Genomic DNA, 144,179 nt, shown 5'->3' on the forward strand with positions numbered 1-144,179 from the left:
CTCTATGATCAGTTTAGTAATGATAGATTTTGACAATAGGTAGACATGTAAAATAAATTGTCGTATTGTTAGTTAGAAATAAATGGGAGCTGTTACAACGAATTACGACCTGAAAACCAGAAAGGGTGATAAAAGATGACAATCAGTACCCAATTGTTTATCTGATGGGGGGACAAGTTGTGAAGTTCTTCAGATATTTACAGTGAGGTCTTATTGAAGTATTGAACAGACTGGATCTGTGAAGCAAATTCTGATCTTCGCAATTGTCTGCCTGTGCACTGGAGGAGCCAGCGATTTAGCCCTGTCTGAGATGTAACAACAACTTGCATTTGTACCACATCTTTCACAGGGTAAAACTTCCTTCAGCATGTAAACATCAGCTAGCAGCAGTGGAATTCAAATCCATGCCCTCACGAGAACTAATCTAGTGGTTTTAACCGATTGTAGATCGCTTGTCCATGCTCCCCACTGTTATGTAGCAGACTGATTGAATCAGTGAATCACACGAGCGATCAGAAATAAAAATATCACTGATGTTACTGAGACAGAAAGTCACAGTGTAATGGAATCAAATTAACTGACAAATGCCGCTATGTATCAACAAGCAATGCTTTTTTGAATCTTCGTTGTGGGTTTAGATTAGCTCTGGTCTGTACATGACCTAATTCAGACTTACCCTCATGGCTCAAATCCCTCTTGCTGTCCATTTGGTAACTGTTTTCCTCATCATTCATGACATGCAAATTGGTGAAGCGCTCCATACTTTTTGGGCTGGCATAGTGGTTCTGTGGTTAGCACTGCAGCCTCACAGCGCCCGGGACTCGGGATTGATTCCAGCCTCGGGCGACTGCCTGTTTGGAGTTAGCACGTTCTCCCCATGTCTGCGTGGGTTTCCTCCGGGTGCTCTGGCTTCCTCCCACAGTCCAATGATGTGCGGGTCAGTTGGATTGCCCATAGTGTTAGGTGCAAGAGTCAGAGGGAAATGGGTCTGGGTGGGTTACTCTTCAGAGGGTTGGTGTGGACTTGTAGGGCCGAAGGGCCTGTTTCCACACTGTAGGACATCTAATCATTCATTCTATTCATTCCACATTTTCTTTTACCTAGGAGAAAATGAGGACTCCAGATGCTGGAGAGTCGAGAGTGTGGTGCTGGAAAAGCACAGCAGGTCAGACAGTATCCGATTCTCCTGCTCTTCGGACGCTGCCTGACCTGTTGTGCTTTTCCAGCACCACACTCTACACTCAGTTTCTTTTACCTATCTATTTGTCAAAGTTTATTCAGGTCATGTCTGTCTGTTGTATGTGGACTTGCACATGGAGTCAGCCAACAGAGGCAGGGTGCTTGACCACATTTGAGAAAACCCAGCAATTGCACATTTGTCAGTGGCACACTTCAAAATTCTCTCCCAGAGTTTCTAGTAAACAAGTCTGCTGTCCTACATTCCCACATCCCACTGCCATTGTCCCAGTGCTGCCACATTCAATCCCCCAGATCTCTCCCCCACTGCAAGACCACAGTGAGATGCCTGATCAGGTGTCCAACACCTCCAGATCTTTTTCCGATTCCTTTCACATCCTGATCTCTCCCCACCCTCGCATTGTTATGACAGGTCCCTTTCCATTTTCTCCCTGGTCCAAATCCATGATTGTTTCCCCTCATCATCCTCCATTCTCTGTCACAAACACCCAGGGGCCACATGTTTAATCACACTGCCCAGTAAAAAGCTATATATCATTCCTACACACTGCCTCCCACAAAGCAGTATAAAGGGAAATGCAGATTATGATGGAAACATAGAAACTGATAGCAGGAGTAGGCCATTCATCCCTTTGAGCCTGCCCTCCCATTCAATATGATCATGGCTGATCCTCTGTCTCAATGGTGTAGTCCTGTTTTCTCCCTGTACCCCTTGATGCTTGGACAATCTAAGCATTTATCCATTTTTTCCTTGAATATATTCAATAACTTGGCCTCAAATCTGTGGTAGAGAATTCCACAGGTTCACTATCCTTTGAGTGAATGATCATCTTAGTCCTAAACAGTCTATCCCAAATGCTGTCCTGAGGAAGGTCAGTGATACAATTTGAAATTACAAGAAAACAAAACAAAGAGGTCTTAGACTTTACAAGAGAGAAGCTTTTATATTCCAACCCCCAAGAGGGTTGGAATATAAAAGCAGAGATGTACTACTAAGACTTTATAAAGCTCTGGTTAGGCCCCATTTGGAGTACTGTGTCCAGTTTTGGTCCCCACACCTCAGGAAGGACATACTGGCACTGGAACGTGTCCAGCCGAGATTCACACGGATGATCCCTGGAATGACAGGTCTAACATATGAGGAACGACTGAGGATACTGGGATTGTATTCGTTGGAGTTTAGAAGATTAAGGGGAGACTTAATAGAGACGTACAAAATAATACATGGCTTGGAAAAGGTGGATGCTAGGAAATTGTTTCAGTTAAACGAGGAGACTAGGACCCGTGGACACAGCCTTAGAATTAGAGGGGGTCATTTCAGAACAGAAATGCGGAGACATTTCTTCAGCCAGAGAGTGGTGGGCCTGTGGAATTCATTGCCACGGAGTGCAGTGGAAGCCGGGACGCTAAATGTCTTCAAGGCCGAGATTGATAGATTCTTGTTGTCTCGAGGAATTAAGGGCTACGGGGAGAACGCTGGTAAGTGGAGCTGAAATGCGCATCAGCCATGATTGAATGGCGGAGTGGACTCGATGGGCCGAATGGCCTTACTTCCACTCCTATGTCTTATGATCTTATGGTCTTATGGTCTAAGCTTATTTAAGACCTTGCCATGCACAGATGTAAATAAAAAAAAGTGTTTCAGTACATCAAGGATGGAAGAGACTTAATCAAAAATAAGGAGCCAAAGATCCTCAGACATAATGTATATGTAGGCAATTAAAGCGTGGAGTAAGGAGAAGTGCTCTGAGCTGTATTATGAGCAATACTAATCTACCATTGAATAAAGCATCTCAACAGCTAAAGAAAACTCCAAAGTCAGGTGAGGGTGTCACAGGCTAGGCAGCATTTATTGTCCATCCCTAATTGCCCAAAGGGCAGTCGAGAGTCAACCACACTGCTGTGGGTCTGGAATTACATGTAGGCCAGACCAGGTAAGGATGGTAGATTTCCTTTCCTAAAGGACATTAGTCAACCAGATGTATTTTTCTGACAATTGGCAATGGATTTATAGTAGTCATTAATAGTCATTAGATTCGTAATTCCCGATAATTATTGAATTGAAATTCCACCATCTGCCGTGGTTGGATTTAAACCCAGGTCCCGAGAATATTACCTGGGTCTCCGGATTAACAGTCCAGTGATAATACCACTTGGCCATTGCCTCCAGAGTTAGATTGGAGTCTGTGCAACACAACTGAAAAGTAGGAAGACTCCAAATGTAGAAAAGAACTTTGAAAGACTTCAACTAAAAAAACTGGAAAAGGAGGAAGTTCCAAAGGTCAGGAAAAGAACTTCAGAAGACTTCAAGCACTAGACAACAGAGTGGGAGGATTTCAAAGGGTGGAAAAGGTTGGAAGAAATTGAATCGACATCACAAGTCAGAAATACTCTGGACAGTACAAATACAGAAAAGCAAGAGTTTGACAGAAAGACCCAAGTGTTCACATAGGTCAGCACGGGGCAATGGTCCATAGGGATGGCAGCTCCAGTGAAAATCTTACCTTGACCCCAATCATTCACAAAGACAGAAGGCCCATGCTGAAGCCAGAATCAGGAACTTTAGAAGCAGTGTTTCAGTATTGCAGAGCTGCGTCAGGCTTGCATCCAAAGGAACGGCACCATCACGGCACGGTGGCTGAGTGGTTAGCACTGTTACCTCACAGCACCACGTACCCAGGTTTGATTCCAACCTCAGCCTGTGTGGAGTTTACACATTCTCCCCTAGCCTGTATGGATTTCCTCTGGGTGCTCTGGTTTCCTCTGATAGTTCAAAGATGTACAGGTTAGGTGGACTGGCCATTCTCAATTGCCCAGAGTGTCTAGGGAGATACAGGCTAGGTAGAATAACCATAGGAACTGCAGCATTAACAGGATGGTGTGGATCTGGGTGGGATGCTCTTCAGTGGATTGGTGTGGGCTTGATGGGCTGAATGGCATTCCATCAAGTTATCACATTTTATATATTGTGGGTCTTGTATACTATGATGTTGCGGTAAGATAAAGGATGTAAGGAAATATTATGAAGTATGATTAATTTAATAAAACAGATGACATATTCTTTAGTCCAAATGAAATTTAGTCATAGAAAAGTGAGATTCAGCCAGTCAGCTCAACAACTGGAAGAACTGATAGAGGTCTTTCCAATGGACTTAGCAGGATGTTGTGGATACAAAGCATTAAAAGATGAATACAAACAGTATCATTGTCAATATGATGGATGTGAATATGTTAGACTCTGGTTGGAGTAGTTTGTTTGCAGGTTCCTCCTATAGTCCAAAGATGTGCAGGTTATGTGGAATTGCCATGGTCAAAAACCTCATGTGGAATGTGGGTCTAGGTGGGATGCTCTTTGGAGGGCTGGCGCAGACTCGATGGGCCAAATGGCATCCATCTGCTCTGTATGGATTCTATCATAGTTTATTAGAATTAGTGCTTGAATGGCAAACTCACACCAGCGCCCAGATTAATCCTTAACCCGGCTCCAGCCCCCACTCCCACGCTTGCCTGCTAGCGAAATTCTAGCCCAACCCCTTACATTAGAGTTAGGACAAAATATGGAATGTTATCAACTTTGATTGATTTGAGGGGAGGGGGAAGGATTCCATCGCACAATCTCCTCCACCCTGTTCCAGACATTTGCTTGGTTCTTCTTCTCACCCTCCCTCCTTTCATTTGGCAAATAACCAATTACCAATTGGGTTTTTTTTTTCCCATCTCTGATGAAGGGCCATTAACCTGAATTGTTAACTCTGTCTCTCTGACCATAAGTGCAGACTGGACTGCTGTGTATATACAATTGATGAGAAACAAAATCTTGTGCGTATTGTACGTACCCCTTTGCAGTGTTTCCTCATTCAGTCATAATGTGGGCATCACTGGCTGGCCAGCATTTATTACCGTCCTTCGCTGACCTTTAGAAGGTGCGGGTGAACTGCCTTCTTGAACTGCTGCCCTGGGAGCTATGAAAAGCCAGAAGAGACAGTATGCTCACTGATAGTTCGTACTAATATAGACTGGGAGTTGAAGCTGCCATATTCTCTGAGGGCAACTGAGCCAGATGGAAGATTAGGGAAAAAGCCTTGAGGCACTTTTAGCTTGGTGAAGCTAGCTGCCAGTGAAAAGCTAGAGTTATTCTTTTGAGCTGTAGGTTGACCAACACTGACCTTAAGGAGGGAATTCCAGGATTTTGACCCAGCGACAGTGAAGCAACAGCATGAAACATTCCTGTCCCCGATTAAAGATGATTTCTGGAAGGGAATCAGTCAGCCTTACCTTGTCTGGCCTACATGTGACTCCAGACCAATGCAGTTGACTCTAAACTGAAGTGACTAAACAAGCCACTAAATAGTAATAGTAATCTATTGACACATGTATTAATGAAAAAAACAGCAAAATGTGTATAAGTTGCCATAATGAATCTGGCATAACTTTAGTTACATAAATTATAAAAAAGAGTTAACGCAAATTTCACTTTTTGTTCCAACTACAGTTTCTTGATTTCCTAAGTGGCTACTGGATTGCCTAACTTCACAGCAGCTAAAGCTGTCCCTGAGACAGCTACACCAAGGAGGAAGCACACTGTTTGCAAAAACCTTATTTTACCCGGGTTCGATTCCAGCGTCGGGTGGCCATCTGTGTGAAATTTGTACATTCTCCCCGTGTCTGCATGGGTTCCTCCGGGTGCTCCGGTTTCCTCCCAAAATCCAAAGATGTTCTAGTTAGCTGAATTGGCCATACTAAATTGCCCATGATGTTCAGGGATGTGTAGGTTAGCTGCATTAGTCAGGGGGAAATGTAAAGCATTAGGGTAGAGGAATGGGTCTGGTGTTGTTACTCTTTGGAGGGTCGGTATGGACTTGTTGGGTGAAATAACCTGCTTTCACACTGTAGGGATTCTAGCCCCCACTGTCACTGACCAGACTGGGAATGTTACCTCTGTTAAAGCCACTTCATCACCACTAAAACTCCAGTCGCCACCATAGCCAAGAGACTGTCCCAACTCTCAAAGCCCATTCTCAACTTGCAAGGACCTGAAGGCATTTTAAGCTGAGAGGGGAAAGATACAAAAGAGTCAAGAGGGGCAATTTCTTCACACAGAGGGTGGTGAGTGTCTGGAACAGGCTGCCAAAGATAGTGGTGGAGGCGAGTACAATCCCATCATTTAAGAAACATTTAGACAAGCACACGGATGGGATAGATAATGGAGGGATATGGACCAAATACAGGCAAATGTGACTAGATTAATTATGAAAACCAGGCAACAAGAGCAAGTTGGGCCGAAGGGCCTGTTTCCATGCTGTAAACTTCTACGACTCTATAACCTCAGGGGCTATAGGAGATGAGCAACAAATGTGATGTTCATGTTTTAAAAGATAATTTTTAAAATGTCTTGCTACTATCCTCCACTGATGCTGTAATTATGCCTCGCATATCCAAGATTGGGTCTTTATTGTACATGATCACTTGGATAAAATTGATGCGCAGGGATATGGAAACAAGGCAAGGAGATGATTAGATTCCATACAGTGTGGAAACAGGCCCTTCCTCCCAACAAGTCCACACTGACCCTCTGAAGAATAACCCACCCGGACCCATTTCCCTCCGACTAACACACCTAACACTATGGGCAATTTATCATGGCCAATTCACCTGACCTGCACATCTTTGGACTGTGGGACGAAACTCCACACAGACAGTTGCCCAAGGTGGGAATCAAACCCAGGTCCCTGGTGCTGTAAAGCAGCAGTGCTAACCACTGAGCCACCATGCTGCCCAGTATTGGTGCTCGGTGATAGAACTGGTATAGGCAGTATGGGCTGAATGGTCTCCTTCTGCACCATAACAATTAGTAAAAAGAATAGTGCTCCTCAGACAGATGCCTGGCAAACACCTTTGTATATTTTACTCTTACATGAAGTATGAGAACAAAATATTCAAACTTATCAATTTTGCACCAATAAATGAAAGACTGACAGACTCATAATATCTTGCAACTTAATGAATTAACCCAATGACATACATTGAATTTTTAAACAATCATTTGTCTTAGTTGAGATAATTCTAAAGTTTATTTTGAAGATATATACCTTTTGAATTATGATCATAAATTACCTTTGGATAACTTTTCAGATAAGGTGAGATATTGCAACCATGAAAAATCTTATCAAAACCTTTACTTCAATCTATTAATCTAATATCTCCTGCTTTTCTTGTTCTTCCAAAATATTAATGCCTCTCATTGCTCCTAAATCACTTTTTTTAACTTTCTCTGTTCCTTTGACATTCCATCTGTTTTATTTCTCACTGTCCACATAATCCATGGTCATGTTGTTGGAAGGATATTATTAAATTGGAGAGGGTTCAGAAAAGGTATATCAGGATGCTGCCGGGATAGGAGAGAGTGAGTTATAAGGAGAGGCTGAATAGGCTGGAACTTCGTTCACTGGAGCGTAGGAGGTTGAGGGGTGACCCAAAGGTGTTTTATAAAATCATGAGGGGCACAGATATGGTGAATGGCAAAGGTCTTTTCCCTAGAGTTGGGTGGGTTCAAAACTATTTTTAAGGTGAGAGGAGAAAGATTTAAGAAGGATTTGGGTGGCCATTTTTTCACATAGAGAGTGGCTCATGTGTGGAATGACCTGGTAGACAAAGTGATGGATGCAGGTATGGATGCAATGTCAAAAAGACATTTTAATAAGTACATGACTGGAAAAGGTTTGGAGGGAATTGGGCCAAATGCAGGCAGGTGGGATTAGTTTAGTTTGGGAACATGTTTGGCATGAACTGTTGGACCAAAGGGTCTGTTTCCATGCTGTATGATTCTATAACTGTATGATTCTATGATTAGTGATTGGATTTAGACATCTGTTCTCAGTCTCACTCTCGATTTTCAAGTGCTACTGAATTAGGACTGGGTTGGGGACAGTTGATCCATTAAGGGAAAACTGGAAATACAGTGCTTCAGTTTTTAACCCAAATGCTGCAATACTATATAATTTCCATTTCCTGACCAATGAACATTTGCAAGAATTATAAGGATATTAGATCTCGGAGCAGAGTAGATCATTCAGCCCCTCTAACCTACTTCACCAGGCCATGGCTGACGTGATGTGGCTTTAACTCCATTTTTCTGACAGCCTCCTCTCTAACCCTTAACTCCCTGTTAACCAAAGACCTGTCGAAGTCAGCTTGAATAAATTCAATGACCGAGTACCTGCTGTTCCATGGTAAAGAGAACTCCAAAGACTAAAGACAATTAGCAGCATGGTGGCTCAGTGGTTAGCACTGCTGCCTCACAACGCCAGGGATCCAGGTTTGAGACTGTCTGTGTGGAGTTTGCACATTCTTCCTGTGTCTGTGTGGGTTTGCTCCGGTTTTGTCCTATAGTCCAAACATGTGCGGGTTAGGGTGGATTGGCCATGGGAAATGTAGGGTTACAGGGATGGTGGGATGCTCTTCAGAGGCTCAGTGGTGACTTGATGGACCAAATGGCCTCTTTCTGCACTGCAGGGATTCTATGATTCTGAAGACGGTTCTGAGAGAAGAAATTCCTCCTTGTCTGCATCTTAAATGAAAGTTCCCTTACTTTTTAATGGTGCTTCTGAGTTTTAGATTCTGCCCAGATACAGAACATTATGATGATGGATATGAGATGAGCTCACCTCCGGTATTTCAATACGATATCAAGTGTGACACTTAATAAATTCTGACGCTGGGGGAGAGAGAGAGAGAGAGAGAGAGAGATCAAATTGACAGAATGCAATTTACTCACTCAAAGAAGTTTTCAGGAAGATGCCTTGATCATGAGTCTGGAGTCTGCAAGGACTCATCGAGAGATCCTCACCCCTCATAACATGGGCTGCTAGTGAAGCAGTGAGTGCAATGTTAGAGGCAACAGTGTGGCTTCACATTAATGGATTCAATGCTGAAAACATCACCTTAAAGGGGTACATAGGACAGAAAAGGTGAGCTCACCTCTGGCTTTGCAACCACTGGGCAGGGCCATTGCCTTTACATCTAACCTTGGCATAAGTGTTGGTGTGTTTTGTGGTGTTTTCTGACCTGTGTGCACATGTTTTTTTATTGTGGCTCCTTGTCATTCTGGATTTCTGGAACTGTTATCTTTATTTTCTGTATTGGTGTACCTCAGATTTGTACCTCGGTACTTGGTACCTAAGATGGTGCCGTGCGTTCGCGACATTGTACACTTTTCACTGTATTCCTGTTCGTTTGTAACTTGAGTACACGTGACAATAAACCTGATTCTAATTCTTGGATTTGCGTGTTGAAATGTGTGTGTTGGGTATATCTATGTTGGTGTGCCTGGTCAGGTGAGGGAGATTTGCAACTGTGTAACATGGTCATGAGATAGTGGTCAGCATCACAGGAAGTGATGCAATGTCATATGATCTCGCTATTTCCCTTGCAGCATTGTGGTGAGGAAAAACTATAGTAAGATACTCTTGATATAAAATTAAGGTTTTCCTTACATCTGCAGAGATGGTATATATTCAACATTAACATAGTGATATCAAGACGAGCATGACGTGGCAACTAATGACAGAACAAGTATGAAAATGTCATTGCCAGACAAAGCTTTAGCAAATATCACACTGGATTAACCCTCAACACAAAACCAGGGAATGAATAGGTCATTACATTATTGTATGCAATTGTTGACTGCACAAGTTACATCCTAGTCAGGGAGAGGATCAACAAAAAGACAGTTATATACTAATGAAGTAATAAGGAATGAAGAGGGTTACTCAACCTAAAATGTTAACTCTGATTTTTCTCCACAGATGCTGTCAGAGCTTTTCCAGCAATTTCCGTTTGTGTTTCTGATTTACAGCATCCACAGTTCTTTCGGTTTTTATATCATAAAAACACTTGATGTTATCTAAAATCTGGAAAGCCCTGGGAGCTATGAAAAGCCAGAAGAGACAGTATGCTCACTGATAGTTCGTACTAATATAGACTGGGAGTTGAAGCTGCCATATTCTCTGAGGGCAACTGAGCCAGATGGAAGATTAGGGAAAAAGCCTTGAGGCACTTTTAGCTTGGTGAAGCTAGCTGCCAGTGAAAAGCTAGAGTTATTCTTTTGAGCTGCAGTTCCAGAGTCCAAGCTTATTCAAATACTATAGATGTGTGTTATTTTTCTGGCAGGAAACTTAAACTTAGCTCATTCATCCAAGACTCAGTGGGACAAGTTATCAGCAAATGTGGCAGGGGTAGGATTCAAACTAGTGTCTCTGTAGAGACTGGAGCTTAAATCCAGCACCTTAGACTGCTCAGTCACTTTTGATGAGTGCGTGAGTGTGTGTGCGCATGCGTGTGTGTGCGTACACAAGTTGGTATTAAGGGGAGTGTGTCCATTGGTATATTTGTGAATGTAAGGTATGTGTTCTGGCATGTGTTTTGGGGTTGATTAGTGAGAATCAAATGAGATATATATGCATGTCTTGGTGTATATTTGTTGCTGTTGTGAAAGGTAAGATGCATGCATTCTGTGAGTCTGGTTAGATGTGTGTGTACTGGTAAATGTGTGTTGGGCTCTGGACTGGAAAGTGTGTGTCTTTGTCAGTAGCATATTCACTTTGAACATAAATATAGCTGTGAAGGCAAAAAAAGAAAAAAGTGCACAAGATTAATTTGGTTATGGTGTTTTATAAGCAGTAACACCCTGTCAATAGCTGTGAATGAAAAATCACACAGTACTCAAATCATTGTGCTTATCATCAGCAAATTCATCACCAATGCTGCTAAAGAATGTGACCTTGTCATTAAACCATCCAAAATGGAGCATGCGAGAGCAAAGATATGTAGGATAAGCAGGTAAGTTATTCAGCACTGTAATTACATAGCAACCTGTGATGTGCCAGTTAAATGCATGCATGCTAAATGAACGTGGATAATATAAGAAGGAATATTTGATTTCAATAGTTGGCTCCTTGTTCCCAAGGGAAGCTTATTGATAGCTTGGAATGAATAAACTGGAGGTTAATGTAGTCAGTCTGTCTGCAGGGGCACTGTATGTATTTTATATATTCGTTCTCTGCATTTTTCGAGTTAACTAATACAGCCAGCTAACTATCGGAAAGATCAATGTTACTGCCTTTGAATTACAACACACATTCCGCCCGGGAGTTTGTCCATCCCAGGAAATGGGTGAAGAGGTGATGGAGCCAGTGATGGCATGGGAATCCATCTCTCCATTGAGCTCAGGACCGGAAGCTGAGGGGCAGCCATCTCCACAAGGCAGGCAACCTCTTCCCACTTTTAAATGACCAAGTGGGCGCCATTTGACATTGCTGTTGGCACAGTGCCAATGGTGGAGCATCCTCTCCAACTGCCACAAACAGAGACTGGCAGCTAAACCTGCACTGCCTTTCAGCAGTGGGCCCCTGCAGGCGGGTACGCCTCATTGGGTAAAGATGTGATCCCCCGACCCAGGCATCATCCCCATGGTAGATGTGACCTCCCTGGGTCAGGGCGGTGATGATGTGGTTTCCGAGTGCATGACCCTCTTTACTCCAACATCATCAGAGGACCTCCTGCCATCTTTAATCAGGAGGTGATCTTGGAGTTGGTCATTTAGGAGGTTACCTGCAGTAACATTGCCCATTCAGTCCAGGCTTGAGACCCATGTATTATGCAACATTGTGGTCCCGATGCCTCCTATAAAATCAACCCCCAACTCTCCAGCCATGGAGTCCATCCTTCCTGGAAACTGTCTGTGACACCATGTAATTCTGCTCATTCACATCTCCGTAACATCACCCTGCCTCAACTCAGCTATTACTGAAATCCTTGCCCATGCCATTGGTACCTCGAGACTTGGCTATTCCATACATCACCAGCTTGCCTTTCGCATCTGGCCCCAGTGAACTCGAGATCATCCAAAGCTCTGCTGTCCATCTCGCAACTCATACCAAGCCCCAATCCTCACTGACCAACATTGGCTCCCAGCTCCAAATGCCTCCATCTTAAAAATTCTCAGCTTTCATTTCAACTCCTTTGCCCATCCCTTCCTCCATGCTCTCCTCCAGCCTCACAACCCTCCAAGGTATCAGCGTTCCATTAATCCTGGCTTCAAATAACTTTGATTTTGACAGCCAGTGACTCTACCCTGCATTGCCAAGAATGTAACCTCTCAAAGTCTCTCACTCCACCTCTCCCTCTCTCTTTCTGTTGTTTCATTTCAGACACTCCTTAAACCTATCTCTTTCATCCAGCTTTCAGTTTAATGACACACCAATGAAACACCTTGAGATTGTGCACTGTGAAGGCATCACACAATGGATATTACTAAACTGGTGCAGATTCAGGAAACATTTGGTTTAGATGACTTGCAATGTGGAAACAGGCCCTTCGGCCCAACAATTCCACACCGACCCTCCGAAGAGCAACCCACTCAGACCCATTCCCCTACATTTGCCCCTTCACCTAACACTACAGGCAATTTGCCTTAGCCAATTCACCTAACCTGCACATTTTTGGACTGTGGGAGGAAACCGGAGCATCCGGAGGAAACCCACGCAGACACAGGGAGAATGTGCAAACTCCACACAGACAGTTCCCTGAGGCTGGAATTGAACCCGGGTCTCTGGCACTGTGAGGCAGCAGTGCTAACCACTGTGCCACCGTGCCAACCAGGATGTTGGCAGGAATGGAGGGTTTGAGTTATAAGGAAAGGCTGAAAAGGCTGTGAAGTTTTTCACTGGAGCGTAGGAGATTGAGGAGTGACCTTATTGAGGTTCATAAAATTGTGAGGGGCATAGATAAGGTGAGTGGCAGGTGTCCTTTCTCTAGGTGGAGGATTTCAAGACGAGAGGGCATATGTTTAAGGTGAGAGGAGAAAGATAAAACAAAACATGAGGGGCAATTTTTTTTACACAGAGAGTGGTTCGTGTGAGGAATGAACTTCCACAGGAAGTGATGGATGTGGGTACAATTACAGCATTTACAAGCTATTTGGATAAGTACATGAATAAGAAATATTGGAAGGATATGGGTCAAGTGCAGACAGGTCGGACTGGGTTAGTTTCAGTTTATGGTTGGACCAAAGGTTCTGTTTCTGTGCTGTATGACTTTATGACTCTACGTTTTTGGTGTTCTTCTGACATAACCCATTTTATTACCAATTTTTTAAATGATTTGATATGCATCCAACCCAGGGGTCCCAGGTAGAGAAACTGCTCACAGTATGAACTAAATTTCGATGCTATGCAGATGCTCTGTAAAAAGAGTAGGGTAGAGCATTGTCATAAATGTAGCTGAAGATAATCCCAACATTTCAAAAATATTTAGGACGAAATTCAGCGCAAATGAAGATCTCTCTGATGTCAGTGAGGGATGTTGAACATAGCCGTATTAAAACTCTGAACTCCAGAGCAAAACAAGGGATTTTTTTCTCTGGCACTATATAATCTTGAAGATTTGTACATTTCACTGGAGTAAGATATTCTGAACATACTACTAAATTATCACCAGGTCACCACAATCATCATCAGCCGCCTGGTTCCAAATGAATTAAACAGTTCCGTAACTGACAAGTAGAGCACAGGCAAAGGATCATAATTGGTGCAGCAGGATTAGGAGTGAATTGATTCACAAAGATATGAACACCGTGACTCCAGGATGATCGGGTACATTTCCAAAAGACTGCACGTCCACTGCAAATGTTCACTCAATCAAAGTGGAGGTTGGAGCATTAGATAATCTCTCTCCACCAGCATCCTCTAAGCCCAATCCCAGAAAATGGCAAGAAAATGGGTTTGCAAGCTGCAGTTAAATATTTGCTGTCACATTAGTGTAAAGTGATTTGGAGTCTTAGCTGATTCAAGGATGGGCTGTATAATCTCATACTGTCCAGCATTGAAGGAAAGCAGCAAGAGGACAACCAGGAGTCAGGTGCAACAGTATAACTTCAGTCCTGTAAGATGCTCCTCTCCATCTACAAATACAGGCTTGAGACTCACAAGGGGCAAAGATCAGTGAGAAGAGTGAAGACATATTTGTTCAGGGCATTTTATATTTTTGTCAGGGCCTGAGACATTTCAAACTAAAGAATTACACAGAAACAAAAGCTAATCAATTTAGTCCAGTGGGCATCTCTCACCATTTAGTGAGATTGTGGCTACTCTGGAACCCAACTCCAAACATTTGCAAAGCGTTCCCAAATTCACCTTAGTATCCCTGGCCAGTAAAAATCTGTCAATCTCAGATTTAACATAAACAATTAATCTTTTCTTCCGTCATTCATTCGCAAGATATAGACATCACTGTTTGGGCCAGCAGTTATCGAGCCTGCCTAACCATTCAATAAGATTGTGGCTGATCATCCAATATTAATATCACACTCCCACTTTCACTGCATACCCTTAGATCCCTTTAGCTGCAAGGGTTACATCTGGCTCCTTTTTGAATATATCTAATGAACTGTCCCAACAGCTTTGCAGTGGGAGAGAGTTCCACAGGTTCACAGCTCTCTTAGTGATGACATTCTTCTTCATCACAGTTTTGAATGGCTTACTCCTTATTATTAGACTGTGACTCATTCTCTTAAGGTAAACTTGCAAGTTGACTTTGTAGTTAGGAAATCAAATACAATGTTGACATTCATTTCGAGAGGACTAGAATACAAATGTAGGGATGTATTTCTGATGCTTTATAAAGCTCTGGTCAGACCACGTTTAGAGTAATGTGGTCACTTGTGGGCTCCATACCTCAGAAATGATGTAATGGTCCTGGAGTGGGTCCAAAAGAGGCTCTTGAGAATGATCCCAGGAATGAAAAGCTCAACAAATGCGAAACGCTTGAGGACTCCGGGTCTATATACTTGATGGAGTTCTGAAGGATGAGGGGGAATCTAATTGAAACTTACAAAATACTGAATGGCCTGGACAGTGTGGAAGTTGGGAAGATGTTTTCATTTGCTGAAGAGATAAGGACCCGAGGGCACTGCCTTAGAGTGAAGGAAAGATCTTTTAGAATGGAGATAAGCGAGAGAGTGGTGAACCTATGGAGTTCATTGTCACAGAAGGCTATGGAGTCCAGGTCATTGAGTATATTTAAGGTGGAGGTGGATAGGTTCTTGAGAATCAAGGGAATCACGTGTTACAAGGAGGAAGCGGGAGAAAGTAGGAGAATGGGGTTGAGAAATTTATCAGCCATCATTGAATGGTGGAGCAGACTTGTTGGGCCGAATGGCCTAATTTCTGCTCCTATGTCTATTAGTCTTATGGTGACCCCTAGTTCTGGATTTCCCTAACATTGGGAACAATCTTCCCACATCTAGTCCGTCCAGCCCAATCAGAATTTTATATGTTTCTATGCGATTCCCCCTCATTCCTCTAAATTTCAGTGAGTACAAGCCCGGTTGATCCAACATTTCTTCATATGTCAGTCCTGCCATCCCAGGATTCCTGAAGAAGGGCTAATGCCCGAAACGTCGATTCTCTTGTTCCCTAGATGCTGCCTGACCTGCTGCGCTTTTCCAGCAACACATTTCTGATCTCCAGCATCTGCAGACCTCACTTTCTCCATCCCAGGAATCAGTCTGGTGAACCTTCACTGGACTTCTTTAATGGCAATAATGTCCTTCTTCCGACGAGGAGACCAAAATTACACACAATACTCAAGTTGTGAACTCACCAAGGGTCACCTCGAGGACAGTTAAAAGCCAACCATGTTGGAATTGGATCTGAGGTAAAATATGGCAGATTTCTTTTCTGAAAGGATATTAGTGAACCAGTTGGATTTTTACAACAATGGTGGCCATTACACTAGCTTTTCATTCCAGATTTTTAATAAATTCAAGTTTTATCATCTACTCCAACGGGACAATGGTAGTCCATGTTCAACAATACTGCCACCCTATTACCTTCACCCTTTGTATCAGTTGTCAATTATGGAAGAGAATTCCAAACCTTGCCCATCCTTCACATGAAGAAGCTTTTCTGAATTTCACTCATGGAAGGTCTGATGAAGTCCATGTCCCTATCCTAGACACTGCTCTCAACAGAAATAGCTTTTCACTCTATTGATCCTATCTGTTCCCCTTAACAGTTTGAAAACTCCAAACAAGGTCGGCCCTTTATCGTCTACTTTCCAGGCATTAGTTTGTGTAAACACATTTTGCAGTTTAACCATTTGAGCCATGGTATTCTGCCAGCAAACCCACGCTACATGTCTTCCAAGGTCGGTACATCTATCCAAATTAATTTAACAATTGCTATAATTTAGAATGTGAAGGAAAAAAATAAAAAAACAAAGTTATATTGTCTGGAAGTGTACAATGAAGGGCCTGAACATGATGCCATCAATGCTCGAGCTATTATATGGAAAGGAGATCACGCAGAAAGTAATGGAAATAACAAATGCAGTGCAGCTTTGAACATGCAGCTTGTAGTGTTAACTGTGAATAACAGACTACACATCAACAAGAATGACACACACTCTCTCACTCTCGCTCTCCCTCACATGCATGCACACACTTGTACAAGTCTGTGGGGTGAACTTGCATTTGCAGAATTGTATTTGCAGATACATTCTATTTTGTTCAAAAAGCACACGACTTGCAACGTTCCCTCCGTGACTACCTGGTCAGGTCCAGGCCCCCCTACAACCCACCCTCCCATCCTGGCACTTTCCCCTGCCATCGCAGGGACTGTAAAACTGCGCCCACACCTCCTCCCTCACCTCTATCCAAGACCCTAAAGGAGCCTTCCACATCCATCAAAGTTTTACCTGCACATCCACCAATATCATTTATTGTATCCGTTGCTCCCGATGCGGTCTCCTCTACATTGGGGAGACTGGGCGCCTCCTAGCAGAGCGCTTTAGGGAACATCTCCGGGACACCCGCACCAATCAACCACACCGCCCCGTGGCCCAACATTTCAACTCCCCCTCCCACTCTGCCGAGGACATGGAGGTCCTGGGCCTCCTTCACCGCCGCTCCCTCACCACCAGACGCCTGGTGGAAGAACGCCTCATCTTCCGCCTCGGAACACTTCAACCCCAGGGCATCAATGTGGATTTCAACAGCTTCCTCATTTCCCCTTCCCCCACCTCATCCTAGTTTCTAACCTCCAGCAAAACTGTCCCCTTGACTTGTCCGGACTTGTCCGACCTGCCCAGCTCCTTTTCCACCTATCCACTCCACCCTCTCCTCCCTGACCTATCACCTTCATCTCCTCCCCCACTGACCTATTGTACTCTATGCTACTCTATCCCCACCCCCACCCTCCACTAGCTTATCTCTCCACGCTTCAGGCTCTCTGCCTTTATTCCTGATGAAGGGCTTTTGCCCGAAACGTCGATTTCGAAGCTCCTTGGATGCTGCCTGAACTGCTGTGCTCTTCCAGCACCACTGATCCAGAAGCAGGTAGTCAATCCATGTAACATTTTATAAATTCCTACTTTAGAAACAGAATCAGTCTGACTCAAGATTGGGATACAGACAGTTTCTAATGCATTGTCTGAGCTGAGATGTCACCTCTTTTTATAAAACCTTAAATTATCCTGAGAATGTGACTGGAAACAGGTTCTGGGGTTTATATATTAATGAACCAAAACCTACAACTCATTCTAAAAGATGGAAGTCTTACCAACAATCTAGATTTGTTTAATTTATCGTTTCAGTTGCACGACACTGAGATCTTTTGTTATAAATTCTGTTTCTTATGATTTTACACTCCACAACCGCCTGATGAAGGAGCAGTGCTCTGAAAGCTAGTGCTTCCAAATAAATCTATCTGACTCCTACCTGGTGTTATGTGATTTTTAACTTTGTCCATCCCATCCAGCACTGGCCCCTCAACATCAAGAATAAGCTGTTGGATTCCCAACTCCTCCAACACTCATGGGCACTGAAAGCAGGTCAAAACGCAAAACATCCCAACTCACATTAAGGTCAAAAATAAAGGTCAAAATTCAGAGCGGCTACCTGAAAAAAGCTCCAAACATTATTGAAGTAAGAATTGAGGAGACTAAGTGTCTCCGGTTTAGAGATAGAAATTAAAGTATCAGTGGTAAAGGACTTCTGAAACTTCTGGCAACTGATATTAAGGTGTTTCAATTCAAGAGCAATATTTTCACCTTTTGGGAGGAAGGGAGCAATTCATTCTGGAAAAATGACGGGTGATTTACAGATTTGCAATTATTCTCCTCACAGATGTAGTGTTGAAATATCTTCAAAATAATGTCAAAGGAGTAACTATAAGGTGTCAACGTTGGGTACATCCTAATATTGGAGCTATCAGTCACAGAGTTTATGTCAGGATTCATAGCTTAATATTGAACCCCTAAAGTTCTAACAGGACCAGACAGATTAAACACAGGTAGGATGTTCCCAATGTCCGGGGAATCCAGAACCAGGGGTCACGGTTTGAAGGCACAGGGTTGGCTGTTTAGTACTGAGATGAGGAGAAATGTTTTCACCCAAAGAATGGTGAGCTTATGGAATTCTCTGCCACAGAAAATGGCTGAGGCCAAAACATTGAATCTTTTCACTAAGGAAATCTCTATAATTCTTAAGGCTAAATGTTAGAACAAGCATGAAAGTCCAAAAGGCTACTCCTATTCCTATTTGCTATATTTTTATGATAAACCTAAAGGAGATATCTCTTTTTATTCATTCGTGGGCCATAGGTCTCATTGGTTGGGTCAGCATTTGTATTCCATCCACAATTCCCCTGGAACAAGTGGTCATGTGCCATGTTCTTGAGCTGCTTCTTGAACCTTGAATGAAGTTATTCGCTCCGAGTTGTTAGGAAGGGAGTTCCACAATTGTGAGCCATAATCTGTAAGAGGACTGCGACATATTTCCAAGTCAGGATGGCATGTGACGTGAAGGGGAATTTGCGAGGGTTTGTGTTTCAATGTACCTCTTGGGCTCTTGTCCCTCTCGGTGGTAAAGGCTGTGGGCTTGGAAGGGTTGATGTACTGTGTATTGCACTGTGGTTAGCCCAGCTCAGTGTCTGGTCAATGGTGATGCCCAGAATCTTGATCCTAGTTGACTCAGTGATGCTAATGCTGCTGAATATCTAAGGAGCTGGTTAGATTCTTCTTGTTGGAGATGTTCATTGCCTGACTCTTGTCTAGTGCAACTGTTACTTGCTACTCTTCACCCTTAGCCAGAACGTTGTTCAATCTTTGCTGAGTGTATGCTTGGACCCCTCCATTCTCATAGGATTTGCAAATGGTACTGAGCACTGGAATCTTTAGCAAACAACTCCACTTCTGACCTTATAATGGACAGAAGATCATCAATGAAGCAGCTAAAAATGGTTTGGTGTCGGACAGTACGCTGACATGCCTTGGAGCTGAGATGATTGTCACCCAACAATCAGAAACAGAAACAGAAATTGCCAGAAAAGCTCAGCAGGTCTGGCGGCATCTGTGGACAGAAAGCAGGGTTAACCTTTTGGGTCGAGTGACCTTCCCTCAGAAGTGATGGTAGCTTGGAAAATGTTGCCTAATGGCAACCATCTTCTTTTGTTCCACATTCGACTCCAACTAATTGAAGAATTCACCATTCCAATTGATTTCAAACTTGTTCGGACTCTTGATGTCACACACAGTCAAACGCTACTTTGATGTCAAAGATAGTCACCCTCACTTCACCTCTGGAATTCAGCTCTTTTGTCCATGTTTTGACCAAGACTATAATGAATGATAAGGGTTGAGTGGCGTTGGAGAGTGAGACTTCCTGCGGAGTTGAACAGTGTGGTGCTGGAAAAGCACAGCAAGTCAGGCAGCATCCGCGGAGCAGGACAGTCAATGTTTCTGGCATAAGTCCTGCTTCAGGAATATGGGGGGGTGGGGAGGGAGAAGGGGACTGACAGATAAATGGGGGAGGGGATTGAGGCTGATGGGAAGATAGCTGGAAAGGTGAAAAGTATTTTCAGGTGGGGGGTGATGGTGATAGGTTGGAGGAGAAGGTGGAGCAGATAGGTGAGAAGGAAGATGGACAGATAGGACAGTTGAAAAGGGCAGTGCCGATTTGGAGGGTTGGATCTGGGATGAGATGGGGGGAGGGGAGATTTGGCAACTAGTGAAGTCAATGTTGATGCCGTGAGGTTGGAAGGTCTCAAGATGGAAGATGGGGCGTTCCTCTTCTAGGCGTCAAGTGGCTAGGATTTGATTGTGGAGGAGGCCCAGGGCTTGCATGTTCTTGTTGGAGTGGGAGGGGGAGTTGAGATTCCTGCAGAGCCTCACTTAAGGACAGAGTCATACGGTGGACAATGGCCAGGAATATGTTAAAGCACAAGTTCATTGAATATAACATTTTGGATAATAATATAATGATTAAAATCAATTGTCAATGATGATATTCATGATAATACTTAAAAAGAAGTAATAAGAAAGCGGATAGAAAGTAATGGGAGTGAATAGGAAAGTAGAGTTGATGCTGGGATGAGCTCAGCCATCATTGTATTAAATGGCTGAGCAGCCTTGAGAGGCTGAATGGGCTACTCCTGCTCTTAGCTTTTATTGTCATAAGTTCTGAAAGATAATTTTATTAAAAGGGAAGAAAGCATTAATAAGAAAGGGAGAAATGCAACTTTATCACTAAATGGGTCTGAACACTAGTAACCCCAAACTTGTCAAGTGTCTAAAAACATTAGATATCACCCTCAGCGTACACATATTGTGGAGCGTCCAAACAATTTGACACAGGGTGGGAAGTAGGGCGGCGGGGGATTGTGGGGGGGAATCAGTCACTCTATCGATGTCCTTTCTCTCTGTAATCTCCAGCGGTCTCCTATTGGCCACTTGGCTGCAGCAGTGGATTCAGGAAGCAGTGTGCACTTTAGCCCGGATTTCTGGCTCCATTCCAGCCTTTTTAATCTCCTGTCCACAGTTTCTCCAAGCCAAAACGTCTCAACAGAGCATGAATTTTGTCTCCCACAAACTTAGTAAAATCCGCCTGCTTCACAGTCCTCAGGTTGTGGGTCTATCTTGATGATGTCACTCAAGTGTATGCAGTCCATCAATCAAACTTCTTCTCATCGAACATCCATGGAAGGCCATTCATTGGCCTGTCAGGTAGTTCAAGAATCATCAGTGTCAATACAGTGAGGATAACTCCTCCTTTTAGACAAATGCAAAACAACTTGGCATTAAGTCTCTCAAAGCACAATAATATCCATTGCTGGATATCCTTGGAATCTGTGCCTAGAAAATACTGCTATCAATCACAAGTAATTAATTTTTACTTAATCAAAGTATAATCATTCTTAGGTTTAAGTCAAAATTTGAAAAGTAAGAATTCAGTTCAGATATACTTAAAGATCAAAAGTGAAGCAGCAATGAGATATGAGCACTGAAAAGTGAAGCATCAGTGACTTTTGACTGAAAGTCAATACTCTTGGTGGAATCCAAACTGAGTGTCAGTGAGCAGATTTTTTTGAGTAAGCACTGCTTGATAGCATTGTCAATGACACCCTCCATCATTTTCCAGATAATTAAGTGCGAACTGATGAGGTGGTAATTAACCAGATTGGATTTGTCCTGCTTTTTATGAAGAGGACATATCTGGATAATTTCCCACCAGATTTGTATTTCAGAGTTATAGCTGTACAGGCAGACCTTGGCTGGGGTATAGCTAGTTCTGTGGCGTCTGTATATCTGCATCAGAATATAAACCAGGACATAAAAGGCAGGAATTCTCAATTCGATTTAAATTATGTGCAGAAAATAGAACATAGAAGGGGAAAATATATCTTTTTTTTTCAAATCTCCAACTCTGTTGTTTTCTGGATGTAAGTTTGCTTGCCTCCGGAGGCTCACTGATGATGTTACCTAGCATGGTGACGAAACGTCTGAAAAGAATCCTTCCAGCTCAGCGAGCAAACCTACATCCAGAATCTCAACCCGAGCTACAAATCTTTTCAAAACTCTCTATTGTTTACTCTGGAAATGAGAGTCCACATTTGTAAAATTTAAATTACAATATTTGAGGAGTTTGTTTAATAATAATTGTCACATTTTTAGCAATTTATGCTGACTGCACTATCCAAAATGCTTTATCCCAATTTTGTAAGCAACTCAGCAAATGCACCCTTTTACTTCTTCTATTTTTATTGGCAAAGATTGCAATGGTGCTCCCTGTTGAGGAGAGAGATAATGTTGACAACAAATTCCCAACTTCTGTATCTGGATGAGCGGATGTCACAAATTGCTATCTGATTTAACCCATTAGATTGGCGAGTACTGTTAATCTCACTGCTGTTCACACTCACTGTAACAGAAATGGGCTCTCAAATTTTGGATGAGGGAATGGATCTAAATTTGATTTAGTTCAAAACTGTCAAATGATTCAGTTAGGGAGAGTTGGGACAAGCAAAATAGTTTATCTTGTTGTCATAGTGTTGGTAAACTGGCTTCAGTTTGATACAGACCTAACAATTCCAAAGAGGTCAAGAGGTATGGTTGACAGATTGTTGCTGAAATCAATAGCGTGCATAATTACCCAACTCTATTCCAGACCTAAGTGGGTTTTTTTGTGCTTAGTTTTGAGTTGGAGCCAGTATTACCTTCATTATTATCTTTTAATAATATCAATATTATCTCGCCACAGGGTCTCTGACCCTCATTCTGAATCTCTTCTTACTGTCCCCTCTCTATTCCTATTTTCCTCCCAATGGACAAATAATTGCTACATAATCTGACCTGTATAACTCGAGCACAGAAGAAGGATTTTCAACCCATTGCTTCCATGTTAGTCAAAAACAACCACCTCACTATTCTAATGAATATTTTCCAGTGTTTGGCCCTAGTCTTGTATGTCTTGGCATTGCAAGTGCACATCTAAATATTTATTAAATTTTATGAGGATTTTTTATCTCTGCCATCCTTACAGGTAGTGAGTTCCAGATTCCCTTTATTCACACAGAAAATATGTTTTTTCTTGGCCCATTGATCGTGTGCTGTTTATAGGAAATGCCTGTGTGAAATTTGACTGCTCTGTTTCTTACATTTTACCAGTATCCACACCTTAGAACCTCTAGGGTGGCAGGAAAGTGCTTTGGGCATCTGAAGATCATTTAAAAAAAACATTCCATAAAGGTTAAGTATTTCAATTTTTTTTTTTCATTTTTGTTTAAGTCCTGGAGCCATGTAGCACCTGGGATCTGATTACACTTCCATTTCCATCGCACACTCCTGTAAAGCCAGAAATATTGCTGGAGGATAATGACCAGATCCAGAGGGACTGTGGTCCTTACCAGGTCATTAGGCAGCATGAGCTGACTGCTTTCAATCCCTGCTCCTGTTGTTTCTCAGCACCGGAACCTTTGGTGTATTTCTGATCCCCAATGGTGTTCTCTGCAGAAATGTAGCTGCTGGCAGTACATACTTCCCTCCACAACGGAGAAGATCATTTTTTCACGTTTAACTTCCGAGAGAGATCTTTTACTCAGAACTGCTTGTACTCTGCACCATACAGCTGACAACAGCACTTTAACTTACAAGTTTGTCCACATCACTATAAAACCCTGTATTGCTGCATCTTCAAATGGGCCTTCTTCTGTAAGTTTCCTGCAACCCCCAGATCCTATTTATACACAAGTCAGACCTTCGAACAGAAGCTGGGTGTGCTCGTTGAAATTTGGCTAGTTGTCATCCGTTTTCCTGCTTTAGCTCCCAGTAATTGGAAATAGCTGAGGCAGATTCTGCTCAATATTGTCAAATCTTTTGCAATCACCTTTTAGCTGCCTCATACAGCTGTAAATGTCTGTCATGAACACACCCCTCCAGACCACAGTTCAGGTACAATGGTTCTGCAATTTAAACATGTCATACACTTCAGTTCTTTAGCTATATTCTGATTATAAATGATTTCTTAAAAGTGTTACCACATAAACTCATGTAAAAGTCTCATCTTTGAGACTTTTTTAAACAATTTTTTGCACCTTTTTTTTAGCAAATAGTACGGCCTCAGCTCTGACATGGGTAACACATTTTGGAGGGGTTCAAATCCATACTGATGATGGTGCTGGCCGTGGTCCTGAAGTCGGCAGTGACCCCCTACCCCAGGTGATTAACAAGTAGTTCTCCCGTAACACAGTAGTTGTGTTCCTGTGTGACAAGAGAAAGGCTGCAGTAGTGAGTACAGTGGGTTCTTTCTTGATTATATGTTTTTGGAGATAAGTCTCTTGATTAAACTTAAAATATAAGCTATAGATCTTAATTTAACCTGGTGCAGTGTTTTGTAGAGGAATAAGACGGTGTTATTTTCTGGATCTGTAGATTGTGAAGGAGCAAAAATGGCCTTTGCAGTGATACGTACTTTTTGTCAGATGTGGGAGTTTAAAGAGAGTTTAAGGGTTACTGTGGATTATATCTGCCATAAATGCTGTTGGATGCAAATCTTATCAGATCGAGTGGATCGGTTGGAGAGACAGGTAGAAGTGATGAGGAATTTGCAACAGCAATAGTATGTGATGGATGGCATTTATAGGAAGGGGGGAAAGTCTTAGATACAGTCACATAGATGGGTTAACTCCAGGAAGGGTAAGAGAGGTAGGCAGCTAGTGCAGGAGTCTTTTGTGGATATACCCATTTCAAACAGGTATGCTGCTTTGGAAAATGTAGGGGGTGATGGATTCTCAGGGGAATGTAGCATGAACAGCCAAGTTTCTGGTATTGAGACTGGCTCTAATGCAACGAGGGGTACGTCGGCTTCCAAGAGATCAATTGTGTTAGGGGATTCTGTAGTCCGAGGTACAGACAGATGTTTCTGTGGCTAGCAGAGAAAAAGCAGAATGGTGTGTTGTTCCCCTGGTGCCAGGATCAAGGATGTCTCAGAGAGGGTGCAGAACGATATAGGAAGGGAAAAGGTTGCAATTCTGAAGGGAGATTACAGAGAGCTAGGCAGAAATTTAAAATGGAGGTCCTCAAGGGTAGTAATATCTGGATTACTCCCAGTGCTACGAGCTAGTGAGGGCAGGAATAGGAAGATAGAGTAGATGAATGCATGGCTGAGGAGCTGGTGTATGGGAGAAGGATTCACATTTTTGGATCATTGGATTGCACCTAGATTGGAAGGGGACTAATGTACTGGCAGGGAAATTTGCTAGAACTGCTTGGGAGGATTTAAACTAGTAAGGTGGGGAGCGTGGGACCCAGGGAGATAGTGAGGCGGGTACAGCTGAGAACAGAAGTGAGTCAAACAATCAGGGCAGGCAGGGACAAGGTAGGACTAATAAATTAAACTGCATTTATTTCAATGCGAGAGCCCTAACGGGGAAGGCAGATGAACTCAGGGCATGGTTAGGAACATGGGACTGGGATATCATAGCAGTTACAGAAACATGGCTCAGGGATGGGCAGGACTGGCAGCTTAATATTCCAGGATAAAAATGCTACAGGAAGGATAGAAAGGGAGGCAAGAGAGGAGGGGGAGTGGCATTTTTGATAAGGGATAGCATTACAGCTGTGCTGAGGGAGGATATTCCCGGAAATACATCCAGGGAAGTTATTTGTGTGGAACTGAGAAATAAGAAAGGGATGATCACCTCATTGGGATTGTATTATAGACCCCTCAATAGTCAGAGGGAAATTGAGAAATAAACTTGTAAGGAGATCTCAGCTATCTGTAAGAATAATAGAGTAGTTATGGTCGGGGATTTTAACTTTCCAAACATCGACTGGGACTGCCATAGTGTTAAAGGTTTAGATGGAGGGGAATGTCTTAAGTGCGTACAAGACAATTTTCTGATTCAGTATGTGGATGTACCTACTAGAGAAGGTGCAAAACTTGACCTACTCTTGGGAAATAAGGCAGGGCAGGTGTCAGTGGGGGAGCACTAAGGGACCAGCGACCATAATTCTATTTGTTTTAAAATAGTGATGGAAAAGGATAGACAAGATCTAAAAGTTGAAGTTCTTAATTGGAGAAAGGCCAATTTTGACAGGATGAGGCAAGAACTTTCAAAAGCTGACTGGAGGCAGTTGTTTGCAGGTAATGGGACGGCTGGAAAGTGGGAAGCTTTCAGAAATGAGATAACAAGAATCCAGAGAAAGTATATTCCTGTCAGGGTGAAAGGGAAGGCAGGTAGGTATAGGGAATGCTGGATGACAAAAGAAATTGAGGGTTTGGTTGAGAAAAAGAAGGAAGCATAAGTCAGGTATAGACAGGATAGATCGAGTGAATCCTTAGAAGAATATAAAGGAAGTAGGAATATATTTAAGAGGGAAATCAGGAGGGCAAAAAGATAGTGTTGGCAAATAGAATTAAGGAGAATCCAAAGGGTTTTTACAAATATATTAAGGACAAAAGGGTAACTAGGGAGAGAATAGGGCCCCTCAAAGATCAGCAAGGTGGTCTTTGTGTGGAGCCACAGAAAAATGGGGGAGATACTAAATGAATATTTTGCATTAGTATTTACTGATATGGAAAGGATATGGAAGATATAGACTGTAGGGAAATAGATGGTGACATCTTGCAAAATGTCCAGGTTACAGAGGAGGAAGTGCTGGATGTCTTGAAACGGGTAAAGGTGGATAAATCCCCAGGACCTGATCAGGTGTCCCCGAGAACTCTCTGGGAAGCTAGAGAAGTGATTGCTGGGCCTCTTACTGAGATATTTGAATCATCGATAGTCACAGGTGAGGTGCCGGAAGACTGGAGGATGACAAACGTAGTGCCACTGTTTAAGAAGGACGGTAAAGACAAGCCAGGGAACTATAGACTGGTGAGCCTGACCTCGATAGTGGGCAAGTTGTTGGAGGGAGTCCTGAGGGACAGGATGTACATGTATTTAGAAAGGCAAGGACTGATTTGGGATAGTCAACATGGCTTTGTGCATGGGAAATCATGTCTCACAAACTTGATTGAGTTTTTTGAAGAAGTAACAAAGAAGATTGATGAGGGCAGAGCAGTAGATGTGATCTGTATGGTCTTCAGTAAGGCATTCGACAAGGTTCCCCATGGGAGACTGGTTAGCAAGGTTAGATCTCATGGAATACAGGGAGAACTAGCCATTTGGATACAGAACTGGCTCAAAGGTAGAAGACAGAGGGAGGTAGTGGAGAGTTGTTTTTCAGACTGGAGGCCTGTGACCAGTGGAGCGCCACAAAGATCAGTGCTGGGTCCTCTACTTTTTGTCATTTACATAAATAGTTTTGATGCGAGCTTAAGAGGTACAGTTAGTACGTTTGCAGATGACACCAAAATTGGAGGTGTAGTGGACAGCGAGGAGGGTTACCTCAGATTACAACAGGATCTGGACCAGATGGGCCAATAGGCTGAGAAGTGGCAGATGGAGTTTAATTCTGATAAATGCGATATGCTACATTTTGGGAAAGCAAATCTTAACAGGACTAATCCACTTAATGGTAAGGTCCTAGAGAGTGTTGCTGAACAAAGAGACCTTAGAGTGCAGGTTCATAGCTCCTTGAAAGTGGAGTCGCAGGTAGATAGGATAGTGATTGGTCAGAGTATTGAGTACAAGAGTTGGGAGGTCACGTTACGGCTGTACAGGCCATTGGTTAGGCCACTGTTGGAATATTCCGTGCAATTCTGGTCTCCTTCCTATCAGAAAGATGTTGTGAAACTTGAAAGGGTTCAGAAAAAATTTCCGAGGATGTTGCCAGGGTTGGAGGATTTGAGCTATGGGGAGAAGCTGAACAGGCTGGGGCTGTTTTCCCTGGAGCGTCGGAGGCTGAGGGGTGACCTTATAGAGGTCTACAAAATTATGAGAGGCATGGATAGGATAAATAGACAAAGTCTTTTCCCTGGGATGGGGGAGTCCAGAACTAGAGGGCATAGGTTTAGGGTGAGAGGGGAAAGATATAAAAGAGACGTAAGGGGCAACTTTTTCACGCAGAAGGTGGTACGTGTATGGAATGAGCTGCCAGAGGATGTGATGGAGGCTGGTACAATTGCAACATTTAAGAGGCATTTGGATGGGTATATGAATAGGAAGGGTTTGGAGGGATGTGGGCTGGGTGCTGGCAGGTAGGACATGATTGGATTGGGATATCTGGTTGGTGTGGACGGATTGGACCGAAGGGTCTGTTTCCATGCTGTATGTCTCTATACATCTTGTCAAAAACATTAATGCAATTATCACCACTTCCCATCTTACATGTGCGGGGAAATTCAACAGGGAATGTTTCTTCTGTGGCACTCAAAGCAAGTGAAAATAATCAAGAGAAAGTGAGGGCTGCAGATGCTGGAGATCAGAGCTGAAAATGTGTTGCTGGAAAAGCGCAGCAGGTCAGGTAGCATCCAAGGAGCAGGGGAATCGACGTTTCGGGCATGAGCCCTTTTTCAGGGCTGAAGAAGGGCTTATGCCCGAAACGTCGATTCTCCTGTTCCTTGGACACTGCCTGACCTGCTGCGCTTTTTCAGCAACACATTTTCAGCAAGTGAAAATAATGGCTAGTGTTAAGTTTTTGTAGCATTAAGCAGCAATTATTTTGTGGTGTCTTTGACAATGGCTTTAAATTAAACTGTGAGGCCAGGCTGCATTGACGAGTAAGGGATTATCTAATTGAAGTGTTAAGCTGATTAAAGGACTCAACAGAGAGAAACGCTCTCCTTATGCCGTCCTGACTGCTGTCACCCCGGGCGGGTACCGGGGCGGGCTGTCCTAGAGGTGGTCAGGGCGGACCGAGAACTGGAAGGGGCATGGGGTGGACTGAGAACCGAAAGGTGGGTAGGGGCGGGCTGCCTTAGAGTGGTCGGAAGGTGGGAGGGGCGGGGGCTTGCTGGGTCTGTATTGTCTGCACTTTTGTATGTAACAGTATTGTGTAATGTACAACTGTCACTGCTATTGTCTCTTTATATCTTTATGTGAAACTGGGATTTGGGGTTTGTCCTCATGTCCCTGTAAACTGTTTGAATGGTAGGGTTTGGGACCTGGCTTTGCTGCTCCTCTCCCTTGTAAAATTGCTGTCTCTTGTATGCAGCTGTAAATGTAACTTTGTTGTAAACTGTTTTTATAATTTGTTTAATAAAATTTATTTAAAAAAAAATAGAAACGCTCTCCTATGGTTGGGGTATCCAGAGCTAACCTTAAATTTTCTGAACCTTGAAATTGGACCTAGGCCACTGAGGGATATTGTCCTGGAAAATTGTATTCACTGAAAGAGTGGACCTCTCACCCCTCACAAAATTGTTGAGACTGAGATTCAAGTGAAAATCTCAAAACTAACAGTGATAGGGAAAGACTTTAGGACCAAGGTGAGTGAATGGATTTATGGTATAGCCATAAGCTTAATGAATGATAGATCAGGCTTAAGGAGGTGGGTGCTCTCCTCCTGAACCTAAATTTGCCATCAAGTTGTATATTAAGAGTTAACCGAAATTACTGTGGATTTTGGAAGGTTGGTTTTTGCAAGGTGTGTGAAGTTTTGTAGCTCAGGTTGAGGTTTAGGGTGTAGGTTTGCTCGCTGAGCTGTAGGTTTGATATCCAGACGTTTCATTACCTGGCTAGGTAACATCATCAGTGGCGACCTCCAAGTGAAGCGAAGCTGTTGTCTCCTGCTTTCTATTTATATCTTTCTCCTGGATGGGGTTCCTGGGGTTTGTGGTGATGTCATTTCCTGTTCGTTTTCTGAGGTGTTGATAGATGGCATCTAGATCTATGTGTTTGTTTATGGCGTTGTGGTTGGAATGCCAGGCCTCTAGGAATTCTCTGGCATGCCTTTGCTTGGGTTTGGGTTGGATGGTTGGCAGAGCTGTTTGTTTAAGTCTTTGCGTTACTGCCTCTGCTAAGAACCCTGACATTGGAGATCCCATGGGTGTTCCGTTGGTTTGTCTGTAGGTTTTGTTGTTGAAGGTGAAGTGGGTGATAAGACATAGGTCCACTATCTTGACGCTACTGTCCTTGTTGATGAGGTTGGTGGTGTTTGGTGTATATGTCTTTGGGTTTCCTAATAGTGCAGTCAGTGTTTCCTTGGCCAGGGTGATGTTGATTGATGTGAATAGGGCTGTTACATCAAAGGAGACCATTATTTCATCCTCTTCTATCTTTGTGTCTTTGATGGCCTTCAGGAATTCTTGGGTGGAGTGGGTGGAATGGCGTGAGTCTTCTACTAAGTATTTTAGTCTTTGGTGTAGCTTCTTGGCTAATCTGTAAGTTGGTATTCCAGGTAGCGAGACTATGAGTCTGAGGGGAGCTCCTGATTTGTGAATTTTGGGTAATCCGTAGAAGCGTGGTGTGTTGGATTCATTTTGTTTCACTTTTTGGAAGTCGGTCTTATTTATTTCTCCAGATTTCTGAAGTATTTTCAGTAGGCCTGTGATTCGGTTCTCTAGTTGTGCGGTCAGGTCTATCACCACTTGTTGATAAGTGTTGGTATTTGCAAGTAGTGCGTTCATTTTTTCAATGTAGTATCTTCAACTTAGAATGACCGTCAAGTGTCCTTTGTCTGCAGGTAGGACAACAATGTTTTTATCTTGTTTTAGCCTTTCCAGTGCTTTCCTTTCTTGTGTATTGAGTGTGTTTCCTTCCCTTATTCTGCTTAATGTTGGTGTGACTACCTGTCTGATAGTTTGCTGGGTTTCTTCAGTGAGTTGGTTGTCTTTCAGTGTTGCTTCTAATGCTGCAAAGAAATATTTCTTGTCCACATCCTGGACGTTGTAATTTAATCCTCTTACCAGGACAGCTTTATCAGTGTCTGTTAAGGGTTGATCAGATAAGATTTTTTTATCCATGCTTCTGTGTTGTCAGTGTTGCTACTTTGTGTAAGTTTGTCTAGTTTATTTTGCAGGTTTAATTTTTTCATTTTCTGTGTTTGTCGCTGTCTAATATCTACGGCTTGTTGTGATGTGTCTGTCCATTCATGGTCTATTGCATGAGTGAGTAAAGATTTCTGATGCAAAATTTCCTGGTTGTATTTACAGAGTCTGTTGTGGGCATCATTAATCATTTCTCTAAGCATTCTGCAGCCGTTTTGCTCTGCTAGTCTGATGGCTAGTGGTTGTTAAGGGGAGGTTTGTATTTAAGACATTTAGGTAGTACCTGTTTTCTTAGTCATTCATGTAGGAAATACAGCTGTTCGCAGGTAGCACTCATTTCCCATTTTCGAGCCAGTTTTAGTGTATTGCACCCATAGGTGTTAGCAGGTTTTGAGAAGATTTCTAGCTTAGGTTGAGATTCTGGATGTAGGTTTGCTCGCTTAGCTGGAAACCCTAGCCGTTCTCCCCTACATCAAAGACATCTCGGAAATGACTGCCAGACTACTCAGACCCTTTGGCATCATGGTAGCCCACAAACCCACCAACACACTAAAACAGCAGCTAATGAACTCGAAAGACCCCATACAGACAACAAGCAAAACTAATGTCATGTACAAAATACCGTGCAAGGACTGTAACAAACACTAGATTGGACAAACAGGCAGAAAACCAGCCACCAGGATACATGAACATCAACTAACCACAAAACTACATGACCCACTGTCACTAGCATCCTCACATACAGATGAGGAAGGACACCACTTCGACTGGGACAACACATCCATCCCATGACAAGCCAAACAGAGATGCGCACGAGGATTCCTAGAAGCATGGCATTCCAACCGTAACTCTATCAACAAACACATTGACTTGGACCTAATTTACCACCCCCTGAGACAAAGGACAGGAATGACATCACCATAGGAAATGACATCACCACAGGACATCACCAACCCAAAGAAACCCAAACATATAAATAGAAAGCAGGAATCGCCAGCAATGCTTTGTCTGGAGACTCACTGAAGATGTTACCGAGTATTGTGACGAAACATCTGAAAATGTACCTTCCAGCTTAGTGAGCAAACCCTTTACATCCAGAACCTCAACCTGAGCTACAAATCTTCTCAAAACTCGCTGACTTAATGTTTAGAGAAGTGGCTTAAGATCCCAATAAAAGGTTTTAAGCTGGCCTGAAGGACAAAATGTCTACCATGTGACATGTGTAGAACTACAAACACACAGCTGAACTGAAAGAACATCATTCCCCCTCTTACCTTGACTCCTGGCCCAACATAGGCGAAGGTGAGGACTGCAGATGCTGGAGATCAGAGTCAAGATTAAAGTGGTGCTGGAAAAGCACAGCAGGTCAGGCAGCATCTGAGGAGCAGGAAAATCAATGCTTCAAGCAAAAGCCCTTCATCAGGAGTAGCCCAACATTTCTCCTTGAAATAGAGAACAATAAAATCTGAAGCTCCCAGAAATTATACCAAACATCTATCACCAAGTCCATATCATTGCTGAAATACCCAACTAAATCTGGGTTCCTTTTACAATCATTTCTCCAGTAGTTTAAGTCTCTCTGAGACACTTTATTTAATCCATGCAGTGACTACTGCTGATTCAGGTTTGTCTAATCCTTACCTGGTCTAAAGTAATGCTCAAACTAGATCATTAAATAGGTACAAATTACCCACTGGCCTTTTCTTGCACATATTATTATCATAGAATCCCTACAGTGTGGAAACAGGCCCTTCAGCCCAACAAGTCCATGCCAACCCTCTGAAGGATAACCCACACACACCCGTTCCCCTACTACTCTACATTTAACCCACTAATACATAGATCTCTGAACATTATGGGCAATTTAGCATGGCCTATTCACCTAACCTGCACATCTTTAGACTGTGGGAGGAAACCTGAGCACCCAGTAGAAACCCACGCAGACACGGGGAGAATGTGTAAACTCCGAGGTGGGAATCAAACCTGGGTTGCTGGCATCATGAGGCAACAGTGCTAACCACTGAGCCACCGTCCCGCCTCAATTTTACATCCACTTAATTTGTACTTTTGAATTATTTTTATTTCCAAACTGGCTTATAAAGTAGACGTTAATAGATGAATCTCTCCTGAATAACTGTAGGTGATTACATGAAGAATACTTGTCGCGTATAGTTTTTAATCAGAAAAGAAGGGAAACAGGGAAGAGCTATGTGAATTGGAGCATTGTTCCAGAATGAAAGCACAAATCTGTTATGTTTCTCTCTCATTGGAAATGCAAAGTAATGAAAATATAGATCTCACGATTTTGAAAAATGTTTCTTTGTAAGTGAGCAAGAGGAGGTACATATTTCAGAGCTGAGTCTCACCCAAGACAAGAGTCAAACAACTGCTCAGCAATTCTAGCACACAGTTGTCATCAGAAGATGTAGCCATGCCAAAGACTCACAACTGCTATTGTAAACCGGACATTGTACCTGATGTTAGGAATGGCATGACGATCCATTGAAGCATTGAATTCGAGCAACTAGAGGAGCTGTTATATTACAGCTGGATAAGAAGTAAGCTGAAGGTGACATCTGATGGCTTTATCCCACATTAACATTCACAAAGTCCTTCTTTCCATTTACATCAAAGTCTTGTGTATTTTTTTATAAATTTATGTTTTGACAAAGAATTGCCTTCAGTTCGATTGACATCTTTTTGTCTAATTAACCGCACTTACATAGATTCAGTTGTCAGGACATTTTGACAGGAGCTCGAGGGATTCTCTTTTCCAATGTGCTTGTTTGTTTAGCTGTTCTATGTCTATCCCCCTGTGTAGATTCCTGTAGTACATGCAATAATCCTCAGAGAGAGTGGTGAATGAATTTATAAGTTACCATCATGATAATTAGGAGAATTAATGGTTATGGGGGGCAGACAGAAATATGGAGGGGAGGCGACAATTAGATTAGCCATGATCTTATTGGATGATGGAGAAAGCAGCCGAATGGCCTCCTTGTGCTCTTAAATCCTATGTTGTTTTTTTGTGACATATTTGGAGTCACTGGGGTGATTGTAATAAGGTTAGTCAGGTAGACCTCGTTGAATATATGTTCCCTGATTGGGGCTGGTCCAAATAGGGAGCCCTGGCTGACAGATATACACAGGAGTGTCAGGGGTTCTGCTCACTCTGAGAGCTGGCTCTGAGGGAGCTGGATCAGTGTCTCGGACTCTCCACATGTAAATAAAGGGTGACTTGGTGATGGGATACCAACCTCTAGGGAGTTATTTCAGTCATCATGTGAGCCCATCAAATTAACCCTCACCATTTCATGACCTGAAATAAGTATTGCAAAATTTGTAACTTTAAGTACACCCAAGATAATTTGGCAATGAAAACTTTCTCACCATTAGACAATAATGTCCTGATGTGTGAAATGTGTGTTGGGGAAATCCTGGATTAGCAGTGAGTGGAACATGGCTGTTCTGCCTACAGGAAGCTTTCAGATCAATCTGCATATCCTTCAATCACCTATTGCTGCATAAAGTTGCTTTCTGAATCCAGGTTTTTACATTTAGTGCCTTGGTAATGTGCCAAATGGTTATTGAGTGAAAGAGCTTTGATAGTCTCTGAGGTTATTTCTACAATTAACCCAGAGGAGCAAAAAACAAAGAGACATTAGATGTTGTGGTTAAGCAGTTGACTACCTATTCAGCAACAAAAGGAATACAAGAGCAAGAATCTGGACTATAGACAGCACAGCTAACTCAGTATTTATTCAATGGCATGAGCTATAGGGAGAGACTGAATAGGCTGGGGTTAGTTTCCCTGGAGCGTCAAAGGCTGAGTGGTGACCTTATAGAGGTTTATAACATCATGAGGGGCATAGATAGGATGAATAGCCAAGGTCTTTTCTCTGGGGTGGGCAAGTCCAAAGTTAGTTGAAACTTTATTGCTGGAACAGCACAGCAGGTCAGGCAGCATCCAGGGAACACGAGATTCGACGTTTCGGGCACAGGCCCTTCTTCAGGAATGAGCAGAGAGTGTTCAGCAGGAGAAGATAAAAGGTAGGGAGGAGGGACTTGGAGGAGGGGCGTTGGAAATGTGATAGGTGGAAAGAGGTCAAGGTGAGGGTGATAGGTCGGAGTAGGATGGAGGCGGAGAGGTCAAGAAGAAGACTGCAGGTCAGGAAGGCGGTGCCGGGCTGGAGGGATCCGGCTGAGACAAGGTGGGGGGAGGGGGGATGAAGAAACTGGTGAAGTCCAAGTTCATCCCCTGCGGTTGGAGGGTTCCCAGTCGGAAGATAAGACGCTCCTCCTCCGACCGTCGCGTTGTTGTGGTTTGGCGGTGGATGAGTCCAATGACTTGCATATCCTCGGTGGAGTGGGAGGGGGAGTTGAAATGCTGTGCTACAGGGTGGTTGGGTTGGTTCGTCCGGGTGGCCCAGAGGTGCTCTCTGAACCGCTCCGCAAGTAGGCGGCCTGTCTCCCCAATATAGAGGAGGCCACACCGGCTGCAACGGATGCAGTAGATGATGTGGGTGGAGGTGCAGGTGAATCTGTGGCGGATATGGAAGTTTCCTTTGGGGCCTTGGAGAGAAGTGAGGGGGGAGGTGTGGGCGCAAGTGTTGCACCTCCTGCGGCTGCAAGGGAAGGTGCCGGGAGTGGAGGTTGGGTCGGTGGGGGGTGTGGATCTGACAAGGGAGTCGCGGAGGGAGTGGTCTCTACGGAAAGCTGATCGGGGAGGGGAGGGAAATATATCCTTGGTGCTGGGGTCTGTTTGGAGGTGGCGGAAGTGACGGCGGATGATGCGCTGTACATGGAGATTGGTGGGGTGGTAGGTGAGGACCAGTGGGGTTCTGTCCTGGTGGCGGTTGGAGGGGCGGGGCTCAAGGGCGGAGGAGCGGGAAGTGGAGGAGATGCGGTGGAGGGCACCGTCGACCACGTCGGGGGGGAAATTGCGGTCCTTTGATCTCCAGCATCTGCAGACCTCACTTTCTCCAAGTCCAAAGTTAGAGCATATAAGTTTAAGATGAGATGGGAAAGATTTAAAAGGGATCTAAGGGGCAACCTTTTCACTCAAAAAGTGGTGCATGCATGGAATGAGCATACAGTGTATTAGCTTTTACTGGTAGAGGGATTGAGTTTTGGAGCCAAGAGGTCATGAAGGGCAGGGCATTCCATGCCCCGAATACTCTCTGAGTTAAGAAACTACGTCTGACAGCTGTCCTATATAGGTGGGTGTCTTCCAGAGAGAGAGCATTAACTCCCTCATTGTGTGATTTTTCAGCACATTAAGAGGAATTTCAGAATTCACATAATGTGAACTTGGTCTCCTGATTGGACCGCAGAATTAATCAGTGAACATAAAACATAGAACATAGTATGTTACAGTGCAGTACAGGCCCTTCAGCCCTCAATGTTGCGCCAATCTGTGGAACCATCTAACCTACATTAATCCATTTTCATCCAGATGTTTATCTAATGACCATAAAGTTGGCGAGTCTACTACTGTTGCAGGCAAGTCATTCCACTCTCAAATACACTCTGAGCTAAGAAACTACCTCTGACATCTGTCCTATATCAATTTAAAGCTATGTCCCCTCATGCCAGCCATCACCATTCAAGGAAAAAGGCTCTCACTGTCCACCCTATCTAACTTTCCTATATGTCTCAATTAAGTCACCTTACAACCTTCTTCTGTCTGACGAAAACAGCCTCAAGTCCCTCAGCCTTTCCTCATAAGACCTTCCCTCCATACCAGGCAACATCCTGGTAAATCTCCTCTGAACCCTTTCCAAAGCTTCCACATCGTTCCTATAATGTGATGACCAGAACTGTACGCAATGCTCCAAGTGCAATCGCACCAGAGTTTTGTACAGCTGCAGCATGACATTGTGGCTCCGAAACTCAATCCCTCTACCAATAAAAGCTAACACACCATATGGCTTCTTAACAACCCTATCAACCTGGGTGGCAACTTACAGAGATCTATGTACATGGTCACCGAGATCCCTCTGCTCACCTACAGTACCAAGATTCTTACCATTAGCCTCCAGAACTCTTTATTCCTGTTACTCCTTCCAAAGTGAATCACCTCATACTTTTTCACACAAAACTCCATTTGCTACCTCTCAGCCCAGCTCTGCAGCTTATCTATATCCCTCTGTACCCGCAACATCCTTCAGCACCATCCACAACTCTACCAACCTTAGTGTCATCCACAAATTTACTAAGCCAGCCTTCTACACCCTCATCCAGATTGTTGATAAAAATGACAAACAGCAGTGGCCCCAAAACAGATCCTTGCAGTGTAACTGAACTGCAGGATGAACATTTCCCATCAACCCCCACCCTCTGTCTTCTTTCAGCAAGCAATTTCTGAGCTAACCCACTAAATCACTTTCAATCCCATGCCCTCGTATGTTGTGCAATAGCTTACCATGGGGAACCTTATCAAACGCCTTGCAGAAATCCATATATACTTCATCAACCACTTTACCCTCATTCACCTGTTTGGTTACCTTCTCAAAGAACTCAATAAGGTTTGTGAGGCATGATCTACCCTTCACAAAACCGTGTTGACTATCCATAATCAACATTTTCCTCTCAAGTGATTATAAATCCTATCTCTTATAACCTTTTCCAATATTTTGCCCACAACCAAAGTAAGGCTCAATTGTCTATAATTACCAGGGTTGTCTCTACTCCCGTTCTTGAACAAGGGGACAACACTTGCTATCCTCCAGTCTTCTGACACTATTCCTGTAACCAATGACAACGTTAAGATCAAGGTCAAAGGCTCTGCAGTCTCCTCCCTGGCTTCCCAGAGAATCCTAGGATAAATCCCACCCAGCCCAGGGAACGTATCTATTTTCACACTTTCCAAAATTGCTAACACCTCCTCCTTGTGAACGTTAATCCCCTCTAGTCTAGTAGTCTGTTTCTCGGTATTCTCCTTCACAACATTGTCTTTTTCCAGTGTGAACACTGACAAAAAATACTCATTCAATGGTGAGGTGAAAGTTGGTTAAATGCTGCGTCATGGGCATGTGTCCACATTGGTAATGGATTCCAGCTTCCACTCAGTGTAGATACAGAGTTAAGAGTAGCCCGGTCAATACACACATGGCCTTGAGCATGTCCTCCCTGAAATCTGCGATTTAGTCCTTCCCTCAACCCTTTTTGAGGAAGTGATTTGCAATGAGATTTATTGGTGGATGGAACATTAACTTAGAATGGAAATCACTTGGAGACTTTTGATTGCCTCTCTGATTTCATTTAACAGAAATGAGCTGCAGGTTAAACTATTTGCTCCAGAACCCAGCCAACTGACAACTTTGTGCATGACTTAGTTACATTGGCGCTGGCCCACTTTTAAGCAGCCTGGCCTACCCACTAATTTATATTCCGATTGAAAGATCAAAATGAACACTTTGATGCTTGCTGATCTTTATTTTCAGTGTAACGCTACCAAAAATCTCATTAACGTGCTGATTAGTTACAAACTGATGGATTTTAACCACTCCATTCTCAATTCTTGATTGCAATTTCCCCTTCCGTCTGCTGAAAGCTGAGCTTGTGCTACGATTCTACTCCGGAGCTCTGGTCAGTCTTCGTGTGGTAAACTGTCTCCACTGGCACTAGAGTCAGCAAACACAGGGTGGCAATAATCAACAGAAGAGCCAGAAGAAAACTGAGAAATGTTTTTAGTTTTCCATGGCGTTTGGCGCGATCTGGAATGAACTTCCTGAAAGGGAGACCAAAGCACATTTAATGGTAACTTCCAGAAAGGAATTGGATAACTGGATGACTCAAGCAACAAGCTGGGGTCAGGGGACTGTCAGAATAAGGGTGCTGGTCATATTGCAAAGTTCTATGGAAAACACACCTACCTTTTTTCACTGGGTTTTTGGTACAGGAGTCAGGCCTCAACCAGGCCACACTTTTTAACAAAAGAAGTAAGGGTTTTAAAAGACTGAGGGGTGGCAGATGCAGTTTAATTTGGATAAATTAGAGGTACTACATTCTGGTAAAAACAGACAAGGGCAGGATTTATGCAGTTAATGGTAGGGCCCTGGATAATGTTGTAGAACAGAGACATTGGGTTTCAGGTACATAATTCTTTGAACTTTGCATCACATATAAATTGGATAGTTAAGAAGGTGTTTAGCACACTTCATTGCTCAGACCTTTGAGTATAGCTGTTGGGACATTACGTTGAGGTTGTACAGGATGTTAGTGAGGCCTTTTTCTGGAGTGTCCAATTCTGTTTGCCCTGTTACAGAAAGGATGGTGTCAAGCTGGAGAGGGGTCAGAAAAGATTTACAAGAATGTTACTGGGAATGGTGGAGGGTTTGAGTGAGAAGGAGAGGCTGATTATGCTGAGACCTATTTTCACCGGAGGGGAGGAGGTTGAGGGCTGACCTTATAGAGGGGTATAGGCAAGGTGAATGGCAAGTGTCTTTTCCCTAAGATGGGGAATTTCAAGCCTAGAGGGCATATTTTCAAGGTGGCAGGAAAGACATTTTAGAAAAGACACAAAGGGCAACTTCTTTTACATAGAGAGTGGTTCATGTGGAAATAGCAAATGCAGGTATAGTTACAATGTTTAAAAGATGTTTTGGATAAAGACATGAAAATGAAATGTTTGGAGGAATGTGGAACAAGCACAGGCAGATGGGACTAGTTTAGTTTGGAATTATGTTCGGCATGGGCTGAAGAGTCTGTTTCCATGCTGCGTGACTCTGTGAGACCTCGGAGCTGTGAGAGCTCAGTCAGAGCTCTGCAGAAAGCATTGTTGCTTCTTCTGCAGTATGGCTGTCATTGCTGCTTTTAGATCCGTCACACTCTGTGTGGCTCATCCAGAATTCCAGCCAGTCCCCTCTCAGCAACAGACTCACACTTTAGGTTCATCCTGTAAAACCTGGAAAACTCACAGAGTTGCGCCAACAGCCAGACAGAGCAATGCAGCAGCTGACTTGACAGTACCTCATGTTCCCTTTAAATCGAGGTGTGAGAGGGCACCCTCATGCCATGTAATATTATGTTCAGTTGTTTGAAATTAAGACTAGAGCAAGGCAATCAGATGTAACATTGCTGGTACAAAAGCAGCCTTGTACACTTACTGACATTACATTATTCCCGTGGCCATTAACCAAATTCTTTTGGTGGCATCTGACACCGTTAGATGTGTGCAATATATTGTAGACAACACTCTCAAACCTTTGAAGCGTTTACCGAGTCAAAGAAATTACTTATAGAGATCAATCTCTCACTATGTTTCGACAGTGAGGTCACAGGATGTTTGACAGTCAGATATTGATGGTTAAAGGTTACAATGTAATGTAGAGATGATTGTTTTATAAATAGGACATGTGCGGTATTGATCCTGGGTGGCTCGGAATTAATAACTTTGGAGAAGTAAAAAAAAAGGGAATTCAAAATATTTTTGAAAATCTTTAGTTTTTATTAACGGAAATTATGATCAATATTTCTTAATCTGCTGTTTTACTGGAATGACTTACATGAATTTTAATTCCAAATATTAGACTCAAAATGTTAACTCTGTTTCTCTCACTAAAAACTTTGCATTTTTATTTCAGATTTCCAGCATCAATGGTATATTGCTTTTATTCATTATTCTTTCGGTATCCTGTTTTGGTGATAAGTATTGGAATCTGCTTCACTGACCTCCTCAAGCAGTTTCTCAGATCCACGTTCACTGCCTTGTGTTCTATTTGTCTTGCCGTACTTTCCATCCGTTTCTTCGCAGTATTCCTTGCTGTCCCCATTGTGTATCTTGAAGTCAGTTCTGACTGCCCATAACCCAGCATTAACCTGATCGTTACAGCCCAGAAATTGACTGGGTTAGAATTATCAGCACATCTTTAACAATGGCCATTTAACCATACACTTCCCGTCAGGCAGTCAGCACAGAAAAGACAATAGACAATAGGTGCAGGAGTAGGCCATTCAGCCCTTCGAGCCTGCACTACCATTCAATATGATCATGGCTGATCATCCTTAATCAGTATCCTGTTCCTGCCTTATCTCCATAACCCTTGATTCCACTATCCTTGAGAGCTCTATCCAACTCTTTCTTAAATGAATCCAGAGACTGGGCCTCCACTGCCCTCTGGGGAAGAGCATTCCACACAGCCACCACTCTCTGGGTGAAGAAGTTTCTCCTCATCTCTGTCCTAAATGGTCTACCCCGTATTTTTAAGCTGTGCCCTCTGGTTCGGCACTCACCCATCAGCGGAAACATGCTTCCTGCCTCCAGAGTGTCCAATCTTTTAATAATCTTATATGTCTCAATCAGATCCCCTCTCAGTCTTCTAAACTCAAGGGTATACAAGCCGAGTTGCTCCAGTCTTTCAGCGTAAGGTAGTCCCGCCATTCCAGGAATTGACCTTGTGAACCTACGCTGCACTCCCTCAATAGCCAGAATGTCTTTCCTCAAATTTGGAGACCAGAACTACACACAATACTCCAGGTGTGGTCTCACCAGGGCCCTTTACAGCTGCAGGAGAACCTCTTTGCTTCTATACTCAATCCCTCTTGTTATGAAGGCCAGCATGCTATTAGCCTCCTTCACTACCTGCTGTACCTGCATGCTTGCCTTCATTGACTGGTGTACAAGAACACCCAGATCTCTTTGTACTGCCCCTTTACCTCACTTGATTCCATTTAGGTAGTAATCTGCCTTCCTGTTCTTGCCACCAAAGTGGATAACCATACATTTATCCACATTAAACTGCATCTACCATGCATCTGACCACTCACCTAACCTGTCCAGGTCACCCTGTAATCTCTTAACATCTAACTCACATTTCACCCTGCCACCCAGCTTAGTATCATCAGCAAATTTGCTAATGTTATTACTAATACCATCTTCTATATCATTAATATATATTGTAAAAAGCTGCGGTCCCAGCAATGATCCCTGCGGTACCCCACTGGTCACTGCCTGCCATTCCAAAATGGAGCCGTTTATCACTACTCTTTGTTTCCTGTCAGCCAACCAACTTTCAATCCAAGTTAGTACTTTGCCCCCAATACCATGCGCCCTAATTTTGCTCACTAACCTCCTATGTGGGACTTTATCAAAAGCTTTCTGAAAGTCCAGGTACACTATATCTACTCGATCTCTCTCGTCCATCTTCAGAGTTACATCCTCAAAAAATTCCAGAAGATTAGTCAAGCATGATTTCCCCTTCATAAATCCATGCTGACTCTGACCTATCCTGTTACTACTATCCAGATGTGTCGTAATTTCATCCTTTATAATAGACTCCAGCATCTTTCCCACCACTGAGGTCAGACTAACTGGTCTATAATTTCCTGCTTTCTCTCTCCCACCTTTCTTAAAATGTGGTACAATATTAGCCACCCTCCAATCTGCAGGAACTGATCCCGAATCTATCGAACTCTGGAAAATAATCACCAACGCATCATGATTTCTTGAGCCATCTCCTTCAGTACCCTGGGATGTAGACCATCAGGCTCTGGGGACTTATCAACCTTCAGACCTAACAGTCTCTCCAACACCAATTCCTGGCAAATATAAATTCCCTTAAGTTCAGGTCCTTCAGCCACTGTTACCTCAGGGGGATTGCTTGTGTCTTCCCCAGTGAACACAGATCTGAAGTACCAATTCAATTCTTCTGCCATTTCTTTGTTCCCCGTAATATATTCCCCAGTTTCTGTCTTCAAGGGCCCAATTTTAGTCTTAACCATTTTTTTGCCTTTCACATACCGAAAAAAAACTTTTACTATCCTCCTTTACACTATTGGCCAGTTTACCTTCATACCTCATTTTTTCTCTGCGTATTTCCTTCTTAGTAATCCTCTGTTGTTCTTTAAAAGCTTCCCAGTCTTCCGTTTTCCCACTTACCTTTGCTATGTTATACTTTTTCTCTTTCAACTTTATATGTTTCTTAACTTCCCTCGTCAGCCACGGCCACCCATGCCTCCTCCTAGGATCTTTCTTCCTTTTTGGAATGAACTGATCCTGCATCTTCTGCATTATACACAGAAATATCTGCCATTGTTCCTCCACTGTCATCCCTGCTAAGATATTGCACCATTGAACTTTGGCCAGCTCCTCCCTCATAGCTCCATAGTTCCCTTTATTCAACAGAAATATTGTCACTTCCGATTGTACCCTCTCCCTCTCAAATTGCAGATTGAAGCTTATTATATTATGGTCACTACTTCCCAATGGCTCCTTCACTTCAAGGTCCCTGATCAATCAAAAGCATCCTGCTCAGCTAGGGCAGTGTAGTCTTGACCTTCCACTGCCATATTCCTGCATTAAAACACACCTCAGGAAGCTTCTTGTCACTTACACTCACAGATATTAAAACGCACTTAATAAAAACTGAAAGAACTGCAGATTCTGGAAATCTGGCCAACATCTCTATCTCAGGCTTGCTGCAGTGCTCCAGCAAAGCTCAGCACAAGCTCGAAGAACAACACCTCACTTTCCGCTTGGGAACTCAACCGCCTTCTGGACTCAATATTGAGTTCAACAATTTTCGGCCTTGAGTTCTCCCATGTCCTTACCCCAACCCTTCACACACCTGGCCTTGTTATCACATGGTCTGTTATTACACACAACCTATTGAGCCACTAACAGTCCCCATTAGTAGCTATTCACCTTCCTAGGCTGATCATTATCCACTCCTTTGCCTGTCCAACTGTTCTTCTGCCTTGCTGTCTGTCTTGCTGTGATCTTCTGGTCTCCTGTTTGGCAACTTTGGATTCCAACATCTGCAGGTTTTGTGTCTCTAACCAAGTTCTTCCATCTTTTTGGGCTCTATCCCCACCTATTGTTTACTTCATACCCCCTCCCTCCATCCTATCTTCTGAATGCAAACTGACATTTTCCCAGCTATCATCAGTTCTAAGGAAGGGTCACTTGACTCAAAACATTACCTCTGATTTCTCTGTACAGATGCTGCCAGACCCGCTGAGCCTTCAGTGGCTGAAGGACCTGAATTTAAGGGAATTTATATTTGCCAGGAATTGGTGTTGGAGAGAGTGTTAGGTTTGAAGGTTGATAAGTCCCCAGAGCCTGATGGTCTACATCCCAGGGTATTGAAGGAGGTGGCTCGAGAAATCGTGGATGCGTTGGTGATTATTTTCCAGAGTTGATAGATTTGGGATCAGTTCCTGCGGATTGGAAGGTGGCTAATGTTGTACCACCTTTTAAGAAAGGTGGGAGAGAGAAAGCAGGAAATTATAGACCAGTTAGTCTGACCTCAGTGGTGGGAAAGATGCTGGAGTCTATTATAAAGGATGAAATTACGACACATCTGGATAGTAGTAACAGGATAGGTCAGAGTCAGCATGGATTTATGAAGGGGAAATCATGCTTGACTAATCTTCTGGAATTTTTTGAGGATGTAACTCTGAAGATGGACGAGAGAGATCGAGTAGATATAGTGTACCTGGACTTTCAGAAAGCTTTTGATAAAGTCCCACATAGGAGGTTAGTGAGCAAAATTAGGGCGCATGGTATTGGGGGCAAAGTACTAACTTGGATTGAAAGTTGGTTGGCTGACAGGAAACAAAGAGTAGTGATAAACGGCTCCATTTCGGAATGGCAGGCAGTGACCAGTGGGGTACCGCAGGGATCAGTGCTGGGACCGCAGCTTTTTACAATATATATTAATGATATAGAAGATGGTATTAGTAATAACATTAGCAAATTTGCTGATGATACTAAGCTGGGTGGCAGGGTGAAATGTGAGTTGGATGTTAGGAGATTACAGGGTGACCTGGACAGGTTAGGTGAGTGGTCAGATGCATGGCAGATGCAGTTTAATGTGGATAAATGTATGGTTATCCACTTTGGTGGCAAGAACAGGAAGGCAGATTACTACCTTAATGGAATCAAGTGAGGTAAAGGGGCAGTACAAAGAGATCTGGGTGTTCTTGTACACAAGTCAATGAAGGTAAGCATGCAGGTACAGCAGGTAGTGAAGGAGGCTAATAGCATGCTGGCCTTCATAACAAGAGGGATTGAGTATAGAAGCAAAGAGGTTTTTCTGCAGCTGTACAAGGCCCTCGTGAGACCATACCTGGAGTATTGTGTGTAGTTCTGGTCTCCAAATTTGAGGAAAGACATTCTGGCTAGTGAGGGAGTGCAGCGTAGGTTCAGGAGGTCAATTCCTGGAATGGCGGGACTACCTTACACTGAAAGACTGGAGCGACTGGGCTTGTATACCCTTGAGTTTAGAAGACTGAGAGGGGATCTGATTGAGACATATAATACTTTTAAAGGATTGGACACTCTGGAGGCAAGAAACATGTTTCTGCTGATGGGTGAGTGCCGAACCAGAGGACACAGCTTAAAAATACAGGGTAGACCATTTAGGACAGAGATGAGGAGAAACTTCTTCACCCAGAGAGTGGTGGCTGTGTGGAATGCTTTTCCCCAGAGGGCAGTGGAGGCCCAGTCTCTGGATTCATTTAAGAAAGAGTTGGATAGAGCTCTCAAGGATTGTGGAATCAAGGGTTATGGAGATAAGGCAGGAACAGGATACTGACTAAGGATGATCAGCCATGATCATATTGAATGGTGGTGCAGGCTCGAAGGGCAGAATGGCCTACTCCTGCACCTATTGTCTATTTCCAGTAATTCCTGTTTTCCTTTGTGATTGAAATACACTTCCAGGAATAGATGGTCATTCTAAGTTAGTGGGTCTGAATAATTACCAAATATTGTTTGATCAAATATAAGCTATTCTAAGATCAGAAATGATCGGAGCAAAACCTTTTGGTTCCGACGCTCAGTAAACCTTTAAAATTCAGTCATATTCTATCTGAAGCAAATGTTTTAATCAGCTGTGGGTAAATTAAAATCCTCATTAAGAGATCCACCATGCATGGGTGTTAGATCATGACTGTGTGATACTGTAAAATGGGTAATAGCCAATTAACAGCCCATTTTATAGCTGGCTGACATTTATTTCTATTAAAGGGAATGCAAATCACAATTGGGAAAGATGTCAAACAGACTCTTGATTAGTTATCTCCTGGTTTACAAAGTTAAAATGAGCACATTCCCGCGGAAGAAGCAGTTACTCATCCTGAGTTTTGGTTTAGCTGCTGTTAATCACTAGTGGGTAATTAATAATGAAGGTCATTGTGCTGCAAGGTCACCTTTACTGGGTAATGGAAAAGAAGGAAGCAGCAGTGCTTAAAGCAAATTTCTCCTGCAGCTCTCACACCCAGCACAAAATCACTGGTGTTTATGTTGCTGCTGCTGCAAACACAGACCTGTGGTCAGAGCGGTCTTCGTTTATTAATAATTCTCTCAGGAGGCGTGGTGCTCACTGGCTAACTCATCACTGATATCCCCGATACATGCAGCTTTCAATTAAAAGTCAAGACTGTGGATCTGGAGTGACTGCTTTCCAGACTATGTAAGACCACAATTTCCTTCCTTAAAACCATGATGTGGAGGGGCTGGTGTTGTGCTGGGGTGGACAAAGTCAGAAGTCACATGACATCAGGTTATAGGCTAATAGGTTTATTTGAATGTGCAAGCTTTTGGAGCACTGTTTCTCCACCTGATGAAGGAGCAGTGCTCCTAAAGCTTGTGATTTCAATACACCTGTTGGACTATAATCTGGTGACATGTGACTTCTGACTTTGTCCTTTCTTAAGGGACATCAGTGAATCAGATCAATGTTTACAATAATCGATGATAGTTGCCTAACCCACAATTATTAAGCCTAACTTTTTTAAAAATCCGTTACTGAACTTAAATTCCATGCTTGGATGTTAATCTATGTTCTCGAAGCATTAGCTGGACCTGATGGATAACTAGTTTGTGTGACATTACCGTCGCACCAACATCTCCCTATTCTGTCACCATTCCATTTATCAGCATTTTTCCAGTAACCATCTTTCCTCCTGGGTTTGGGTATAATAAACATAAGCAATCTCCATTGTCCAGAAGATGAAATGAGGTTGCATGGCACATACATCTATTTGAGAGAATGTGTAGAATAACTGCTGAGGTCACCACAGAACCCAGCAGAAACTGTTACCAATCAAAATCTGTGAACCATAGTGGAGATTAAAGTATTATCTGATAAAGTCATAGAGTCATAGAGTTGTCATGGTATAGAAACAGACTTGACAGTCCAATGCGTCCATGCCAACAAGACACCCTAAATTAATATAGTCCCATTTGCCAGCATTTGACCCATATCCCTCTAAACCCTTCCTATTCATATACCTATCCAGGTGCCTTTTAAATGTTGTAATTGGACCAGTCTCCACCACATCGTCGGCAGCTCATTCCATACACACACCACCCTGTGCAATGAAAAAGCTGCCTCTTAGGTCCGTTTTAAATCTTTCCACTCTCATCCTAAACCTATACCCTCTAATTTTGGACTCCCCCCAGCCCAGGGAAAAGACCTTGCCTATTTACCCTATCCATGCCCCTCATGATTTTATAAACCTCTATAAGGTCACCCCTCAGCTTTGACCTGCCAGGGAAAACAGCCCCAGCCTGTTCAGCATCTCCTAACTCATACCCTTCCACCCTGGCAGCATCCTTATTAATCTTTACTGCACTTTTTCAAGCTCCAACTCCACCTTCAATGAACTATGAACCTGCACTCCAAGGTCACTTTGTTCAGCAGCATTCCCCGGGACCTTAACATTAAGGGCATACATCTTGCCCTGATTTGTTTTGCCAAAATGCAAGTCTTCACATTTATCTAAATTAAACTCCATCTGCTCCTCCTCGGCCCATCAGCCTATCTGATTGAGGTCCCATTGTACTCAGAGAGAAATCTCTTCACTATCCACGGCACCACCAATCTTGGTGTCATCTGCAAACCTCAACAAGAAATTTATTTTATGAGTACAGGGAAGATACAAGCATTCTGGTTGGAGCTTGCTGAGCCCTTCATTCTCATTCTCCCTGAGTTGTACAGATTTTATACAGTTTCTCAGTCCATTTTGGCTGGACATTTCTCATAGCTACACAGCCTGCCTGGACACACTAATAGACACATCCCTGGATCACATGCACACACATGACCAGATTGTGTTCTTCTAACTGCCAGGGACTGCAATTTCTAGCAATGTGCCACTGAGATCACTCCCGCCAAGCTCATTCTAACGACAGCCTCGGAAGTATGACCTTTATTATTCACTCGAGCAAGCTCGCAGTCATGCAGTGCTTCCAGTGTGCGAGCATGCTGAAACTATCTTTAAGCCCTTATCGTCCCAATTCATAATCTGCCCCATTTCACAGGGGTCACAGGGCAACAGCTACAATTCAGACAGCACCATTCCTTAACCACAGAGCATCGGCTCTCAAGCCTCCCACTGCATAATCACTTGACGAAATAGGTAATCCAGAGTAGAAGTCAACGCTGTGACCTCTATTCTAAATGATTTAATGTCAGATTGACCAAAGCCTCTAATTATTAAATACTGGGTTAGTCCCATGTGACAACAGAAGCTGTACTCTGTGTCTGAGTGCACAAAATCACAAGAGAATGTATGACATTTGGTCCATATTAATGAACCTTCCTTGCTAATTGGGCTGACTTCTATTCACAACCTACTCTGAGGGAATTGTTGCTCAGCAGTCTGACCATAGTTCCCTATCCTCTCGGACTAATCACATTTCAATTAGTGAATGTGGGCACGCCCTAAACAATTTCACTGCCAATGTTCAGGCCATGTTCTTGTCAAGCTGACCTGAGGCAGCCCTGGAGCTTGTGAACACTTAACGTGCACAAGATTTCAATTTCTGCGAATTCCGTTCCTGAGAATGACTCTAGCTGCAGACAGAGTTTAGTGGTCTAATTTGAAAGCTCCACATCTCCTCATGCCTGAAAGCAGTACCAATGTCATGCAGTCCAATCCAGCATTACAACCAACATCAACCACAGAACAATGCATGAGTCTCCCCATTTAACCCATGCATCACTCTGTGCAGTGGTAGAGTCAAACTGAGAACCTTGTATAAACTGTTGAGGAAGGTGCCACTAACAGGGATGTATAGCAAGTACTTTTATTGCCTCACTGCTATGCAGATGTTAGACAGACAAGAGACCTTGGGAACAGATGGACGAGAAAAGATTAGAGTCAAGTTAGCTCACATTCTACCATTCTGCTGGCTGCTATGATCCAATGGTAATGGAGATTTGTGTATTCACATAGATCAATGTTAATTCCTTCCTCCACAACAAACCCCAACATGCACACAAATAACCTTATAGTGGAGAGCTTGGGGAACTATGGTCACAATATATAAGGAAAGGTAGATTAACAATAGGGGACAGAACGCCAGAGAAATAGTTTAGAAATAAAATGTCTGTTAAAACAAGAATAGAGAAATATCAAAAGTAGGAGCAGGAGTAGGCTGTTCAGCCCATCAGGCCTGCTCTCCATTTCACATGATTATGGTTGATCCACGATCTCAGTGCTGTCCTCCTCTCTCTCTACATAATCCTTAACATCTTTATCTTCAAGAAATCTATTTCCTTTTCAAGTAAAGTCAGTGATTTGACCTCCAATGACTTCTGTAGAAGAGAATTCTGCACAGGTTCACCACTCTCTGAGTGAAGAAATTTCTCCTCATCTCACTCTGAAATGGTCTATTACATATCCTAAAACTATGAGCCCTGTTCTTGGTACTCGCTGGGAAGGGAAAACATCATCCAGTCTATTTAACCCTGTCAGCATATTTTTGTTTCAATCAGATACCCTCTCATTCTTCGAAACCCCACTGCATACAGGCTCAGTTAACCCAACCTCCCCTCATAGGACAAACCTGCAAACCAAGGATCAGTCTGGTGAACCTTGTCTACACTCTCTCTTTGTCAATGATATCTTAGGTAAGGAGACCAAAACTGCACACAATACTCCAGGAACAGTCTTACCAAGGCCCTGAAGAGCTGCAGTAAATCTTCCTTCCTTCGATATTCAAACCTTCTTGGAATGAAGGCCAACATACCATTTTGCTTCCTAAATGCTGCCTACATGTTCTTACGGCTGCTATACAAGGACACCCAGGTTATTTTATACATCAACCTTTCTCATTCTGTTACCGTTTCAATAATACTCTGCCATTCTGTTTGTCTTAGCTTCACACTTACCCACTTTATACTGCACCTGCCACGTGTTTGTCCACTCAGCTGAGTTTTCTAAGCCATCCTGAATCCTTTTTACCCCTTCACCACTTACGCTAATGTGTCTGTGTCATCAGCGAATTTGGAAACATTACATTTAATTCCCTCAGCCAAACCACTGATATGTATTGTGAATAGCTGGGCCCAAGCACTGATCCATGGTCCCCCACTAGGCACCACTTTCTCTTCCAAAAAAAGACCCATTTATTCCTTCCTTCTCTGACCTGTCTGCCATGCAAATCTCAAAATAAGCCTGTCTATTATCACCCAGTCCACATGCTTTGATCTTGCACAGTAACCTCTTACATGAAGCTATACCAAAAGGTTTCTGAAAATCCAAATACTGGTTCTCCAAAATCCACTGGTTCTTCCGGATCTTTTTGAATAATTCCCTCCTCAAAATAATTCCAGTAGGTTTGTGGAGCAGGTTCATAAGAGAGAATTTGTCACAAAAGATTACAGTGCATTAAAGGTGTGAGATTAGAGACTGTCTGTATTTCAATCTTGAGTCAGACTGGTTCTATTTCCAAAGTAGGAATTTATCAAATATTACATGGATTGACTGCCTGCAGATTGTGCGCTTTTTAAGCAAAATAAAGCCTATCTGCAAGAATAATTCTGCAGATGCAAAGTCACCCCATAGTCTTATATGTCTGTGTGTGTGCTTGAGAGAGAGAGAGAGAGAGAGAGAGAGAGAGTCCAAATGTGTGCAGGTTAGGTGAATTGGCCATGCTAAATTACCCATTGTGTTAGGGGCAGGGGTAAATGTAGGGGAATGGGTCTGGGTGGGTTGCGCTATGCCGGGTCGGTGTGGATTTGTTGGGCCGAAGGGCCTGTTTCCACACTGTATCTAATCTAAAAAAAACCTTGCTTTTGCTGATCTGAGGAAGATATGATATTCCCTTTAGAAGTAATGCTAATTGGTTCAACATCATGTAAAATTATCTCCATCCACATGGATGGGTTGAAGATTTTGCTCTACAATTTCAGCAACAGTAATACAACTTCCATTCACAGAGTGCCAATGATTTGATAAGTGTCTGCATGTGACTTAAAAGAAAATCTTTACATATTAATGAATCAAAACCTGCAACCCATTCTAAAAGGTGAAGGACAACAGCAATCTAGGTTTGTTCAATATATCATTTCTGTTGCATGACACTGTAACCTTTTGCTTTAAATTCTGTGTCTTATGGTCTTGCTCCACAGCTACCTGATGAAGGAGCAGTGCTCTAAAAGCAGAATTGAACCTGGGTCCCTGGTGCTGTGAGGCAGCAGTGCTAACCACTGAGCCACCATGACACCCCAGCTATAGCTTTTATAGAAGTTATTAATGATAGGGGATAGGAATTGGACTTACTCAGAACTGCAAACCCTTCCAGTTTCATTCATGTGGTTTACAATGTGAAATAGAATTCCAAAAGCAACCTACAGTTTATAGGTCACAAGAGTCTGTTTTTCCATCACTGCAGCACAGTATTACCTGCTATATGCAGTAACTTGGCTGTCTCAAAGACACAGTTAGCAATAAGTCAGAGAATAAATGTGTTCTCAAACTGCTGATAATCCTGTGGTATTCTTACTGATGGTTGGGACAATGCAGAGTGTTACTATTAGTTTCACAGTTATACTGCTTTCTTAACTCTTTGACCAGGTTCTGTGACCAATTCAGCTGAGGACCACACCACATTTCCCCAACCAAAGTTTTATTATTAATGACAAGCTAACAGCTGGAATAGCTGGATCTTTTGCCATCTGGAAAATGCATTCAAAATAGTGCTTAGAAAGTTCCCATAGCTGTCCGTGGAACTTTCTAGATTTTTGTTGAAGTTCAAGCTTTTCTTGAATTGGGTGGCACAGTGGTTAGCACTACTGTTTCACAGTGCTAGAGACCAGGGTTCAATTCCCACCTCAGGCAACTGACTGTGTGGAGTTTGCACATTCTCTGCGTGGGCTTGCTCTGGTTTCCTCCCATAGTCCAAATGTGTGCAGGATGGGTGAATTGGCCATGCTAAATTGCCTGTAGTGTTAGGGGAATGGGTCGGTGTGGATTTGTTGGGCCGAAGGGCCTGTTTCCACACTGTATCTAATCTAAAAAAGCCTTGCTTTTGCTGATCTGAAGAAGATATGATATTCCCTTTAGAAGTAACGTTAATTGGTTCAACATCATGTAAAATTATCTCCATCCACATGGATGGGTTGAAGATTTTGCTCTACAATTTCAGCAACAGTAACACAATTTCCATTCACAGAGTGCCAATGATTTGATAAATATCAATGTGAAGGGATAAAGGTAATGCTGAAACAGCAGGATAGAAAGAAGGAAAACTTAAATTTACACAGCACATTTTTAACTGCCCAAAGTGCTCTAAAGCCAATGGAGATTATAATACAGCAAACCAGTGGAGAGCAGCAAGCTTCCCAAATAAGCATCCAATCACAACCAAATTTTTAATACAGTCGGCTCTGATATAACATGATAATTCCATTCTCGTGCGATCTCATGTTATAACAAAATCACGCAATAGCCTCACCATTTAAACTAATAGGGCTGGAATCACGTTATAACCAATACAGGGAAGGATAGTTTGCATTCTACAAATAATGGTCTAAATTTTTTCAAAAACGTTAAAACCAATTCGTGTTGAAGAAGCTCTTGTTAAAGCAGAACCGACTGTACTTCTTTATTCTTTCATGAGATGAGGGTCGCATTGGCCAAGTCAACGTTTTTTTTACCATCCCTGATTTTTGCCATCCCTGATTCCCCTTTCAACTTAAATTAGATTAGATTAGATTACATTACATTACATTACATTACAGTGTGGAAACAGGCCCTTCGGCCCAACAAGTCCACACCGACCCGCCGAAGCGAAACCCACCCATACCCCTACATTTACCCCTTACCTAACACTACGGGCAATTTAGCATGGCCAATTCACCTGACCCTGCACATCTTTGGACTGTGGGAGGAAACCGGAGCACCCGGAGGAAACCCACGCAGACACGGGGAGAACGTGCAAACTCCATACAGTCAGTCGCCTGAGGCGGGAAGTGAACCCGGGTCTCTGGCGCTGTGAGGCAACAGTGCTAACCACTGTGCCACCGTGCCGCCCACAAACTTAATGACTGGCTACAGGCCAGTTGAGAGTCAACCACATTGTGGCGAAGCACATACAGGTAAATTCAGTAGATTTTGTTCCTTAAAAGGCAGGTTGGGTCCTTACAACAGCAATCAATGAGGTTTTCTTGGTCACCATTATTGAAGCGAGCTACCAATTCCAGCTTCTATTCGTTGAGATCAAATTCTACTCGTTGCCATGGTGTGACTTGAACTAGCATTCCTTGAGAATTAGCCTGGGTCTCTGATGTTATCACTCCACCACCTCTGCCTGCCCCACTTAGCGATTTTTCATGAGAGTTTACTGGCTAGGACATCATGGGAGCTCCCCTCTCCATTCAAATTGTCCCAAGGGAGCACAGGTAGATCTTCAGTTCCAACAACTCTTGACAATGGAGCTCTGCATTGAAATATTTACCTGGATCATGTGATGAATTGTTGGTGAGGGCATGCTTGCCTTTATTAGTCAGGGCATTGAGTACAAGAGTCAGGATGTCATGTTGCAGCTTTATAAGACTTTGGGTATGCCACAGTTAAGAGTATTGCATTCAGTTCTGGTAACCACACTATAGGAAGGATGTGGAAGCTTTGAAGAGGGTACAGAAGAGGTTTACTAGGATGTGTCTGGACTGGAGGGAAGGAGCTGTAAGAAGAGGCCATGAAAACTCAGGTTCTTTTCTATGCAACTGTAGAGGCTGAGGGAAGAATCATAGAGTCCCCACAGAGTGGAGACAGGCTTGTCATCCCAATAAGTCCACACTGATTCACTGAGGTGCATCCCACCCAGACCTATCTCTCTACCCTATATTTTCCATGGCTAACACACCTAACTCTGGACACTATGGGCAATTTAGCATGGCCGATCCACCTAACCTGCCCATCTTTGGACTGTGCGAGGAAGCCAGAGCACCCAGAGGAAGCTCACAATGACACATGGAGAATGTGCAAACTCCCCACAGACAGTTGCTTGAGTGTGGGATTGAACCCGGGTCCCTGGTGCTGTGAGGCGGCAAGTGTTAATCACTGAGCCACCGTGCCACGTCTTGATATAAGAATATAAAATTATGGGATGCATAGATAGGATTGACAGAATCTTTTTGAAAAGTCTAATACTAGGGAGCATGCATTTAAGGTGAGAGGAGAAAAATTCAAAGGAGATGTGAGGGGCAAATATTTTACACAGAGAGTTGTAGGTGCCTGGAATATGTTGCAAGGAGCGATGGTGGAGGCAGATTCAGTAGGGTTGTTTGAGGGACTTTTTGATAAGCACATGGAAATGCAAGAAATGAAGGGATAATGACGAAGGGCAGACAGAAGGGATTAGTTTAATTTGGTGTCATGTTTGGCACAGCATCATGGGCTGAAGGTTCAGTTCCTGTGCTGTACTGTCCTATGTTCTATGTAAGTCTCTGGAGTGAGCCTTGAACATCACAATCTTTTAATGCAGAAGTACGTGAGGTACCAACTGGGCAATGACTGACACTCCAAAGCCCGGTGCAACACGTTTCAATTAGTTTTCAAATCAAGGAAGAACTAATAAAATCAAAGGACGGGTCAAGGGTTTCAAAGGGTGGTAGGGGTGGCAGCGCCAACATATCAGGAGCAGATATTCGTACACATCAAGCTATGGTACTCAAAAAATGTTTTTGTAACTGAAAAGGAACAACTGAGCTGGAACAAAGTTATGATCAAGCACATCTCTTCAAAGTGACCTTGTCAACTTGGATTTCTGAATATTTACTAACGTTTCAAAATCACATCCTGTGTTATAGTTGGCTCTTATTTTTATGAAAGGTAAAATCCAATAATCTCACATGACATACAAAACCGAAAAGCTATAACAGTGGAAGATGTGCTAGTCTTATCCTAAGGTGCTGTCAATAATGCATCATCTAACTTGTGTGCCTCAGCAACAGGTAGTCTTTCACAGTTAGCTACTGTCTCCCAGGGACAGTGGGTTCAACTCCAGTATGCACCAGCCCAGGCGTTCTCTCCCCAGAAGGAGATTATCATGTTTTTCCAATCCACTTTTCCTGTGATGGGTGTATCAGATCAGATATTTTCCCAATCCTGGGCATTGGCCTCTGGAGTAAAAATCCAGTCCTTTCTGCTCTTATGCCACACGATGTAACAACAAAGCAGACAATAATTGAGGATGAAGGGGCATATTACTGCAAATGCTGGAATCTGTACTGAAAACAAAAAATGCTGGAGATTATAGTGGGTCAGGCAGCATCCATGGAGAGAAAGACCCAGATTTCAAAAGCAGTAGCACAGTGTCTCAGTGGTTAGCACTGCTGCTTCACAGCGCCAGGGACCTGGGTTCAACTCTAGCCTTGGGTAACTGTCTGTGTGGAGTTTACACATTCTCCCCATGTCTGTGTGGGTTTCCTCCCAAAGACGTGAGGATTCAGCTCTGGCTTGACACAAAATTAGTTGCCCAAGGGCATACGCCTCAGTGATTACCACCATATCATCCTCCCACCATGGGCTCAACCCAGACGATATCTGGGGATGGCATATTAATGAATTGATACCTGCAACCCATTCTAAAAGCAATCTAGATTTGTTCTATATATCATATCAGTTATATGACACTATGATCTTTTGCTCTAAATTCTGTGTCTTATGATCCTGCTCCACAGCTACCTGATGAAGGAGCGGTGCTCCAAAAGCTTGTACTTCCAAATAAACCTGTTGGACTATAACCTGGTGCAGTGTGATTTTTAACTCAGACTATTTTAACCATATCAATGCATGGAACAGTCAAGGTGGATGACATAATATTGCTGAAAAACACGTTTTAATCTTGTGTTCATCAGGACAGAATCGCAAGGATTTCAAATCCCTAAGGGAACAGTAACTTCTACTGCATGTGAAGAGAGTTAGGATTAGGGTTACCTACACTAATTGGTTGGCAAGTGATTGGTCGAGGCATTGTCATGGAGGATGCACCAGGGAACCATTCTCCACCAAGCTACTGTTCAAATTTAAACCAGGGAAGCCCAACTCTAATTGGTCTTGACATTACCAAAGGAAATGTGCCAGGGAAGGACTGACAGCCAGGCTGTTGTTTATTCAGAGAAGGCACTATGTGCCAACCTGTGCAAAACCATAAGTTCCAAAATAAAATCCCTTTTTCCAACAATCCTCATGTTCTGCAACCACTTGAATAGTGTCATTGAGTGTAACGGGAAGTTAGAAACGTACATGACAGAGAAACAAACAGAATGCTGTATTGATAGGGTGAGGTAACTAAAGAGGTGGAACATAAACATAAGCAAATAAAACATGACAAATAAAAGAGATACTGACCCAGGGCTGCCACTGGCTTCTCCAGGATTGTTTTGCGTTAGCGCACAGGATGCTGTGAGGCGCCCATCTCCACCATTCCATATTCGGGGATCTGAACCCGACTCCATTTCGATGTTGGGCCAAATGGCCAGTTTCCGTCCAATACATTCTATCCAAATGTTCTTTTGGCATGACCTTAATTCTGTACTTGTGCACATGCTTTGTACATACCAACCTGGGAAGGGCATTAATTGCTGAGGTCTTGCCTATATACAATATATCAGCTGAAAATGATCCAGGTTTGAAAAGCTAAGGCACTTCACGTCAGGTTCCGAATGGATGTAATAAAATCTCACGCACAGTTTCAAGTAAAACGTCTCCATTTTATCCTCAACAAGTTGATCAAATCTCTTCAATTTGCTGCTCAACAGGTTACTGGTGACAACCACTGGGTGTGAAAATAAGTGGCTGTATAATAATTATAGAGAACATGTTTTGACAAGGTTTGATTTAGAAGCTGTGTGAAGGTCTGTGCTGAACTATGCATTGCACTGAAAACACACAGCACTGCCAATTTGGAGAGAGCCTGCTCAGTGTGATATCTCACCCTTCGACATAGACATGTCTATCTGAGACAACAATCAGGAAAGGTCAGCAGTGCAATTGTTCACATAGTCATCACCTCCAAACATCCTTCATCCTTCCTAGAATAGAGGTGAATGTCCAGCACAAGAGACTGAATGCTTCATAAAGCTTAAAGAAGCCTATTTCCCATGGCCACAAGAGACTTAAAATAGCCTTCTTCTATCGCAGGGACACCTTCCTGACAGTACTGGTCTGACAGGGAGTGAAGTTACCGATTGGGCTCTTATAACATCACAATATACCCCGTTAAAGAGGCACACCACCAACTTCCAACAAGTTGTCCTTTTTGCCCGATCAAAATGGCTGCTTACTATCTGGACACCTCAGGAAGACAGTGGTAATAGATTGGCCATGTGACTGCCTTCATTCTAACTCCCACATAACCAGCACCTCCCAACAGGGTCAGTTTTCAAATCAAGACCTATGTACATAGGGTGCACATTGCGGAGAAGGAGCTATAAAAATAAGGAATGCTAGTGATGAAAATTGTGCAATGGGCTGTAAGGGCCTTCGAATCTACAGCCTTTGCTGTACTTATTTATGTCGTGCCTTTAGTTCGCAAAGTGTCCCCCAAGCCATTGCGTGGTTAAGATATGAAACAAAATTTAACGTCGCGCCACATGTGGAGAGATCAGAACAATATTAATACAGGTCAAAACTCAGAAAGGTTTGCAGTCAGAGGATGTTACAGAGATAAGAAGAGGTGAGGCCATGGAAGGATTTGAAAACATGGATTAGAACATTAAAATTGAAACCGAGTTGACCATGACAGTATGGAACAGCAAGTGCAGGGTTGGCCAACGAGTTCAGATGAGAGCGACTGTTGAGAAAGCATTAGAATATTCAACTTTAGAGGGTGTAAATGTAGACAGCAGGATTTCAGCTGCAGATGAGCCAAAGTAGGGGGAAAATAAAAGCAATCTTGGTAATCATAGAATCCCTACAGTGTGGAAACAAGCCCTTCGGCCCAACAAGTCGACACCGACCCTCCGAAGAGTAACCCAACCAGACCCATTCCCCTACCCTATTGCTCTACATTTACCCCTGACTAATGAACCTAAGAAGGGCTTATGCCCGAAACGTCGATTCTCCTGTTCCCTGGATGCCTGACCTGCTGCGCTGTTCCAGCAACACATTTTCAGCTAATGAACCTAACCTAACAATCCCTGAACACTGTGGGCAATTTAGCATGGCCCATTCACCTAACCTGCACATCTTTGGATTGTGGGAGGAAACCAGAGCACCTGGAGGAAACCCACACAGACACAGGAAGAATGTGCAATCTGATCGCCTCCCAAGGCTGGAAATGAACCCAGGTCCCTAGTGCTGGGAGGCAGCAGTGCTAACCACTGAGCAACCGTGCCATGCAATGAAGTGTTTCTGAATCTTATCTCACTGGCAACTATATGTGCAGGCTCTCATTGGTCAGGTACAGCTTTGAGAAGTTGCTAGAGACAGAGAGAGACAGAGATGGAGTCAGTCATTAGGGAATGGAATTCATAGCCTAAAGTGAAGTCTTTAGCCCTCCCAATATTCAGCAAGTGGAGTTATCCACTGACCCAGCACTGCACAGTGGACATGTTCAATGTGATAGATCAGAGGCAGTTGTGTTAAAAGAGCTGGTGGGGAGGTGGTATCAGTGTACAGCTGGAAAGGGCGACTGTGCTTTCAGGTAGTGTTGCCATGGCAATGAGAAATAGGGGCAGGGGGGGGTCAATGATATACCCTTGAGGGTCACCAGAGTGAGTTTTGGGAAGAGAACTTGTGATAGCTGATTCAGACAACAGCTGCAGCTCAGTTGGTAGCACAGCCATCTTCGAGGTACCACGTCAAAGACCTGCAGCAGGGCACATATCAAGGCTGGCACTGCAGTCCCCTGCTAAGGAAGTGCTGCACTGATACAGCCAACAGTTTTCAAGTCTCTTGTTAAACTGAAGACCCTATCTGAAGAAAAGCCATATTGCACCCGAAACATTAACTCTGCTTCTCTCGCCAGATTTTGTTTTTTCTTTCCCATCTGCCTATTGGGTGGATGTAAAAGATTCCATGACGCTATTCTGAAGGAGAGTTATCTCAGTTTCCTGGCAAACAAATATACGTCTTAATCAAGATCATTAAAAACGATGATTGCTGATCATTTATCACGTTACTATCTTGCTGGGCACTGATTGTCTGGGGTGGTTCTGACATTTCAACAATTTCATTAAGTACTTCATCCAGTGGTTGTGAAATGTCCCTATATAAGCATCATAGATTCCCTACAGTGTGGAAGGTGGCCAGTTGGCCCATCAAGTCCACACTGGGCCTCTGAAGAGCATCCCACCCAGACCCACCCCCCCTTACCTTATTCCCTTTGACCCTGCAATTCCTCAGACAAATCTACTCAGCCTGCACATCCCTGGACACTGCGGGTAATTTAGCATGGCCAATCCACTTCACCTGCACATCTTTGGACTGTGGAAGGAACCACATAGAAAACCCTCACAGACACAGAGAGAATGTGCAAACTCCGCACAGACAGTCACTCTAGGGTAGAATCGAACCCAGGTCCCTAGCGCTGTGAGGCAGCAGTGCTAATCACTGAGCCGCTGTGCTGCCCCAAATAAATGTAAGCTGGTCTCCTTTTAGATTAGAATGTCACCTCAACACCTGATAAATCCTGACAATGTTCCCTGAGGGAGAGTAAACACAGCGCTCTCTGTGTTCGCTGGGTAGCCTGCAGCGTAAAAATGATTTAGTGCCTTAAGCATGATTTTGAAGGATCTTCGCTGTATTAAATCGGAGTTTCATGGAGCTTTCGATGTACATCATCTCGAGAGCTGTATGCAAAAGCCCTGTGGCCACTAAAATAAGCTGAGAGGTGTCAAAATAGAGGATTTTTACCACGACCCAAGCATTCTACAACCTGCAAAATATCGACATTGTTGAGACATGGTGGCCAAATTAAAAACATTTGTTTGAATAATGTTGGCTGAAGGATGAATTTAGCTGCAACAGCAAGGGAGAATCCTTCCATTACAAACACAGAGAATGTTTTAAAAACTCATTGTCTGTGCGGAAAGAAACACGGTTAACATTTTGATATGACTCTTCTTCAGAACCGGATTCTGATGTTCATCTATTGATACAGTGCTGCAGGCTTTGCTTGTGTCCTATGTAGAGAACAGACCAGGGTCTCAGGTTAATGTCTTAAACATTACCCATGACAGTGGAAAGCAAAAAAAATGCTGAAAATCAAGGTGGGTCAAGCAGCATCCATGGAGAGAGAGCAAGTTAACATTTCGAGTCTAGACGCCTCTTCATCCGAGCTGATGTGAAGCAGTCTCGGATAAGGAGGGGGTGTGTCAGGATTCCAGCGATGCACTGTGGTCAGGTCAAAGGCAGGCAGGCCAGCCTAGGAGCAACATCAGGACCTGGATTTCTGTCCCTGCTGCATTCTCTCAGTGCCCCCTTGACAGAATCAGATTAGACTTTTAACAAATCAAGTTTTCTTCAAGGGAGACTTGAAACCCTATCTGTCTCAGAACTACCTACTGAGCCACAGTCCCTCTCATGTTAGTAGATGTTCCCTCAGGTACAGCGTCAGTCCAAACGATAGGACTGCTGAATATTGGGCAGCTGATTGAGGGCGGCTTTTACTCCAGAAAATATGGTCATTTAACTCTGTCAACATCTGTCCATCTCACAGTGCTCTAGCATAAAGCTGTCTTGCTTACTGTCACCCCTTGTCATATATGACATGGCCTGTCAATGTCTAAGGAAGCGGGTATTGCATAGTGTGCAGTGATGCAGTTCCCCTCTCTGCTCGTTTCGATCTCCCAAAGTGATCCCACTCACTTCTGTACGATGTTTCTGTTCTGGTTCAAAGGTCCTGGAATGGAGCATAGGCTTCAAATTGACAGCTACAGAACAACTGAGCTTTAAGGTCGGAGATGAGGAACTGTGGGAGAAGACATGGAAATGGAAGAGATGGAGACACTCAGAAAGAAAGAGCGAGAGAGTGAGACGGATAATAGAGATAATAGAACTGATACTGTTTTACTAATTTAACCCGTGTGGGCAGTTAAATTAAACTAGAGCCAAATCAGAACAGAATTATTCTTTATCTTAAACATTTGCACATAGATGTCAACAATTTACTTGTATTTTATTGGAAGTGTTTCCCATCCTCAGCATTTGGATGATGTAGTTTCTCCGATCTGGTGACAGAGACAGCAAGTGGGCGTTCTCAAACAGTTCACAGAATCACAGATTTCTTACAGCACAGAAGAAGGCCATTTGGCCCATTGGCCCATTGTGCCCGCACCAGCTCTGAAAATGAGCTTCATTACCCAGTGCCAATCTCCTGGATTCTTCCCCGTACCCTTGCACATTCATTTTAGCCCAATAACCATCCAATACCTCTCTTGAATGCCTCAATTGAACCTGCCCTCACCATATGTCCAGGCAGTGCATTCCATATTCTGACTACTCACTATGTAGAAGCAGTTAAGATTAATTCTGTTTCTCTCTCCACAGATGCTGCCAGACCTGCTGAATTTCTCCAGCTAATTTTTTTTCGATTTGTTAAAGAAGTGAGTACTTGATAAAGTTGAGTAACAGAAGACCCACCATCCAACTGGATAGTGCGACAACCACAGGAGCTGACTGGCAGTCTCATCTTCTGATGTGACACATCTGAGAGGGGTTAGCTGACCTCATCCAAGTCAAAGGATTAAAAGTGCACTCCCTTTATGAAGCCAAATGGAAGCCATTGTTCTATGAGACAGTTCATTGACATTCATGACCAACTCTGTCAGTAACGTCCTCAGTGATTGAGCAACATGAACATATTGGCAGGGGATCACACAGAAAGACTGGAAATAATGAGGGGGTTGCGAGTTCTGGCAATTCTGTACATGGCAACCCAGGAGACATTAATGAGAGAGGGAACTTTGTCAAGGGATGCAAGAAAACAGCAAAAGTATTCTTCATCCGGCTTTAAACACATTAAACATCCAGATGACATACTGCGCTGGAAATTGATCAATGGAAATAGAATGAAACAGGCTGGAATGAAGTAATGGCTGGATACCACATCTCTACAAGGCTGCATATGTTTTTGGAATTACTCCCAAAAGGTCACTCGGAACTGATTATAGAATGGATCCATCACAGAAAATGATGAAAAGGATTTCAAGCAGTGAAACACCGTGTCTAAACATTTGAAAGGAAATGAATTCCATGTTCTGGCATCAAGAACAAGACAGATATATTGATCACTTTCTCAAAAAGAAAATAAAAAGACAGAATTGCAATGCCTTTTACATCTGTCCCATATCTGCAGGTTGCAGTGAAGGGAATGATTCTCAAAAGAAGTAGTAACCCAAAGAAAAAGAAATTACATCTGTATAGACTCTGAGTATATTGTTCAGGAACATCCCCAAAATACTTGGCATGAATTATTTTAAACTCATTGACTATTGGTTTGTATGCAAAATGTCACTGAAATATAGACACCTTAACGTGTGGCTCAATGGCACTAATGTGTGTGTGTGTGTTCACAATGTTGCTGCATTGAAGGTGTTTTGCAAAATATGATTAGTAGAAATTGTGTTGTTTTCACCTTGTTCATGACGTCTGCAGTTTGATGATAATCATTACAATATTTATGCACATAGCCATTTGACACATACAGACAAACAGTCGTACATTTGCACATCGTGATAAATGTACACATGGTCATATACATACATACGGTCATAAGTACACACACAGTCACATACACAGACCTGGTCATGTACATAGGAGAAAGTGAGGACTGCAGATGCTGGAGACCAGAGTTGAAAAATGTGGTGCTGGAAAAACACAGCAGGCCAGGCAGTGCCCGAGGAGCAGGAGAATCGATGTTTCGGGCATAAGTCGATTCTCTTGCTCCTCAGATGCTGCCTGGCCTGCTGTGTTTTTCCAGCACCACATTTTTCAACTCTGGTCATGTACATACACTTGTTCAGATATACAGACCATATACGCATATTTGGTCAATGCAAATTTAAAGGGGAAGCATTCTCTTAATTTATTTTGACACATAAAAACCATACAGAGATGTTTGAAAGCTTCATGTATTTGTGACAGGAGAAATGAATCTGCAGGAATCATTAGCAGACATTGATTTTTATATTAAACAAAAGACCAAAAAACCTGCAGATGCTGGAAATCAGAAACAAAAACAGAAGTTGCTGGGAAAACTCAGCAGGTCTGGCAGCATCAATGGAGAGAAATTACAGTTAATGTTTCAGATCCAGAGACCTGAAACATGATATTCTTTGTTCATCGAAGTTAAATCATGACTTGGTTGAATAGTAGATTAACACCAGGACACATGCAGTGGAATGTGAGATGGCCAACTGTTATGTCTTTAAGCTTGTTTTGATGGGACTCCTAATCTTTACTGATTGGAACATCCTCTCTATTACTGCCCTCATATAATGGCTTAATGTCTTAGGGTGGCATATCTGGCCTTTTTCTCAAGGGAAAGGAGCCATTTGCTCAGGGCCTAGCATCATTCACACAGGAGTGTTACTGTTCCACTGTCCTGTGAGATGCGTTTGTGCATCTAAGAAATGACCATTTGTTTTAACCCTTTCTTCTCTGTTTATTCTGCTGACATGTCTAAATCCAAGCAACCTTAATACATTGGATTAATTCATCCATTTTTGCTAAGTCATGTTATTTCCTCCAAATACTATCCTACTTGAGATTCATCCAACTTCTATTTTGACTAAATTTTCCCTTTCACAAATATATGGTCACTTACACACCCGTGCTCATATACACAGACATACATGCATGCACAAGGTCATACATGCCCTGCTCGTGTAAATACATGGTTATGTACACACAGGATCATTTATACACAGAGAAAATGAGGTCTGCAGATGCTGGAGATCAGAGATGGAAATGTGTTGCTGGAGAAGCGCAGCAGGTCAGGCAGCATCTAGGGAACAGGAGAATCGACGTTTCGGGCATTAGCCCTTCTTCAGGAATGAGGAAAGTTTGTCCAGCAGGCTAAGATAAAAGATAGGGAGGAGGGACTTGGGGGAGGGGCGTCGGAAATGTGATAGGTGGAAAAAGGTCAAGGTGAGGGTGATCGGACAGATTGGGGTGGGGGCGGAGAGGTCGGGAAGAAGATTGCAGGTTAGGGAGGCGGTGCTGAATTTGATGGATTTGACTGAGACAGGCTGGGGGGAGGGGAAATGAGGAAACTGGTGAAATCCGAGTTCATCCCTTGTGGTTGGAGGGTTCCTAGCCGGAAGATGAGGCGTTCTTCCTCCAACCGTCGTTTCGCTGTGGTCTGACGATGGAGGAGTCCAAAGACCTGCATATCCTTGGTGGAGTGGGAGGGGGAATTGAAATGTTGAGCTACAGGGTGGTTGGGTTGGTTGGTCCGGGTGTCCCAGAGGTGTTCTCTGAAACGCTCCGCAAGTAGGCGGCCTGTCTCCCCAATATAGAGGAGGCCACATCGGGTACAGAGGATGCAATAGATGATATGTGTGGAGGTACAGGTGAATCTGTGGCGGATATGGAAGTTTCCTTTGGGGCCTTGGAGGGAGGTGAGAGGGGAGGTGTGGGCGCAAGTCTTGCACCTCCTGCGGTTGCAGGGGAAGGTGCCGGGACCCCACTAACCTCCATGTACAGCGCATCATCCGCCGTCATTTCCGCCACCTCCAAACGGACCCTACCACCAAGGATATATTTCCCTCCCCTCCCCTATCAGCATTCCGTAAAGACCACTCCCTCCGTGACTCCCTCGTCAGATCCACACCCCCCACCAACCCAACCTCCACTCCCGGCACCTTCCCCTGCAACCGCAGGAGGTGCAAGACTTGCGCCCACACCTCCCCTCTCACCTCCCTCCAAGGCCCCAAAGGAAACTTCCATATCCGCCACAGATTCACCTGTACCTCCACACATATCATCTATTGCATCCTCTGTACCCGATGTGGCCTCCTCTATATTGGGGAGACAGGCCGCCTACTTGCGGAACGTTTCAGAGAACACCTCTGGGACACCCGGACCAACCAACCCAACCACCCTGTAGCTCAACATTTCAATTCCCCCTCCCACTCCACCAAGGATATGCAGGTCTTTGGACTCCTCCATCGTCAGACCACAGCGAAACGACGGTTGGAGGAAGAACGCCTCATCTTCCGGCTAGGAACCCTCCAACCACAAGGGATGAACTCGGATTTCACCAGTTTCCTCATTTCCCCTCCCCCCAGCCTGTCTCAGTCAAATCCATCAAATTCAGCACCGCCTCCCTAACCTGCAATCTTCTTCCTGACCTCTCCGCCCCCACCCCAGTCTGACCTATCACCCTCACCTTGACCTTTTTCCACCTATCACATTTCCGACGCCCCTCCCCCAAGTCCCTCCTCCCTATCTTTTATCTTAGCCTGCTGGACAAACTTTCCTCATTCCCGAAGAAGGGCTAATGCCCGAAACGTCGATTCTCCTGTTCCCTAGATGCTGCCTGACCTGCTGCGCTTCTCCAGCAACACATTTCCATCATTTATACACACCACTGCAGCTGTTTGCAGCTACTTGTCACAGGAGATTTGCTCTTATATCACACTGCTCTTACATCACAATGCTCTTACATCATAATGTTCTTGCATTACACTGCTCTTGCATTACACTGCTCTTGCATCACAATGCTCTTACATCACACTGCTCTTACATCACAATGCTCTTACATCATAATGCTCTTGCATTACACTGCTTTTACATCACAATGCTCTTACATCACAATGCTCTTGCATTACACTGCTCTTACATCATACTGCTCATAAATCACACTGCTCTGTCTGGTGCCATTTTTGCACTGTAGCTCATTTGCAATGGCTCTTTAACATCTACCATCCAATCATGTGTAGGTTAGCTCCTCTTTTTCAGTGCGCACTCAAACCTTTAAATATGCCTGATTACACAACTATGTACATGCACAGATGCATGCAGCAGGGGTTCAATGGTTAAACAAATACTTTTCTTGTTAAAACTCACACAACACCAGGTTATAGTCCAACAGGTTTAATTGGAAGCACACTAGCTTTCGGAGCATTGCTCCTTCATCAGGTGGTAGTGAAGGGCTCAATCCTAACACACAGAATTTATAGCAAAAATTTAGTGTGATGTAACTGAAATTATACATTGAAAAACTGATTGTCTGTTAAGTCTTTCATCTGTTTGAATACCATGATAGTTTTACTTCTTTCATGTGTAAATCACAAAATCTTTTTTAAAAAAGTTGCATTCTCAGGTTAGCTGTTAACAATGGTGATAGCTAGACAATATGTTGAAGGTGTTGCCCCCCTGTGTCTCTGTCTATGCCATGATGTTTTGATTGATTCTAATCTAAAAAGTGAGATAACAGAGTTTTACATGAATTCATGCAGTTTTTGAGGTCAGAGTTCTACATGAATTCATGCAGTTTTTGAGCAAAGTACAATGTAACCCTGCAAGTACAAATTCACACCACAAAATATATGTGTGCATGTGGGTCTTTGTCTGTCTGTGTGTGTGTATCTGTCTGGGTTGGGGTTGTGACTGAGAGAAAGTGTATGTGTGTGTGTAGTGAGTGTAGAGTGTCTTAAGTCTGTGAGGGGGTGCATGTGTGAATTTGTGAGTGTGTGTATCTGTAAGGGTGTGTGTGGGTGTCTGTGTGCGCGCCTATGTGTATGTGTGTCCATGTGTATGTGTGTATAGGAGTGCATGCGTGTGTATGTAAGAGTGTGTGTGTGCAGGAGTATCTGTGTGTGTATATAGTGCAATGGTGGTCACCTGTAATGTGACATGAATCCAAGGTCCCGGTTGAGGCCCTCCCTATGGGTACCGAACTTAGCTATCAGCCTCTGCTCGGCCACTTTTCGCTGCTGCCTGTCCCGAAGTCCGCCTTGGAGGATGGTCACCCGAAGGTTCAAGATCAAATGTCCTGGATCACTGAAGTGTTCCCCAACCTGGAGGGAACCCTCCTGTCTGTTGATTGTTGTGTGGTGCCCATTCATCCGTTGTCGTAGCCTTTGCCCGGTTTCCCCAATGTACCATGCCTCCGGGCATCCTTGCCTGCAACGTATAAGATAGACAACGTTGGCTGAGTCACATGAGTACCTGCCATGTACAAGGTGGGATGTGTCCCCACGTGTAATGGTGGTATCTATGTCAACACTCTGACACGTCTTGCAGCGCCTACCGTGACAGGGTTGTATGGAGTTGTCCTGAGAGCCGGGCAGCTTGCTACGAACAACGATCTGTTTGAGGTTTGCTGGTCTAGCTATCAGGAGAAAGTGAGGACTGCAGATGCTGGAGATCAGAGCTGAAAATGTGTTGCTGGAAAAGCGCAGCAGGTCAGGCAGCATCCAAGGAGCAGGAGAATTGACGTTTCGGGCATGAGCCCTTCCTGAAGAAGGGCTCATGCCCAAAACATCGATTCTCCTGCTCCTTGGATGCTGCCTGACCTGCTGCGCTTTTCCAGCAACACATTTTCAGCTCCGGTCTAGCTATCACCATTGTTAACAGCTAACCTGAGAATGCAACTTTTAAAAAAAGGTTTTGTGATTTGCACATGAAAGAAGTGAAACTATCATGATATTCAAACAGATGAAAGAATTAACAGACAATCAATTTTTCAATGTATAATTTCAGTTACATCAATAAATTTTTGCTATAAATTCTGTGTGTTAGGATTGAGCCCTTCACTACCACCTGATGAAGGAGCGTCGCTCCGAAAGCTAGTGTGCTTCCAAGTAAACCTGTTGGACTATAACCTGGTGTTGTGTGATTTTTAACTTTGTACACCCCAGTCCAACACCGGCATCTCCAAATCATGACTTTTTTTGTTGTTTAGCTTAAACAAATGAAAAATTATTTTCCAATGAAATGTTTAGAAGTTCGACTTTATTTATAGGATATAATTTAGAAGATCCTGATGACACTATGAGTTACATATACTTATGCAAAGGACCACCATCTCTTTAATGTATTTAAGCGATCTTGGTGAATCAATGTTCAAGGACACGTCTAATGTCATGTGACTTCAGGCATGTAATGGTGAAACTCCTTCACCATCTATTTTTGGCTTCTGTTCCCATCACTGTATCGCTCCCGCTTCAGTGCCATCACAGGACAGTTCTGGAGACGGGCAATTTCCTCAGTCTCATAAATACCTGCATATCAATCATTTTGTAATTAATCCACTGACAACCAATTAACACACGTATTTAATGAATCCATCATACAATTCTTTTTTTTAGTCGTCTCATTCCTCAAATTTGTGGTGGTGTTAGTGTTAGGATAACAGTCTTTAGCTTGAGAAAATGGCTGATTTTTTCCTCATGTAAGAGCGCAAGAAATAGTGAGTGTAGGCCATTCAGCCCCTCAATCCTGCTATACAGTGAGATTAAGGTTGAACTAAAAGAGTGGTTTCCCTCTGTACCGTAAAGGTTTAGAGGTCAATGGCTGTGCCTTAGCACCATTTTATTGCCTTATAACCCTTGATTCCCTGGACACCCCTTGTCAATTAAAGTTGATCCTGAATACTTTCAATGATCCAGACTCCACTCCTCCCCAAGAAAGAGAATCCCAAAGGCGACTGAGAGAAGAAATGTCAAAAATGAGAGACCTCTTAAGACTAAGTAGTGACCCCTAGTTCTAACGAGAGGAAGCATTCTCAGCGTTTACCCTGTCAAACTATATAAATACTTTCAGTATTTAGGTCAAGTTGAACATGTCTTTTATTGTTCAAATGGCATGTTAGTGACCAAGCTTTATAACGATTTTAATTTACCCTGACCCCATATTCTAAATTTTTCGATGACGAGAAAGATTAATTGAAGTAAAACTGAGCAAGGAACTTCTAAACTCTCATGAAAAATCCACCTGTTTAACTGTTGGCGACAAAGGAAGGAAATCTGTTGTACTTATCTCAGTTATATGTATCTCCAAGTCCACAGCAATGAGTTTGACTCTTCAGAGCCCAGAGAAGTCCTAGCTATCAGCTCTATTGTACTCAAGCAAGTGATTCACCACTCTCCAGGTAATTAGAGGCCGGTAATAAAGACTATCACAAGGAACGTATCACCATTTAGACCTTGCTAGTTGCTTAGACCAACCAACCCAACCACCCCGTGGCTCAACACTTCAACTCCCCCTCCCACTCCACCAAGGACATGCAGGTCCTTGGACTCCTCCATCGCCAGACCATAGCAACAGGACGGCTGGAGGAAGAGCGCCTCATCTTCCGCCTAGGAACCCTCCAACCACAAGGGATGAACTCAGACTTCTCCAGTTTCCTCATTTCCCCTCTCCCCACCTTGTTTCAGTCCCAACCCTCGAACTCAGCACCACCTTCCTAACCTACAATCTTCTTCCTGACCTCTCCGCCCCCACCCCCACTCCGGCCTATCACCCTCACCTTATCACCCTCACCTTAACCTCCTTCCACCTATCGCATTTCCAACGCCCCTCCCCCAAGTCCCTCCTCCCTACCTTTTATCTTAGCCTGCTTGGCACACTTTCCTCATTCCTGAAGAAGGGCTCATGCCCGAAACGTCGATTCTCCTGTTCCTTTGATGCTGCCTGACCTGCTGTGCTTTTCCAGCAAAACATTTTCAGCTCTGATCTCCAGCATCTGCAGTCCTCACTTTCTCCTTGCTAGTAATGCCTACACTTTGTGAATGGAGGAGAGAAAATAGCTTGCCACGGATAAGGAAGATGTATTGCACAGCAAAACATGTTTTCGCTACTTTTTTTTGATTAGGCTTGAAATAACTCAACAACCCGGCCGGTATTTTGACCAAACCAATTGGGACTTATAGTATCACAGCAACTGGAATCCAGCTAAAGTTTCATCAGTAGAATCAAAAGGGTGAATTAAATGAAAGATGTTTTATATGCTGCCCATTGTATTTTCCAAGGGTTTTGGTTCTTTGGAGGCAGCACAGTGGCTCAGTGGTTAGCATTGCTGCCTCATAGTGCCAGGGTCCCAGGTTCGATTCCAGCCTTGGGTGGCTGTCTGTGCAGAGTTTGCACATTCTCCCCGTGTCTGCGTGGGTTTCCTCCCCCAGTCCAAAGATGTGCAGGTTGGGTGAATTGGCCATGCTAAATTGTCCATAGTTGCTAGATGCATTAGTTAGAGGTGGGTGGGCTACTCTTCGGAGGGTCGGTGTGGACTTGGCCTGAAGGGCCTGTTTCCACACTGAAAATGCTGGCAGCACGGTGGCTCAGTGGTTAGCACTGCTACCTCACAGCTCCAGGTTCGATTCTAGCCTCGGGCTACTCATTTGCACATTCGCCCTGCGTCTGTGTAGGTTTCCTCCCACAGTCCAAAGATGTGCAGGTCAGGTGAATTGACCATGCTAGAATTGCCCATAGTGCTAGGTGCATTAATCAGAGGGAAATGGGTCTGGGTGGGTTACTCTTCGGAGGGTCAGTGTGGGTATCAGCACTTGGAATCCCAGAAAGCACAGCTCCGTACGGATTTCAGAGGCCTACACGGCCAGGAAAACAAAATTTTTAGAGGGAATGCAGGTAGTCCCTCTCTAGACTAATGAAAAGAGTAAACAGGATGAAATGTATTGTTATATGACTATGAAGATTGTTGGGAGGACTCAGCCTTAGGTCCATCTCCCATGACAGCTTACTTTACTCGTCTGCTCGTCCTCACGACATTACCACAATGGGTCTTGCTCACAACAATCAGCCAATAGATCTCCTCCAGAGCTTCTTCCATCAGAACATGGTCTCACTGTCACGAAGAATAAGAGCGTTTTACTGTCTGCTTGAAACTGCTATTGGATTTGATGTTGAACGTTGAGAACCAGTTGGATTGATTCTCAAGTGGATATGAACAATCATGAGGAGATGTTCTAAGAAGAACAGGGGGGTTCTTCAGCATGGTTTGGATTTTGTGACATGGCCCTAATCTGTGGAAATCACAGTCGGGTCATTGGTCGGTGCATTGAGTGTAGGAGGTAGAAGACTGTACAGGACACTGGCGTGCCATTTTTTGAATACGACACACAATTTTGGTCATCCTGCCACAGGAAGGATGTTGGTCAACTTGAAAGGGTTCAGAAAAGATTTACAAGGATGTTGCCAGGGTTGGAGGATGTGAGCTCTCGGGAGAGGCTAAATCAGCTGGGGCTATTTTCCCTGTAGCGTCAGAGGCTGAGGGGTGACATTATAGAAGTTTATAAAATCATTAGGGGCATGGATAGGGTAAATCGACAAGGTTCATTTCTGAGGGTGGAGGTGTCCAAAACTAGAGGTCATAGGTTTAAGGTGAGAGGAAAAAAGAGTTAAAAGGGACCTAAGGGACAACTCTTTCACCAAGAGGGCAGTGCATGTATGGAATGAACTGCCAGAGGAAGTGGTGGAGGCTAGTACAATTACAACATTTAAAAGGCATCTGGATGGGTATGTGAATAGGAAGGGTTTGGAAGGATCCGGGCCAAATTTTGGCAAATGGGCCTTGGTAAGATTGGGATATCTGGTCGACACGCATGAGTTGGACCGAAGGGTCTGTTTTCATGCTGCATGACTCTATGACTCTTTGATTCTCGGACTCTACGACAGTAACTACAGTTAGAGTCATAGAGTCATAGCAATGTACAGCATGGAAACAGACCTTTTGGTCCAACCTGTCCATGCCAACGAGATATTCCAGTCCAATCTAGTCCTACCTGCCAGCACCGGCACCACTCCCCACCTCTTCCTCCGCTACATTGATGACTGCATTGGCGCCACCTCGTGCTCCCGCGAGGAGGTTGAGCAATTCATCAACTTCACCAACATATTCCACCCTGACCTTAAATTTACCAGGACCATCTCTGACACCTCCCTCCCCTTCCTGGACCTCTCCATCTCCATTAGTGACGACCCACTTGACACTGACATTTTTTACAAACCCACCGACTCCCACAGCTACCTGGATTACACCTCTTCCCACCCTATCTCTTGCAAAAATGCCATCCCGTATTCCTCCGCCTCCGCCGTATCTGCTCCCAGGAGGACCAGTTCCACCATAGAACACACCAGATGGCCTCCTTCTTTAGAGACCGCAATTTCTCTTCCCACATGGTTAAAGATGCCCTCCAATGCATCTCGTCCACATCCCGCACCTCTGCCCTCAGACCCCACCCCTCCAACCGTAACAAGGACAGAACGCCCCTGGTGCTCACCTTCCACCCTACAAACCTTCGCATAAACCAAATCATCCGCCGACATTTCTGCCACCTCCAAAAAGACCCCACCACAGGGATATATTTCCCTCCCGACCCCTTTCCGCCTTCCGCAAAGACCGTTCCCTCCGTGACTACCTGGTCAGGTCCATGCCCCCCTACGACCCACCATCCCATCCTGGCACTTTCCCCTGCCACCGCAGGAACTGTAAAACCTGTGCCCACACCTCCTCCCTCACCTCTATCCAAGGCCCTAAAGGAGCCTTCCACATCCATCAAAGTTTTACTTGCACATCCACTAATATCATTTATTGTATCCATTGCTCCCGATGCGGTCTCCTCTACATTGGGGAGACTGAGCGCCTCCTAGCAGAGCGCTTTAGGGAACATCTCCGAGACACCCGCACCAATCAACCACACCGCCCTGTGGCCCAACATTTCAACTCCCCCTCCCACTCTGCCGAGGACATGGAGGTCCTGGGCCTCCTTCACCGCCGCTCCCTCACCACCAGACGCCTGGAGGAAGAACGCCTCATCTTCTGCCTCGGAACACTTCAACCCCAGGGCATCAATGTGGACTTCAACAGCTTCCTCTTTTCTCCAACCCCCACCTCATCCTAGTTTCAAACGTCCAGCTCAGCACTGTCCCCATGACTTGTCCAGACTTGTCCGACCTGCCTAGCTCCTTTTCCACCTATCCACTCCACCCTCTCCTCCCTGACCTATCACCTTCATCTCCTCCCCCACTCACCCATTGTACTCTATGCTACTCTCTCCCCACCCCCACCCTCCACTAGCTTATCTCTCCACACTTCAGGCTCACTGCCTTTATTCCTGATGAAGGGCTTTTGCCCGAAAGGTCGATTTCGCTGCTCGTTGGATGCTGCCTGAATTGCTGTGCTCTTCCAGCACCACTGATCCAGAATCTGGTTTCCAGCATCTGCAGTCATTGTTTTTATCCCATATCCTTCCAAACCCTTCCTGTTCATATCTAATTCCGATGCCTTTTAAATGTTGCAATTGTACCGGCCTCCACCACTTCCTCTGGCAGCTCATTCCCACTGCGTGAAAACATTACCCCTTAGGTCTCTTTTATATCTTTCCTCTCTCACCCTAAATCTATGCCCTCTAGTTCTGGACTCCCCAGCCTCGGGAAAAGACTTTGTCTATTTATCCTATCCATGCCCCTCATGATTTTATAAACCTCGATAAAGTTACCCTCAGCCTCTGACACTCCAGAGAAAAAAGCCTCAGCCTATTCAACCTCTGCTTATATCTCAAATCTTCCAATCCTGGCAACATCAATGTTAATCTTTTCTAACCCCTTTCAAACTTCACAACATCTTTCTGATAGGAAGGAGACCAGAATTGCACAGAACATTCCAAAAGTGGCCGAACTAATGTCCTGTACAGCAACAACATGACCTCCCAACTCCTGTACTCAATACTCTGACCAATAAAGGAAAGCATACCAAATGCCTTCTTCACTATCCTATCTACCTGCAACTCCACTTTCAAGGAGCTATGAACCTGCACTCCAAGGTCTCTTTGTTTAGCAACACTCCCTAGGACCTGATCATTAAGAGTATAAGTCCTGCTAAGATTTGCTTTCCCAAAATGCAGCACCTCGCATTTATCTGAATTAAACTCCATCTGCCACTTCTCAGCCCATTGGCCCATCTGGTCCAGATCCTGTTGTAATCCGAGGTAAACTTCTTCACTGTCCACTACACCTCCAATTTTGGTGTTATCTGCATACTTACTAACTATACCTCTTATGCTCACATCCAAATCATTTATGTAAATGACAAAAAGTAGAGGGCCCAGCACCGATCCTTGAGAAACTCCACTGGTCACAGGCCTCCAGTCTGAAAAACAACCCTCCACCACCACTCTCTGTCTTCTACCTTTGAGCCAAATGGTTAGTTCTCCCTGTATTCCATGAGATGTAACCTTGCTAACCAGTCTCCCATGGGGAACCTTGTCGAACGTCCATATAGATCACGTCCACCATTCTGCCCTCATCAATCCTCTTTGTTACTTCTTCAAAAAACTCAATCAAGTTTGTGAGACATGACTTCCCATGCACAAAGCCATGCTGACTATCTGTAATCAGTCCTTTCCTTTCCAAATATATCCTGATCTTCAGGATTCCCTCCAACAACTTGCCACCACTGATGTCAGGCTTACTGGTCTATAGTTCAAAACGAAACAACTAGTGTCAGACATTGAGACATCCTGGGCTGGATTTTAATGCATGGGTAGTGAACTCTGGAGATTAAAAACTGGAAATGCTGGGAGCAGTGAATTCCAAAACTAGGGAACACAGATATTAATGCAACTACCTAATTGGTATGATGATATGCTCATTTTGACACCAGTAAAACTTATATCTATATAATATATTCAAATTAATAAAACAATCCAAGACCCTTTCCAAGATTTCTTCTAAAGCCCAATTAGGCACAAATCCTCATAAGAAGCCATTTAGGAAATGTGCAAATACTTGTTCAAAGAGGTAGAGTTGAACCTGTGTCGCAATGAAAGAAAATATAATAGAGTGATGGAGAATCTTCAAAATGACACAGATAAGTTGGTAGAATGTGCAGATAGATAGAAGTTGAAGTCTAGCATGGACAAGTGTCAAGTGATTCATTTTCACATGAAGAATAAGAGGCAATATAACATTTTAGTGTTGATGATCTTTGATGCGGATGCAGTAATCATAAAGAACATTTTAGATCTATTTTAGAAGGTTTGGTGAACTTGAAATTGTTTCTAGAAATGAAAATGTCTATTAAAGTGTCTGTCACTTTTTAAGGGATGAATTATCATTTTTGGGTTATACAAGATGTATGTCCATGTGACATGGTGACCATTGACCTGGAAACAGTACCAACAGGAAATATAGAAATAATGTAGCAAAGAGAGCTAAAGGCAAAAGGCAATCAGAAAGCTGAGTTGCTTATTTCCTAAGTGGAATTATATCACATTTAGAATACTGCCTGCAGAGTATTGGCTAAATCCTTGAAGGATAACTCTAGGAAATCAGATTGGGACAGCTCTGTGATGAAATTGGACTAAACATTGCAGAGTGAGCTGACTGAAAAATCTTGTTCAAAATTCATCAATTCCAGCATTTTAACCCAGCAACACTGAGGAAGCAATGATATAAGTCTCAGTCAGAGTGGTGTGTGGTTTGATGGGAAAATTGTAGTTTCCCATGTCTCTGTTGCCTTTGTCTGAGCTGCTGTCCATCTGTTGTAGGTACAACCACAGTGCTGGAAGAAAGGGAGTTCCATCCAGTTTAATTCCTCTTGGGCATCAGAGGTTTGATATAACTGAGTGACTTGCTTGACCATTTCAGACAATATTAACATCAACACATTGCCATGGGCCTGGTGTCACACAAAGTCCAGACCAAGTAAGGACGGCAGATTTATTTAGGACATAGAACAGCACAGCATAAGAACAGACCCTTCTGCCCACCATGTCTACATTGAACATAATGCCATTCTAAACTAAACCTACCTGCCTGCGTGGTGTCCATACCCCTCGCTTCCCTGCCTGTTCATGAATCTGTCTAAATGCCTCTTAAAAATTGCTATCATGTCTTCCTCTATTGTCTCCTCTGGTAACACATTTCAGAGACCTACCACCCTTTTTGTAAAAAACTTGCCTTGCACATTTTCCCCCTCTCACCTTAAACCTATGCCCCCTGGTATTTGACATTTCCACCCTGGGAAAAGACTTCACCTATTCACCCTATCCATGCTTCTCATAATTTAATATACTTGTATCAAGTCATCCCTCAGTCTCCAACCCTCTAATGTGAGTCCAAGTTTGCCTAACACCTCCTTTTAACTGTTATACTCCAATCCAGGCAATGTCCTGGTAAACCTCTTCTGCACCTTTGACAAAGCCTCCACCATCTTCCTATAGTGCAGTGACCAGAACTGGACACAGTGCTCCAAATGTGGCCGAACTAAATTCTTATACAGATCCAACATGACATGCCAACTTTCATACTCAATGTCACAACAGATGAAGGCAAGCATGCCGTAAGCTGTCTTTACCACTTTATCCACTTGATGTGTTATCAGTTTCAGGGAGTTAGAGATTTGCAATCCAAGAACCTTCTCCATATATTAATATCGTGGAAATGAAATTGACTCAACTCAACTGCTAGCAAGAGCAAAGAAAAAGCTTTATTTCTAAACTTCTGCATGCAGGACCAATACACTTGGTAAAAACGCCTTGTGTAAGGGCCATGAACAGTATTCACATATCCTTTTTAAACTATTCTTATCACATGCTCAAGGACAAGGGCTGGGAAACATTCGACTTCTTATTTTCTCATTCCCTTGCCGTGGACATAACTGTCTTTATGTTTTCTGTAGCATTTTTGCTGAATTCGACTGCTCGCAAGGCCAGGTTGAATGTTTACAGAGTTCAGCAAAGTCAAGCTGTCACCTCGACTGCAAGATTCAGCAAAGTGTTTGCAAAGTTCAGCAAAGTATTAAATTTAACAAAACATTCTTTTTCAGATTTCACAGTAAATGTTAATTTTCTACTACGATTAGAGAATTAGATGTGCTTTTGCAACAATTGACAATGGTTTCATGGTTTCTCAAACAGCTTGGTGCCATCACCCAGCATTGCAATTTCACAGTAAAGGACACTGCTCAGAGATAGAGCTGAAATTCTCACTGGGAGTTGGACCAGGTTTGTGGTTGGTTGTTACCTTTTCTAGCATCCAGGGTGGGCGGCACGGTGGCACAGTGGTTAGCTCTGCTGCCTCACAGCGCCTGAGACCCGGGTTCAATTCCTGCCTCAGGCGACTGACTGTGTGGAGTTTGCACGTTCTCCCCGTGTCTGCGTGGGTTTCCTCCGGGGGCTCCGGTTTCCTCCCACAGTCCAAAGATGTGCAGGTCAGGTGAATTGGTCATGCTAAATTGCCCGTAGTGTTAGGTAAAGGGGTAAATGTAGGGGTATGGGTGGGTTGCACTTCGGCGGGTCGGTGTGGACTTGTTGGGCTGAAGGGCCTGTTTCCACACTGTAATGTAATCTAATCTAAAACCTCCCCAAGACCAAATAAAAACCTGCTCTTACAACCCAGTGTCTTCATTCTGGCATAAAGATGCAACAAATTCAGTCCCTGATCCACTGAAGAGATAGATCCAAAGTTTATTCAGAAACTGTTACTGACAAAGATCCTTCCCCTCAGAGGAGAGAGGTAACAAGAGCCTCAGCATTGACCCTGGCTACACCAGGAGAATCAAACCACACGAGCTGGTCTTCCCAACAGGGAGCTCGAGGTCTTCAGGCATCGCTGAACTGAACGATGTATTAGTCACAACGCACATTATAAAGTCAGTGATTATGCTGATCCCTCTACCTCTACTGTTTCACTGCCTTGACTACAGCCATTAGACTCTGTCGCATGACATAAGCCTGATCACAGCAAGTACTATATTAGCTGAAAATGTGTTGCGGGAAAAGCGCAGCAGGTCAGGCAGCATCCAAGGAACAGGAGAATCGACGTTTCGGGCATAAGCCCTTCTTCAGGAATCCGGAAGTACTATGTTACTCTATGACTGAACGGTAGATCCTGCAAAGTAATTCCATTACTTTTTAAAAAAGTGGCTTATGGGTTTTCCAAAATGGTCCTGATTGAGTAATTAATTTGATGAACACAGGTCTGCGGTTCATTATTGGCTCTGACTTTCGTTACCACATGACTTCCAAAAGGGGACTCAATGCTCATCTCAAAATGATGCATATTCAGGCGAGAGGAAAGAAGTTTGTGTGAAAGACAAACTCTTACAAAGGACTGACGTAGACACAATTCGTCACACAGTGAATATCTGATAACGCTGCTGTAATATTACAGCCAACATCGCTGATTACAACATTCCACTTGCACTTCAAGACGAAGCATTATCTGAGGTGCATCATGTTTGCATTGAAAGGACTTACGTATCTATGTTTTTTATCTCTTTCTTATTCAGTCATGGGAGGTGGTCGTTGCTGGCTGGCTGGCATTTGTTGCCCATCCCTAGTTGCCCTTGAGAAGGTAGTGGTCAGCTGCCTTCTTAAACTGCTGTAATCTGAGTGATGCAGGTTAAACCACGATGCCCTTAAGGAGGAAATTTCAGGATTTTGACCTCGCGACAGTGAAGGGATGGTGAGTGACTTGCAGGGGAATTTGAAGGTGTTGGTGTTCCCATATATTTGCTGATCTCGTCCTTCTAGATGGAAGTAGTCATTGGTTTGTAAGGTGTTGTCGAAAGATTTTTGGTGAATTTCTGCAGTGCATCTTGTAGATAGTACACACTACTGCTGCTGAGTGTAGGTGGTGGAGGGAATGGATGCTTGTGGATCTGGTGCCAATCAAATAGAATGCTTTGTCCTGAATGGTGTCAAGCTTCTTGAGTGTTGTTGGAATTGCACCCATCCAGGCAAGTGGGGAATATTCCATCACTTTCCTGACTTCTGCCTCATCGATGATGGACAGGCTTTGCGAAGTCAGGAGGTGAATCACTCACTGCAGTGTTCCTAGCCAATGACCTGCTTGTGAAGTCACTGCATTTGTGTGGTGAGTCCATTTGAGCTTCGGGTCAATGGTAACCCTAAGGATATTAATAGTGGGTGCTTCAGTAATTGTGAATGTCAGGGGGTTAGATTGTTTCTTATTGGAAGTGGTCATTGTCTGGCATTCATGAGGAACAGATGTTACTTGCCATTTGTCAGTGAAGACTAGATATTCTCCAAATCTTGCTGCATTTGAACATGGACTGCTTCACTATCTGAGGAGTTGTGAATGGTACCAAACATTGTGAAATGATCACTGAACATCGCCACTTCTGACCTGATAATGGAGGGAAGGTCATTGGTGAAGAAAATGAAGATGGTTGGACCTGGGACACTATCCTGAGGAACACCTGCACAGATGTCCTGGAGCTGAGATGACTGACCTTCTACAACCAGAACCATCTCTCTCTGTGCCAGGTATGACTCCACAACCAGTGGAGATTTGCGTCTAGTTTTGCTGAGGTTCCTTGATACTACACCCAGTCAAATGCAGCCTAGATGTCAAGGGCTGTCACTGTCCCCTCCCCTCTGGAATTCAGCCCTTTTGTCCATGTTGTAATGAGGTCAGGAGCTGATTGGCCCTGGCAGAACCCAAACTGAGTGCCACTGAGCAGGTTATTGCTGAGCAGGTGCTGCTTGATAGCACTGTTGATGACACCTTCCATCATTTTACTGATGATCGAGATGGGTGATAATTGGCTGAGTTGGATTCCTCCTGCTTTTTGTGTACAGGACATACCTGGACAATTTGCCACATTCTAAGGTTGATGCCAAAATTCTAATTTTACAGGAAGGCCCTCCAGCCATTTTTTGATATCACATCGAATTGGCCGAAGACTGGTATCTGTAATGCTGGGGGGGGGGACCACTGGAGGAGGTTAGGGTGGATCATCCACTCAGCACGTCTGGCTGAAGGTTGCTGTGAATGCTTCAGCCTTATCTTTTACACAGATGTACTGGATTCTTCCATCATTGAGGACGGGGATCTTTTGTGAAACTTGCTCCTCCAGTAAGTTGTTTAATTGTCCACCACCATTCATACCTGATGTGGCAGGACTGCAGAGCTTAGATCAGATCCATTGGTTGTGGGATCGCTTAGCTCTATCACATGTTGCTTATGCTGTTTGGCATGCAAGTAGTCCTGTTTGGTAGCTTCACCAGATTGACATCTCATCTTCAGTGCTGCTCCTGAAAGACTCCTGCGTTATTCATTGAACTAGTTATCCCTTGACTTGGTAGTAAAATAGAGGATTAGCCAGACCATGAGGTTGCAGATTGTGCTGGACTACAATTCTGCTGTAGTTGATAATCCACATTGCCTCATGGATGCCCAGTCTTGAGTTCATAGAATCCCATCAGTGAGGCTATTCAGCCCATTGAGTCCACACTGACGGTCTGAAGAACATCCCACCCAGAGCCACCTCCCCTTCATTCTACCCCTGTAATCCCGCATTTCCCATCACTAATCCACCTAGACTGCACATCCCTGGGCACCATGGGCAGTTTAGATGACCAATCCACCTAACCTGCATATCTTCAGACTATGGGAGGAAACCAGAGGACCCTGAGGAAACCCACACCGACATGGGGAGAATGTGCAAACGCCACACAGATCTTCGCTGGAGGTTGGAATTGAACCCGGGTCCCTGGCACTGTGAGGCAGCACTGAGCACTAACCGCTGAGCCACCATGCTACCCAAACTCTGTTCAAAGTCTGCCCCATTAGTGATAGTGCCACACAACATGATGAAGGCAATTTTCAATGGGGCGGTGAGATCTCATCCCTACGGGCTGTGTGGTGTTCACTCTTACCAATACTGTCATGGACAGATGCAGCTGCAGCTGGCAGATTGGCAAGGATGAAGTCATGTACATTTTTCCCTCCTGTTGGTTCCCTCAGCATCTCTACAGATCTAGTCTAACAGCTATGTCCCTCAGGACCTGACCAGCTCAATCAATAGTGCTGCTGCTGAGTCACTGTTGATAGTGGGCATTGAAATCCCCCATCCAGAGTATATTTTGTGCCCTTTGCCACCCTCAGTGCTGCCTCCAAATGTTGTTCGACATGGAGGAGCACTAACTCATCAGCCGAGGAAGGACGTTACGTGTTAATCAGGAGAAGGTTTCCTTGCCCGTGTTTAACCTGAAACCATGAGACTTCAGTCTGGAGTCAATGTTGAGGACTCCCAGGGCAACTCCCTCCTGACAGTATACTACTGTACCACCAACTCTGCTAGGTCTATCCTGACATCTATGACAAAGACATTTAATTATGTTTTAAAGCATCCATTCATTGAGTATGGGTGTTGCTGGTGTTGGAAGTAAATAAGAGTGAACCACATCAAAGTAGGTCTGGCGTCACATGAAGGCCAGACCAGGTAAAGATGGTGGATTTTATTCCCTAAAGGACATTTGTGAACCAGGTGGGTTTTTAACAGCAATGGTGAAGGTTCCATGGCCATCATTACTAAGACTGGTATTCAATTCTAGATTTCTTTGTTGAATTTTCTCTCCATCAGGTGAACTCATATTCCTGCAGCATGATTGTTGAAGTGTGATGCTCAAAACCGACATCCAAAAGCCCTAAATGTACCTCCTCCCGGGAAGACCATGTGATGGTCCTAATGAGTAAAACCTTCCCGGAAACAGAATGACCCCTCCTGGTAACATTGAGATTGAGTTTCACAATCAGTTGGCAGTCAGAGGCAAGAGGGTCAGGTGTGCAGGAAAGGAGCCAGCTAAAGGATGTATTCAGCACAGTGTCTCATACATCTGGACAAATAACAATAACAAAAAAAAAGCAAGTAAGATATTAAATAAAATTCCAAGTTATAAAAAGCAATAAGCCAAACTGCAAAACTTGGTTCCTTGGAGCTGAGAAACTTGGATTTGCTCTCTCAGACCTTTTCCATCATTGAATGAGATCATGGCTAATGTATGACCTAACCTTTTGTATCCACTTTAACCCCATAGCCCTTAGTACCTTAGGTAAGCAATATTCTATAAATCACAGATTTAAATTTAAGATTGATCTTACATCAATGGCTGGGTATGGATGCAAATTTCAAACATACACTACGCGTTGTATGTAGCACTGTATCCTAACTTCACTCCTTAAATGTCTCATGCTAATTTTGAGATGATCACCTCTAATCCTAGACTCCCCAAAATGGAAATATTCTTTCTATCTATCTTAACAGATCTGCTTAATCTCCTGAAATCATCTCAGCACTTAACCATCTAGATTACATGCCAACTAGTACAATCTCTCTTTGTAAATCTACACTATGCCCTTTCCAAAGCCAATATATTCTTTCTAACATTTAATGCCCAGAACATGTGGCAATCCTCCAAATGTGGTCTTACATGGCTTGGGGAAATTAGAACCCAGGGACACTGCCTCAGGATAACAGGCTGAAGATATTGAAGAGGATTGTTTATGTTTGGAATTCTCTATCTAACAGCCCAGACAATTGCAGACAATCTCTGTTTGAACTCAGTTCAGCAGAATGGTCACTGGACCTGAAATGGGAGTTCTGTTTTCTCTCTACAGATGCTGTCAGATCTGTTAATTTTCTCCAACAATTTCTGTTTTGGTTCCAGATTTCCGGCATCCGCAGTGTTTGTTTCAGTCTAGACTACTGGAAATTGTTTCACAATTCCCCATTTCAAGGGGCAAATTGGACTCAATCATATCACGATCACTACAAAATAAACACTCAGACCCATTCTTTATTCAGAGAGAGGTGACAATGTGGAACTCACTACCAAGAAAGTGACAATGTAGATGAACTTAGAAGAGAAGTATATAAGTACAGGAGAGAAAATTGATAAACTTAGAAAGGGAATGATGAGGTTCGGCTGGAACATAGAAACTGACATGCACCAACTGTGACAAATACTCTGTTTCTGTGCTGCATGCAATCCTATCTTTCATTTCATTAAATCTGAGTGTACCTTCACAACATGGACTACATTCTGCAGCTCACCACCACTCCTCAAGGAGAAATAAAGATGGCCAATAAATGTTGGCCTTACCAGTGACGCCAACTTGTTGATCTAATAGCAACTTACAGAGGAGAAAGCCCTTAGCAACTCTGAATTGCTGGAAGTATTCCATTACTGTCAAATCATAGAGTTTCTGGGAATGATGTGAATGAATCTCAATCCAGATTATTCAGCCATCGTTGTGTAAGCCAGGTTTACAAACAGTGCAACACTCATTGCCTCAAACTAATACTATTTGCTCTGTAAACCATGGGAATCAAAGACCTTGAAGAAATGAGCAGGATCTCATAGGATTGTCGCACCAGGCGACCTGCCCATTATAACAGGACTGGACAAAGAATCCCATATGTTCAGTATTGAATTATTAATGCAGTTATGAGCAGCTGCTCACAAGCGTTCATGACCTTGACTATTGCACTGAGACTATCCCTCTGCTCCTGGAGCAAGGCAAAGTTTATTTTTAAATTTCTGTAGACCCACAGGCTTAGAAAAAGATGCCTCTTGACACGGGCTCTTCGCTGAAATGACGTGAGAGGTCTGAAGTGCAGCAGCACAGCACTAACAGGTCGGGAACACTAGTTTCAGAATTCTCCCCCAATTAACAGGGCACCATTTCTCTCAGTTACTATAGTGGCAATATTCCAACATGTCTTTAACTCCAGCACTGCTGCAGAGACTATAGGATCTCAGCTAGTGCATTGAAGGGCGGAAACACAGAATGAAATGTGGAAGTGGTTTTAAAGACCAGCATCCATGTTCCCCTATTATCCTCAGGGAGGTGTTCACACACTTAAAATAAATAAATCAATTCAAATAATAGAAGCACTTGATGCATGTCCCAATATTAAATAACATTTCTGTGCTAATATTGATGAAAGTTATGAAACTCTTCAGATATCGTGGACAACTACATTGTATTACTAAACCCACATTCGATTAGATTCCCTCCAGTGTGGAAACAGGCCCTTCGGCCCAGCAAGTCCACACCAACCCTCTGAAGAGTAACCCACCCAGACCCATTTCACTCTGCCTAAAGCATCTAACACTATGGGCAGCTTAGCATGGCCAATTCACCTGACCTGCACATCTTTAGACTATGGGAGCAAACCAGAGCAAACCCACACAGACATGGGGAGAATGTGCAAACTCTACACAGACAGTCACCTGAGGCTGGAATCAAACCTGGGGCCCTGGTGTTGTGAGGTAGCAGTGCTAACCACTGAGCCACTGTGCCACCCTAGCCACTGCTGCAATAAACTTAGAAATATATTGGGTCAAACTGCTGGGAAAAATTAGTGCTGCATGACTATCATATGTACAAATAAGTAAATTAGCTAGTGGGTTCAGGGGGACTCAGTGTTATTTCATAAGTTGTTGATCTCCAGAATTGCCTGTTTGATCTATGATATTTTTCATTCTTGGCACCAACATATCCACCAGCCTCAGTTCACACAAGCCTCCAGTTGAGTTAGTCTAAGGATTCACTGAATTTACACATCAGCTTTCCAATAAGTTTCCACTGGAGGTCAGGCCTCATAAATAACAATGAAAGTGCCCTTTTCAATTACACGTTTATTGTTAATGCAATACCAATCAATATCTGAAAGGGAAAAATTTGGGCTGTGGAGTCTCAATCTTGAAATAGCCAACTATTATTAGAGAATTTATAAAAAAAAAACCTGTGGTGATTCGCAGATGGAGAGCACATTTATTCCTGTCGGCCTACAAGCTGTGCTGGCAAGATGTTTACCATTTCCATATCACAACTCTCACCTCCATTTAGCTGCTGGCTTTCCCAAGTCTTGGGAAATAACATCTGGTAATGTTAAATTTGGAAAAGAGATTAAATCTGAGAAACACAACATAACTCCAACATTTAGACAAACTTAGGAATGAGTTATTTGTCCATTCCATATTGTTCTTCCAGAAGTGGATAGGGCCAAAGGATGGTTTAGTTCAGTTTCAAGACTTTTAAAAGTATTTATAGCCTATTTGGATCAATCTCACTTAATTCTGGTTATTGAAATGCCTGCCGTTATTTCTCTTTCAGAACTTGACTTGACTATAATTCACAATCTCCTCTTTCCCAATTAAGTCAGGCCTGCCATTTTATTCCCTTAGTGTTCTGAGGATGGATGCATATCTGAGATATCTGAGATATCTTGACCATTCCTACCTTCAAAGCTATTGTACTCTGTGGCTCCTCCCATTGTTACAAAATGGACAGGACTTACTGAAGAAATGCTGTTGAATGATTCCATAGTGAAGTTCCGGTGACAGTGAAAAACCTGGATCAAAACGTGTGGCGCTGGAAAAGCACAGTAGGCCAAGCTGCATCCGAGGAGCAGGAGAATCGACGTTTCAACCATAAGCCCTTCATCAGGAATGGGGTGTGGAGGGGGAGAGGGTTGGGGCAAGAGGGCTGAGGGAGAGGGTGTGGGCCTAGGGGTGGGTAGTTAGGAATGCAATAGGTAGACAAACGTGGAGGGGTAGTGGTGATAGATCGGAGAGGAGGGTGGAATGGATAGGTGGGAAGGAAGAAGGACAGGTAGGACAGTTCAAAGAGGGCAGTGCCGAGTTGGAAGATTGGATCTGGGATAAGGTGGGGGGAGGGGAAATAAGGAAAATGGTAAAATCAATGTTGTGCCAGGTGGAGGGTCCCAAGGCGGAAGATGAGGTGTTCGTCCTCCAGGTGTCGGTGGCTTGGATATGGTGGTAAAAGAGGCACATGTCCTTGACAGAGTGGGAGGGGGACCGGGAGTTGAAGAGGTCAGCCACAGGGCAGTGGGGTTATTTAGTGCGTGTGTCCCAGAGCTGTTCCCTGAGATGCTCTGCAAGTTGGCGTCCTGTCTCCTCAATGTCGAGGGCATCGAGAGCAACAAACACAGTAGGTGAGGAGTTTGGATGTGCAAGCAAATCTCTGCCAGATGTGAAAGGATACTTTGGGGCCTTGGATGGAGGTGAGGTGGGAGATTAGGGGAGAGGTGTGGGCGCAGGTTTTACACTTGTGGTGGCAAGAGCAGGTGCCGGGAGTGGAGGGTGGGTTTGGTTGGGGGCGTGGACCTTACGACAGATGTCCAGCATCCACAGTCCTCACTTTCTCCTTAAAAAATCTGGGACACACAAATTGAAAATTCCAAGAGGAAGTAATGGATTGCTTTTTATTGAACTGCTTCTGTAGGCTCGAGTAGACACCATGTGCTGGTACAAATGTGTCCAGTAACAATTTTCCAAATGCTCTGAATTACCTCCACACAGCTTCACCCCAGCAAAGTGCATGTTTCTTCCTAGAATCAGATTTTATCAAGAATTATCATCCCTTAGCATCCAGTTCTATCAGTTATGGTTACTCTGTAGAATCTGGCTTTATGAAATCAAAAAAATTCCTTCAGTGTGGAAGCAGCCCATTTGGTCCACACTGCCCCTCCAAAGGGCATCCCATCCAGACCTACCTCTGTAACCCTCCCTGCACTTCCCATGGTTAATCCATGTAACTTAAACATCTCTGTGCACTATTGGCAGTTTAGCATGGCCAATCCAACTAACCTGCACATCTTTGGATTGTGGGAGGAAACTGGAGCACCCAGAGGAAACCCACCCAGACACGGGGCGAATGTGTAAACTCCACACAGAAAGTTGCCTGAGGCTGGAATCGAACCTGGGCCCTGGTGCTGTGAGGCAGCAGTGCTAACCACTGAGCCACCATGCTGTCCAATAGAATCAAAAAAACCCTTCAGTGCAGATAGAGTCCATGCAGTCCATCAAGTCTGCACTGACCCTCAGAAGAGCATCCCACCCTCCATCCTTGTAGCCCCATGACTACCTCCACCTGGCCTGCACATCCCTGGACACTACAGAGCAGTTTAGCATTACATGGTCTTTGTGCTATGGTCACTCTCGAATGATTGGTTTCATACAAAGTTGTCATCTTTTGTCCTCTCATGAAATGGTTGATTTCTTACTCTTGCTGTTCTTTGAATCACACATACATTCATGACCTTGACCAATGCACTGAGACTAATCCTCTGCTCCTGGAGCAAGGCAAAGTTTATTTTTAAATTTCTGTAGACCCACGGGCTCTTCACTGAAATTACATGAGAGGTCTGAAGTGCAGCAACACGGCACTGACAGGTCAACCTCTTAGTTTGGATACCTCAACATTACCACTTGTGATGGTCTTCCACACTGGAGCTGACTGGTACAATACAACATTTGACTACTCACACACACGTTTAGACAATCAGGTTGAAAATGAAAGCTAGAGAAGGAAATAAGGTGGAAGAAGGAGAAGCAATGGAACAGTTTGGGGGGAAAAATGATAAAATGCTTGGAAAAATGTGTTAGGATTTATAAAAATGTCACCTGGTCAACTTTGATATTCTTGGTTTTTAATTGTGTTTCCAGACTTGGAGACCCACCGGGCTCCCCTTCCCCTAAGGTCTAAGATGCAAGGTCTAAGGTGACAGTGTTACTGGACTGGTAATTCAGAGGGTGTGCCAGTGCTCCAGGGTCATGTGTTCAAATCCCACCAGAGCAACTGTGGAATTAAAAATCCAAGTGATTAAGGACATTTGAAATTGAATATTAGCTTTAATAATGGTAGCTGTAAGACTGCCATGATGTGCAGGTGCCAGTCTTGGACTGGGGTGGACAAAGTCAGAATTCACACGACACCGGAATATAGTCAACAAATTTAATTGAAACCACATGCTTTCAGAGGGCTGCGTCTGTGTCACCTTACAAAGCGGAAGTGCTCTGAAAGCTTGTAATTTCAAATAAACCTGTTGACTATAATCTGGTGTCATGTGACTTCTGACTTTATCAAACTGTCATCAATTTTCTTTTAAACTCGTCAGGTTCACTCATGTCTTTTAGGGAATGGAAATCAACTACTCTTACTTGGTTTGGCCTATATGTGACTCCAGACCCACAAGCCTCGCAATGTAGTCTGTCAGACCACAACCAACTATAGGGTGGAGCAAATGCTGGCCTCATCTGTTTTGCTCACTTCCCATGAAAGTGTTTAAAAATAGGAATTCCCTCATGATGTTCAGCACCTGATCAGTGAGGAGTTGCTGAGCATCTTGTTTTGAGGATTCAGCTCTTTAATAGCTACGTGGCTGGCACACTGTGCTGTCTTCAGCTCTTCGTTTGCCACAAACAACCTCATCGGTTCAGAAATAGAAGCACCCAGACTCCAAAAGTAAAAAGGAATTACCTCAGTATTAGTGACAAGAGGTGTTATTTTTATTCAAGCTGTTGCAGGCTTAAAATAATTTGTGAAAATAAAAGCATTAATGACATAAACCAAATGGTCAGGTCTTTCTGGGCTCATGTGGTTTGCAAACTCATTAGCTTTAATCATCTCACTGAAGATGTTCCTTGTGTTTCATAAAGAACGGCAGCTAGCAAGTGATTACAGCCAACAACGTAATCCAAGATTTCATCTGGTCATTAAAATGTGCTTGAACATTACTCGGTGAACCTTGTTAATTAGGTCCCATGATTGTCATCAGCGCTTCTTGCCCGCACTCTTGCTTCTCTCTCTCTCTTTGCTTCCTTGTATCAAACCCAATGTTGCAGCTCACCTCACCTCCAGATCCCCACTGGACACACTCTGCCCCTTGGGTTGCGAGAGCAGCTAGCTGACCACCTCCCCGCACACTGCCCATAGTAGACCGATTCAAAAATGGGGCTGCACGTGACTGTGTCAAAATGGCACAGTGTGTGAAAGCCACCCAGTGTAATTGCACTGGGGAGAGGAGGCAAATCTTCTACTGCTCTTCCCCATGTCTGGGGCACTTACTAAGCTACCTCCTTAGATAGCCTCAACAGCAATTTCAGTGGAGACCTTCCTCGACTCACCAGGGAAAGGTTCTGTGTCTCAGAGGACATCATACATCTTCAACAAGAGGACTTGACACTTGAAGAGGAATACTTGATAAACATGTTATTTTTATGGACCATGAATGGGTCTTTTCTCCACTTTCAGGGCAGCGTAGAGAATATTCTGAGATGCAAGCATGTACTACCCACCCTGTGTGAACCTCTGATCCCTTCCCCACTCCCCTCACTTGACTGACTCAGCCACAATGGCCAATCCTGTCGGGACGATGACCATATTGATACCAGCTCTTGTATTATTCAGGTGTTGAGCAGTCAGATTCAAGCTTTTACCGACAGGAAAAGCCCAGCTGAGGAGACAGTTCTAGGATGGGATCAGTGAGGAATACTGGATCATTGGGCCTTTAACATTTAACATTTACACAACTGGCCAGTTGATCATGGATTTCTAGAGCCTGGGTTTCACTTGGGCTGCTCAATCACCTGGCCAGAAATGGTTAAAATCGTAAAAGATCAGGGTGGTTGTGATTGTTCATAAATCACTGAGTTCAGTTGCTCCTTCTCCTGTACGCTCACAGAATATTGACAATCACGGACTTCCACTCTATTACTTCATAAAAGTATTGCAGTGGTTTGTCATTGCCTTCCACAAGATGGCTGACCAGGAAGCTCTCCCACGGTACCATCGGTGAATGGATTTCAAGGTAACGATGTCTGGCCACAATCCAAACACAGCTCCTGCAGCTATCAAACTCTGAGGTGGGACTTGAAAGCAGAATGTTTGACCCAGAGATGATGGCACTACCCACTGCACCATAAGACCTCCCTTGAGTCCACTTACAGGGCATTAATTATTGTGTAAACTTCACATGCCTTGAGCCAAAATTATCAGGCTCAAAATAATAGGTTTTCTGAATCGATTTGTGTGCGACATACAACTCATTTATTCATTGGTCAATCTGCCATTGTTTTGGGAATGTCAGATCGCATCTGACAGCACAGGAGGCCATTCTGCCTGCTCTGCCTGTGCTGGGTCATTGAAACACCAACACAAATGCTCCTATTCCCTACCTCTGCTCCTCAAACCCTAGCACGTTTTTCCCTCCAAGCATGAACTCTTTCGGCAGTTATTACTGTACATGGCTTGAGCATTTCCAGCCGGGGAAGTCAACAAAAAAATCTGGTGAGGGTGAGATTTTAACTCACTCGAAACCCATTCACTAGCTCAGAGTTCAAATTGGATCTGGACTTTTACATGAAACAGCATCAGAAGGTGAACAATTTGAATCCATGAGTGGCATTTCGCAATTTAAAAACCATACGTTCTGTCTTATACCTTTCCTAGTTAATCTCCTGTAGTCTGTCCTGTGAGGAATCAGGAATAACTCAGGTGATGCAGGGTTAGAGAGGGATGGATGATGAAGCAGGGTGGGCGGAAGTCAATGCAATCTCCATTTTAACTCCATACACTCTCCTTTATTTTAAATATACAATACCTTGATTTTCTTGGCTCAGGCCTATTTGGAAATCTAGAATCATAGTATTTTCCTGAATAGAGGAAGGCCATTCAGTCCATCCTGTATGTTCAAGCTACCAGAAGACCTACCCAGCCAGTCCCACTCACCAGTCCTATCTCCGTAGCTCTCTAAACTCATCACTTTCAATTATATTTAGATTACTTACAGTGTGGAAACAGGCCCTTCGGCCCAACAAGTCCACACCGACCCGCCGAAGCGCAACCCACCCATACCCCTACATTTACCCCTTACCTAACACTACGGGCAATTTAGCATTGCCAATTCACCTGACCTGCACATCTTTGGACTGTGGGAGGAAACCGGAGCACCCGGAGGAAACCCACGCAGACACGGGGAGAACGTGGAAACTCCACACAGTCAGTCGCCTGAGGCGGGAATTGAACCCGGGTCTCTGGCGCTGTGAGGCAGCAGTGCTAACCACTGTGCCACCGTGTCGCCCACGGTCTTTTGGAACCTCCTGTGCAATCTGCCTCCACCACTCTCCCACACAGTGCATTCCAAATCCTAACAACTTTCTGCGTAAAGAAATTTCTCCTCATCTCACTCCTCGCTTTCTTGCTGACAATTTTGAAATTATGATCTCTAGTTACTGACGTACCAACTGGTGGAAACAAAATATCTCTTGTTACCCAATGAAAATTGATCATAATTTGAACACCTCAATAAGATCATCTGCTTCAAGGAGAATAAGTCCAATTTCACTAATCTTTTCTTGCATCTAAAATTCTTCATTCCTGGTCTCTTTCTGGTAAATTTGCTTTGAGATGACCTCGCCAGGACTTTAATGTCCTGACCAGAACTGAACACAATCCTTCAAATGTGGGCTGACCAATCATTTCATGAGGTACAGCATCACTTCCTTGCTTTTACACTCTATTCCTCTATTTATAAAGTCGAGAGTGTGGCGTTGGAAAAGCACAACAAGTCAGGCAGCATCCGAGGAGCAGGAAAATTGACATTTCGGCAAAAACCCTTCATCAAGCCTTCATTCCTGATGAAGGGCTTTTGCCCAAAACATCAATTTTCCTGCTCTTCGGATGTTGCCAGACCTGCTGTGCTTTTCCAGCATCACACTCTCAACTCTAATCTCCAGCATCTGCAGTCCTCACTTTCACCTCCTCTATTTATAAACCCAAGCATCCTATAAGACTCTGTTTCAACCTGTCTGGCCACCTTCAGAGAGTAATTTACATGAACCCAGAGGTCCCTTTACTCCCTTCAAGATTTTACTACTGTTGCAGTGGATTTGCAAAAGAAGAGGACAGGTTAACTTCAGGATCAGGGATGGATTGCTTCCTTTGCGGTTTGGTAGGTAACGAGATGGCTGATAAGCTGAAGGTCAATGTGCAGATTCTGTCATGTGTGGAGGAAGTGGGGCTTTCAGGGTCATGTGGTTGGTTGGTTTGGCATGATCCCTCCTCCGACTCCTCGACTTCACCTCAGCCATGTTTCCAATGAAGCTGGATGAACCGTCTCCATTTTGATTGGTCACAGCAGTGTTGCCCATGTGTTGGGGGATCAGTGGCAGGATATTCTGCCTTTACAGGGAGGCTTTCAGGACATCTCTTATAGCGTTTCCCCTTCCCTCCTGGGAGTCTCCTGCCACAACCAAGTTCCTTGTCGAGTTAGGAATACTGCGGCGAGTAACTCATCACCTGAATCCCCGAATCCCCACCATCTACAAGGCACAAGTCAAAAGTGTGATGGAATACTCCCCACTTGCCTGGATGGGTGCAAATCCAACAACACTCAAGAAGCTCAACACCCCCCAGGGCAAAGCGGCCCCCGCTTGATTGGCACCACATCCACAAACATCCATTCCCTCCACCACCCATGCTCAGCAGCAGCAGTGTGTACTATCTACAAGATGCACTGCAGCAATTCACCAAAGATCCTCAGACAGCACCTTCCAAACCCATGATCACTTCCATCTAGAAAGACAAGGGCAGCAGCCACTCATCACCCTCAAAAGGAAATATGTCACCATTCCTTCACTGTAATTGGGTCAAAATCCTGGAACTCCCTCCTTAAGGGTGGTCAACCCACAGTAAGTGGATTGCAGCGGTTCAAGGAGGCAGCTCACCACTGCCTTCTGAAGGGCAACTAGGGACGGGCAATAAATGCTGGCCCAGCCAGTGATGTCCACATCCCTTAAATGAATAAAAACAAAGAGCAATTGCTTTGACTTTCCTCTGACCAGTTTTAGCCTGTCTTTACTTGTCACTGAAGTTTGTAAACCTGCTCCCATGTTTCCCGTATTAATGACTTCTGTTTAGAGCTGTTCCAAGCAGTTAGGAAATGTCAGATTAATATCCTAGCGCTTGCTCAATAATCCTTCAACATAAGCAAAAATGTTTTCTGCTCTGAGCTTGTAAACCAGTCCTGTCATAATTCAACTCAGAAAGAGCAAATCCTTTTGAGAGAGACTGCCAGAGTGTAAACTGTCCGTGATTTATTACAAGAAATTGAGTGTTTTACCTCAATGTTTCTACACTAACAGGCCTCATGTCAGAACGATGGTAAACATTTATTGTTGGTGGTGAATCCCATGCCAAGGGTATGAGGGAGAGAGGAAAATTGATCTAATCTCTGAGTGTTTCTCCCATTGCTAGGTGTCTTGGGTCAGATATACTTCTGCACTAGTTCACTGAGCTTATGTAAGAGAAAGTGAGGACTGCAAATGCTGGAGATCAGTGTCGAGAGTGTGGTGCTGGAAAAGCACAGCAGGTCAGGCAGCATCCGAGGAGCAGGAGAATCGACATTTCTGGCAAAGGCCCTTCATCAGGAATAAGGGTCTCTTAATTCCTGATGGAGGGCTTATTCCCGAAACGTCAATTCTCCTGCTCCTCGGATGCTGCCTGACCTGCTGTGCTTTTCCAGCACCACACGCTCGACACTGAGTTTATATACCAATGGATAGCATCCTTGCCTCTAGTTCAAAAGGACTTGTATCCTTGACCTTCAGCAGAACACCTGGAGCCGTGTTTGGGACCCAGGCTGATGAAGATGAACTCTATTTAAACACTTTGTTTTTAATCTTTTGTACCTCAAGATGGTGCCAGGTTATCGGGTCAGTGCGCTTTTCACTGTACCACCCTAAATATGTGTGACAATAATTTATTCATTCATTCAGTCATTCAAAGACCCACTCATGCGGATTGAGCACAAACCCTTTGCTGTTACTCTAGTGCAGTACTGAGGGAGTGTTGCACTGTCAGGGATGCCAGCTTGCAGGTGAGATTTCAAACTGAGATCCTCTCAGGTCGATGTCAAAGTTCTTATGGTATGGTGGGTCTGTCACTGGGGACCTGGTCAACACCAATGAAATGAATCACTTGGTCATAACAACCTGTGGGGGCAGCTGGTTTCCTTTGATGCTAATGTGAGATTCAAAAAAGTGTCAGTGGCATGGGGGCAATTCCAGTTCTGGAGGAGACCGACTTGTGACGCCATGCTCACCACAGGGAGGAGCTCTTCGAGCTATCTAACTGTGTGTGTGTGTGTGTGTCTGTGTGTGTGTGTCTCTGTGTGTATGTGTGTATGTGCATGTGTGCGTGTGTGTGTGCACGCGCGTGTGTGTGTATGTGCGTGTGTGTGCATGTATGCATGTGTCTGTGAGTGTGTGCGTATGTCTGTGTGTGCATGTGTGCGTGTGTGTGTGTCTATGTGTGTATGTGCATGAGTGCGTGTGTGCGCACGTGTGTGTGCGTGTGTGTGTACGTATGCATGTGTCTGTGAGTGTGTGCGTATGTGTGTGTGTGTCTGTGTGTACACGCATATGGATGTATGTGCGTGAGTGTGTGCGTATGCGTGTCTCTGTGTGTGTATGCGCATGTGTATGTGTCTGTGTGTGTGCCTGTGTGCGCGCGCGTATGTGTGTGTGTACATGTGTGCGTGTGCACGTGCATATGTGTGTATGTGCATGTGCGCGTGTCTGTGTGTGTGCATGTGCGTGTGCGTGTGTGCGTGTCTGTGTGTGTGCGCGTGTATATGTGCATGTGTGTGCGCGCATGTCTCTGTGTGTGTGTGCCTCTGTGTGTGTGTGTCTGTGTCTGTCTGTGTTTAAGTCTAACAGAGAGATATGCCTACAATATTTTACAAACTATGGCTAACTGCCTACCTACAAATGTGGGACTTTGCTTTGTGAAAATTTGGAGCCCCCATTTCCTATCATGACCACACTTCAAAAGAAAGCGCTTTTCCCTTATTGAAATAGTTTGAAGGACTTTACAGTATGATTGCTGAAAGTATCCTTTCTCTTACAGGGGAGATAATAACTCAAGGATAGTGCTTAAAAATAAGGGGTTTTGCATTTAAAACGGAGATGAGAATTTTACTTCTCTCAGGTCAGGAATCTGTGGAAATTTGCAGGTGGATCGATCAATATTTTGGAGACCAGAGATAATAAATACTTAACTAACAGAGGAGTCAAAATTAGGGATGAAAGTGCCCAGAATCAAATGGTCGTATTGAATGACAGAGCAGTGTTGGAAAGGCTGAATGGGCCACTCCTGGTCCCAATTTCAGCCTTTATACTGTCATGTGTTTTCAATATCTTGTCAAAGGTATTACATTACGACAAAGCTTTCTCGTGTCCTGCGTGTTGTTGCTCAACTTCTTCGTGATGTTCCAGCTTCATTCTGGGATTGGACTGTGCATCACCTGACAGGAATTCCCCATGCAGTAGGAAGGGTCACAATCTCTGCTTGCAGCAATGCATGAGGAAGCAGGACCCTGCACTATACCCAGCAGCCGAGAAACCTCACAATCGCTGACCCGACAGTTCTGAAAGCAGGTGACAGGCAGGAAAAAGCTGACAGACAGTAAACTGAGCCTGCCCGTCTGTTACTGAGTCATTCCAAGACAGCAAAGACGCATTGGGTTGGCATGATCTATTTCACAGGTTACCCTGTGTAGCTCACAATAGATGCTGTGAGAACTTTCTCTGTTGAAGTTATGCTGAAAGCTGAACAGATACAACCATATTTCAACTCTGACTGTTGGTTACACACATGGTTGATTTGTTTGAAGTTATCATGTACCTGGGAGGAATGTTATTTTAACTCAGAGTTTGCTGGCTTTAACCTTTTAAAGGGGACTGGGGCATATTTTACAGCATTACTTCCCAATTCAGGACAACATCAAAGGTACATTCTAACACCATCAGTGTCAAAATCACCTCATAGTGTTCTGGATGTATACCATTGTAACCCATTTTAAATGGGTTAAAATCCTAGAACTCCCTCCCAACATCCTTTACCAGGCAGACTGCAGCGAATTTAGCCTCATCCAGGGATTACCTGGCCACAGCACTCACAGCCCATGAGTTCTTATGGAGCAACCTCATTGCTTTTCCTGGGAGTCACGCACTTTATGAATTCTAGGTGCAGGAATGGGATAGGTAGTGTCAATACTTAGGGAAAGGCAGCTTCAAAACTCAGCAGAGATTGTATCCACTGCTTGGATTTATTTTATTCATTCATAAGACATGGATGCCATGAGCTGAACCTGCATTTATCGTCCATTCCCTTGATGTCTCAGAGAATGAAAGGATATGGCAGAGAATTGGAGACAATGACTGCATTGAATATAGAGTGAGCTTGACAGGTTGAATAACCTCCTTGTGTTCCTGTTTTATATTATTCTTACGCTATATTTTTGAATTTTTATTGAACATGGTTCTGATTGCATGATTTTTATGACTTTATTGCCTCATTCATCATCTTCAGTGTACTGAAATCATCTTTAATATCTATATATAATCAGTCAGGTTTTTGTGACAATGTATTTTGTCTTTTCATCATCAATCATTCAACTGTATGTGATTTTTAATGAATAAACAACATCGCTGCAATGAATTTCCAAATGCACCAAAACAATTGCAATTGAATTAATGTTTTGAAATGTTACGAACTATGAGCTCTTACGGAGCATGCTCATTGCTTTTCTGGGGAGGTCGTGCACTTTATGAATTCCAGCTGGAGGAATGTCACAAAATGGCCGATCCCCTCAACCCATTCATGCTGGTGCTCATCTCTGTCTCTTCATCAGCTACCTCTCTGACCAGTCCAGGTTACACGTAGACCCTTTCCACCCCCCCCCACTCAAGGCCATGCTGCTGTCTTTCTCCCCTTGTGGATCCTTTTCCTCTCATGCTGTCAGTCCTATTAACTTGTAGCACTTGGTCAAACAAATGCAGACCAGTGTATTTTGGATGAGGCTAGATACAGAAGTACCGAGGCACAGCTTCCCAGACAGGATTTTCGAACCACTCCCTGGAGAAGTAAAAGGTTGCAGAGCCTGACAGTGAGAGTGTGCCTGAGTCATCCAGGGTAGCTCTCAACAATGAAATATGAACCCATTGTGATACCACTAGAAGGAAAACCAATAAAACTGGTGATCAAGACTTACTGTTCCACCTCACCTTGTGTCCTTCAAAACAGAACTCCTGTCCAATCAGAATGTTCATTTCCAAGAATCACTGTGTTAGAATAGGACAGAATAGCCTTTGTTAGCACATTTTTTTTTAGATTACATTACAGTGTGGAAACAGGCCCTTCGGCCCAACAAGTCCACACCGACCCGCCGAAGCGTAACCCACCCATACCCCTACATTTACCCCTTACCTAACACTACGGGCAATTTAGCATGGCCAATTCACCTGACCTGCATATCTTTGGACTGTGGGAGGAAACCGGAGCACCCGGAGGAAACCCACGCAGACACGGGGAGAATGTGTCAAACTCCACACAGTCAGTCACCCGAGGCTGGAGTCGAACTCTGCCCAATGGAAAAACCCCAACAATATGTAAAGGGTTAACAGAAACATGGGAACACTACCAGCTGTAAGACCCTCCTTCAAACCACACATTATCTTGCAAATGGATAGACATTCCTTCAGTGTTGTTGTGTCAAAATCCTGGAATGCGTTCTCTAACAGCACTGTGCACGTACCGACACCCCATGGACAGCAGTGGTTCAAGGAGGCAGCTCACCACTATCTTCCCAAGGGCAACTAGGGATGGGCAGTGAATGCTGATCCAGCCATCAACACCCACACCCTGTGAATGGATAAAATAAATGCTGTTGTCTGTTTCCAGCCACGTTTACCAGGCATGGATCACAAAGTCATTGCCAGAGGAGCATCAAAGAGTCATAGAGTCAAACAGCACAGAAACAGATCCTTCGGTCCAACCAGTCAATGCTGAACATTATCCCACCTGCTTGCTCCTGGCTCACATCCCTCCAAATCTTTCTTATTCATATATTTATCTAATTGTCTTTTAAATGTTGTAACTGTAGCTGCATTCACCATTTCCTCAGGAACCACTGTCTGTGAAAAAAGATTTGCCCCTCATTTCTTTTTTAAATCTCTCTCCTCTCACCTTAACAATGTGCCCCCTTGTCTTGAAATCCCCCATTCGAGGGAAAAGACAACTACCAGTTGACTCTAACTGTCCGCCTTATTATTTAATAAACTTCGAGAGGGTCGCCTCTCAACCGGTGCCCCCCCCCCCCCCCCTCACCCCCTCGCCCCCAAGCTCCAGTCAAAAAAGGTCCCAGTTTTCAGCCTTTCTTTGTAACTCAAACTTTCCAATTCCAGCAACATCTTGGTTACCCTCTTCTGAATCTTCTCCAGCCTAATAATATCCTTCCTATAACTGGCCAACCAGAACTGGACACGGTGTTCGAGAAGAGGCCTCACCAATGTCCTGTATAACCTCAATATGACATCCTAACTCCTATATTCAAAGGCCTGAGTGCTCTATATCAAGAATGACCAATGAGCAGCTCCTCCTGCTATTACCATCTACTAGAGGCCTACTGGGAGGATTGATAGGTTAACACTCAGTTCCTGTCTGATCGTGGTATAAAGGCATTTCCCCTGGCCAACAAGCATCTCACATGGGACTTGAACCCAGAATATCTGACTCAGAGGCAGAATCACTACCCACTGCACCACAAGACCCTCCACAGCTTTGGTTAATAGCCCTCAATAGTCCTCTACTTGCTGGCATCAGGGTCCAAGAGATAAACCTCCAATTTTCAGCTGACTCTGGAATCATCCTGGTGGATTTGCAACCTCAGTGCTGGTACAAGCTTTGATCTTGTAAAGTTCTCCTTTCACTGGCGCATCAGCAGCTGAGGACAAAAGCAGGAGCTGGTGCTGAATGATGAAGCTGATCTTTGCTGAAGACCCCTTTGAACAATATAAACAGATGAAAGTGGGAAGGATGGCTCAATTCTCCAGGCACCTATTAGAACAGTTGCAGCATTCCCACTGTGACAGTGATCTGACAGAGATAGCGAGACAGCCGGATGCAAATATGAGGAAGGTTTGTACCTTTCATTTCCAATTTTATGGCTCCTCTTCATAATCACCTGTTTCAAAGCACTCGAGACTCCTTCAATTCCTGAGCAAAACAGCTTCAGAATTGTTTTGACAACGGTGACAGGAACCGTCCGTGATAACATACATACTTTCTGGAGAGTCGAGAGATTGTTCCCTTTTGAGCTGAAATCGGATTTAATAAAGTTGATCAAAATTGTGCAAGGTTTTGAGAGAGTACATGGACAGAAACCATGTGCAGCCACCAGCGACAACAATTTGACGAGATTGTAAAGAAGTGAAGGGGCAGTGACGATGAAACTTTCCAGCCGTGAGCTTGTTGTAATCTGATACACACTGTTGAAAGGACAGTGGAGGTTGGTTCAATAATATCCTCGATTTGATGCTCAGCGACAAACAACAATCTTGAAGAAGGATCCATCAATCTGCCAGACAAGAATTCCCCCTTTCCCAATATTGGATCGAATCTCGTGCCAGGTCAACGGACTCTCCAGGCAACCAACATCGGTGGGTTCATGAACCAGTGTTGACAATCAATCACATTAAAGTACTCTCACAGACAGCACATTTGTAAGTAAAATGCACTGATCATCCTTCACTTTCAATTACATTTTACAGAATTTATCCAAATAACTGATTGGAATGTACACCTGGGATTTACTCAGAAAACAACATGTCACAAAAAGAACATTTGAAGTGTGGAATCATTTTATCATAGAGTCAGAGGAAATAGATCCTTCAGTCCAACTTGTCCATGCCAAACGTAATCCTAAACTAAACTAGTCCCACTTGCCCACTCCTGGCCCAAATCCCTTAAAACCTTGCCCATTCATCTCCTCATCAAAGTGCCTTTTAAACATTGTAACTGGGTCCGCATCCACTACTTCCTCAAGACGTACATTCCACATGGAAACCACTCTCTGCGTAAAAGTTCTCTTCTCACCTTAAAATTAATCCCCCTAGTGTTGAAGTCTCCCATCCCTAGGTACCATTAACTCTATCTATATCCCTCATGATTTTATAGACTTGTATAAGGTCATCTCTAGTTAAAAAAAATCCCAGCCTATCCAGCCTTTTATAACTCAAACCTTCTATTCCTGGCAACATTCTGGTAAATCTGTTCTGAAACCTCCACAGCTTAATCATTTCCTTCCTATAACAGGATGACCACAACTTCACACAGTGCTCCAGAAAAGGTCTCACCAACTTCAACATGACGTCCCAACACCCATACCCAAAGGACTGAGCAATGAAGGTAAGCATGTTAAATGCATTCTTGACCATCCTGATAGAAAATATAATACTCTAGGGTGTAGGTTTGATAGCCAGATGTTTCATTACGTGGCTAGGTAACATCATTAGTGGCGACCTCTTGGAAGTCACCACTGATGATGTTACCTAGCCAGGTAATGAAACATCTGGATATCAAACCTACAGCTCAGCGAGCAAACCTACACCCTAAACCTCAACCTGAGCTACAAACCTTCACAAACCTTGCAATATAATACTTTGGTGTTCTTTAGTAGCAAAATACCATTAAAACCCAGATACACCTCCTTTAACAAGGTACAACTTTTTTAAAGAGTTTTTATGGGGAGATTGGGAAAGTTCACATCCATTCAGTGTTTTCCTAATTGGGAAATTCAGGATAATTTCCGTGGAAAAATGGTAGATCATTGACTGCATCTGTGGGTGTGTGCACAAACACCTATCAGTTTCAGTAGAGTAGTGATGGATGTAAATCTCTCAATATATGAGAAGCATATAGTATGGCAGCACATAAACAGGCCCATCTCATTTGTACAGGTGCCATTCTCAAAATAAGACGCTGAATTTAACCTCTCATGAAAAACAAGCCAGAAGCAATCCAATTGAGCCATGGGACTGCCTATCGCCAATCTACTCTAATGTTGGCCTCACTGCGAGGTGTATGGGTTTATTTGCAGATGTCCTGAGCAGTTACTAATAGTCTGGAGATATCTAGTGTCTGTTCCACACGTGTTCTGCTCCCAGCTTCGTCCAGTGCTGTTTCCTTGGCAGTGTGGATCAATGTGAGTTTGCCATTGATTCCCATTCTCCAAGGGGACAGAGTGTGGAAGCAACGCCCAAGTCTACTACAGCCAGAACAAGGCTTGGTGTTATATTGAAGCACATACCAGCCATTGAGCCAACACAGCCAGCCATTCCTCTGCCGTCAAACACAATGGACAACATTTTCAATGAGGTACGGGTATCCCCCGCTATCTGAAAGTAGAGCGTTCCAATGAAACCTTTCGTAAGCCGAAATAGAGAAGAAGCATTATTTTATATGGGAAGGATTTCGATTAATTTGTAAAAGCGACAATCCTCTTTGGATTTCTTTCAGTTAGTGATAACCGGTACTAATGTAGGTCTTTCATAAAAGCAAAGTGGCGTAAAGCGAACTTTTGAAAACTGGGGGATACCCCTGTTTCTGAATGGCATATGTTTGATTACACATGGACTTACAGAAGGCTATGTACTAATCTATTAAAAAAGTCCTCCATTTAAATCCTTTCAAAACATGGCAAATGTTTGAGCTGTACAAGGTTTAAACAGGACAGATATTTACAGAATATGCAGGCCAGGAACTATGTACAGGAATTATCACACAGGATATGAAATACATTAATAACTCCTTATGGTGTACAGACTAGGGAGGTGGAATATCATTCTTTTCATAGAACCGCTACAGTGAGGGAGGAGGCCATGTAACTCATTGTGTCCAAACTAACCCTCCAAAGAGCATCTCCCCCACAACCCCGCCTTTCCATTGGCCTATCCACCTAACCTGCACATCTTTGGACTGTGGAAGGAAACACACACAAGCTCCACACAGTCAACGGAGGCTGGAATCAAACCCGGGTCCCTGGCACTGTGAGGCAGCAGTGCTAACCGCTGAGCCACCGTGCTGCTCCCAGGACATTACTGCAGATGTACATATCCAGGTGAGTAGACTGCCTTCAGTCTTGGGCTTACTTCAACCTTGCAGATGGTGGAGAGGTTTTGAGGAACAGGAAGGTGAACTATCAATGACAACAGTATCCATTCTCTGTCCTGTTCCTGTAGCAGCATTGTCAACGTGACTGGCCCTTCTGAGCAATGTTGACCTTTAGTTTTGTTTTAATTCAGAGACATTCTTTTATTTGTGAAAGGAAAAGTTTTGCCATTTAAACATCTGGCTTTCAGTGTAAAAGCTCAAAATTACCCAGATTGATGCCACTAAGTGTTCAAATACTCAAAGCTCTTGTGGGTATAGACTCCAAGTGATTTACTGCTCTGCTATCTACTGTGATACAGAAATAACACATTGACTGCCGAATGCCAATCCTTTCAATCTTACAGAAAATATATTTAATTATCTCTAAAATGCAGGTTTTGTTCACTGTGATAAATTAGAGAGAGGGCAGAAGGAAAATCAATCAGTTATCCTATATACCCCATCTATCACTGCTGGAAAAAGGGTTTCAGAGGCCAACTACAGGTCCTATTCATTTTCACAATGATAGATGATATGGTCAGAATTTAATCAATATTTATTCTTTCATGAGAGTGTAACACTAACTGCCACAGACACAGTTAGAAATCTCAGCCTTGTAGGATCATTGACATTAAGTAACGTTACCTTGCATTCACAATTAGGAGGCACACACCGATTTCTTCGATAACATTTCAAAGCAGCGCAGCTTCTGCAAAATTAAATCCTTCCCTCTCCAAAATGATCTTTCTCGGCAGATCTGTAACTGAAAGGTACAGATTCACACCCACATTCAAATACACATCTCAACATTCAAATCTCAGAATCATAGCAATGCAACGGGCATTGGTGGCTCAATGGTTAGCACTGCTGCCTTACAGCACCAGGGTCCTAGGTTCGATTCCAGTCTCGGGCGACTGTCTGTGTGGAGTTTGCACGTTCTCCTCATGTCTGCGTGGGTTTTCTCTGGGTGCTCCGGTTTCCTCCCACAATCCAAAGATATGCAAGTCAGCTGAATTGGCCGTGCTAAATTGCCCGTAGTGTTAGGTGCATTAGTCAGAGGGAAATGGGCCTGGGTGGGTTGCTCTTCAGAGGGTCAGTGTGGACTGGTTGGGCCAAAGGGCCTGTTTCCACACTGCAGGGAGTCTAATCTAATTTAAACTGGGGCCAGTTCCTCTCAGATTCTCAGTCGCTCCCACAGGAACATTGTAACTTTTCCCAAACCACAGACACTCTTCATAAAGTTATGCATTCAATTACCTTGCCAAAGCCACAACTGAATCTGCCTCCACCATGTTCTCAGGCAGTGCATTCTCAGATCCTAACCACTCACTATGTTTAAAAAAAATCAAGTCACTTTGTTTAAAACGAAAGAATTTTGAGTCACTTTTGCCAGTTACATTAAATGTCAAGCACTTTATGCCAACGGGGTGGGCATGGTGGTTAGCACTGCTGCCTCACAGCACCAGGGACCTGGTTTCAATTCCAGCCTCGGGTGACTGTCTGCGTAGAGTTTGCACATTCTCCCCGTGTCTGTGTGGGTTTCCTCTGGATGCTCCATGACCTTCCACAGTCCAAAGATGTGCAGCTCAGTTGGATTGGCCATGCTAAATTACCCATAGTGTTCAGGGATGTGTTGGTCAGTCATGGAAATACAGTTACAGGGATAGGGTAGTGTTCTGTAAGGAGAACATCTCCAGCCTTACACTCAGAATTGAGTTGTCTCATGGCTGGAACCATTCTCATCAGTCTTTCTGATACCTTCAGGTTCTTCATAAAGTGTGATGCTCAGAACTGGTGCAATCCTCTAGCTGAGGCTGAACTGGTATTTTGTTTTTCATAACCTGCTTGCTTTCGTACTCTCTGCCTCTATTTAGATTAGATTAGATTCCCTACAGTGTGGAAACAGGTCCTTCGGCCCAACAAGTCCACACCGACCCTCCGCAGAGTAACCCACCCACACCCATTTCCCTCTGACTAATGCACCTGAACACTATGTACAATTTAGCATGACCAATTCACCTAATCTGCACATCTTTGGACAGAGGGAGGAAACCTCCCACAGACATGGGGAGAATGTGCAAACTCCACACAGACAATCTCCCGAGGCTGGAATCAAACCTGGGACCCTGGTGCTGTGAGGCAGCAGTGCTAACCACTGAGCCAACGTGCCGCCCCCAGAAATCCTGCAATCCCATATCCCTTTCCAGCCATTCTCTCAAACCTGTCTTTCCACGTTGAAGATTTTACGAACATTTAGTGGCAAGTCACTTTGATTGTTCTAGATTCTGTCGTGTGTAGAAGCAGGCTATTCAGCCCATCGAATCCATGCCAATCCTCCCGAGAGCATCCTCGCTATCCCTGTAACCCTACACTTTCCCCATGGTTAATCTAGCTGGCCTAGACACTATGGGGCAATTTAGCATGGCTACTTCAGCTAACCTTTAGAAATAAACTGGAACACCTAGAGGAAATCCACACAGACACCGGGAGAATGTGCAAACTGCACACAGATAGTCACCCGAGGCTGGAATCGAACCCAGGTCCATGGTGTTGTAAGGCAGCAGAGCTAACCACTGAGCCAACATTCTGCCCTGTTCCTGCAATCCTTTCAAATTCTGTTATTTAGTTTATATTGCCTTCCTACTGAGATGCATCAGATCAGTCTTCCCTGCATTAAAATGTAAAACTCTTACATATCTACCTATACCAGCATATTAATAACACTATGATAGGTCATGTACAGGTAGAGAAATGCACTACATACTGAAATGTAATCTCCTGTAAGTTGTCTCAGGTTGCGAATATGATAGAAGAAAAGATAGCAGTCCAGGCAAGAGACATGTTTTGTGTCTTCCCCTTTCAAGAAGCAGTTAAAGCATTCCCCCCACTCCCGCCTCACATTGAATCGTGGCTATTGTGTGATTGTGGAGGGCATGTCAGTGAGCTGAGGTACACAGTTTTACCTGTCTGGCTTTGAGCATTAAATGTGCTGTTGAGAATGCCAAAATGGCAGAACCACACACTGGTCACCCCTGCATTGTAAGTGAAGAGTTCTATTGCTCTGAGTGGTGGAAGACCATTAACCAGCAAGCCAATCAGAAGGAAGTAGAGGGGTTGACATACTCAGAATGTTGCTAGACAACCATCATTGAAAGAAACCAGGACAAAAGAGATTCCACTAACCTGTGATGCCAAAATTGATTATTCAGCTATTTATCTGCTATCTACTCTCTGTAAACAACCCAGAGACTGAACCATATATCTATTAACTTTTATCTTTTCTTGGTCATTTCTCATTTCTAATCTGCCTGTTGCATTATTATTTCTTTTTGCATTTAGTAATTAATAAATTCTCTTTATTTAAAAGTCAGAAGCCACACAACCCCAATTTACAGTCCAACAAGCTTGTTTGAAATCACAAGCTTTCAGAGCGCCACTCCTTTGTCAGGTGAAGTGGAAATCAGGAGCAGTGCCCTGAAAACTTGTGATTTCAAATAAATCTGTTGGACCAGAACCTGGTGTCATGTGACCCGAGTCCAACACTGGCATTTCCACATCATCTTGTTTTCATCTCAAGGAATCCTGGTCAAATCGATGCCTTTTAAAATTTTTCTTTGGTCTGGGAGACAGGTATCCATAGGAAGGGAATCATTTGTAAGTTAACTTCATTGTGACAAACTGAGGGGCGATATGTGAATAAAGCCACTGCAGGTAATTCTTCTATAACGTGATGGTTGCGTTCTTGTATTGTTACAGAAAAATCTTGCTTTAGAAACAGGACTTAAAGTGGTGGCGATGTAATCATGTTACAACCAACACACATTTTAAAAGTTTACGCTTTAGAAACAATGTTGTCAATTCGTCAATCGCATTACAGTGAATTCATGTTAACGAAACACACATTATAGCAGAATGACCTGTACATCCCTTGTCATCCGGAAGCTTGACAATTTAGGGTATTGCGCCTGGAACTATAACAACTTTTAAACCATACTCGGGCTCTGGATATAACACAATAAAGGTGCCTGTTTCTCCCTGTGCTCGGGAATTGTATCAAAAGGAATTTGAAGTCATATGTTGCAGTTGCAATTCTTTAACCTCGTTCAGCGTTACTGAGATTTGATTTATTTGCTCCTGTTGTGCATCTTTTGTAACATGTGAGTTTTGGCACATCACACGGGTCCCTTAATACAAAGGACACAGATTAATCTGTTTTACTCCATTACCATTTCACTCACACGCTCATTACTCTCATGATTTATGCATCTTCGATAATGCTCACTAACAGTGCAATGGTCTGCTATTCATTACTACGTTAGCAGTGCCTGATCCAACAATTACTTTCCCCTAACACAGTTTGCGGTCATATGTATTTCGTGTCAACTTGTCACTAGTTGTAATAAGCTGTCTTCCCACCTCCTCAGTCTGACTCATTAAACCAGGCTGCTTGCTTCACTTCAGCTTTTCCTGTGTTTAAATCAAGGGACACGCGAAGAGTGGCTGGTAATTCACTGTCCCACCTAAATGCTTAAGATCCATTTACCTCTGTCATGACAATTCATAAATTCAATTTATTAGACATGTACAAGTTAGGTTGGTTATTCGTCCTCTCATTAGAAAGAACAATATTTTCTGATTGTTTTCAAATGGATTTGAAAATGGCGAAGCGTTGATTTGAAAAAGTGGTAAAGGAAGAATAATTGGTGCAGAAATGTTTGTCTTCTGACAGTTCGGAGTGTTAATTTTAACTCTGGAGGGATACCCTATGAGATACTCATGTTCAGTGGGACATTTCCCCCTCCTCCTAATTGTGTGCAATGTGTGTTGTTACTACACGACAGTAAACCCTTCTGCTAATCTACACCAAGTACACAGAAAAGCTCACTTCACCTCATAATCTGTTAAAGTATGAGTGACAGAGAACTACCCAAATTCCACTTTTTAACAAAAAATATCAATTTAATTCTAAGTGAACATTAAACAACAACTATTTACAGCTCTAAATTTCCTTTCTCTTAAAGGTTTGTAATCTACCTCCCATTCTATAGCAATATACTGATCCGATAAAGTACCTGTTAAATTTACAGCAACTCAGCGGCAGTCATCTGCGGTGTCTATTGCAGATCTCCCTGGGTCATCTTCGGTCTTCTGCTGCACAGATGATTCATATGAAAAAGTTACCTTTGATAGAGAGTGTTTTTGGGCAGTCTGTCTGACAATGGCAGGTGGTACTCTTTCTGGCTATCTGTCCAAAATGCCTTGTTTTTATACCCCAAACATCAAATCATCTCATTGGCTCAATGTTGTCAAAACAGTAAATTCAAATTTGATTGGGTTTTAGTATCTTGGGGCATAATTTATACGGATTGGTTAAATTCGAACTGCCATGAAAACAACTGGTATCTGGCTGACAGCCAAAACATTACACCTTCCAATTTTCCAGCACACTCTGTGACATAACAGATGCTTACCAGCTTTCACTCTCTGTTAAAGATGCAGTACACACCTTCAACTTCATAACAGTGTGCACACTAAATTCTTCCCCAGGTCTCAGCTAGGATTAGATTAGATTCCCTACAGTATGGAAACAGGCCCTTCAGCCCAACAAGTCCACACTGACCCTCCAAAGAGCAACCCACCCAGACCCATTCCCCTACATTTACCCCTGATTAATGCACCTAACACCATGGACAATTTAGCATGGCCAATTCACTTAATCTGCACACCTTTCGACTGTGGGAGGAAACCAGAGCACCTGGAGGAAACCCACACACACACACACAGGGAGAATGTACAAACTCCACACAGACAGTCGCCCGAGGAGGGAATTGAACCCGGATCCCTGGTGCTGTGAGGCAGCAGTGCTAACCACTGAGCCACCGTGCCGCACCAGGACGAAGATTGTTGCAGCCAGAGAAGGATCATTCAAGTGGCTCTGTTCTTTAAGGAAAGATGTCGCTTTGTTCTCCGAGCGAAGATCATGCATGTTGCTATGTCCTCTGAACGAACATTTGTTGTTGAGGAAAAAGGTGAAGATAACAAAAACAAAAAGATCTCCAGCTGGAAGAATAAGGGCTTATCCACTGTGGAAGGAATGTTCGATAATGAAAATGAGTTACCCTGTTCAAATTATTATTTAGTGTGTAGTGCACAAATCTTTCCATGTTTTGATCCGGGAAGTTCACCTTACTTCACTCTGCAAAGGCAAAAGTATCTCAAAAACCTGATCAACAGATTCAGCAAACTTTTATACTCAATTCGACGAAAGTGAGGACTATAAATTTTGGAGATCAGAGTCGAAAGTGTGGTGCTGGAAAAGCACAGCAGGTCAAGCAGCATCCCAGGAGCAGGAGAATCGATGTTTCAGGCAAGAGCCCTTCATTAAGAATGAGGCTGTGAGCCGAGGGGGTGGTGAGATAAATGGGAGGGGGTGGGGCTGGGGGGTGGGGAGGCCTGGAGGTGGGGGGAAGGTAGCTGAGAGTGTGATAGGTAGATGGAGGTGGGGGTAAAGGTAATAGGTCAGAGGGAGGTGTGGAGCAGATAGAAGAGAAGGAAGATGGACAGGTAGGACAGGTCATGAGGACGGTGCAGAATTGGAAGGTTGGAACTGAGATAAGGTGGGGGACATGGGGAAATGAGGAAACTGTTGAAATCCACATTGATGTCATGGATTGGGGGAGGGCCGAGGGAGAAGATGAGGTGTTCTTCCTCCAAGCGTTGAGTGGTAAGGTTTTGGTGATGGAGGAGGCCCGGGACCTGCGTGTCCTTGGTGGAGTGGGAGCAGGAGTTGAAGAGGAGTTGGTTGGTGCGGGTGTCCTGGAGATGTTCTCTAAAGTGCTCTGCAAGTAGGCATGTAGTCTCCCCAATGTAGAGGACACCACATCAGGAGCAACGGATACAGTAAATGGCATTGGTGGATGTGCAGGTAAAACGCTGATGGATGTGGAAAGCTTCTTTGGGTCCTTGGATGGAGGTGAGGGTGGAGGTGTGGGTGCAGGTTTTGCAATTCCTGAAGTGGCACGGAAAGGTGCTGGGAGGGGAGGGTGGATTGTTGGGGGGTTTGGACCTGACGAGGGAGTCATGGAGTGAATGGTCTTTAAGGAACGTGAATAGGGGTGGGGAGGGAAATATATATCTGGTGGTGGGGCCCGTTTGTAGGTGGCAGAAATGACAGAGGATGATATGATTTACACGGAGGTTGGTGGGGTGGAAGGTGGGGACCAGGGGAAGTTCTGTCCTTATTGCAATTGGAGGGGTGGGGCTCAAGGGCAGAGGTGTGGGAAGTAGATGAGATGCACTGGAGGGCATCATCAACCACGTGGGAGGGGAAATTGTGGTCTTTAAAGAAGGAGGGCATCTGGTGTGTTCTGTGGTGGAACTGGTCCTCCTGGGAGCAAATGCAGCTGAGGTGGAGGAAGTGGGAATAAGGGATAGTATTTTTACAGGAGATAGGGTGGGAGGAGATTTAATCCAGGTAGCCGTGGGAGTCAGTGGGTTTGTAGTAGATGTCAGTGTTGAGTCGGTCACCGTTGGTGGAGATGGAGAGGTCCAGGAAGGGGAGGGAGGTGTCCGAGATAGTCCAGGTGAACTTAAGATTGAGGTGGCATGTGTTGGTGAGGTGTGGTGATGTGTTAGAATGTGTTGGTGATGTGTTGGCAACTCAATCCTTTCCCGTCACCTTCCCCTGCCACCATAGGAATTGCAAAACCTGCACCCACACCTCCCTCCTCACCTCCGTCCAAGGCCCCAAAGGAGCCTCCTTCCACATCCATCCGAGTTTTATCCTGCACTTCCACACATGTCATTTTCTGTACCTGTTGCTCCCAATGCAGTCTCTTCTACATTGGGGAGAGAGGACGCCTACTCGTAGAGGGCTTGAGAGAACATCTCTGGGACACTGGCACCAACCAACCCCACTGCCCCGTGGCCGAACATTTCAACTCCCCTCCCACTCTGCCGAGGACATGCAGGTCCTGGGCTTCCTCCATCGCCACTCCCTCACCACCCAACGCCTGGAGGACGAATGCCTCATCTTCTGCCTTGGGACTCTCCAACCCTCTGGCATCAATGCAGACTTCACCAGTTCCCCCCCCCATCCACCTTATCCCAGTTCCAACCTTCCAACTTGTCACCGCCCTTTTGAACTGTCCTACCTGTCCATCTTCCTTCCCACCTATCCGCTCCACCCTCCCCTCTGACCCTTCACCTTTACCCCCACCTCCATCTACCTATCACAATCCAAGCTACCTTCCCCCCCCATTGATCTCTCCACCTCCTCGGCTCACAGTCTCATTCCCGATGAAGGGCTTTTGCCCAAAATATCGATTCTCGTGTTCCTCAGATGCTGCCTGACCTGCTGTGTTTTTCCAGCATCACACTCTCAACTTTTATACTCTGCTGTCAATGTAGGGGCTCTGTGGCTAGTATTAATTCACTAACAGGATATATCCATCCATCCAAATCGCTGAGCACACAATTAGGGAACAGTGTTATGAATTCTGAGCCGGTGCAACTCTAGTGTTGGCAGCATGTCCCAACATTTGGTTGATTGAATTAAACAACATATACCTTCGGTTGTTCAAAACAGGCAGAGAACAGATTAGAACCATAGAATCATCGAAATGAAACAGCACAGAATGGGCCAGAGGATGCCCAGACACCCTTTCTAATCCCATCTTCCTGCACACAACCCAAAGCCCTGCAGCTTACAGCACTGAAGGTGCAGCTCCAAGTTCTTTTTAAAAGAGCTTACAGTCACTGACCCACCATCAACTCAGGCAGTGAATTCCAATCATCCACCACCCTCTGCGTAAAAATGTTTCCCTTAAAGCCCCTCTAATCCTCCTGCCACTTAACTTGAATCTATGACACCTGGTGTTTGACATGACAGTCTGCTAAGGGAAACAGTTTCTTCCTGTCTACACTATCTCTATTCCTCACAGTTAAAAATCACACAACACCAGGTTTTAGCCCAACAGGTTTAATTAGAAGCACTAGCTTTTGGAGCGCTGCTCCTTCATCAGGTGGTTGTGGACTATAAGATCGTAAGACACAGAATTTTATAGCAAGTGTGTGTGTGAGAGTGGGAGTGTAAAGGGATATAAGTCTGTGAGAAGGAATGTGTGTGTGTGTGGGAGTGTATGTGAGAGCATATGAGTGTATGTGTGTGAGTTTGTGTGTGTAGGTGTGTGTGTGTGTGCAAAAGTGATGGAACTGAAATTATATATTGAAAAAGATGTGGATTGTTTATTAAGTTCTCATCTGTTAGAATGACCATGTTGGTTTCAGTTCTTTCACATGTAAATTGCAAAATGTTTTTAAAAGTTACATTCTCAAGTGAACGTTAACAATTGGTGTCATGTCGGCCCAGATAATGTATTGAAGGTGTGAGTTTCCCTGTGTGAGGTTGTCTGTGCCACAATGGTCAGACAGATTCTAATCTAAAAAATGGATTTACAGAATCTTACATGGATTCATGCAGTTTTTGAGCAAAGTAAGATGTAATTCTGCAAGTACAAATTCATCCCACAAACTTATATGTGTATGTATGCATGTGGGTGTGTGTGTGTGTGTGTGTGTGGAGGTAGGGGTTTATTGGTGTCTGTGAGAGAGTGTGTGTGTGTGTGTGAGTGGGAGTGTAAAGGGATATAAGTCTATGAGAGGGAATGTGTGTGTGTGTGTGGGTGGGTGGGAGTGTATGTGAGAGCATATGAGAGAGGATCTGTGTAGGTGTGTGTACATGTGTGTGTGTGTATGTGTATAGTGCAATGGGGTCACCTGTAGTGTGACCATGAACCCAAGGTCCCGGTTGAGGCCATCCTCATGGGTACCAGGTATCAAGGAAAGATTAAACAGAAAAAGAAAGCTTATGGTAGTCACTAAAATCTCAACACTGCAGATAGCCGAGAGGAGTATAAAAAATACAGAGATCAAGTAAGAAAAGAAATTTGGAAATCAAAGAGATAACACTAAAAGATGTTAGCAAACAAGATAAAGGAAAACCTCAGGATTTTTTACCAGTATAAAAGAGCAAAAGGATATTTAAGGAAAAAATGCAATCTATCATAGATGATGATGGAACTTGTATGAAGATGCAAAGGATATAGGAAGAATTTTACCTGAATTTTTTGCCTCTGTACTTACAAAGGAAAGGGATGATGTGAAGATAGTAATCCAAGAGGTGTGATGTGAGGTATTGGACAAAACAATCATTGCAAGAGAGAAAGTGTTAAAGGAGTTGGAATCCTTGCAAGTGAAGAAGTATAATGTGGAGAAGAGACAAAAGTGGAAGAAGAGAGGGCAAAACAGCAGATTCCTGGCTCGATGAGTGACCCACTTCCCACTTCCCACTTCTACCCACTTCCTCAGGCTAAATCTCGTCCTCTCTGAGGAAATGCTCCAAGCTTGGCCTTCTGCTTCACCCGAAGACAAACAAATCATAAAGCCTAATAGACATCACCTCACTTTGAAGAATAGACAATAGTGATGGCTTGTTGAGTTTCCTCCTGAGTGACCTTGCTGTAATTTGAAAATGAAGATCCCCCTCTCCTGATTACTCCACTCGAGGAAAAATAGTCTACCACTGACAAGCTGAGCAATTTGTATCAACAGGAAACCTGTCTGGAAGTTAGGCTTGAGAGCAAGGTGACTCCTAGCTTCGCCATCCTTAATGAACAGAAAGTCCTCTGGTTCCCAATGATGTTAGCACCGGAATTCACGACACGACACGATACGTGTTCCCAAATGGATGCTCCCAAAATCAACATGATGGCAGAGAACTGACCATGTGGGTCTACATGAGGGAGGGAACAGCCATTTTGCCCATCACCATTAATGGTCTTCTTCTGGGGGTGCCAAAGAAGTGTATAACCATGTGAATAAGAGCACCTTAATGCACAAAGATGCCTAATTCCGTTTTGACACCAACCCAACAGAGCTTGTTCAATACAGAGGAACAAAAGATCAAGAGTAGGTCATTCAGTCTGTCAAGACTGCTCAGCCATCTAAATAGATCATGGCTGATTATCTGCCAGTGTGCCAGGTTTCTACACTATCCCCACATCCCTTACTGTCAGGATCTATACAGATTTACCTGGCTCTGGAAGAGACACTAATAAAGGGACTTGTCAAATTGTCTTTATTTATAGGAGTTCCTCAATTAAATACAATAATTCACAAATACTACTGTTCTGGGGCAGACTAACCCCCTCAAACCATATTAAGAAGATGATGGCTTTTGGAGTTTCCTCCTGAGTGACCTTGCTATAATTTGAAGACTTCAACTTGTTCTTATTGTAAAAGGAAAGTGTAGGGCATTACGTTCCAGATGCAATTAAATTTATCAAACTACCAGGCTTGAAGCAAAACACACTTTATTCTTACTCCAATTAAGATACGGACAAAATTTAAAATTAAAAAATAATTTCTGTGGAAGCTTGGCCCCACCCCTTCATGCTGCTTCTATTGTTCCAATTTAAAAAAAATACTCCAAAGCCTTGCAAGCTGTACACTTTATTGGCTTGAAACAGACCACTCTGTCCCTCTGTCTCAACCTCGCTTTGTAAAATATCCAGGACAAAATACACTTCTTAAAATCGTATTGTCGCAGTACAAAATAATGCTGTGAAATTCACAATAAGGCTGTAGATTGCAACCAGAGTTGAAAAATGTGGTGCTGGAAAAACACAGCAGGCCAGGCAGCATCCGAGGAGCAGGAGAATTGACGTTTCGAGCATAAGCCCTTCTTCAGGACCCGAAACGGCTTATGCCCAAAACGTCGATTCTCCTGCTCCTCGGATGCTACCTGGCCTGCTGTGTTTTTCCAACACCACATTTTTCAACTCTGGTCTCCAGCATCTGCAGTCCTCACTTTCTCCTGTAGATTGCAACCACCAAAGCTCCATCTCTTCAACCTGCCTCATGCGCCATATTGAAGAGCACCATCTTGCCAGCCATACCGTCCTGCCAGCTGGCTGGTAAGACTTGGAAGACCTTGATAGATGCACCCTTTGAGTTTCGGTCATGTGGCATCCCAATGGCAATCTATCTGACCATGTGATGTCTGGTCATGTTGGAGCTGGCAAGAGTAACACTGAGCATGTGGAGGGAGGAGATATCAAGGGAAAGGAAGAAAGAAGACTGAAAGGGGGGAAGAGGATAAACCAACAGTTGGGAAAAGCAAGAGCCAAGGATGGGGAAGAGGGGACATTAGGGGCTGTTAGGAAGAGAAATGGACGGAGAGAATAGGGGAAGATAAGGGCAGGAGATGAAAACATGTAAAGTTTCGAGGAACTTCAGTGCTTCCATATCTATAGTACTGACAGAATATTACAACCAATTATTAATAAATACTGGTGTGCCTTGTTCTTGAATTGCCCTGCCTTGTGTTCAATATGATGTCTATTTGGACAACATGAAAATGTAATCCAGCCACAGGAAACATTTTTCACTTGCTGTTCATTCCAAGCATCCATTGCCAAGCTAAGTTAGATCGCAACATCACTACAGTTTGCTAGGTGGGATTTCTCTGCCTTTTGATAAATCCAGTTTCATTAGATTTCTGTCACACTTCCCTTAGCAAATGCTCAACTAGATGTCTGCAAATGTTTGAAAGCCCTGGGGTGAATGACCTGATCTAGAATTAATGTGATGATTGATGTGAACAGTACGTTCAACACTGGAATACAAAGGGGGCTGGGCTGCGCTCCAGGCATGTAAAGCCTTGCTCAGACTCGAGCCAAAATATTTGTTCAGTTCTACTCCTCAGGTCAGACATGTTGACCTTAAAGATGATGTAATTGAGGTGCTTAAAATGTTCAAACAATTTAGTAGAACAAATACAGAGAAATTGTCATACCTGGTGAAAGAATCCAAAATAAAAAGGGCTGAAAATCAGACGTAGGTCACATTGGAGCAACATCAAGAATTGCTTTTTCACCAAATGGTGTCAGAAATTTGAAAATCTCAACCCAACACTGAGGGTTTGAGTTATAAATATAGACTGGAAAGACTAGGACGTTTTTTCACTGGAGCATAGGAGGTTACGGGGTGACCTTATTAAGGTTCCTAAAATCATGAGGGACATAGATAAGTAGAATAGCACGGGTCTTTTCCATAGAGTCAAAATTAGGGAGTGTTATTTTTTAGGTGAGAGGAGAACAATTTAAAAAGAACATGAAGGGGCAACATTTTTACACAGAGTGGTTTGTGAGTGGAATGAACTGCCAGAGGAAGTGGTGGATGCAGGTACAGTTGCAACATTTAAAAATTCGGAAGGATAAAAGAATAGGGATATATGAATAGGAAAGGTACGGAGGTTCATGGACCAAGCTCAGGCAGGTGCGCCAAGTTTAGCTTGGGAACATCATTGACATAGGGATCTGGGTGGGTATATAAATTGGAACAGTCTAGAGGGATATGGGCCAAATGCTGGCAAATGGGACTAGATTAATTTAGGATATCTGATCAGCATTGATGGGTTGGACTGAAGGGTCTCTTTCCATGCTGTACAGCTCTCGCTCTCTATGACTCTGAAAAACTGGGAAGCTTTCAAAATCAAGATGGATAGAGCTTTGTTAAGGAGGGACTGAAGAGATATGGATCAAAGCAAAGCCAGGAAAATAGTATTAAAAGAAAATTTAACAAAGTTCCACTGCAATTTGATAAGCAACCTTTACTATTTTCTTAGTCCTAAAGGCTGCGTCTTAAGAATTCTCATATAATCTTATTTCTTTGTGGGTCGTGGAGACATTAAGTATGAGTTGACAACTTTTTAATGATTGCATAATCACATTTTATTATGCGAGTCAATCCTAAGTTGCATTATAGTGATGGTTACAATATTGATAGATAGAATAGACAGTCAGAGACTTTTTCCCCGGGTACAACAGAGTGTTACAAGGGGACATAAATTTAAGGTGAAGGGTGGAAGGTATAGGGGAGATGTCAGGGGTGGGTTCTTTACCCAGAGAGTGGTGGGGGCATGGAATGCGCTGCCTGTGGGAGTGGCAGCGCTTTCCACCATCTAATTTAATGGTGGAAAGAGCTGGAATAGCTGAATGCTTGCCTTTGTTTATGCTATTCCCATTTTCGCCCAAACCTGCCCCATTTTCTGATCTTCTGTAAAACTATTGAACCTCTTATCTGTTTCTGACACCCTTACCTGAGATCTTTGTCTTCTTTTGACGTATTTAAATATCATTTGCTTTCAACAATTCCAATCGCTCTTGAAAATAATCTTTCAGGCCTTACTGATCACATTAGCTACCAGTTGATAGCAGTTGCACTGAAGAGCTAGAAATTGACATCAGCTCTCCACCTCCATTTTGATTTAGCCCCACTCCCTCTCTCCCTACTGCTCCCTCACCTGTGATGGTTTGCATTGCCCTCAATGGGCATTGCATATCAAGTAACCAATCAGAAATACAAGAGATTTACTGGTGGTGGTTAATAGATGAAAATTTCTACAGATAATTTGGTGGTGGGGAAGACCATTCAGTTGCATGCAGTAAAAGGAAGAAAAGAAACAAAAAAATGAAATGGTGTATCACACACTCAAGCATTCACAGATTACCATCAGCTGATTTCCTTCTGTGTTTTTAGTTGACTGAATATTAAAAGAAAATTTAACAAAGTTCCACTGCAATTTGATAAGCAACCTTTACTATTTTCTTAGTCCTAAAGGCTGCGTCTTAAGAATTCTCATATAATCTTATTTCTTTGTGGGTCGTGGAGACATTAAGTATGAGTTGACAACTTTTTAATGATTGCATAATCACATTTTATTATGCGAGTCAATCCTAAGTTGCATTATAGTGATGGTTACAATATTGATAGATAGAGTAGACAGTCAGAGACTTTTTCCCCGGGTACAACAGAGTGTTACAAGGGGACATAAATTTAAGGTGAAGGGTGGAAGGTATAGGGGAGATGTCAGGGGTGGGTTCTTTACCCAGAGAGTGGTGGGGGCATGGAATGCGCTGCCTGTGGGAGTGGCAGAGTCAGAATCATTGGCGACCTTTAAGCGGCAATTGGATAGGTACATGGATGGGTGTTTAAGCTAGGACAAATGTTCGGCACAACATCGTGGGCCGAAGGGCCTGTTCTGTGCTGTATTTTTCTATGTTCTATGTTCTATTGCCCCATAGAGCACGGGATAATTAAAATAGTCAATTCACCTACGTACAGTAATGGTGTAAGTGTTCAACACAATGTGTACTTTAAAAATACTGTTGGTTATTTACAAAGTGAAACTTCAAACCCACCTGAAATTAGACATGATGTCATACAAAAAAATCAGACAAGAGAAATCAGTATTGAGATGTGACAGACAGACTGAAAACACAAAGCAGATTGATGTATCTTGGGCCACATGTAAGTACACACTTTCAGAGCAAGGAACAACTTCAAGGCAGATGTCTGAGAAATGGAAATGGTGAAGAAACTTTTACATATATTTTTAATCCCCACCTTCAACATCATTTAAAAACAAAAACTGGGTGGTTAGTGGTATTATCGCTGGACTACTAATCCAGAGACCCAGGTAATATTCTCAGGATCTGGGTTCAAATCCTGCCATGGTAGATAGTGGAATGTGAATTCAATAAAAATATGGAATTAAGAGTCTAATGATGACCATGAATCCATTACCGATTGTCCGCAAAACCCACCAGCAATTTGGTTGATTCTTAATTGCCCTCTGCGCAATTAGGGATGGACAATAAATACTGGTTTAGGCAGGTGACATCCTCATGAATAAACAAAATATAAATTCAAACTCGCAAATTGTCCTTTGTCATGCCAACACTGACACTTGTGTTGAGTACCATCATAAAATGACACAGTTAAGAGTTTGGGGAAGGATAGTGTAATTCAATGAGGCGTAGCAAATCACTTGGATATTCTGAGAAATCCATGCCTGATTACAAAAGTTTATGTTAATAATGCACTTTCCAAGAGTGTAATGGAGACACCTTCATAGAGAAGTAGGTCGTCTTCGTCATCTGTGTGATAAGAAAAACTTCCAGCTACAACATCTAGATTCTCTTCTAACAAAGAGGTGCTGTCTCATGTTCCATTCTGACCTGAACTTCTTGCAGCCCCTTTGTTCTCTATGACATGCTGTTCAAAGTTCCCTTGGAATGCTGGGATACATTGAGGCCATGCATCTTTTACCCTTAATCTGCTGCACTGCAACTCCTCCCTTTAATCCAACTGTCATAGATGCCCTTTGACCTTGGCATATCAAACAGAGGTCTTTCATCGTGTGCCAGGTTTAGATAGAGGATCTGGATCGGCACAGGCTTGCAGGGCTGAAGGGCCTATTACTGTGCTGTAATTTTCTGTGTTCTCTGTCCTTTGTCTGGATGCCACACAGTGAGTTTGGGTAGAGACAGGCTGCTTGCAGAGAAGATAAAGTCAAGAACTGTTATCAGATTTAGACTTAAAATAATTCTGTTCATTACACATTAAAACTAATCATTGTGAGACATGATAATCATAGACACACTGGGCTAGGGCCTTACAGTTACATCAGATAGGAACTAATCTATTACCTCTTATGTATTCATGTCCATATCATTCATTCAAGCCTACTGTATTCTAACTCTTCCTACACTGCGGTATTTATTCTCAGTGATGTGCAGCTCCATGACATCATCACAAGATTGCTCCAGGCCCTGAGGACCTTACACAAAGGAGACACCATAGGGACCACCCATTTCAGTAGAGCCATTAATGGGGCCAGTGGTTTCTAGGAGAGGGTGAACTGAAGGCAGGGAATGACTGGGGGGGGGGGGGGGGGGAGGCTGTTAGGGCTGGACAAATCAAAGGGGCCGAAAAGTAAGGTGGGGGACAAGCTGCTGAAATGAAGCAAAATTGCCTGCTGGTAATTCTGGTCTTCTTTGCTTGGCTCAACAGGTAGTGAGCAGACTCATGGTGTTGTCACATCCGAGTGCGAGCGAGTACATTGTCTTTGGTGTGCATGTATCCTTGCCAGGGTCAATCAGTCTAAACCTCACCAGCATTGAGCCATTGTGCTGAGCTTCCTCAAGATAATCAAAGTAAATGATATGCACTTTACCTCAGTATCATCATTCCTGAGTCTCTGGCGGGAGATTGGTGCTGACCTGGAGGATAGTGTTTGTGCTGAAGGCAGGCCAAACATTGCCAATTTCTAACAGCTTGCATAAAGGAGACCAGTGCCCATCAGCTAGTAATGAAGCACACAGTGGTGGCTGGGGACACAAGGGTGACATGGTCCACATGCAGTGGAGAACCCCCACACAGCAGTCACCAACCCAACACAAGATGAGGGACATGAGTGGGTGTGGGAATGGAGTACAATTCCACGGATAAAATAAACAGATATGCTGTGGCTTCTTTAGACAGCAAGACCACAGCATTACCTTAGTGCAATGTCATATATCTCAGATCATCACTGATTCAAATACCCATGTTTCGGAACCATGGGTAGGAGAAAGGTGCCATCTTGCCATATGTCTGTGACCCACGAGCATTTGGTAGACCCTGGTTAAGTGGAGAAGCCACCAACTGCAGCTGCAGGACACAAGGGACCTCCTGGTCAGGCCATGCAACAGTAATAGGGAACAAGCCTCAACCCCAAAAGGCTGTTAAACATGCATATAGTTACAAATAACATGCAAGCACATCCATGCATTGTGAGGGATGTACTCTCTGGGAAGACCCATAACTAACTGGCAATGTGAATATTCTCAGTTAGATCAGATTACATTCCCTACAGTGTAGAAACAGGCCCTTCAGCCCAACAAGTCCACACTAACCCTCCAAAGAGTAACCCACCCAGACCCATTCCCCTATATTTCCCCCTGACTAATGCACCTAACCTTATGGGCAATTTAGCATGGCCAATTTACCTGACCTGCACATCTTTGGACTGTGGGAGGAAACCAGAGCACCCAGAGGAAACCCACACAGACACAGGGAGAATGTGCAAACTCAGGCTAGAATCGAACCTGGGTCCCTGGCCCTGTGAGGCAGCAGTGCTAACACTGAGCCACCATGCCACCTGTTCTGGGACAGGGCTATGCACCATTGCTGTATAAAAGTGGAGTTCATCATTTCAAGAACCCATGCAGATAATCTGTTGTCAAAGGTGTCATAGTGATGAAATCTCTCTGAGATTAAAATTAGTTAGCCTCAGTTTTCCAGATATTTTTTCCCAGAATTGCCTTCAACACCATAAAATGAAGCCAGGCTGAAACTTGCTGTAAAATCCTTCAGTGCCCTTCGATTTGCTTACATTCACAGATGAAGAGTAATCTCCTGGGAGTTAAACAGCCAACGGCACGGTATTTTTCTAGGCTTCATGAGACAGCAGTACACAAACAAAAGGAGTGCTGGTGATGAGTGTGCTGGAATATAACTGTACCGCCAACATGAGATGGTCACCCACCATGTACCAGGCTGACCTCACTCACCTAATCGGAAGCCTACAGTTATTTAATGTTGTGGTTCTGTTCGCCAAGCTGGGAATTTGTGTTGGGGACGTTTCGTCCCCTGTCTCGGTGACATCCTCAGTGCTTGGGAGCCTCCTGTGAAGCGCTTCTGTGATGTTTCCTCCGGCATTTATAGTGGTTTATATCTGCCGCTTCCAGGTTGTCAGTTCCAGCTGTCCGCTGCAGTGGTCGGTATATTGGGTCCAGGTCGATGTGCTTATTGATTGTATTTAATGACTAATGGGTATCTGAGTTCTGAGGTTTTTATGGTTTTCATTGTTTTTATGACCTGCTCATTTTTTTTTTATCATCATTTTATAGCTTATTCTGTTGATACTTTTATAAATCCTCTTTTATCTTTCTTGTTTGCAGTTTTTATGGTTTTCATCATTACTTGTACAGTACTTCTTGCTTTATAGATGTTATGTCATGTACATTTTCCCACTAAATTAAAAGATTAATACACATCGTTGCTCACATTGTATAGTAAACTCCCCATTATCTGTTACCCAAGCATGTGAAATTCGCACACAACAGGCAAAAATTTCATAGAAAATTTACCATTTTTATAAGGTTTCTTCAAAACTGTTTATTCAAACCTGGTACACTGTTCAGTGATGATCCTGATGAAATACTACCAGTTTCCAGAACCAAGCAAGTAAATTACACTTCTCTTTTGACATTGAGATTTAAGATTTTCCATCAAAGAGCACCAGTGAATGGCAATCGGTTTCAAAAGACTACTTCTCATGCAACCAGCAGATTCGTGTTACCACACATCCCATTCCTCCTCACATGCCTCTTCCATTACTCTGAAGGGGGATTTGATAGAAACATGTAAAATTATGAAGCAATCAGATAAGATGAAAGTAGGGAGGTTGGTTCCTCTGTGTTGGGGGGGGAGGGGGGGGGCGGAATAGTGAAACTGGAACTGGGGGTATAACCTCAAAATAAAAGGGAGCAGATCTGGGACTGAGTTGATGAGGAACATCTTCACCCAAAGGGTTGTGAATCTGTGGAATTCCCTGTCCAGGGAAGCAGTTGAGGCTATCTCATTAAATCTTTTAAGGCAAAGATAGATAGATTTTTGGATAGTAAAGGAATTAAGGGCTACGGTGAGCGGGCAGGTAAGTGGAGCTGAGTCCACGAAAAGATCGGCCATGATCTTATTGAATGGCAGGGCAAGCTTGATGGGCTAAATGGCCTGCTCTGGCTGCCATTGTGTGTGCTGTATGGAGTTTACTGTAATTTCCTTTCTGTGCCTTATTTAAGGCTTTAGTCCGATGCGTGGATTGTGATTTGCAGTCAATGTCAACAAAAGTCTTCTGTGGGTTCCAATGGTACGTTTAGAGCTGCTTTTGTGGGCTTTCATTACAAGTTTCTAGATATATGTTCGAGTGCTTTGATGCCAGTGAGTACTTATTCAATGCCTAAGGTATCCCACTGATATTTATGAATGTAATCATTCATTCCAAACAGGAACAATTGATAACTGAACTAGTTATAAAGAACAAGGAAAGCAAAATCGATATTGAAAGGTTCACCTGTGCTGGCAATATATGTGCAGAACCAAAACCAAAAGAAGACAGGGTGACTATGCATGAGTTATAACGAGGAATTCTGCAATATCTCAAGGACTATTTTTCACATGAGTATAATGAAATCTACCCTGCAGATGTCGCAATCTCAAGATATGATGTTGCTTTCACTAATGAATTGTAAAAGAGCTAAACACATGTTTTCTTGAAAAATACGTGCCAAATGAAGTGATTAAAAATCTTGCTTACTGTATTTAACTTAGAATTCACAATAACAGCAGCAATTTAACACCTGGTAAGGAAAGCAACGAACATTACATGGCTATTGAGTTTTAATCATGCGATGAATGATAGCTGATATCTGACATAACACCCTGAATTCTCACACACAGCAGACTTAACACATTTTCATCTGCTGAACTAGACTTGGATTTCTGACAAATCCAGTCAGCTCAGCAGGTGACCTATGGATTGTGCAAATGTGTGACATAGAGACCCTGCAGATCAATCCAATATGGTAGGTTAACGCCATCTGACTCACAAAATAAAGCAAAGAGCTGCAGATACTGAACAAAAACAGAAATTGCTGGAGAAACTCAGCAGATTTGGCAGCATCCATGGAGAGAAAGACAGTCAATGTTTCGAGTCCAGTGACCTGCCTTTGGAACTGCCACACATTTGAGATCAGAATACTGTGGGAAGCGCTTTTGCGAAAGGGAGATATTCTATGAATACATGCATCAATTTCTGAAAAATAATTCAGATTTTTTTTTAAAATGTTGGCAACAAGCTGAAATATAATAGATAAATAAAAACCGCATATTTTTGACCTTGTGAATGCTCAGGTGTGGAATATAAGTGTACCAGAACATGAGACCAAACATTGTACTTTTACGCTGTTCTCACAAGCCTTACTGGATTATTGTGCCATTAACACTTAGGGTGCTGTGTTCAAACATCCACTTCAGGTGGTCCATATGTGTTAACCTTAGCTCAGTTAATTCCTACCTCAGAACCACAAAGATCATGGTCCGATCTAGAGCAGAAACATGCAATTGAAGTTGACATTGTCAGAGATGCAGTCTTTAATCTCAGCCATTAAACTAGGGTCAGTCTCCCCTCTTTGAGGATTGTAAAAGGTCCCCAAGCGATATGCAGGAGTAGTAAAGTTGGATTTGGCATTCATAGAATCAAGAATAATGTGGTACGAGAAAAGCACAGATGGTCAGGCAGCATCCGAGGAGCAGGAAAATCGACGTTTCGGGCAAAAGCCCTTCATCAGAAGTGAAGGCAGGGAGGTGGAGAGATAAATGGGAGGGGGGTGGGGCTGGGGAGAAGGTAACCAAGAGTGCAATAGATGGACGGAGGTGAGGATGAAGGTGATAGGTCAGAAAGGAGGGTGGAGCAGATAGGTGGGAAGGAAGATTGACAGGGAGGACAGGTCATGAGGATGGTGTTAAGCTGGCAGGTTGGAACTGGGGTAAGGTGGGGGGAGGGGAAATGAGGAAACTGGTGAAGTCCACATTGATGCCCCGGGGTTGAAGTGTTCTGAGGCGGAAGATGAGGCGTTCTTCCTCCAGGCGTCAGGTGGTGAGGGAGTGGTGGTGGAGGAGGCCCAGGACCTGCATGTCCTCGGCAGAGTGGGAGGGGGAGTTGAAATGTTGGGCCACAGGGTGGTGGCGTTGATTGGTGCGGGTGTCCCGGAAATGTTCCCTAAAGCGCTCTGCTAGGAGGCGCCCAGTCTCCCCAATGTAGAGGAGACTGCAGCGGGAGCAATGGATACAATAAATGATATTGGTGGATGTGCAGGTAAAACGTTGATGGATGTGGAAGGCTCCTTTGGGGCCTTGGATGGAGGTGAGGGAGGAGGTGTGGGTGCAGGTTTTGCAATTCCTGCAGCAGCAGGGGAAGGTGCCAGGAGGGCATGGTGGGTTGTAGGGGAGTGTGGACCTGACCAGGTAGTCACAGAGGGAACGGTCTTTGCGGAAAGCAGAAAAGGGTGGGGAGGGAAATATATCCCTGGTGGTGGGGTCCGTTTGGATGATGTGGTTTATGCGAAGGTTGGTAGGGTGGAAGGTGAGAACCGGGGGGGTTCTGTCCTTGATGCGGTTGGAGGGGTGAGGTTTGAGGGAAGAGGTGTGGGATATGGATGAGATGCATTGGAGGGCATCTTCTACCACATGGGAAGGGAAATTGTGGTCTCTAAAGAAGGAGGACCAGTTCTGTGGTGGAACTGGACCTCCTGGGAGCAGATACGGCAGAGGCAGGGAATCAGGAATACGGGTAGCATTTTTGCAGGAGGTGGGGTGGGAAGAGGTGTAATCCAGATAGCTGTGGAAGTCGGTGGGTTTGTAAAAAATGTCAGTGTGGAGTTGGTCGTCATTGATGGAGATGGAGAGGTCCAGGAAGTGGAGGCAGGTGTCAGAGATGGTCCAGGTGAATTTAAGGTCAGGGTGGAATGAGTTGGTGAAGTTGATTAACTGCTCAACCTCCTCGCGGGAGCACGAGGTGGTGCCAATGCAGTCATCAATGTAGCAGAGGAAGAAGTGGGGTGTGGTGCCGTGTAACTACGGAAGGTGGACTGTTCTATGTAGCCAACAAAGAGACAGGCCTAGCTGGGGACCATGCGGATGCCCATGGCTACTCCTTTCATCTGGAGGAAGTGGGAGGATTTGAAGGCAAAATTGTTAAGGGTGAGGACCAGTTCAGCCAAATGAACGAGAGTGTCATTGGAAGGATACTGTTGGGGACGTCGGGAGAAACCCTACAATGTAAAAACAGACAACATCACCCAACAAGTCCACACTAACCCTCCAAAGAGTACCTCATCCAGACCCATTCCCCTACCTTATCACTTTACATTTACCCTGACTAATACACATAACCTACACATCCCTGAGCACTATGGGCAATTTAGCATGGCCAATTCACCTAAACTGTACATCTTTGGATTGTGGGAGGAAACCGGAGCACCCGGAGGAATCCCACAGACATGGGGAGAATGTGCAAACTCCACACAGACAGTCGCCCGAGGCTGGGATCAAACCTGGGTCCCGGGCGCCATGAGGCACCGGTGCTCACCATTGAGCCACTGTGGCACCCTATTATGGCTAATACATTATGGCGAATACTTGATCAACCCCACTATTTATTGCTTTCTGTGGGAGCTTGCTGTGTGCGGCATTTTCCTGCATTACAACAGTGACTATATTTAGAAAGTTGCTGCAAAGCAATTTGGGGTGCCCTGACGTAGCTAACTTTATAATATTTGCTCGATCTACACATAGCCTTGATATCTAATTTCCTTTGATCTGCTGATTGCCAAATTGCAGCCAATTTTTTAAGGTACAAGGTGAAACTGTAAGAGACTAGACTTGGTCCGTCAGATCTGGAATGTGTTTATAAAGCTAACAAGTCACAAGCCTGCCATGAGAATTGAAAATGGTCTTTCTCTTCAATGAGTACTGGGTTTGTGCAATAAACTTAACAACAAATGCCATAAAGACTGTGCTGATGAACTCCTTCAGAAGAGAGTTAGATTATTGAGAGCCCAATTACAGTATGTGCAAATAATTCTAATTGTAGATAATCAAATACTCCTTGAATCACCATGTCTTGACTTCTGACAGACTACAAAAAATTCATCAAAGCAAGGAACCTGCCAAGTTTTCAAGATGGCATGGTGGTAACATTAGGGCATTAGTAATCCAGGGTCCTGTTCTAATGTCCTAGTGATGTGAATTCAAATTTCCCCATAAGAGCTGGTGGCATTTGAATTCAATTCATTAGGCAGTCTTTAAAATAAAGACAATTTTAGTAATGGCAGAACTACCAAACTGCTATAAAATGCTATCAGGTTCACTCGTTAGGGAAGAAAATCTGCCGCTGTTACCCAGTGTGCCTCACAAATAACTCCAGACCTACTATACTACCCTCTGAAACAGCCTAATCAGCCACTCAGTTGACAAAAGTCAATAGAGATAAATTGGAAATCAAAAAAAATGGCATTGACCTGGGCCACAGCACATGACAACAGCATACCATCTACAAGGCAGAAGTCAGGAGTGCAATGGAACACTCCCCACTTACCTGGATGAGTGCAGCTCCAATAACACTCAAAAACCTCAACACTATTCAGAGCAAGGCAACCTACTAAATAGCCACTCCATTTTCTCCCTCTATTACTGGTGAAGAGTAGGAGCAATGTGTGTGGCTTCTCCCACCTCGAAGGAGAAGGCCGGGAACATCACCACCTACAAGTTCTCCTTCAAGCCACATCTTATCTTGATCTGGAAGTGTATCACCATTCTTTATCTGGAGCTTGGTCGAAATGTAAGAACTGCCTTCCTACTAACACCATGGGTATATCTACACTCTCCTCTAGCCCACCTCACCCCACATCATGGACCACAATGATGGTTTTGTCAAGTACATTAGAGACAGACCATGAATGGTAGACTTACCAGCAATACTCACAATCCATGAAATAATTTACAAAGCACGAGAGATTAAGGAGCTTTATTCAAATTTAAGGCATTCCTAGCAGAATGTTCCCTTCAGGATTAATTGAGAATGCAGGTTGTGCATGGTCATAAAAAGCTTTGCACACTGTGGCTCAGTGGTTAGCACTGCTGCCTCACAGTACCAGGGACTTGAGTTCAATTCTGGCCTCAGGCTAATGTCTGTGCGGAGGATGCATGTTCTCCCCCTATCTGTGTGGGTTTCCCCCAGGTTCTCCAGTTTCCCCCCAAAGACATGTAGGTAAGGTGGATTAGTGATGGGAAATGAAGGATGACAGGGAAGGGTAGGGTGTGAGTCTGGTTGGGATGTTCTTCGTAAAGTCGTGTGGACTCTTTGGGCCAAATGTCCTTTTCATACTGCAGGGAGACTATGAAGTAAATTGGTTTTCCCTATTTTGATAACTCCATATGAAGGGGAGGTCTAAATGGTCTTTATATGAAGCCATTGTGGGAAAAGTAATTTTGATTTTAAAAAATTGAGCTATTGGGCATTAATTGACTGGGTTATAAGGTATGGTGGCTTAGCTTGACTTCAACAACAAAATTACTAAACTAGTTCTTTACTAACCAACCATCATAGCATTTTTACATTTCATTTTGACCAAAAATTGCTAAGAACTAGAATATTCTCAATCAACAGTTTGTACATTCAATTCAAATCATTCAAATCTGCCTTGCAATCATAGGGTTAAATTTCCACTGTGTCTAAAATACAGTCCAGAATAGTCAACAGCTTTAAACGTTCAAATTAGAGCTCACCTTATCCTTTCTTAGGATGTCAAATGTTGGGAAGTCAGAATTACAATTAAAGGTTAACCATGACAGCAACAGCCAAGCTGTCAAGGTTGGTGAACGATTTTTATGCAATTAAGATTAAAAAAATCTGTGGCATTTACTTTGGACACAGCATTGTGATACACTTGCAAACATGGAGAAGTACTTGAGCATTTCAGTTAGAATTCATTGATTTGCTGTCAAGCTTCTCAAACCAAAGTAACCTTGTAAGAAAAGAAAATCTATTCTGCTTGTTTGACCTCAACCTTTGAACATTTGGTTAAAATGAGATAAACTTGTACATTCTATAAATGTTGAATAAACAAGATATTCCAACAAGTTACCTGATGACCAAAGGATCTAATAAAGATGCAACAATAGTCAGTGTTAAGTTCTGCAATGGATTACAGCGTGTAGTTTTGGAATATGAAATTGAAAATGATTTTGCGCAATGGCAACACAGTAACATGAGTAGAGGGAGCAATTTTAACTTATGCAATACTCTCCCACATTGTCCTGTGTGCTTGTTTAATGCTGAATTAAAACAGAATCCATGTAGCTTTGAACACTATTGCTGGATGCTCAAAGCACTTTGCTGCCATGAGAAGATTTTGTCACTGTTGTACATCAGAATCATGGGAGCCAATATGAATAGTCAGGGAATAAAGGGATATGGACTCTGTAGAGGGAAAAGGTTTTTATTTAAGAGAGGCATGTGTCAGCACAGTGGTCTGAAGGGCCTGGTCCTGTGCTGTACAGCATTTCTTCCTCAGGAGGCTAAGGAAACTCAGCATGTCCATAAGGAACCTCACCAACTTTTACAGAAGCACCATAGTAAGCATTCTATCTGAATGCACCACAGTTTGGTGCAACAATTGCTCTGCCCAGGACTGTAAGAAACTACAGAGAAGTGAGAACACAGCCCAGACCATCACGCAGACCAACCCTCTATCCATTGGCTCCATTTGCACTTCTCAGTGGTGTGGAAAGGCAGCCAACATCATCAAAGACCCCTCCCACCCCAGTTATAATCTCTTCCAACCTCTTCTGTCAGGCAGAAGATACAAAAGCTTAAACATAACAGATTCACAAACAGCTTCTTCCTTGCTGTTATTAGACTTCTGAATGGACATCTCAAATTTCAAATTTAATCTTGATCTTAGTTTCTGTACACATTCTTTGCAGCCATGACTTTATATTCCTCACTCTGTTCAATCACGTATCTATGTATGTTATGATCTGCCTGTACTGCATGCAAAACAAAACTTTTCACTGTATTTAGGTACATGTGACAATAGTAAATCAAACCAAATCTTTGTTCAATTTATACAAAACAAGCTCTCCCAAAACAGCAATGTGGTAATGATCAGATAATTGGTTTTATTGAGAGATATTCGGAGATAATCTGGTCAGGGCACTGGAGACAGTTTCTAGATGTGTCCTCTGAACAGTAAAATGGGATCTTATGCAGTTATCTACAAAATATTGATACCTTCATCTTCAAAATGTATGAATTTCAATAAACCTTCAATTCCCTTCCCTCTCAAGAGGGATTTTTATTTTCAGCATGAAGTGCAATAAAAATGTAAAAACAAGATAAAAGGTGACTGACACCGGCATGGAGTGAAGAGAAACTAAAAATGTCATTTCTCGTACCACAGTGTCCTAGATTTTCTAAGCAGTGTTCTTTCAACATTGGCATTAACCTATTTAAGATAATAGGATCAGTGAATTTAGGTTACATCATGTTCTGCTGCCTTAATGCTGCCTTGACATAACATAGAAAATAAGAATGTACACATTTTTGCCTCCAGTTTTAATTAGTGCTTGACAAGTCAGGAACCTGTTAACGTGCTGTGCTGTGTTAGAAACTAGTTCAGTCCGGGCAGAAATTCTACAAATGTGGGAATAGTCTGTTAGAGCTGCTTCAGTGTTAACACATGTTATTGCATCCTCAGTGGAACACACAAGGCAACCGTATCCCTAGATATTACTCTATAAATGATTAAAGATTGCCTGAGTTATATAGTGAATCCGGTTCTGCCATTAGCTATGAATCACAGAATGGTACAGCATAAAGGAGGCCATTCGTTGCATCATGCCTGTACTTGCTCTTGAGGTGATCCCTTTAATTACTTCCATTATCCTGTCCAGCTGGACCTGCAATTTTTTCTATTTGGCATATGGCATGAGCTGGCATTTAGTGTCCATCTATAATTGCCCCAATGACTTGCTAGGGCCATTTCAACGTCAGCTAAGACTCAGCCTTCCTCTGTGGGTCTGGAATGTCATGTAGGCAAGGCCAGGTAATGATGGCAGATTCCCTTCCCTAAAGGCCATTCGTGAACCCAGTGGGGTCTTATGATCACCATTAGGTTAGTTTTTAATGCCAGATTTTTATTGAATGCAAATTTCATCATTCTCCATATGAAGATTCAGAGCCAGGTCCCCAGAACATTGGCCTGAGGCCTATGTATTACTAGACCTTACCACTGACCCATCACTGTCCCTTTTCAAACGCCCTCTGGTAAGTTATTATAGAATCTGCTTCCACTCTCCTTTCCAGCAATGCCTTCTAAACAGAAAAGAAAATTCTCAACTTCTCTCTCCTTGAGGTGGCAGGATAGCCCAGTGCTTAGTACTGCTGCCTCACAGTACAGGGACCCAGGTTTGATTCCACCCTCGGATGACTGTCAGTGCGGAGTTTGCACATTCTCCCTGAATCTGCGTGGGTTTCCTTTGGGTGCTCCGGTTTCCTCCGCAGTCCAACGATGTGCAGGTTAGATGGATTGGCCATGCTAAATTGCCCATAATCTGGATGTAGGCTTGCTCACTGAGCTGGAAGGTTCGTTTGTAGATGTTTGGTCACCATACTAGGTAACATCTTCACTGAGCCTCCGGATGAAGTACTGGTGGATGTAGCTTGCTTTCTATTTATGTGTTTGGGTTTCCTTAGGTTGGTTGGTTTGGTTCCTTATCCTAGGATGGATGTGTTGTCCCAGTTGAAGTGGTGTCCTTCCTTATCCATTTGTAAGGATATTAGTGAGAATGGGTCATGTCTTTTTGTGGTTAGTTGATGTTCATGTATCCTGGTGGCTAGTTTTCTGCCTGTTTGTTCAACATTGTATTTGTTACAGTTCTTGCAAGGTATTTTGCAAATGACATTAGTTTTGCTTGTTGTCTGTATAGGGTCTTTAAAGTTCATCAGCTGCTGTTTTAGTGTGTTGGTGGGTTTATGGGCTACCATGATGCAAAGAGGTCTGAGTAGTCTGGGACAAGCCAAACAGTGACACGCACAAGAATTCCTAGAAGAATGGCATTCCAACCAAAGCTCTATCAGCAAACACATTGACTTGGATCCTATTTACCACCCCCTGAGAAAAAGAACAGGAAATTACATCACCATAGGAAATGACATCACCATAGGAAATGACATCATCAACCCAAGGAAACCTAAGCACATAAATAGAAAGTGGGCTACACCACCAGTGCTTCATCCGGAGGCTCACTGAAGATGTTACCTAGTGGGGTGACAAAACATCTAAAAACGAATCTTCCAGCTCAGCGAGCAAAACTACATCCAGAACCTCAACCTGAGCTACAAGTCTTCACAAAACTCACTATTATCCATAGTGTCCAGGGATATGGAGGCTAGGTAGGTTAGCCATGAGAATTGCAGGGATAGTGTCGGGGGAGTGTGTCTGAGAGGGATGATCTTTTGAAGGGTTGGTGTGGACTTGATGGGCTGAATGGCCTGATTCTACACTATAGGGATTCTAGAATTTATTTTATTCAGCTGATTACCTAAATCAGCCCCTTCTTATTACTGACCATCTGTTACAAGAAACAGTTTTCCCTTTATCACTATAACAAAATATTTCCTGTTAATCTAACATCTTTCACTATAGTGTGATTCCCTTAATTGGACACAGTAGTTCAACTAAGGCCCAACCAATTGATTTAAATGTTTTGGGTAACTTCTTAAAGAGCTGTTTTGATGGTAAGTCAACACTGTCCCCTTAAGATCTTATTAAAGTAGATTCTAATTTATGTATGGACCACTTGCAGAAAGTTAATGGGCAGAACTTAATAGTGAATAAAACCTATCTAATTAATGAACACAAGATCATTCTATGCAAAAAAACTGTCATTTTTCTTATGACTTTCCGTTCAGAAAAAAAAAACGTATTATTTCTAATGTCTTTCCATTTGGTATTACAAAAGTGTAAAACATTACTCCAAAACAACTCACAGTCATGACCTATCCAATACAAACCTTGACTGAGCTCGTGTAAGGCTGAAAGTAAAAGACATCATGGACTGATCCAAAATGCCAACCCATACCATCTTGGATACTGTTATGGACCAGACCAAACCCCCTCCAAATATATGAAGTTAGTCTAGATCCTAACTTTTTCTTATTTTCAGAAAAGATTTACAAGGATGTTGCCAAGGTTAGAGGATTTGAACTATAGGGAGAGGTTAAATAGGCTGGGGCTGCTTTCACTGGAGCGTCGGAGGCTGAGGGGTGACCTTACAGAGGTTTACAAAATCATGAGGGGCATAGATTGCTTGTTTATTCTAAGTCTTTTCCCTGAGGTGGGGGAGTCCAGAACTACAGGGCACAGGTTCAGGATGAGAGGGAAAAAATTGAAAAGAGACCTAAGGGACAACATTTTTAGACAGAGGGTGGTACGTGTATGAAATGAGCTGCCAGAGGAAGTGGTGGAGGCTGGTACAATTGCAACATTTAAAAGGCATCTGGATGGGTATATGCAGGCTAGGTGTGTTAGCCATGAGAAATGTGTGGTTACAGAGGTAGGGTAGGGAGGTGGGTCTGAGTGGGATGCTGTTCAGAACATCAGTGTGAACACAATGGGCTGAATGGCCTATTTCTATTCTGTAGGGCTTCCATCTTGGGCTTCTATCTTCTTCAGAATAATTTGACTGTTCAAGTTGCTTTACTGACCAGCTCTATCGGTAAAACTGTTGTATTTTAACGTGGCACAATCCTCTGAGAAGTGATTAATATTTCAAAGAAAGTAATCCCCACATCAAAAGGAAATAAAACCAATAGACCAAGATTTCAAAACTTTGGTTATGAAAGTAATCACCAAAAATTGACATAATGAACAGGTGTAGGCTATTTCAATCAAAGAGTGACATTTAACTTTAAATAGTCAGTATACAGAAGACATAATTCACATAGTAACAAGTTCTCATATTATCTCCTGCACAAATGTGGGATAATGTACCATCCCAGTTTTTACAACACAAATTAACGATATAGGGTTTCTCTATCATTTTGTGTCTTGCATTCAGCAATATGTATTTTCTGTAGGAGTCCCTCGGAATGGTCACCAAGAGACTGTCTCTTTCTCAGGTGGGAGACATAGCAACTCTGATGGCACAGAGGACATAAAGACCCCATTTTCTGAAACCTTTAAACTGTGTGGTGGCTCTGGCAACACTGAAACACCAACCATTTTTGCCTTATCCAATTCATAATCCTTTGTTCTTTCTTTTGTTGTGTTGTCTGCTCTTTCCCAACTGTATAACGCTCTCAATAACACAGTCTCTCCCCAGTTCAGAGACCTACTTCGATGCCAGGATATATTCAAAGACTGCGAATCGAAAAACTGTTCCATTTAGATTAGATTAGATTCTCTACAGTGATGAAACAGGCCCTTCGGCCCAACCAGTCCACACCAACCCTCTGAAGAGTAACCCACCCAGACCCATTTCCCTCCCACTAATGCACATGACACTACGGGCAATTTAGCGTGGCCAATTCACAGTCTTTGGACTGTGGAGCACCCAGAGGAAACCCACGCAGACACGGAGAGAATGTGCAAACTACACACAAACAGTCGCTCAAGGCTGGAATTGAACCTGGGACCCTGGCGCTGTGAGGCAGGAGTGCTAACCACTGAGCCACCGTGCCGCCTGGATTTTAATTTAGTCTGGTCGGTATGGACGAGTTGGATCGAAGGGTCTGTTTCCATGGTGTGCATCTCCATGAATCTATTTGGAGAGGGCATTACTTCCATTTTTCATGGTTACTCAGTGTACTCTGTACTCTCGCTCAGAAAATTGTTCTATTCGGAAATAATGTTCCCAATTCCTTCTTTTAATGAGCTTTCAGAGACAAACAGAAATCACAATTATCTTTCTATTTACCGCTCACCTCTTAGCCATTCCTTCTCATGTCAATGTCAGTGATATGGACATTTCTTGCAATCTAATTATATCATACTCAGGAAAACCGATTCACCCTTTTCTAGAATATTCCCCAGTTCACCAAGTCGTTTATGGGCCATCACGTTAAAACAAAATATATACCTTTCCAAAAGCATGTGCAATAAAGCCAATTGTTAGAAAGGTTCAACGCCTTGGTTCAAGTTGTTTGTAGTCAGAAGTCACATGACAATAGGTTTATTTGCAATCACAAGCTTTCAGAGCACTGCTCCTTCGTCGGCTGGTTATCCTTGCATGCTTCAGCTGTCAAAGGCGTCCTGTTGTGCTGCACGTCTTGCATAGATCCTGGAAACGGGACTCCAAAAGCTTCTGATTTCAAATAGACCTGTTGGATTATAACCTGGTGTCGTGTGACTTCTGACTTTTGTCTATCCCAGTCCAGCACCGGCTCCTCCACAATGAAGTTGTCTTTAGATTACCTTAATGAGTAAGAAAGAGTTAAAAATAAAGAAAAGTTACAAAGATCAGCGGAAGCTTCAATGTGACAGAAAATTCCAAGGTTTTGAGTTTTGCTGATAACATTTTTTTCTTCCTAATTGGAATTCGAACTGTGTATTGATTTCATTGAGACATTCTTAATAAGCAGCTCTGTTCCACTCTGCTAATTATTGTAATTAGGGTCTGGAAGATTAAATTTAGCTGTTTGTCAATGCAAAACATGCCAGGATAGATCCTGAGTGATGATCTGCCACATTTTCCTGCAATTGCAAAGTTATCTCACACAGAACATTGAGGAAAACGAATAGCCTTGGGTGCCCATTGTTATCAAAACGGCAATGTGTTTAAAAAGAATTATTTGCATTGCTATTTTTACTGAACCTGGATAGGATTTATGATTTCATGGAAGATACTAAGCAGAGGAGGTTTTTCGGGACCCTCTCATAATTTTGTTTCTTGCAAATAGTGGAACAATCCTTCTCCACTCTCTCCCTTCTAGAGTGGAAAGAAAAGAAATATCAAATGGGAAAAGCAACATTACAAGCTCAAAAGTCAAAGGGGAATAGAAGCAGAGAAAATATAATGGCAATCCAGAAAGTCCCACAGTACAGAACCCAGAAGAAAATAAGATTTGTTTGTGATATGAGTCAGCCAGGCTCATGTGGTCAGTCAGCTCATGCAAATTCACACATGGGTAAAGATTACTTCGAATTTGAATGCCTGTCTGGGGTCAGTCCCGTGCTGAACAAAGAGAAAGCTCACCAAAGTTTAAGCCACTTAAAAACAATGGGCTGCACTCGGGAACCATGCAGAGACAGAGCAAGCCCTTCAAGTCCGAAAGTAAAAATGAACATTACATACAGTGCTGAGAGCACAGACAAGTGTGCCAAGTCAGTATAAAGTAAGAAGGTAGTAGAGCAGAAGGATGGATACCATTCCCCACTGCGAACTGGAAAGCCATGACTCCGCTACCCAAGTTCCAAATTTTTAAATAAAGGATCTAGCTATGCTTTGTATTCCAAGCAGTTGCAGAATGGCTTAAACAAGCCATGACAATACTGATAGTTGGTTGAACAGAATCAATATCTTCGATTGATCTGAAGAAAACCAGAGAGATCTCTCAAAGATATGGAAAGTCAGCTGCATGTAGGAGTTAACTTTAGAGGAAAATCACAGGGATCAAACACAGTACCTCAGTGGTTAGCATGGCTACCTCACAGCGCCAGGTACCCGGGTTCAATTCCACCCTCGGGCACCTGTCTGTGTGGAGTTTGCACATTCTCCCCGTGTCTGCGTGGGTTTCCTCCGGGTGCTCCCGTTTCCTCCCACAATTCAAAGATGTGCAGGTTAGGTGAATTGGCCATGCTAAACTGTCCATACTGTTCAGGGATGTGTAGGTTAGGTACATTATTTAGGGGTAAATGTCAAGTATTAGGGTAGGGGAATGGATCTGGCTGGGTTTCTCTTCGGAAGGTCGATGTGGATTTGTTCAGCCAAATGGTCTGTTTCCTCATTGTAGGGACTGTATGATCCTATGATTAATTTCTCAGGAGATTATGTAACAAGAGCAACGAATGAGACCTTTCAGAGGTTAAACAATCGGAACAGACATTGAAGTTGGTGATTACCTCAACACATTATGCATTCCAAAAAAGACCTCATGGGGATAAAGGAAAGGTCATGGCATTGACTCACTACCAGCAGATGGCAGAAAATGCAAAGCCAGTTTTTCCCAACAGCACCTGCAAGCTTTAGGTGCAGGCAATGGTATTGGCCCCATAGTGCAGCCATCAAAAAACACAAAGCAAGCTTGGAGGGGGACAAGTGCTGACGATCATACCTACTGCAGAGTTGTCCTATATTCCAAGATGTGCGGTACAAAAGGACACTTCTGATGACAGAAGCATGCAAGGAGAATCACAGAGATAGTCCAACATTTACAACAATTGTACCCAGAAAGAATCAATGCCATTAAAAAAATTCAAGGGAAGTGCGGTAATTCACTCAAGAGAGTATGCAGTCCCATCAATCGGCCCTTTCAGTCAATAAGGCTCCCCCCAGTTCCCAGAAAAGCTTAACTGTGAGGCAAACCTGCGAGCCTCAGTAATGTAAACAACTGTTACATTCGCACGAGCTTCCATCATTTCCTTCGACCCAGATCGCCACTGACCGATTTACTGCAAATGGAGATTCCTTTTTCCTTCGGCATAAATTGTTTCCCCAAATTTCCAACTGTGGGGCAGAAAAGGAACATTTCAAGTGGGTTTGTAGCAAACTCATTGAGTCCCATAATCTGTCGCTTCACATGAAAAGGCAAAACTGGAACAGGAGCCATTCGACCCCTTGAGCCTACTCTGCCATTGAATAGAATCTTGGTTATCTGTTTGTATTTCAAATTTATCATTCCTGTATACCCCTCATTAACTTTCCTGCTTCACAAGAACCTTTGAAAAGATTTAATGGTCACACCTTCAAAAGCAGAGAGCTCTGAAGTAACGCAATCCTTAAGAGAAAAATAACTTTTCGTCTCTGTTTTGTGCTGAAAATGTGACCTCTAATTTTAATACAGTGTTCCACAGTTCTCAACTGACCCACAAGAGAAAACATCCTTTCCATGTCCACCTCGTCAAGACACTTCACAACCTTGTGGTTTTCAATCACTCCTTACACTTCTAAACCCTAGTGGAAACAAGTTCAGTCTATCCAATCCAGTATTACGACAACCCAGTCATTCCAGCTACCAATCTAATAATAAAAAAAGAACTGGAGATTCAGCAACAAAAACAGAAATTGCTGGAAAATCTCAGCAGGTCTGGCAGCTTCTGTGGTGAGGAATCAGAGTTTGATGTTTTATTTAGTGTTTAACTCACTGCCACGTCTCTTCCAGGTATACCCTTAAAGAAGTTGTACTCCTGTCTCTCCATCAGGATTTTCGATCACTGTCATTAATTTCTGTCGCTCTTTATGTTTGACAAGGTATTTGCTGAAACTCGTTTCCGCTTTCTGGCTTTTCTCCACAGATGCTGTCAGACCTGCTGAGATTTTCCAGCAATTTCTGTTTTTGCTTTTAATTGAATAAATATCTCTGAACCACTTCAAATGCATTTCCATCCTTCCTCAGATAAGGAGACCAAAACTACACACAGTATTCGACATATGATTATACCAATGCCAGAAATAACTGTCATAGATATGGTTACAGGCAATATGAGGATGGTGAACATCATTCTTTCAAGATTCTAATCTGTTCTTCCACTATTTCAAATATCCCCATTTCAAACAGGTATGCTATTTTGGAAAATGTAGGGAGTGATAGATTCTCAGGGGAATGTAGCACGAACAGCCAAGTTTCTGGTATTGAGACTGGCTCTAATGTAATGAGGGGTACGTCGGCTTCCAAGAGATCAATTGTGTTAGGTGACTGTCTAGTCTGACATACAGACAGACATTTCTGTGGCCAGCAGCGAAAAATCAGAATGGTGTGTTGCTTCCCTGGTGCCAAGGATGTCTCAGAGAGGGTGCAGAATGTTCTCAAGGGGTACAGGGGCCAGCAGGAGGTCATGTACATATTGGAACCAATGACATAGGAAGGGAAAAGGTTGAGATTCTGAAGGGTGATTACAGAGAGTTAGGCAGGAATTTAAAAAGGAGGTCCTTGAGCGTAGTAATATCTGGATTACTCCCAGTGCTACGAGCTAGTGAGGGCGGGAATAGGAGGATAGAGCAGATGAATGCATGGCTGAGGAGCTGGTGTAGGGGAGAAGGATTCACATTTTTGGACCATTGGGAGCTCTTTTGGGGTAGAAGTGACCTGTACAAGAAGGGCGGATTGCACCTAAAGTGGAAGGGGACTAATATTCTGGCAGGGAAATTTGCTAGAACTGCTCGGGAGGATTTAAACCAGTAAGGTGGGATGGGGATGGGACCCAGGGAGATAGAGAGGAAAGAGATCAATCTGAGAACAAAGGCGAGTCAAACAGTCAGGGCAGGCAGGGACAAGGTAGGACTGATAAATTAAACTGCATCTATTTCAATGCAAGGGGCCTAACAGGGAAGGCAGATGAACTCAGGGCATGGATATGAACGTGGGACTGGGATATCATAGCAATTACAGAAACATGGCTCAGGGATGGGCAGGACTGGCAGCTTAATGTTCTAGGATACAAATGCTACAGGAAGGAAGGAAGGGAGGCAAGAAAGGAGGGGGAATGGTGTTTTTGACAAGGGTTAGCATTACAGCTGTGCTGAGGGAGGATATTCCTGGAAATACATCCAGGGAAGTTACTTGGGTGGAACTGAGAAATAAGAAAGGGATGATCACCTTATTGGGATTCTATTATAGACCCCCCCAATAGTCAGAGGGAAATTGAGAAACAAACTTGTAAGGAGATCTCAGCTATCTGTAAGAATAATAGGATGGTTATGATAAGGGATTTTAACTTTCCAAACATAGACTGGGACTGCCATAGTGTTAAAGGTTTAGATGGAGACAAACTTGTTAAGTGCATACAAGAAAAATTTCTGATTCAGTATGTGGATGTACCTACTAGAGAAGGTGCAGAGTCTGACCTATTCTTGGGAAATAAGGCAGGGCAGGTGACTGAGGTGTCAGTGGGGGAGTACTTTGGGGCCAGCGACCATAATTCTATTAGATTTAAAATAATGATGGAAAAGGATAGACCAGATCCAAACGCTGAAGTTCTAAATTGGAGAAAGGCCAATTTTGACGGTATTAAGCAAGAACTTTCAAAAGTTGATTGGGGGCAGATGTTTGCAGGTAATGGGACAGCTGGAAAATGGGAAGCTTTCAGAAATGAGATAACAAGAGTTTGGAGACAGTATATTCCTGTCAGGGTGAAAGGGAGGTTAGTAGGTAGAGGCAATGTTGGATGACTAAAGAAATTGAGAGTTTGGTTAAGAAAAAGAAGGAAGCATATGTCAGATATAGACAGGATAGATTGAGTGAATCCTTAGAAGAGTATAAAGGCAGTAGGATTATACTTAAGAGAGAAATCAGGAGGACAAAAAGGGTACATGAGATAGCTTTGGCAAATAGAGTTAAGGAGAATCCAAAGGGTTTTTACAAATACATTAAGGACAAAAGGGTAACTAGGGAGAGAATAGGGCCCTTCATAGATCCTGAAGAAGGGCTTATGCCCGAAACGTTGATTCTCCTGTTCCCTGGATGCTGCCTGACCTGCTGCGCTTTTCCAGCAACACATTTTCAGCCCTTCATAGATCAACAAGGTGACCTTTGTGTGGAGCCGCAGGAGAAGGGGGAGATAATAAACAAGTATTTTGCATCAGTATTTACTGTGGAAAAGGACATGGAAGATATAGAATGTAGGGAAATAGATGGTGACATCTTGAAAATTGTCCATATTACCGAGGAGGAAGTACTGGATGTCTTGAAATGCATAAAGTGGATAAGTCCCCCAGGACCTGATCAGGTGTGCCCCTGAACTCTGTGGAAAGCCAGCAAAGTGATTGTTGGGCCTCTTACTGAGATATTTGCATCATCGATTGTCACAGGTGAGGTGCCGGAAGACTGGAAGTTGGCTAATGCGGTACCATTATTTAAGAAAGTTGGTAAGGGCAAGCTAGGGAATTATAGACCAGTGAGCCTGATGTTGGTGGTGGGCAAGTTGCTGGAGGGAATCCTGAGGGTCAGGATGTACATGTATTTGGAAAGTCAAGGACTGATTAGGGATAGTCAACATGGCTTTGTGCATGGGAAATCATGTCTCACAAACTTGATTGGGATTTTTGAAGAAGTAACAAAAAGGATTAATGAGGGAAGAGCAGTAGATGTGATCTATATGGGCTTAAGTAAGGCGTTCGACAAGGTTCCCCATGGGAGACTGGTGAGCAAGATTAGATCTCATGGAATACAGGGAGAACTAGCCATTTGGATACAGAACTGGCTCAAAGGTAGAAGACAGAGGGTGGTGGTGGAAGGTTGTTTTTCAGACTGGAGGCCTGTGACCAGTGGAGTGCCACAAGGATCAATGCTGGGTCCTCTACTTTACATCATTTATATAAATGATTTGGATGTGAGCATAAGAGATATATTTACTAAGTTGCAGATGACACAAAAATTGGAGGTGTAGTGGACAGCGAAGAAGGTTACCTCAGATTACAACAGGATCTTGATCAGATGGGCCAATGGGCTGAGAAGTGGCAGATGGAGACTAATTTAGATAAATGTGAGGTGCTGCATTTTGGGAAAGTAAATCTTAGCAGGACTTATACACTTAATGGTAAGGTCCTAGGGAGTGTTGTGAAATAAAGAGACCTTGGAGTGCAGGTTCATAGCTCCTTGAAAGTGGAGTCGCAGGTAGATAGGATAGTGAAGAAGGCGTTTGGTGTGCTTTCCTTTATTGGTCAGAGTATTGAGTACAGGAGTTGGGAGGTCATGTTGCAGCTGTACAAAACATTGGTTAGGCCACTGTTGGAATATTGCGTGCAATTTTGGTCTCCTTCCTATCGGAAAGATGTTGTGAAACTGGAAAGGGTTCAGAAAGGATTTACAAGGATGTTGCCAGGGTTGGAGGATTTGAGCTTTCAGGAGAGGTTGAACAGGCTAGGGCTGTTTTCCCTGGAGCGTCGGAGGCTGAAGGGTGACCTTATCGAGGTTTATAAAATCATGAGGGGCATGGATAGGGCAAATAGGCAAAGTCTTTTCCCTGGGGTTGGGGAGTCCAGAACTAGAGGGCATGGTTTAGGGTGAGAGGGGAAAGATATAAAATAAACCTAAGGGGCAACTTTTTCACACAGAGGGTGGTACATGTATGGAATGAGCTGCCAGAGGAAGTGGTGGAGGCTGGTACAATTGCAACATTTAAAAGGCATCTGGATGGGTATATGAATAAGAAGGGTTTGGAGGGATATGGGCCGGGTGCTGACAGGTGGGACTAGATTGGGTTGGGATATCTGGTCGGCATGGACGAGTTGGACTGAAGGGTCTGTTTCTATGCTGTACATCTCTATGACTCTATGACTAGTCTGTAAAACATCGAAGTGGGTGGTACTTAGGGTACTCCTTAGCATTAATCTTTTCAGACCTTTACACGCTTATATAACAGAAATGATCTGGCAGCAACATTCGAAAAGAACTTGAGAATGGTTAATAATCCCTGCAGTGTTCAGTTTCTACAAATGAATAAGTCAAAATAATATTGGGCATTTCAGCCACATGTTTGAGCCTTGAGCTCATAATCCACCCTAATAATAGAGTTTCACTGTGGGAGATCCTATCCATGGGATATACATTAAACCAAACACCCTGACTGATTCTGGGGAGGGAGTGCATCTGTAAGACAGTTACGTGATCTCATGGCACAATGACTTAGTGGTTAGTACTGCTACCTCACAGCATCAGGGACCTAGGTTCGATTCCAGCTTCAGGCAACTGTCTGTGTGGAGTTTGCATATTCTCCCTGTGTCTGCGTCAGTTTCCTCCCATAGTCCATACATATGCAGATTAGGTCAATTTGGCATGTGCGATGCAGAGTTACTGGGATAGGGTAGGGGAGTTAGTTTGAGTGGGATACACTTCAGAGGGCAGTGTGGACCTGATGGGCTGAATGGCCTGCTTCCACACTTTAGGGATTCTATGTCATGTTTCTGTATTCGTCTCATTTTCAGTCACACTCATTCAGTGCAATGGAGTCAGGGCAGTATGCTCAGTCAGTTATGTAAAGGACAAGGAGATTAGTAAACTCAGGACTTAGACTATGTGTAAGCCTGGGATATAACACTGCAAATAATGTTGTGAATAAACTTCAAAATATCTGTCTCCACAAAGACCCAGTCTTTGTGGTATACGTTACTTGAAATAACAGCACTCAGACCATATCATTCTGGCAGTGTTTTTGACCCAAGAAACCAAGTCTACCATTGCTGGTTTTGAAGTTTACCATGTGCAAATTGACTGCCTACTTACAACATTGACAGCAATTCTTCAGTCTTATATTGTGAAAGGCGCCATATCAAGGCTATTATTATTATTATTTATCCTTTCCTTCACTACACTGTTCACTTCAATCACAGGGATCAAGTAATAAATGGGAAGGTCAATCCTACACTCACTATTCACAAACATCCTCGGGATCCTAGTTTTGTAACTTCAGTTGTTTCTCCAATGTTGTGTTTGCTTCTACTGGGCAACCTCAAAGGTAATCTGACTTTCCCCATTATTTCAGGAATAAAAATGAATTTCCAGTCCTGCTGATTCAATAAACTGCTGCTGCACACAAACACAGGAGTATGTTCTGAAACCCGAACTCAACAGATTTTACATTTTAAATCTATTTTGAAATTGGCAGTAAAATGCTTTGAGATTTCCTGGTGTTTTTGATGCTTTTGAAATACAAGTTTTTATTTCCCTTTACAATCAAGCCTCTGGAATCATACCAGATGGATAAAGCAACTTTACCATCCTACACCCTAAAGCAAGGGATTCAGTAATCAGTGTTAAAAGAGTCTCTTTCTCAAACTCCCGTTAAAATGAAACAGCTGACATTAAGGTAATGCACTTTCCACTCTCAAGCTGGTCTAATGGCTCATCAAAATGTAGTGAGTTATTTGGTAAGATCGCTATGTCAGCTCATAACTGCCTGCCCATCAGTGAGTGCATGACTGCCTTCACTATCTCTAGTTACTTAACAGACACTCTCACACACTTGCCTTTGGCAGATTGCTATCAATTTAGAGTCATAGAATTATACAGCACAGAAACAGACCCTTCGATCCAATTCATCCACACTGACAAGAAATCCTAAATAAATCTAGACCCATTTGGCCCATATCCCTCTAAACTCTTTCTATTCATGTACCCATTCAGATGCCTTTTAAATGTTGCAATCATACCAGCCTCAACCACTCCCTCTGACAGCTCGTTCCACACATGCACCAATTCAATACATTGTTGAATCCATGGGTAAATAAGCCTTGAACAAAGAATGTGCTAATTTTTCAGATAGTGCTCAGTGTTTTTGTGAGTTGTGCTTATAGAAGACAAGATGACAAGAAACCATTGAAAGTTGAGGTCGAGCAACCAGAGCAGGTGTCACAATGTAGGGATATTGTCAAAAGGTGTTCACAGGCATAAGGAAATTCGAATTTCATTAACACCAGTAAAGAGTGCATGCCCGAAATATAAAGATTTACTCAGGTTAAGAATGAATAGAGATCTCAAGTAAAAGTTGATATTAAGCGATGATTTGGAAGGTCTTATTGTATTGGGTTGAAATGTGGACCATGACAAAAGCAACTACGTAAACATAGAACATAGAACGTAGAGCATTACAGCGCAGTACAGGCCCTTTGGCCCTCAATATTGCATCGACCTGTGGAACCAACCTGAAGCCCATCTATCCTACACTATTCCAATCTCATCCATATGCCTTTCCAATGACCATTCAAATGCCCTTAAAGTTGGCGAGATACTCCTGTTGCAGGCAGGGCGTTCCACACCCCTACCACTCCCTGAGTAAAGAAACTACCTCTGACATCTGTCTTATATCTATCACCCCTCAATTTAAAGCTCTGTCCCCTTGTGCTAGCTTACCACCTCTCTCACTTTCTATCTTTAACCTGACATCTAATTTCCAAGACTAACCTTTTGTCTTGTCTGTCAGGTTGAAGTACTGCCTCGTGCGAGGAAGAAGATTTTGGACCAATAATCCGGGCTGTTAGTTTGTGGCTTTAGGAAGTTGTATCATTAACATTCCTAGAATTTTGTCTAGTGCTTTTTGTTAGGAATTAATAGTTAGGAATGAATAAAATTCCTGTTTTACATAAAACAAATAGTGTCAGATATCTTCATCACGTTACAGACCCACATCTGACCATATGGTTAATTCAGCTTCCATGACTCTTGGGGTGGATTTCTGATGTGCGTCCCTAATTACCCCAGATCATCCTGCTATTACTTCTCCACCCTAGAACAGAGAATCCCCTACAGTGTGGAAAGAGGCCCTTCAGCCCAACAAATCCACACTAACCCTTCGAAGAGTAACCCACCCAGACCCATTCCCCGACTCAATTATGCTATATTTCCCCCGATGAATGCACCTAACCTACACATTGCACTATGGGCAATTCACCCTGACCTGCACATCTTTTCGATGGTGGGAGGAAACCAGAGCACTCGGAGGAAACCCACGCAGATACGGGAGAGAACGCGCAAACTCCACACAGACAGTCGCCCGAGGCTGGAATTGAACGCAGGTCCCTGGGGCTGGGAGGCAGCAGTGCTAACCACTAAGCCACCATGACTCCCACTTCTCCACTTGGCTCCCATTCCAATCAACTCTGCCTCATATCTTTGTTGTTACCTTTCCTCAATTTTCACACAGTTATATCTGATTCAAATTTCTCCCTCCCAAACTGCGGGATGAACTCTATCTTATCATGGTTACAGCTCCCACCCCCCCAAGGGGTTGGTTCGCAATCAGCTACCTAATCAGTACTGCTTCACTAAGCATCACCAAATCCAGAATTGCCT

The 144,179-nt window shown here is 43.5% G+C and overlaps 2 long non-coding RNA genes and 1 pseudogene across 2 annotated transcripts; 1 reads left to right on the plus strand and 2 right to left on the minus strand.

Moving 5' to 3' along the window:
• Positions 1-28,796: 28,796 nt before the first annotated feature.
• LOC148139792 (uncharacterized) lies at positions 28,797-62,684 on the plus strand. Its single transcript, XR_015753529.1, has 3 exons — positions 28,797-28,870; positions 60,987-61,118; positions 61,637-62,684. It is a non-coding gene; the product is annotated as an uncharacterized LOC148139792 (long non-coding RNA).
• On the minus strand, positions 29,350-40,677 carry LOC148139793 (uncharacterized; annotated as a pseudogene).
• Positions 62,685-67,187: 4,503 nt separating the features above from the next.
• Positions 67,188-98,793, minus strand: LOC148139794 (uncharacterized). The gene is made up of 3 exons (XR_015753489.1): positions 98,662-98,793; positions 96,742-96,798; positions 67,188-67,219 (listed from the first exon to the last, which is right to left on the minus strand). It is a non-coding gene; the product is annotated as an uncharacterized LOC148139794 (long non-coding RNA).
• Positions 98,794-144,179: the final 45,386 nt, after the last annotated feature.

Source organism: Chiloscyllium plagiosum, unplaced genomic scaffold, assembly GCF_037043375.1.
Source record: "Chiloscyllium plagiosum isolate Xiang-an unplaced genomic scaffold, Cpla_swu_hap1 HiC_scaffold_37, whole genome shotgun sequence".
NCBI lineage: Eukaryota > Metazoa > Chordata > Chondrichthyes > Orectolobiformes > Hemiscylliidae > Chiloscyllium > Chiloscyllium plagiosum.